The 138,115-nt window shown below is 52.0% G+C and overlaps 5 protein-coding genes and 2 long non-coding RNA genes across 27 annotated transcripts; 4 read left to right on the forward strand and 3 right to left on the reverse strand.

The window, feature by feature from the left end:
- Positions 1–819: 819 nt before the first annotated feature.
- RAB3IL1 (RAB3A interacting protein like 1) lies at positions 820–26,484 on the reverse strand. 11 transcript variants are annotated; one of them, XM_016127901.2, is made up of 11 exons: positions 19,344–19,577; positions 8,769–9,051; positions 8,280–8,375; positions 8,118–8,195; positions 7,243–7,461; positions 6,211–6,357; positions 5,621–5,749; positions 5,413–5,525; positions 4,303–4,402; positions 2,836–2,902; positions 820–1,855 (listed from the first exon to the last, which is right to left on the reverse strand). In XM_016127901.2, exons 1-11 carry the CDS (start codon positions 19,493–19,495, stop codon positions 1,773–1,775), a joined length of 1,467 nt encoding a protein of 488 aa, XP_015983387.2. In that variant the 5' UTR covers positions 19,496–19,577; the 3' UTR covers positions 820–1,772. The 11 variants fall into 11 exon arrangements, with proteins under 11 accessions (XP_015983387.2, XP_036077182.1, XP_036077180.1 ...); XM_036221289.1 differs by lacking the exons at positions 6,211–6,357; positions 19,344–19,577 and adding exons at positions 9,134–9,232; positions 13,100–16,495; XM_036221287.1 differs by lacking the exons at positions 6,211–6,357; positions 19,344–19,577 and adding an exon at positions 26,441–26,484.
- A 3,312-nt stretch (positions 26,485–29,796) lies between these two features.
- BEST1 (bestrophin 1) lies at positions 29,797–41,293 on the forward strand. Of its 3 annotated transcripts, XM_016127924.2 has the most exons (11): positions 29,797–30,865; positions 31,851–32,037; positions 33,226–33,320; positions 33,781–34,014; positions 34,607–34,761; positions 35,155–35,232; positions 35,537–35,689; positions 37,045–37,125; positions 37,440–37,591; positions 39,283–39,876; positions 40,866–41,293. In XM_016127924.2, the coding sequence occupies exons 2-11, from the start codon at positions 31,886–31,888 to the stop codon at positions 40,882–40,884; spliced, it is 1,713 nt and encodes a 570-aa protein (XP_015983410.2). In that variant the 5' UTR covers positions 29,797–30,865; positions 31,851–31,885; the 3' UTR covers positions 40,885–41,293. The 3 variants fall into 3 exon arrangements, with proteins under 3 accessions (XP_015983410.2, XP_015983411.2, XP_036077172.1); XM_016127925.2 differs by lacking the exon at positions 37,045–37,125; XM_036221279.1 differs by lacking the exon at positions 40,866–41,293 and having other exon boundaries at positions 39,283–40,786.
- An 82-nt stretch (positions 41,294–41,375) lies between these two features.
- On the reverse strand, positions 41,376–44,002 carry FTH1 (ferritin heavy chain 1). Its single transcript, XM_016127928.2, has 4 exons — positions 43,691–44,002; positions 42,226–42,372; positions 41,785–41,910; positions 41,376–41,699 (listed from the first exon to the last, which is right to left on the reverse strand). Exons 1-4 carry the CDS (start codon positions 43,802–43,804, stop codon positions 41,538–41,540), a joined length of 549 nt encoding a protein of 182 aa, XP_015983414.1. The 5' UTR covers positions 43,805–44,002; the 3' UTR covers positions 41,376–41,537.
- Positions 44,003–47,767: 3,765 nt separating this feature from the next.
- On the forward strand, positions 47,768–61,399 carry LOC118602877. The gene is made up of 2 exons (XR_004950940.1): positions 47,768–57,861; positions 60,365–61,399. It is a non-coding gene; the product is annotated as an uncharacterized LOC118602877 (long non-coding RNA).
- Positions 61,400–74,098: 12,699 nt separating this feature from the next.
- On the reverse strand, positions 74,099–81,689 carry LOC107501609. Of its 3 annotated transcripts, XR_001594812.2 has the most exons (4): positions 81,293–81,689; positions 79,128–79,366; positions 74,834–78,146; positions 74,099–74,395 (listed from the first exon to the last, which is right to left on the reverse strand). It is a non-coding gene; the product is annotated as an uncharacterized LOC107501609 (long non-coding RNA). The 3 variants fall into 3 exon arrangements; XR_001594810.2 differs by having other exon boundaries at positions 74,834–79,366; XR_001594811.2 differs by lacking the exon at positions 81,293–81,689 and adding an exon at positions 79,985–80,069 and having other exon boundaries at positions 74,834–79,366.
- Positions 79,898–90,887, forward strand: LOC107501608. Of its 4 annotated transcripts, XR_001594808.2 has the most exons (4): positions 80,255–81,270; positions 82,068–82,151; positions 82,329–87,544; positions 89,079–90,887. XR_001594808.2 is itself a non-coding variant. In XM_016127929.2 (3 exons), the coding sequence occupies exons 1-3, from the start codon at positions 81,200–81,202 to the stop codon at positions 89,106–89,108; spliced, it is 570 nt and encodes a 189-aa protein (XP_015983415.2). In that variant the 5' UTR covers positions 79,898–81,199; the 3' UTR covers positions 89,109–90,887. The 4 variants fall into 4 exon arrangements, 3 of the variants coding, with proteins under 3 accessions (XP_015983415.2, XP_036077082.1, XP_036077083.1); XM_016127929.2 differs by lacking the exon at positions 82,329–87,544 and having other exon boundaries at positions 79,898–81,270; positions 81,683–82,151; XM_036221189.1 differs by lacking the exon at positions 89,079–90,887 and having other exon boundaries at positions 79,898–81,270; positions 81,683–82,151; positions 84,787–85,437.
- Positions 90,888–102,623: 11,736 nt separating this feature from the next.
- LOC107501600 (inner centromere protein) lies at positions 102,624–125,243 on the forward strand. 4 transcript variants are annotated; one of them, XM_036221092.1, is made up of 20 exons: positions 102,631–102,780; positions 105,547–105,635; positions 105,738–105,888; positions 106,297–106,410; positions 107,311–108,095; positions 110,529–110,580; positions 111,385–111,442; positions 111,546–111,663; positions 112,272–112,323; positions 112,751–112,874; positions 112,945–113,079; positions 113,522–113,533; positions 117,468–117,577; positions 117,648–117,768; positions 117,923–118,045; positions 118,869–119,038; positions 120,743–120,821; positions 121,007–121,114; positions 122,306–122,456; positions 123,858–124,072. In XM_036221092.1, exons 3-20 carry the CDS (start codon positions 105,749–105,751, stop codon positions 124,070–124,072), a joined length of 2,667 nt encoding a protein of 888 aa, XP_036076985.1. In that variant the 5' UTR covers positions 102,631–102,780; positions 105,547–105,635; positions 105,738–105,748. The 4 variants fall into 4 exon arrangements, with proteins under 4 accessions (XP_015983396.2, XP_015983399.2, XP_036076985.1 ...); XM_016127910.2 differs by lacking the exon at positions 105,547–105,635 and having other exon boundaries at positions 102,624–102,780; XM_016127913.2 differs by lacking the exons at positions 105,547–105,635; positions 113,522–113,533 and having other exon boundaries at positions 102,624–102,780.
- Positions 125,244–138,115: the final 12,872 nt, after the last annotated feature.

The following is a 138,115-nucleotide window of genomic DNA, read 5'->3' on the forward strand; positions in this document are numbered from 1 at the left end:
TCCTTCCTGTCCTGGGCCCATTTCCTCCGCGTGACTTCTTGGTGCCTCGGTTGATTCATCCATGAAATGGGGAAAACAGTATCACATTGGGTTGCCGTGAGGATTTAATGAACTTGGGACCAAGCCCAGGATATGTCAGCTACGGTGGGGAGATACTGGGGCCACAGTGCGTGTACCCCCCGCTCCCTCGCTCCCCGACCTGGGGTGTCTCTGCTATTGTTTGCTCACGATGGCCCTGCCTTGGCTTGACAACGGAAGTGCTGTCTATTGCAGGGTCTGGGGTGTGGGACCCTCTGCCAGGCCTCTGAAATACTGCCTGGTGTCCCGTTGGCCCTGGTGTGGCTGGGCCTGGGGCACGGGAGCTGGGGGCAGGAATGGGCAGTTCCAAGGCCCAGACCGTCGCCCCCCTTTGTCTCCTCCATGGCTACCACAGCCCCTGTTTATGCTGTTGGCAGACATCACCCACCAATCCCGCCACGGCCCTGCACACCCCAGGCAGCCTCGAAGCTTGGACTCTGAGCCCCAGGCTTCCATTAGACGAGGCAGGGAGCCTGGAGGCGGGTGTCCGCCCAAAACCCCCATGAGGCAGCAGCGGAACTCGCTTCTCCTGTTCTCCCCGACAGCAGCCACATCCCACAGCCCCACGGAACGCTGGGGAGGACTCAGACGGTGCTCCCTCTAGCAGTCCCTTCAGGATTTGGGTTTAATCCTAAGCACGAGGGTGGGTGGGCAAGGAAAGGATTTGGTTTCATTCCTTTAGATGCCCAAGACTTGGCCCGAGCCCCAGGGCGCAGGAGTGAAGGCGTGTGGCCACCGGCCTCTACCAACAAAGGCTTCCTTTATTAAATAGAGATCGCATTACATTCCTTTCGGAGGAGGAAATCGGACGTGGTGAGGGATGTGTCCAGGTTGTACCCGGGTCCCGAGGGGGCTGTCAGCGGTGAGGAGGGGCCTTGGTCCTGCCACCGCCCCAACCCACCCCGGTCCTGCGCACAGGTCCCGGCGACCTCAGGCCCTGTTGTCTGAATGGCCACCCACCGCTGAAAACAGGCGTGATGTCCTGAGACCCTGTCCGTGTTTTGCTTTGGGAGAAAAGAGCCCCCGTCCTTCCAGCGGTGGTGGGGGCAGGGCCTCCCGGGGCCTGGGTCAGGGGAGGTCAAGGGTGAGGGTGGCTTAAGAATGCTGGGGGGGCAGTTCTCAAGCAGGTACCTGTTGGTGTGGATGTCCCTGCCAGCCCCTCCCATGGCAGACCCACTGGGGCAGTCCAACAGAATGGCCACCTGAGAATGGGGTGTGGGATGGCTGCAAAGGGGTGCTGGTGGCCCCGGGCTTGGGAACTGGGGCGGGGGATACTCTGGAGATCAGGCCACACAGCACGGTCCCTTTCTGGGGACATGGCAGCAACAAGGCACCTGCAGACAGCACCTCCCAGGACTGGGAGTGGGGGATACTGGCTGCCCTAGGGGTCCCCTAGTAAGTGCTGAGCCCCTGAAAATGGCTCCAGGCTCCTTGGTCTTTGGTACTTTCTGGAGAGTCTCCTGGTGGCTGTAGTACCACTGGGGAAGAGAGAAGGGTCACCTCGTGAGGTCCTGTCTGTCCTGGGATGGACATTCGGTACCGGCTCAGTGCGGCCTCCGTAGCCTAGCCATTTGTCTGTCTGTTCAACTGCTGGCTCAGGGGTGGTTGCAGAATTCTGTCTTCCTGTCTGTCTGTCCATCCTGGGGCAGGTGTTGGCTCCAGCTCTGAGCCCCACTCCAGGCCCAGACCAGGCCCTAGGCCTCCTGGGGGAAGAAGCCCAGCTTGGCCAGTGACATCTCCTTCCGCAGCCTCGTGACCTCCCAGAACATCGGCTCTGCTGCAGGCAGAGAAAGGGTGGACAGCTCAATGACAGCTCAAGGTCACCCCAGGCAGCTGGCCTGGCCCCCTCCCTGGCTTTGGGCAGGGCAGCTGGCAGACACTCTAGGGCCCCACAGTCTCTCAGGACAGATGACCTCAGTGAGTGGCTGGACGTCTTTGAGGCTCCGCTCTGAGGCCTCACAAACTATTGAGTACTGAACACACTTAAAGGGTCTGTTCTGCACTGGAGGAGGAGGTGAAAGTCACTCCCACAGCCTAACACAGATATACATGTGCACGCTGCCACATACTCAACATGCTACAAGTGTTTTCCAATCCCACCTCGCTGGGGTAGCACAACGACCCTGAGCAGTAAGCAGGGCCACAGTGTCAGCCCAGGTACCTAGGAGGAGGTGGCCCCTCAGGGCTCATCCCCTGGCCTGGCTTGAACTTGACCTTCAAGCTAGGGAGGAGAGGCTCAGACTCCAAACCGGTTTGGGAGAAGACACATCAGGGAAGAAAGTCTGGAGGAGCGAGAAGCTAGGCTTTGCGGAATGGGAGGCAGGGGACAATGGATGGAACAAGGGCACAGTGGGGGCCTGTGTTCAGGGGGCCACGAGCAGGCTGCACCTTGAGGGGAGGGGGGGTCACAGGAGAGGCCCCATTGAAAGGCCTCAAGTGCCCAGCCAGTAACAGGGAGCTGTTTCTGCGGGTCCCCGGGGGTGGGGAGAGGGTCTGGGCAGGAGAAAGCCACCAGACCCAGGTACGGAGGTGGCATTGGGCTGGCTTTCCTGGTAAGACGGGGCCCATGAGGCTCCTTCTGCCGCTCATCTCAGCACCAAGAGGCTCACCGGCCCTTTACTAACACACAACCTCCCCACTCACAGAGTCCAGGCCTCAGAAGGGACAGCAAAACCCTGGAGCTGATCCTGATGCTGCTGGCCCACTAACATGCCCTCCCAGGCGCCATCCCCCCTCTGGCCACCAGAGGGCGCTCACCGTCCTGCCGCACCAGGCCTTGCTGGATATAGCGAATGTAGGTGAAGAAGTTGCACACGGCTGTGATCTGTGGGCAGAAGAGGGGAGGGTGTGACCAGGCCGCAGGGTTGTCCCGCGGGCAGTGGGCCCCCATGGGAGGCCACGATCAGGGGATGGCAGGAAGCAGGGAGGTTCCTTCTCCAGGGTCGTGCTTTGGGGACAGAATTCTTCTTCCTTTGGACTCCACACTCCTGGGTCTCTTCAGGGTGGGGACCACATCTTAAAACTTCACCCGCTTCTTATCTCCCATACCAGGTCCGCCCAGCACAGCGCACAGGCAGGCCTGTAGGAAGCCAAGTGCTAGATGTAATTTTTCCAGACATGGGCATGTCCAGCATGGATCCTTCTGTTAAACGCTGGTTGGTATCGGAAACGCTGGTTGGTACCGAATGCCGCATAGAGAGACTAGATTCCGAAGGGGGAAACCCCAGGTCGGCTGAAAGGCCGCGGGAATACCCTTTCCCTTTCTAAGGCTCTGACTCTCTTTGGGTAAATGGGAGCCTGGCTCACTGCTGGGGGGTGGGGGGCAGGGCGTTGCCAGGACAACATGCTTCAATAACCTATGGAAGCTGTCAGGACCGAAAGAGCTATCCTCACTATACAAATGCCCAACGATGGGGCCATTTGTCCACTTTAGTCCCCACGAGGAGCCTCTAGCAGGTCAAAGGGAGACCTTCACGGCAAGCTTCGGAGTTTTCCTAGCATGTCCTATCTAAGTCCTTACGATCCTCTTTAGTCTACGAGGAACGGGAACCATCCCGCCCTTACCCTGCATCTCAGTGAGGCCGCCTGATCCAGCCTGGGTCACATGGCCCGAGAGGGTGGAAGCTGGCCGACTGGGAGGACCCTCGGCACCCACCCACGGCTTGACTATCAGCTTGTGAAACAGACAGGCCTCACAGCCCTTCCCGAAGCCTGGAGCCAGAAGCCTGGAACGACGAGCTGGTGTCACTCCTTTGATTAGGTCCCATTAGACAACAGAGGTGATGGACCTCACACCCATGATTTTGCAAAGCAAGGAAAACAGGGAATCTCAGTCCTTGAGCCACAAAGGAACTGAATTCTGCCAACAGCCCCGTGAGCTCGGAAGAGGGCCCCGATCTCCAAGAAGGATGCAGCCGGCTGACATGTCGATTGAGGCAGTCCAGGAGCCCCTGAGCAGAGGACCCAGCTGAGCTGTGCCCAGACTCCCGACCCAGGGAGATGAGGATAAATGGGTAGTTTTCAAGCCACTAACCTTATGGTAATTTGTTACGCAGCAATGCCAGCTAACACAATTGGCTGGGCTGTGTGCCCCGAGTCCGTCTCTGCACCTCTCTGAGCCTGCTCTGTGGATTGAGGTCGTGCTGCCAAGCCCAGGGATCAGAGTCCCCCCCTCCCCAGGAGGGCCCTAAAGAGCCAAGTAAACACTCCAAATAGGTGACTCACCCTGGCCCGGGAGGATGGCGAGATGTAGTAGTGGCTCTCAGAGTCCCCAAGCCGTATTCGGTGACGACAGGCACGGGCCAGCCCACTCAGGGCACATGTGCTAGGGGAAAGCAGAGGGGGTCATGGGGGCCAGCTGGGGCTTGTCCGCCCAGCTCATGCGGGGAGGATGCAGCAGCCAGGAGGAGGCACAGAGGGAGGCGCAGCAAACAGACGTGCGCGTGGGACCTGACACCCTCTTTCCTCGCCCAGCTTCCCCGGGAGCCCAGGGCCAGGCCAAAGAGGGGTGGGGGCAGCCCCGGAAGCCCCTGGGATGGACTGTTAACCAAGCTGGACCCCAAACACCCTCTACAGCCTCAGCCCCCTCGTCCTGCCCGCCCCACTGCTCCACCCGCAGACTAAGCGCTGTTCCGTTAACACGCAGCTTCGCACACTTGCTCTCATTCTGTTCCCTCGGCCTGAAGGGCCCTCCCTACTTGGCAAACTGCTATTCACCCTTCCAACCCGCTTCAAATGACCCCCTCCATGAGGAGGCTCCCCCAGGGGGCCTCCCTCGAAGGCCGAGGGGAAGTGCTCCCCGATTTCCACCCCTTGCTCCACCCTGGCTAAGCCGTTGTGCTCCAGCCCTGCTCAAAGTCGGCTGCGTAGCAGGAAGGACGGGATGCCAGGGCTGTTTGGTTTTTCACTAGCAGAACACAGAGCTGGCAACTGACGGGCCACAGGCTCGATCGGTGGCCCGGAACCCACCGTGGGAGAGAGCGGGAGAGGGAGAGGGATGCGCGTCAGGCCAGCCGAGAAGAGGGAGACCCCAGCTCCCAGACTCCCTGGAGAGCCTGGGGGTCCGTGACCAGGGGAAGGATGGGCCAGTGGGCAGAGCCAAAGATGCTTCTTTGCCCTAAGTGGGGGAAGCCACTGTCCCTCTCCTGGCAGGTGCCCCTGTACTCCTCCTTGGCCTGGCCTGCATGCCACAGCCCCTGCCCACCCCCGGGTACCAAGCCAGGACCCCCGCAGGCAGGCCCGAGGTTCAGTCTTCCCTGGCCACCTCCTCGGCAGAGTCAAGCCAGGTGGAGCTTTCCCCAGTGGGCGGGAAGGGGTGACGGGAGCTAAGCTTACCTGGTGCTGCCATACTCGACCGCGGCCACCTTCACTGCGGGCAGTGTTTGCGAAGCCACGGGCTCGATGGTGAGCGTGTTGTCCTCCACGGCAGCCCGTACCAGTGCCGAGAGCTGCAGCAGACCAGGGCGGCAGGCGGGGCGGTGAGGGGCAGGCCTCCGGCTGCGGGGCTCGGCCCTCCGGCTGGCCGCCCTCTGCCCTGCCTCACCTCCTGTGTGGTGAAGTCCAGGCAGGGGCCCACGTCCTCCCGGTACACCCTGTCCAGGAAGGGGCTGGTCTTGTCCAGGGTGGGCGATTCCCTCCAGGCCTGGAACTCTGCGAACAGGGTTGTGTCCACCTGCGGGAGAAGGCAAGCAGGGTGGGCGGTCAGGGCGCTGGAGGCCAGCATGGCAGAGACAGGCAGAGGCGAAGGAGGTGGCAGCCAGGGAGGGTGCGGAGCAGGCCGTAGCATGCCAGCAGGCCTGTCCCCAGCGGCCGTGCTGACCTGAGTCCCGAGAAAGAACCCGCTTTCTTCCTTTTGCATCAAAGAATTTAGAACCTGAGTCTCACTTCCGGGTGTGTTTTCAGTTTCCTGGCACTATAGGATTATAGACCTGGGTCCAGGGCCTCCGTGAGGAGGGCAGGTTGAAGAGGGACCCCGCAGGTACACGCAGGTAGCCCCAGGCACACACAGGCTCATGCACACAGGAGGAAACACACACGGGCTCTGAGGGGCGACATCCTGGCCGCTCCGGGGAGCATGCAGGATGAGCGAGGCTGGGAGGCAGAGGGCCGGCCCCCCTCCAGAGGTGTTATTACCTGTCGGGAAAAGGACAGAGAGGTAGCGAAGGTGGGGGCTGTGGGCGGCTCCCCGGGAGGGAGCTGCCAGGCTGGCTCGTAGGTGAGGTGAACCGCCTTGCTGGGGACCACGCAGAGGAGCAGGGAGAGGAGGGGGGCCAGCCCGGGCTGGGCGGGTGGGGCCGACAGACAGACAGACAGACAAGTGAACAGAGACAGACAGGAGGAGGCAGATATTAGCATCCAGTTGGAAGCTCGGAATTCAAGAGATGGAGAAGAGGCCTCCCCAGAAGCTCCAGAGACACAGGACGGGATGGAGCTGGGGGGCCGTCATGGTGTCCGAGACTCCCAGGAAGCTGAACCCCACTAGAGCTCCCGTGGGTGCTCGCTGGGTGCGGCCCCGAGCTGAGCCCCTGACACCTACACCTCGTCAATTCCTCTAGGGCCCCAAGAGTCCCCCATTTACCATGTGAGGGAACTAACAAGTGGCCCCACTTGCTCAAGGACCCACGACCAAGGATATTGTAACCCATTGTCCAGCTTGGACCACGGACCCCATGTACCCAGCTGCGGAGGGGTAGAAATCCCTCCAAAGGCCATGCTTGTCTGGGCACCACAGCCAGAGGATGCTGAGGACCCTCAAGCCCAGAGTTGTCACCAGGTATAGCCTTGGGCTTCCGTGCTGTGGCCATGAGGCAGGCCCAGCAGCGGTCTCTTCAGGTGGAGGGAGTGTCTGTCCCCGCAGACCCCTCGGGGGCGGGCCCTCAGGCCCAAGGCCAGGCTCAGGTGCAGAGCACGCCACCTATGCTTGGAGGGGCGGGGAGGGAGTTATCGAGCTCCCCAAATTGTGCACCTGGAGGCTGAGGGCCAGAGGCCTCACATCTCAAGGAGCCTGCCCAGCCCTCATGGCCACCTCTGGCCCCGAGGGGACAGGACAGGCTCCGGGTCACGCAAGCCAGGAGGAGCGTGCCTGCTACCCGCTGGGCCCCACTGCAGAGCTGACAAGGGACCATCCCGCCTTCCCGTGTCCGCTCTCCGGCCTCCGCCCCTCACCTCTCTTCCCTCCTTGTCCGAGACGAGAATGTGGCCTGCGGCAGGGCACACGGCTGGGCAGAGGGTGCTGCTGGTGCTCTTGTGACGGAAGTGGCCCTTGCGGGGCCCGGCCTTGGTGGGGCTCAGCAGCTGTGGGTGCAGCTCGCGGTTGGGAGATGCTGGTGTGGATGTGATGACCAGGGTCTTCAAGGCTGTCACCTCCGCCTGCAGCATGTCGATCTGGCCAGAACGAGCTGGCTGCCAACCTTCGCCCAGGGTTCGTGCCACCCTGGCTGCCACCGCCTGACACCCCGGCTTAGGCCCACCCACTCTAGCAGCGACTAGCACCTAATCCCGCCAGTCACCCCTGGCCTGGAACAACCTTTGAGGTGGGAACTGAGACGCCCGTCTTATAGACGGGGAAACTGAGGCTCAGGGAGGCGACGTGGCCCACCCGAGGTCGCACTGTAAGCCAGGACACTCCGTCAGATGCCCGCGTCTGGGAGCTGGCCGGGCCTCCCACTGAAGGGGCCCCAGCAGCCAGGAACAGCTCAGTCCTCGTAGTTTATGGATGGGTGAGCGGGCTCCAAGACAAGAAGATGCTTGCCCAGCCTCCCACAGCCAGACTGAGGTTTCTGCTTTATAAAAGGAGTGCAGGAGGAGGGAAAATGAAGGACAAGACCATGGGACCCTCCCGGCCCCTAAAGGCCCCTTCTCCAGCAAGATCTCTGTGGTACAGTGGAACTTCGGCACCCACCCTTCTGGACCTCGGTTGGCCCATCCCTGGGGGCCCCGCCAGGCCATTCGAGGGTCTGACTGGGTAGGAGGAAGGCAGGGCTTGCGGGCTGGGAGGCAGGCGGGAGTCCCGGGCGGGCCTGGGCAGGTGGGGGCCTCACCTTGCCCCGTGCCTCCTTCAGCTGCTTTTCCGATGCCGCCTGCTTCATGTTGGCTTCTCGAACCATCTTGTGGGCTTCCTGGGAAGAAGGAGTGGTGAGGAGCCAAGGGACGCCCAACAGACCCAGCGCCCAGCCTGCCCCCTGGCTGGCCGGACACCGTACCTCGAACAGGCTGGCTGTCAGCTCCTCCAGCTCCTGTTCCAGCTGCTCCCGGACCTTGGACAGTCGCTCACACTCCTCGTCCTTCAGCTTTAGCTCCTGGGGGGCACGAGGCGGGCGGCTGTCAGCCCTCAGGAGCCCCTGGGCCTGACGCCGAGGGAACCAGGCGCCCTGACCGGGCTCCATGCCCGGGGTCATCTTGCCAGGGCCCCTGGGCCTTAGTTTATGGCGCATGTTCCATTTAGCTCCTGGCGTGAGGCTGAAACCCCAACTGTCAGTCCATTAGAGCCTGGAACAGGTTTCCAGAGAAGTCAAGGCTTCTAAAAGTCATTTAAAAGTCACCAGAAGAAGTGGTCTGTCCTTCGTTTGGACTTACCTCATGCCCAGCACAGGCCTGGCAAGCAGTTGGCCTTGATGGGTGCACGGGCTCTCTGGGCATTGGGTGAGAGCCCGCAGCTCTCCCGGGCGGCCCCCTCCCCCTCAGGCCCCCACCTTCTGGGCTTTGTGCAGCTCCTCCTTCAGAAACTCCGAGCCCTTCTCGCGGATCTCCATGGACGAGCTGCGCAGGCGTGACACGTCCATGGACGAGCTGCGCAGGCGCGACACGTCCAGCTGGGCGACTGCAGGACCCTCCGGACCTTGGGCCTCTTCTGCCGCAGAGGTCTCTGTCGGGCTTCCAGGGGGCTCCCTGTGGCTTTTGCAAGAGCCCACACTCTTCCAAGGGACAGGGACAGCTTCAAGAGGTGGTGGGTGGCCCTCGTCCGGGTGGGGCTGGCTGCAAGGCAAACAGCAGACATAGGATGTGGGATCCTGAGGCCCGGAGAGCTGAGCCCAGGGACCGACCCTGGGCAACACACCTGCCACTCTGGGCTTCAGTCTCCATCTGTAAAATAGGGATGCTACCAGTGAGGTCTTCGCCAGGGTGTCACGAGGGCAGCATGACCAAACGAGGTCTCCTGGGGGCAAGGACAGGACTCAGTCATCTTTGTCCACTACCTCCTCCAGCCCGGGGCCCAGGGTTGTATGTGGCACACATTAGGCAGTCAGCACACATCAGGTGCTCATTTGCATTTGTCCGACAGGTGACTGTCAATGCTTCAGTGCTGAGAATCTGAGTTTCCACTTCTATAAAGTAGGGGACAATCCCAAAGGCCCTACCTCAAAAGTCACTGAACGCACAGACTGTGCGTAAGACCTTGGCACACAGGAGGCACTTAAGTGAGAACTGCCTTTTCTGTTACTGTTAGTACAAATTTTATGCAAACCGAGGGTGAATCAATGAGGAAGGACCCAGCCTGGGCAGGCAGGGCTGAGGCAGGAAGTTCCACAGCTGCGGCAAACAGCCCAGCAAGGCAGGCCCACTTTCTGTCCCCTGGTCCTCATGGAGAGCGGTCTCAGTGCTCCGTCTGTGACCCCAGGCAAACAGCGACCCTCTCTGGGCCTCAAGGCCCTCTTCCCCCTGAAGTTGAAGACCCCGGCGGCAGTGTGGGGCGGGGGCCACCAGCCTCTGCCCTCGCCTTCCTCCCGCCCGTCCACACCACCCCCCCTTCGTCACAGCTGACCCCGAGGAGGCAGGAAGGGAGCAGGCGCTGCTAGTGGTGGTTTGTGCCAAGACAGCACCTCCGGACTCGCTCACTCAGCAAAAGCTGGCGGCTCCTGAGCCAGCAGCTTCTGAGCCACAGCGGCTGGGCCGAGGGTGGGGGCTGGGCCACGCCGCTGATAACAGTGGGGAAGTGGTGGGGAGGGGGCTCAGAGGGCCCCACACGGGAGGGAGGGAAGACAAGGCCAAGGCGTCATGGGATCCAGGAGAGCTGAGGGGAAAGTAAGAAAGGCAAGGCTGGGGGCTGGTCCCTGTTCCTTGTCCTCGGGGCCCTGAGATGATCACCAAGCAGCCCCTGAGCCTCAATTTTCCTCTAGGGTAACGCAAAAACAAACAAATTAATTAATTAATTAATTAATTAATTTTAAAAACCTGGGCACCCAGGGACTCCAACAATGAGTCCATTCCCAACTCCTCACAGGGCCCTGCCCGGCCTGCCCTCGGCTCTAAAACTGGCCCAGAGTTGGCCTCCGGGTTCCTTGGACTGCATCCTGTCTGGCAGGGACGTGGGGCTTTGATAAATAGAGTGGGAACACACATCCGTCGCACCGTCAACGGCATTGATGCCAGACAGGGGTCTTTTCTAATACCCTTATTTGGGGAAGGGTCTCGTTGGAAGGGAGTCCCCGAGGCTTGAGGCGCCATGGCGCTGTTACGGGTGGCCCTGAGCTGGAGTCTGCATCCAGGGGACTCACACCGTGCTAGATGCCACCTGGGTTGCTCTGCCCACGTCGTCATGTTTAAAACTCTCGACAGCAGACGTGGTATCACCCCCATTCTACAGATGAGTGAGGGAGTCTCAGAGAGGTGACGAACTTGGCTACGGTCACATAGCTGGTCGGTGGCAGTGCTGTGACGGGTGGCTGGATCCTCCGCCCAGGCCCAAAGCTCCCAGTGGGTAGGGCGGTGAGTGGTGGAATCAATGCTTCTGTCCCGGGATCCAGGCCCACGGGGCCCGTGGGGACTCAGGAGGCTCCTCCTTGGCCGTAGCAGGGAAATCTGACCCAAATCCTGCCCAAACTGGCTTCTCGGCCTCTGCTTAGGCCCTGAAACTGCCTCCCAGGGGGGAGGCTAGGGCTTGGGGAAGGTGTGGCTGAGAGCAGAGGCCAGAGTCAGGCAAGCCCAGGGCCATGCCAGGTTCTGACCTGGGGTACACGTGAGCCCCTGAGACTGTTACCGAAATCCTCTGCACCTGCCTCCTACCTGTGCATGGGGGTTAAAACCTGTAGGAGGCACACCGAGCATCAAAGAGAAGTCCCTGGTTCAGAACCGGGTAAAGGTGAGCCGTCCTCGGCCATGCTGGTGGACACCCCCACCGTGCCTGTCCGGGTTCTGGGTCCACAGCTGATACTGCCCACCCCAGATGGCTGCCCCTGCTGGCAGCCTGGGGGGCAGGGGCTCAGTCCCATTTCCTCAGGGGAGAGAGCAGCGGGGGGCGGGGTAGGGAGCAGAGCCCACCTTGGTGCCGCCCGCTTCAACAGAGAGAGCAAGAACCGTAGGCCGAGGGTGGAGGTGACCCCCAGGGACAGCACAGGGCAGAGCCAGGATCCCAGGTCTCAGACACCCAGTTACAGTGCCTTTCCCACTGCAAGGACTATGCCATCATGGCCCTCAGCCCCTGCCTAGGACAAGAAGGCCACCAGCCCCTCCCACAGGGGCCGATCTTTGGTCTGGGCCTTTGGCCACAGTGAAAGACTTTAACTTTCCTGCTGGTCCCAAGCACACGGCCAGTCCCCCATCATCTTCCCAACAGTTGCTCACTTCAGCCCCCTGCCTGGGGTGGAGGGGTGGGGGGGGGTGGACGGGGGACCCTGAGAGGCCTGAGACAGTCTCTGTGATACCCTCTTGCTCCCCCAGTGGAAAAGCCAAATGCACAAATCTCAGTGGCAGAAAATGTAGGAGCAGCAGGACCACCCCGTAGATACCAAGTGTCCAATGCTTGGGCCAGGGTGCAGGAGCAGGAGGGAAAGAAGGGCCCACCCTGCACTAGGAGGGGACCGCCGATCTGCAGACCCTCCCCCGCCCACTTCCCGGCTGGGAGGCCAGCTTGATGACTCAGACATTTCAGAGGAAGGAGGGATCCCCGGTTCCTGTCCCCTGGGGTCCAGCCCAAGCCAGAATCCCCTATCCTCTACACACTTCAGCCTCCCAGAGCAGAGGCAGGAACGCCTGGGTGCGAACCTGCAGTGGGCGACCCAGGCCCCGACAGGCACAGAGACTGTCACTTCGGTTCTTCTGCACTGTGCCTCTTCCCCTCAAGGCCAGGTCCATGCCCTGTCCTCAAACCGTCCCAGTCCCCTGTTCCCTGCCGAAGCAGAGGCTGGCATCCAGGATATGACACTGCAGGGGTCGCCGGGAAGGGGTCTGCTCAGGGGCGGAGACGGTGGGAGTCAAGGTCACGGGCAAGTGGGGGCCGTTTCCTAGAGCCCACAGCAGTTCATACAGGAAAGGCCCGGCTGGGTCGCTTCCCCTGGAAACATACAAGGGTGGGGGGTGTGGCAACCACCACCCTCAGTCCTCACCCCCTACCCAGGCCTGGCTTAGGAGGCCGATCAGGATTTTGTCCCTATGCACAAAAACAAACAAACAAAAAACAGCACAATGAGAATGAGGACCCTGGATTCTATGGTCCCTAGTCATCCAGCAACTCCCACTGGCCCAGGAGGGCCTATCCAGTGGCCGCTCCTGAGAGCAGAATGGCCCAACCAGGGTTCTGAGTGCCCCTTCCCAGCCCGGGCCCGACCAGCCTGTCTCCCTCCCCACCTACCAGTGCCCAGGTCACCTCTTTGAGCCAAAGACCCCTGTGCATGATGGGCTCATTAAATAAGCAGGGGTGTGGCCAGCAAGGGAAGCTCTGAAACGGGGGGAAGAAGAGGGCCCGGAGGGCACGCTGGGACCGCCTGCCCTCCGCCTGGGGCCGCCGGGTCCGCGGTGCGGGGTGGCTACGGCTGCTCTGCTCGGCAGGGCTCAGCTCTGGGGCAGTGCCAGGCACAGGAGCCGGGTTCAGACTCGCACGGCCCAGGAAGCTCTGAAGGCACCGAGGCCGACAGCCAAGGGACTCTCATCCAGGGGCCAACGAGGTCTCAGGAAAGGTTACATGTGTCGGCTCCCTGACCATCAGCCTCCAAACCCAGCCCGACTCGGCTTACAGAGAGGGGCCGAGTCTTCAGCTCCAAACCCAGCAGCGCCCGTCCACGCCGCCCCCGCCCCCCACTCCACGTACCCAGAGTTATCGTTGTGGGAGAACCTCATTATGCAGCTGCCGGGAGATGCTCTCCCCAGCCTGGTCTGAAGGATGAGGTTCAGAGAGGGATGACAACCGAGCTGGAAAACACAGCAAGGAAGTGGCAGGGTGGGAACCGAACCCAGGGTCCTGGCACTCGTGAGTCACGGGACCCGTCACGCAGAGAAGCCGGGGCAGGAGGAGAGGGGATGAATGGCCGTTTCAGAGAAGTGAGGCAGGATGCGGACATTTTTTGAGGAAGTTTGGGGGTTCCATCCAAGGCTGCTGTATAAGCCGGGCAGGCTCTGGGCGAGGAGGAGGCACGCAGAGGGGTCACAGACACAAAAGACTTAGAGGAGTTTCGTGGGAGAACCAGGGGCTGGACAGGGGAACAGAAACATAAATAAGTAAACACATTGCAGTAATCAATATAATTACAAACCAGGGAAAAGGCAAATGAGGAGAATAGTGGTACCCACGATGGGAATGAGGAACTGGGCGGGGATCTTTCGGGGGAAGGAAGGGGGTGGCTGAGGGGAGGCACCGGGCCAGAGGGGCCAACCGCAGCCTGAGCCTGGATGAGGGACATGTGACCGAGGAGTTGAGGCTGGAGAGCCAGCCTGGGGATCTGAAGAGGAGCCATCGCAGGGGTTCGACGGAGGCTTCCAGAAGAATGGGACGACGGTGTCATACATGGGAACAGAAGAGCAGGACCCCAGGGGTGGAGAGGGCGGGCCTTGGCCACCCCAGGAAGGCGGAAGTGGCAATGCCTTGTAGGAGAACATGGAGCAGGAGCAGGAGCAGGGAGAGGTCAGGAACAGCCTTGGGATGGAGGAGGTCAGGGGGACCAGGCCACGCCTCTCCCCTCTATAGCCCCAGGCCTGCGAACGCAGCGGGCCCTGCCTAGGAAATCCAGCCCTGCGCCTCCACCCGGAGCCAGCACAAGGCCTGAGAGGGTGGGGGCGCCCTCCTCCGCTGGTGCAGAGCGGGGCACACAGCACCTTCTCTTATCTACCTGTTCAGTCCTAGGAGAATCAAATATCCCAAGACCTCTGACGCCCAACGCCTCCTGCACAGGGAGCACCTGTGGTGTGCCGGGCTCTCCAACAGCCCCGAACCACAGCAGGTGCACAAGGGCACAGATGCCAGCAGCGATGTCAGCCAGCCCCCTTCTCACCACATTCTGAGTTATTTTGCTCCTTCTTCTCCACCCCATTGGGCACAAATCCTACGCAGACACAGGAGAGGTTAGGACGAGCAGGACTCTGATGAGGGTCTGAGTCCCGCACTTACATGTGCTGATTAAAAAAGAGCAGAAAAGCTGTCTGTTGAAGGAAGGGGGGGGCAGGAATTCATGGAGGGCTTTTAGGAGGAGGTGACGGTAAGGGTTGTACAATCCCCTTCCCCCTGCTCCTGACCCTGGAGCCCCCAGGCCCTACTTCAGAACTATCTCAGAGCTATAGTGACTTAGGCTTTATAAGCAGGAGTTCACAGATCCAAGCTCTTTAGGGTAGCCATGGCCCAGACCAGTTATGGGACTTCCTCAAGATCACACAGCCCTTTGCAGCCCAGAGCACCCTAGCATCCTGTCTGCTGCAAAGACAGAGTCCCCCGTGCCTGCGACTTAGCCAGGGTCACTAACTCCTAATCCCAGATTCCTTCCCGTCTAGGACGAAAGATCCCAACTACACACCTGCCCAGAGTTGTCGTGAGCTACCAGGAGCCACAAGCACAAGCAGCTCAGAGTCACAGGGGCAAGTGTGACCCCATGCAGGGTCCCTCCCGGCAGCTGCGGGGGTCTGCGTGAGCTCCCGGGACACCAGGCCCCCAGTACGTGCTGGCAGCTTGGCCCCTGATCTCTCAGTCTCTGCCTTCAATATTCGGGTGAGGGGTCCATAAAAAGGCAGTGGTCAAAGTAACCCCAAAACCCTGCCTTTCACTCGCCAGGTGCCCAGCGCCTCATGCTGCCCCCTCATGCTTTGCATCTGCATTTACGAAGCACCTACTTTGCGCTCTGTGCCGGGCTAGGCCCCGGGGAATCCAAATGTTCATACAAGAAGTGAGATCAGAGGGTCATGTGGCGGTTGGGGGGCGAGGGGTCAGCTTGACAGCCTGGGTCATCCAGAAGGGTCTTGGGAATACGGCAGGGAGGCTGAACTGCGGGCCTTCTCCAGACCCTTGTGTGATTCCCTTGACTCTGTCCTTAAAGAGTGTCCATCTCTTGGCGGCTCCCAGCCTCGTCTGTCTGGCTCTGGCCTGGATGCCTCCAGGGAAGGGACATTCTCTGGGCCTGGATCATTCTCCACCCCACAACCTGTTTGTTGTGCTCAGAGGCCTTTCTCAGTGATTCAGGGGCCATGTTTTGCCTTGGGCACACCCGACGCAAGAGGTCACAAGTTTCTTCCACACCGGGCTGTTCCTCAAACACAGTTAATCCCAGACAGGACTGCCCTCACCTCTCCAGGTACCTCCAACCCTCCTCGACCACTTTCTCCCTGAACGCAATCTCCTTCCTCCAGGGCACAATTCCAAAGAACACACACAGTCTGCTTCAATTCCTTCCCTTTCAGAGTCTCCCCACCTCTCCACACCTCAGTCCAACCAGAAGCCCATTCTTCAGCACCCCCTGCTGGAGATGAAGCCCCCCATTCCTCCCCGGCAGTTCAGGCTTTGCTGGGTGTCACAGAGTCCAGTGGATCCAGCCTGCCAGCCTCCCCAGGGGGCTCGCCTCACTCCCCCGCTGTGGCTGGGAGCCCTGTCCTTGGACCACCCATCTGGCCCAGTTCTTCACAGAAATACAAGCCACCCCCACTCTGGCGGCACCCATCCAGGACCTCGTCTTTCCAGGCTAAGGGAAAGAGGAAGTGTTTGCTGAACTCCACGGGGAGACCACAGTCTGTCCTGCACAGACGGGGCAGGGGTCAAGAGCCAATGAACGGACATGGGGACTGGGGTCACCCACCCAAGACCAGGCTCCGGGCTGCAGGGAGATCCCATCCCACACCTCTGAGCCGCGCCAGCTCCAGAAGCCCCCGATGGAGGCTCATCAACTTGCGAGCGACCTTGGCAAAGACCCAGCCCCCCTTCCCCAACTGCACTGCTTTCCAAGTGTTTGTCCAGCCTGGGGGCTCCTCTAGGTGCGAACCCCAGACTCACTCTGGTTTGCACCCCACCCCACGTTTCACTCGCTCGCTGGATGAGCTGGGAAGAGCAGGCGCTGTCAGGGCGGGCGGGTCTGCCGCCCACCCCCAGGGACCCTCCCCGCGGGTGTCCTTCCATCTCCTTTTGAGTCAGCTCTCCTGCCCTCGTGCTACGTACAATCGGCTCCTCCGCGGCGGGCAGGGCTGGGGCGCAGAGCACCTCCCAGTGGGGGCCGGGGGGTGCAGCTCGGGCAGGGATCCCCCACTCTCCCGGCCTGAAGACAGCGAGGGCGGACCCCGCGCGGAGCCGCGAGCCCGCGGGGACCTACCCGCTCCACATCCCAGCGCCTCGGGGCGCCCGGGCGTCCGGGCGTCCGTCTCCGCCGCCTCCGCCGCCGCCGCCGCGATCTCGCCGCGCCGCGTCCCCGCCGCGTCCCCGCCGCGCCGCGGCCGACTCCGCCCCGGGCCCGCCGGCCTGGCCCGCCGCCTGTCAGCCCTGCCCGCAGCCTGTCTGTCGGCGCAGCCCCGGCTTGAGCCCGGGCCCCCAGTCCAGCCCCGACCCTGCCCTCGGGGGTCACGTGGCCCGAGGACACGCGCCCGGCCCCGCCCCTCCGCCCGCCGGGAGCAGAGCTGGGCGGCCCGCCTCGGGACGGAGCCGCCGCCGCGTCGTCCCGCGGCCCGCGCTGCGCGCCGAGCTCGCGGCTGCTCCTTCTCTCCAGTCGCCCGCCCCAGCGCGGCGGCGCAGCGCCCACCCTGCAGCAGCCGCTCAGGAGCCCACAACGGCTCCCGGGCTTTCAGCGCCTTGATTCTCACCGGATTGTCACTGGAGCCCAGCAGATGACACCCTCCCACCCCCTCACCCGACCCTCTGGCCATCACTCCTCCCCTAAGCTCCCTTCCTGGTGGAAAGGGGGGCAGACCCCAAAATACCTGCTCTCCATCTTACTCTCTGAGGGCTTATTCCAGGCAGAGCCCACCTTTGGCTCAAGTCTCCAACCCCAGCCTCTCCTGCCTCTGACCACTGCCCCGCCAACCTTGACTTTGCCCATGGTCTCCCTGGAGGAATGCAACCCCACCCTCCCCCCAACACACACACTTGTCTGGTCCCGCCTCCTCTGTGAAACTTCTCCCTGAATCCCGGACCATTGATTGGCCTTCATGTCTCTGTGTCCCTGTTACCTAACCTGAGCCCTGTGCCCTGACCATCAGCCTCAACTTCAGCGTGGGGTTGGATCCAGTGAGGGCATAAGCCCTTCCTCTCCTGCCAGGACCATGGCTCCCACATTTCCTGTCTAGAGAACTGGGAGGCTTGGGAGGAGGGACTTCTCTTCCAGATGCTACCAGAACCCTGGGCACTGTTCTTCCAGGCCCACAAAGCCAGGGCCCCAGGCTTGAGTTTGTCAGGTCTTCAGCTGGGGACATTTCTTCCTTCCTTCCTTCCTTCCTTCCTTCCTTCCTTCCTTCCTTCCTTCCTTCCTTCCTTCCCTTCCCTCCTCTCCCCTCTCCTTCCCTTCCTCTCCCTTCCCTTCCTTCATTTCCTTTCTTTCATTCGACAGCCCCTTCTGAGTACAATTATGGGTCATACAAGGGGTAGGAGCCCAAAGGGAAACTGTCAGATACAGGCTCTGTCCTCCTGGGGCTCCAGAATGGTAGGAGACGAGGGGAGGGGGACATACTCTCAAAGACCTCCACTTCCAGGGCCACCACTCGCCCAGGGCACACACACCTTGCTAAGTGAATGGTATCTTTGTTCGAAATAGAAAACAGCACTCCTTTCCTAGGTGGGCACAGCCCACGCCAAGGCGCGGGACTTGGTGAGCGGAAGGCAGGCTGGATGTCATGCTCGCCCGTTCCCTCCGTCGGCACCTTACACAGCGAACCGCCTGGCCTTCCCTCCACGGCATCCCTCCCGACTTTCCAGAATCACTCTGCCCAGGCCTCCCATGCCCTTGACTCTGCAGGGCAATCGTTCCCACAACTGTGGTTTCCCAAGGGCCGGCACCAGCTCCTTCTTGGCTCTGTGTTTCTCCAACCACCCCAGCTCGGCCCAGGGTCTGGCCGAAAGTTGACATCATTGTTTGCTGACTCGAGTCCTTCACCAGATAAGTCTCGAGCAACTATTGTCTTCCTGACCCTCGAGTCTGTTCACTATTTAGGGGAAGGGGGAGAAGATGATGCAAAAGGTGCTCAGGACAGGGCCCTCAACCCCCAGATCTTCACGAGCTGGCAAGAGATAAGATATGGTCCAACTCTGGCATCTAAGGCTGGTGGGAGGTAAGGCGAGTGTGGAGGGTGCTCCAGCTATGGCTCCAGAGGACGAGTCCTCGGCGCGGGAGGCCCTTGAGCGAAGCCTCAAAGGATAAGCATGGGGTCACCACTCCGAGAGCATCGGTACCCCAATGACTGGCCAAAAATATATCCTGTCATCTATGCATCCAGGTACCTTGGACTCCTAGGCCTCACTAGCTCCTCCTACAGCGCAGTAAGTTCTGCTCCTCAACTGAAAAGGATGGGCTCAGAGAAGTAAAGCAACCTGCCTGATGTCACACAGCCGGGGTGGTAGGGCTGAGACCCCTAGTACGTTTTCTGAAAAGACAGCCCAGGAAACAGAAGCTTACTGGAAGCTGAAGCTGCACGCAGTCAGGCAACAAGGGGCCTACTAGGTGCCTGGCAGGCAGGTGGAGAGAGAGAAATAAAAGGTGTGTCCTCCGCCCCTCAGCCACTGCCCTCCCCAATCCCCCCCACCCCCCACTCCCACGACCATTTCCATCCCCAGCTTTGGCCACAGATGCTTGATTGGAGGCAGATGAGGAGCAGAACTGCCAGCTTGGATGATTCAGTCCCTGATTCTGTCCTCAGTTCACTGTGTGACCCAGGATGAATGTCTTGCCCTCTCCGAGCCTCGGACTCTATGTCTATAATAACCACCAAGTTGGACAAGATGATCAGGCCACCCCTGGCATTGACTTTTAGTAGGCTCATGAAATTCCTTACAGTTCCAGGCCAGTCCCCAGTCCGGAACCTGGCTCCTGATCCCTCCCTCTAACTTCCTTGTAGAGTGTCAAGATGCCCCCTCCCCTCCATGTCCCAGGTCACTAGCTCACCTGTCTATGTCCCAGGGATCCTCTTCCAAGTTGCCCTCAAGTACAGGGCCCAGACCTGATGGGGCATAGCGAACGATCCCTGAGCTCATCGCCAGGTACACGGGGCACTTCCCACGGGCAGGGCACCTGGTGCACTCCTCAGGGTGGTCCATGCCTGAAGGGCCAAGCTGAGGGTCCCTCTGGAGACGGCCAGGCAGGCAGGTGTCAGGAGCCTTCTCCCCACCCCCAGGCTCACACTAACCTTTGCTATCTCTGAGAAGCAGCTGCCCATGAGGGAGGAGCCTCCCAGACAGGCCTCTATCTTCTTAAACCCCATAATTATTAACTCCCGTGGCTCAGCGGGCAGCAGAAGACTCTGGGGCCCTCCTTCCTGAGCTCTGGGCCAGGGAAGGTGAGACCTCGAAGGGAGGTAGGAGCCTTTCTCTACATACCTAAGGCCTCAGGCTTCAGCTAGGCCCCCCGAGGGGCTGTCTGACCCCTCCTTGCCCAGGTTGGCGAGTTGGAAAGAATTTGTCCAGCCTGGGTTCTATCACTAGCTAGCCAGCTGTATGGCCTTGGGCAAGGTCCCCTGCCTCCCCCACCCTGGTCCCTGGCTTCAATATCCTCTACAAACCTTTAACCCCCAAGAAAAAGGGACAACTCAGTAAAGAGGTTAAGAACTCAGGCCTGGAGTCCGATAGGCTGGATTCAACCCCACTTCCAGACTGTGAACCCCTAAGCACGTTAGTCTCTCTGTGCCTCAGCTTCCCCGACTATAAAATGGAATCTCACCCTCTAAGGCCCCCTCTGGGCAGCTGCGATTGCCCAGATATGCCCTACTGCTCCCCTTGCCTCACGTTAACCCCTCTTTCTGCAGCCTCTGCCCGTGCCACCCTCACTGATAAATTTCTGTTTTGCTCATACCCCTGCCTCCAGGAAGACTTGCTCTGTGAATTGCTTTCTTCCTCTGCAGGCCTAGGGTTCTAGCCCTCAGATACGTGGTCTGCCTCATGTCATGGAAAGTGCCCCACGGTTCTGTTGGACACCCCCACAAGAACTGAGTGACCCATGGGCAGAGGCTGGCTCACACTTGTCACCAAATCCTCAGTGCCCCCTTGCTTGGCACATGGATGGCCTCAATCCACCCGGGAGGGTTTGAATGTCTCACCCTGTCCTCTCTGGCCTGAATTCTAATCCTAGTTCTGTCATTCCCTGGCTGTGTGACCTTGGGCAAGTCACTAAACCTCTCTGGGACTCAATTCCCTCATGTCTAAAATGGGAACAGTTCTCCCCAAGACGTTGTGAGCATCTCAGAGGGTAACATTCGAGAAGCAAGCGTCTGCCGTCTGCCGGAGGGGAGGAGGGAAGAGCGAGCGTTTCCTCTTCCCTTCTCCTTCCTTTGCCTCTTCTTTCCTGTCAGGCCCTGAGCTCCCGCTGCGGAGAAGCCCCACCCCGCCTGCGGATAACAGTATCTCCCACTCAGGCTCTGGGCTTCGAAGCTCTCCCAGCCTAATGCAAACCAGATGCTGGCCTCCCTTTCCTGGCAGCGAATTTTCCATGGCCTGCCCCCACCCCCTTCCTGTTTTCGCTCCTCACTGATCCCCCTGCTAAATTCTTCCGTGCCCCCTCCTTCCTCTGCAGAGCAACCTCTGGACCCACCTGGAAATAATTAATGGAAAACAGGATGTGTGAAAAGTGGGGAGGGGCGTCTCCCCCTCACCCCAACATAGCAGGAGGGGAAGGGGCTCAGCCTGGCTGGCGACAAAGTATGTGACAGATGACGGATAGTCTTTCCCCGCCAAGCCCCAGCTAGCCCCTCAGGGGGGAAACTGAGTCAGAGTTGCTCTGGGAACTTATAGAAAATTTTGCTACTTTCTGGACTTTAAGGCTCAGCTGGGCCTGCATGGGAAGCTGTGAGGGTCTTGTCCTTGGCCGTGGCGCCTTAGAAATCTCAGAGCCAGAGAGGCTTGACCACCTCCTATGGCAGGGGAAGAAACTGAGGCTTGGAGGCTTGTCTCTCTCTCCCTGGTCACTGGTGAGTCGGAGGCTAAAGGCAGCCTGGACTGGGACTGCCTGCCAGTAAAAGCTGCTGCCCGAAGTCACCTCCAGGGATGCTATCTCGGCGTCATTCCGTCCTGCCCTTCCCCCCACCTCTGAGCCCAGTCACGAGGGGGAGACTCACAAGGCCGCCTGCAGCCTGCTGTTCAGCCACCTCCCCGGCAGGCAGGCAGGCACACCTGGCCCGGCAGACCTGGACCTTCTTCACCAGGGGCTGAGCCCTCGGGAGTGCGAGTGTTGGGGGCTCTTCCTTTATCCTCCGGGCTCTGTGCACCCCCCTATGGCAGCCAGGGCTCCCCCACCCCCACAGTGAGGACTCTGCCATTTCCAAGAAAACAACAGCCCAAGAGCTCCCAGAAGTCTCCGTCTGGCCGCCCCTCCCTCCACCAGCTGTGCAGGGTGTTTGCACAACTGGATGGACTGTTTTGCAGCCAGAGTCCTCCTCGGATCCCCGAGCTCAGATTTCAAGAGGAAGAGAGGCAAGGATGCTGGATCCAGGAAGGGGGGAAGAGGCTCAAGAAGTCAAGCACTGGCCTGGAGGCACCCCTCGGAGGACTGACCCAGACACTGCCCACCCAGTCCCAGGGTGGTGGCGAGCTGGAGTCAGGCCCAGGCATCTGGAGGAAAGACAGGACAAGGGTAGAGACTGCCAAATGGTGTCAGATATTTGGTAGGGCCGACCTGGTGAAGTCAGGCCCCGGGGACAGTCTGGGCTCCAGGAGAGGCCAGCTCCAGCACAGTATGTTGAGAATGTTAAACTCTCATGACAGAGATTATCCCATCTACTCCCATCCCCATTTTACAGATAGGACAATTAAGGTCCAGATGGGGCAAGGCCTTCACCCCAGGGGGGTGTACAGCTGGGCCGGAATCCAGGATTCCTGATCCTGAGCTTGTTCTTCTCACCGCCTAGGCTGTCCGCACCCTCACCCTCAGCCCCAGAGACACACACACCCCAGCTAGTGAATCGTCATCACCCTCGATCGTCCCCAAACGATGACACATGTTGCATAACCTAATCGAGTGTGGTACTGCAGGTCCACAAAGAGAATACCCAGAGACCGAGACCCCCACCAGCCTTAATAAGGGGAGGAGACCCTGAGGACCAAGATTCTAGTGCCATCTCCTACTCTGGAGCCAGGGCTCCCCTAGATTCCCCACCACAGCTGCCCAGGCTTCCCAGAGCCCCTTGAATGAGACTGAGAAGTTCAAGTCCTAGACTTAACTGTATGGAGGACAGTTTGCCCCTCAGCTTATCCACCTTAAAACTGGGAGGATTATCTTTGCTCTACTCAACGCATCACATTGTGAGTGCTGATGGTGAGGGCCGGGGTACCCCTTTGGAGACTTAAACATCTCCCAGTGGCAAAAACACTGGCGCTCACATGAGGCAAGGAGAGAGGAGATTCCTTTGGATCCTAATGGGTGTGGGAGCCCTACCAAGGTGCCTGAGGGCCTGGGCTGGATTCCTCGAGGTGGAACCTGTTTGCCCACTTCCAGCCCCCAAGAAAAAAGCTCAGCCACCTAATGGAATTCCAGAATCAGCTAAACCTTCAGGGGCAGATGTGACCAGAGGGAGAGGGTAAGACACTCCCCGCCAACCCCAAACACACACAGACATGCACACCTGGCGACTCCCTTCAGAAATGGCGGAATATGGAGTGGGGGACATGCCAGGGCATTTGTGTCGGACATCAGACTTGGTTTACCCTCGCAACCACCGACGTGGTCCCTTCATTGCCTTCTGTTTTCTCCAAAAGCTCATGTTCTCATCCCTCCATCATTTGCCCTTGCAGGAGAAGGGTACAATGAGGCCTTTTTGACAGAGGAGGGCTTGAAGGAATAGCAACATTTAAGTAGATAGAAATGGAGGATGGGTGCTCTGTGCAGAGGGACCACGAGGAACAAAGGCTTAGGGGTGGGGCGGAGCAGGGCAACGCTTCGCTTTGGCTGGAACTCGAGCTGATTTGGGGGACGATAAAGAAAAGACGAGATGGGCAGGCTCAAGACGAATCATGAAAAGCCCAGGAGGCCAAGTTAAAGAGTTTGGACTTTACTCTAAAGGCTCCAAGGGGACTGCGAAACGGGAGCACGATATGATCGGAGAGCCCTGCTTTGGGAAGACGAAACCGACATCAGTGTGTGGAGAAAATAGAAGGGGACATTTCTCAAATATCCAGAGAGAGAAAGACTTTCTAAACTTAGAAGCATTTGAAGAGACCTCAAAAGGAAAATCAATAGATCTGTTTACATTCAAATTTAAAACTTCTCTAGGTTCCTCCCTCCACCAAAAATTCACCAACATTAAAAGGCAAATAAATAGCGTGGGGAAAATATTCCCAGCAAATGGCAAAGTGTTAACATCTTTAATATATGAAGAATTCACAAAAGCCAATAAGAAAAACACTGAGAACCCAGTAAATGTGTTCATTCGTTCATTCATTCATTCAACAAATATATTAAGAACACCCGAGTCAGGCAGGCGCTGATGAGATATTTGTGGACAAGACAAAGGTTCTTCACTCATGAAGAACACAGTTTGGGGGAGGGATGTGTAGGAGGCATTTAGACATCTACTTACGACACTGCGTGACAGGTGAAAGAATGGGAAATACACTGAGCAACTTCTAACCTAGGCTTGGGGTCCAGGAAATGTTCCCGGGGAAAGAATTTGGGAGTGAGAAGAGGGACTATGGAAAGAGATGAGTCTAGCAAGGGAGGGCATCAGGGGTGAGAGCATGTAGGGCCTTGTGTGCTAGGTAAGAGGTTCAAGCTTTACACGTGAGGACAGGTGGGGTTCAAGCAGGAGTGTAATGTGATCAGATCTACACGTCAAAAAATGACATATAAGCGGCTCATATGGATGTGTGTGGAATGGATTGGAGAATTTCTGCTTCTGGTGATGTGGTAGACTTGGAGTAGTGAAGAACTTTCCTGCTACAGAAAAAGAATATTCCAGAAAGAGAGGCCATGATTTCTCATGGCCGTGATTTCAACAGGCAAGGTCCTGTTGCCTGCCAAGAACTCCCAAAACCACTTCCTAATTCACAAAGCAAAGTGAGAATGAAGCTGAGAGATTGCCCAGGAGGAGGGAGAGCTGAATCCCAGGCAACTACACGGAGGGAGAAATGTTCCATGTTGGTGGGACCCCTTGGCTCCTGGCAGAAGCAGATGCGAGTATCCTCTGGAGGAAAGCGTCCAACTTTAGGTATGAAAGATTCCCATTGCTTAAGATGGAGCATTGAGCTCACAATCAGAGATCACCAGCACAGAAGGAGGTTAGCCATGAGTAAGAATCAGCAGAAACATGTCAGATTTACATGCTACAGGACTCCAGTTACTGTGCTTCTTTATAGAATATAGAAAAGTTATATATGAACTTAAGATGAATAAACAGGAGATTATCAAGGAGAATCAAGCAGATTTTTAAATGACCAAATGAAATATATATGGCTCTGAAAGAATGTGTTAAATAGACCAGACGTGGCTAAAGAGAGAATTAGAGTCCTGGAAGATATATCTAAGGAATTCATCAGAAAGCAGCATAGAGAGGCACACACAGAAATGGAAAATATGAAAAAGAAGTTTAAAAAAAAGTTGTGGAGCATAGACTTATAAGCTCTATAAAATCAAAGACTAGAAAATAAAGTATGGAGGAGAGGCAATATTTGTTTAGCGGATACAGGGTTTCAGTTTGGAAAGATGAAAAAGTTCTAGAGATAGATGATGATTATGGTTGAACAATAAATGTACTTAATGCCACTAAAACTATACACTTAAAAATGGTTCAAAAGGGTTTTAAGAAAAACATGCACCAGATACACCTCAGCATAAGGATATGGAAAAGTTCTAGAAGTCGGCAGCAGGAGGGGGTGGACGGATGGAGCAATTTGCCAAAGTTGAGGTGTCAATACAGAAAAGACTGTTGTTTATGGACCACCTCCCAGCCCCCCGCCCCGAAATCCAGGAGCCTATTTAGCGTAGGCCATACTTACACTAAAAAATTATTGTTTATCTGAAATTCATATTTAACTTACTGTCCTCTATTTTTATTTGCTAACTCTGGAGTCCTGGCCAGGGGTGGGGAAAGGGGCGGAGCTGTGATTCCCCAGGCAAGCTGTGCCTGAGGTACCTCAGGACAGCAAAAGACAGCCGGCTTGGTGGTCTTGTTGACTTAACAGATGCCCCCAACATGGTTTGCTCCTTCGCATGCCTGCATTCCACCCCTACTGACCTTGGGTCAGTTCCAACCACCCGGTCACCTCCTGAGGAAGGCTCCCTGGGAACTGATACACAGACTCTGAGAGGAGGCTGCTTGGTCCAACCCCCCACCCAGCACGAGAGTCTCCTCCAGAGCATCCCTGCCAGGCATCCTCCCCCTTACCCTATGGTCAGCAACTAAGGGCCAGGAGGAGGCAGTTCGCACAGTCGTTATTGTAAGGGCTTTGGACCAGGTAGACTTGGGTTCAAGTAGAGGTTTAGGCAAGTTACCTACCTTCTTCTCTGAGCCTTGACATCCCCCTGTAACAGGTGGATGACACTTCCCATACCCCAGGGGTTAGTTCTGATGATGAGATGATTTCTAAAAAGCACTCAGCGCACTGCCTGGCATCCAGCGAATGCTCAAGACAATGGAGAAACCATTGTTTCTTCTCTCGTTTCCCTCCCACGAGGCCCACCACAGTGCTAAACACAGCGGAACTGAAAGCACCGGAACACCCTGGAACGGTGAAGACACCCCTGCCAACCTAGACGGTGACCTCCTTACAGCTCCCAGCTCCGCCTCTACCTCAGTGACTTAAGGCAAGACAACTTCTCCCTCTCTCTATGCCTCAGTTTCTTTGTTGGCAAAATGAGCTGCTGGATACGAACCCATTTTCATTCTCTCACGGCGTGTCTGGCTGTTAACGTGCTACTTCAACGGATGAGGAAACCTGAGGCCACTGACTTGAGAAGTTCTCCAGGAGAAGCCTACTCCTCCGCCCCCTCACCCGTCCGTTAGCCCCTGTTCTGAGCCGGTAGGTGGGTGTGGAGCGGCGAGGATGGGGTCTCTGCCTCACCTGGCCGGCCTCAGTGGGGCAGCATCCATGGGGACAGGGCGGCTCAGAGATCAGTGTTCTCCCCAAGGCTGTGGTGAATCCTCTCTCCGTGTGTCTCCAGTAGGGCCAGCTCTGGCCTATTCCATGCTATTCTGTTGTCATTGGCAGGACTGGGCTTGGGGAAGCTGGACTCAGGCGTGTCCCAGCCTCTCCCTGCCTCTCCTGGATCCTATGTCTTTCTGCAGGAGCCAGAGCTTATGTGCTCATCTCTTGGAATGTTGGGTCTATGCAGCCCCTCAGGGATCAAGGCTGCCTGGCCCCTGGGTAGAGGTGTCGTTGGTCTTGCTTCCAGGCTCCAGGCTGGCAGTGTTCCTCTCTTCCCCGGTCCAGCTGTTGCAAGCCCCTCCTTTTCTTCCTTGGCTTCTGCCCTGTTTGTTCTGTGTCTGTCCCCAAGAGAGGGGTGTGGGCTGGCAGGTGCCCTACGTAGAGCCTGGAGGCAGCATCCAGGCCTGGCTGGCCCACTCTGGGGCCCCTGCCGACTGCCCTCAGCCAAGCTAGTTCCCCTTCTTCCTGCCCGGCTGAGGCAGGGCCTGGAAGGGCACAGTGGCAGGCCCTCTGTGATGTTCCTGTTGCCATGGTGATCCTGGATGAGAAGGCCATAAGAACCTCTGGAACCTCCACCCACCTGCCCAGTTCTGCTCTGTCTGCTCCCAAAGATGGCTCTCTGCTAGGGAGCTCAAGAGCACAAGCCGTGCTGCAGTCGAAGTCTCTTCCGTGCATCCCCCATCCCTGGGACCTCCCTTCAACCTCGACAGAGACCACTATCCTAACAGGTAAGGCTCCACCTCTTGGAAATTGACCTCCACTGGCAAGGTGATGCTGGGAAGTAGAAAGGGCACAGGATTCAAAATGAAAGACTCATATTCCAGTCCCAACTGAATCGTGAGAACTCGGACAGGGCAGGCCTTGAGCTTCAGCATCCTCCTCTGTAAAATGTGGATAATGATGACATATCGAATCATTCCTCAGTAATGCCTTGTGACTTTTCATGGGCTGTTCCCCTAATATGTAATGCTCTTCCATCCTTCTCAGTTGAGATGAATTCCTCCTCATGCTTCAAGACCCAGTTCAAATGCTCCCTTCTCTGTAAAAGTTTCCTTGAACTCTATATACTTGGCATAGATATTCAGCCTTGCTGTTCTGTTAGAGTTATCTGTCTCCTTGGTTTTTACTTGCATATAAATTATTTTTTAAATTTATGTTTCACTTACAATTGGCATATAATATTATATTAGTTTCAGGTATATAACATGGTGATTAGACGTTTATATAACTTACAAAGCAATCGTCCTGATAAGTCTAGTACCCATTCGACACCATACATAGTTATTACGATATTATTGACTTTATTCTCTATGCCGTACTTTGCATCCCTTCGACTATTTTAACAACTAGATATGTGTACTCCTTAACCCTGTTCGCTTTTTCCACCCATTTCCCCAACTCCTCCCATTTAGTGACTATCAATTTGTTCTCCGTATCTATTAGTTTGTTTATTTGTTTCGGTATTTTACATTCCACATGTAAGTGAAATCATATGGTGTTTGTCTTTCTCTGTCTGACTTATTTATTTAGTGTAATAACCTCTAGGTCCATCTCTGTTGTTGCAAATGGTAAGATTTCATTCTTTTTTATGGCTGAGTAATACACTATATATATACCACACCTTCTTTATCCATTTGTCTATCAATGGACATTTAGGTTGCTTCCATATCTTGGCTACTGTAAACCACACTGCAATAACACCAAACATAGGGCACATATATCTTTTTGAATTAGTGTTCTAGATTTCTTCAGATAAATGGGTTATAAATTCTTAGAGGCAGGAATCAGGATAGTCTCAGTTCTGGTCTGAGAAACGGTTTGTTAAATGACCGCTTTGCAGAATGTAAAGCAGAAGAGGCCAACTCTGCCTGGGCGGGGCCCCATCCTAGCAGGGGTCAATCTTGGAGCCCTTTGTCCAAGCAGTGCTTGTTGTGACCTGTGCATCCGAGCTGTGCCTGGCTTGCTGGGGACATTTTCATGGCAGAGACCCAATGGGAGAGACCACAACTTACGCCTGGGGGTGTGCCTGACCTAGTGCTGGGGTGGTGTCGGGAGCAGCTAGCTGCTCACGGGGTGTCTTTGGGGATATCCTGGGGCATCTGGGAAGGGAAGGGGGCCTGGGACGGCACTGTCAGTCTGTCCTGGTGGGACTTTGGGGATATCGTGGAAGAACTCGCAGTTCAGGGGAAAGGGAGGGAGGAGGACTCCAGTGTCTCCCAACTCCCTCTCATGGCTCTATAGCCAGGGTCAGGGTCAAGGAGATGAAGGAGCCACCAGCGCCCCGCCATGGGTCCACACAGACTCTGACCAGACCAGTCTTCCAGGGCCAGACAGAGCCGGCTAGGCAAGAACGCCCTCCAGTGGCCACTACAGGGGCGGCACGAACCTGACCCTGCAAAAGATGGTGTTTTCATTTATTCCTTCGGCTAACACAGAGTGAGCATCCGCGTGCCAGGCGTGGTGCCAGGCACATGTTTCAATTTTAATTAAAATATATATTTATTAATCATCTGTTAAATGGAAAGCTCTCGAGAGAGAGCGTTGATTTGTGTTGCTGAAGGAATAGGAAATACAAGGTAGGGACACATTCCCTTACAGCAGTGATTCTCAACTCAGACTATTAGACTCGCTTGAGGAACTGGAAAAAATGCCAGTGCCTGGACCCCATCCAGACCAATTGACTCTGGAGGGGAGGGGCAGAGGCACGAGGGTTTGCAGATGGTCCCCAGGAAAAGTTAACAGGCAGCCAGACGTGAGAACCACTGCTTTGGAGAGTTGACTAAAACACTCCCCATCCAGCATTCTCACCCAGCTGCCGAGGTAGGTGTTATTGTCCCATTTCACAGATGAGGAGACTGAGGCTCAAGAGTGCCGTTTTACGCCGTTCGGTTAAGGACAGCGATGGGAGAGGTGTTTCCCACAGCACGGGAGGCAGGGATGCAACCAATGCTCCTCCAGGGTTGTCCCTGCTCTCTGAAGAGACTCCCTCATAATCGTTTGCTGTGCTTAGAAAAACACCCACGGTCGTGAAATCCTATGCTTTTTCTAGGCATTGAATTATAGAGACAAAAATGGTGTGCATCAAAGTCACCTTCAGTCTCAGCATTGTGAACACAGGAGCCAAAGAGAGAAAGACAGGGAGAGAGAGAGACAGAGAGACGGAGAGAGACAGTGAAACACAGAAAGGGACAGAGGCAGAGACAGGCCAAGAAGGGGGAGGCATGGATTTATTTTAAGGCTCGAGGTCAGATTGTAAATCAGGGCTTCTGACAGCGCTGTCCAAAGGCCACAGGCATCCAAAGCCCGCAGTGCTCATGAGAAGTGCAGCATCTCCTCGGGCGCAGAATCAGACTCTGAAGAGAAACCCCGAGAAGCTGCACAGTTAACAAACATTCCCAGCTGGAAAACAGGGGCCTCCACTGCTTCGAGCTTTCCCTTCACGTAAGAGGAGCATGTCCTAGACACGCATCGCTTAGGAGGGCCCTCGCGTATGGATCGAGGTATTAGAATGTACGGAGCTGGCTGCTGAGATAGTAACCAGCTGTCCTTGGGGACCTGGGTACATACTCCATTTTGCATGCGTTGGCATGAACTCCAGAGCTGCTGTATCACCCGGCAGCAGGCCCGGCCCACACACAGCAGCCCCCTTCTCCTTCCGCAGCTCAGAACCAACCTACTAACTGGGTCCGCCAGCCAGTCACAGCCCGAATAACCTATGATGTCACCAGCGGCCAATCAGAGCTCCTCAGCAGTATATGCAGAATTCTGTCACTCTTACAGATACAGACACTGGGGCTTAGAGAAGAGCAGAGAGGCCCACCCAGAGTCACCACACACAGTTGGCAGAGCCATGACTGCTGACCGTGGCTCACAGTGCCTGGACAGAGGGCCCCCACTCTGTGGAGAGCTCCTAGGAGACGAGGCCCCCTATATAGTGTCCCTCCCTGTAAGACCTCAGAGCTTAGAAACAGATCCCTCAATCTCCGGACGTTAGGGCCCAGAGAACATGAGAGGATTGGCAGGGCCTGTGGTGGGGGCGAGTTCCCCGAAATCTCAGCCCCGCTCTCATTCCCGTGTCTTCCCCTCACCCCCGGAAGGAATTAGGGGATCCAGGCAGCCTGTGGCAGCTGCAGCTTACGGGCAGATTATGAGGAGGGGCCAGCACAAGCACTCCTTTGTGGAGGTGCTGGCTTAAGGAGTCAAGTGACCGCTTAGCGCACACGTGGGCAGTGCCAGCCCCTAGGTGTGGGCAGGGGCATTGGCCACAGGACCCCAGGGAGTCCCACCAGTCCAGCGGCCAGACCTTTTGTGGGATCGCCGGACCAGCCTGGAGCCCCACCTGTGAGTAGGGCTTGCTCAGGAGAGCCGGGCTGGGCCTTTGAGGGCCTTTGGGGTAGATGACTGTCCCTGCATACATGTGTGTGATGCACACGCACGGGCGCCGCATGTGCAGGTGTGCGGGCACCTGTATGTCTGTGCAAAGGCCCTGAGGGGAGAATGAGCTTGTTGTGCATCCAGGACAGAGAGACAGCCGGTGTGGCTGCATCAGAGCAAGCGGGAAAGGGCGGCTGCTAATCGAGCACCTCCTTCAAGAACAGAGCAGGAGCCTCCATTCTCAGGAAGGAATAGGCAGTGAACAAGCAGACAGCCAGCGAAAATATAATTTCAACATGATTAGTACTGTGTAGAAAAATGGAGCAAGGTGAGGGGACAGCAAGCGTAGGTGGCTGAGGGATGCTATTTCCAGGTAGGGTGGCTGAGGACATTCTTTTGAGGAGGTGACCTGAAGTGGGAGTGAGCCATACAGTTAGAGCGGGAAGAGCATCCCCAGCAGGTGGAAAGGTCCTGGGGCCATCATTCAACAAACATTATCTGAACATCTCCACCAGCCAGGCTCTGTTCTGGGCACCGAGGACAGGGCGGTGGACAAGACTGACCCGGTTCCTTAACAATTCTTGCTCTGGGTGGTTGAGGGAGCTTGGAGAGCTTATAAACAAGATGGGTTCAGAACAAAGGGCTGAGCTCGGCGTATGAACTCTTGTCATTGTCCTTGTCATACGATTTAAGGATGCAGACCTGTCTTCCCTGCCAAGGCTGTGGGCAGCCTCTGGGCTCACCTCCTCCCTCCCACAGGCAGTCAGAGCCGGGAGAGTCTTAGAGGCTGCCTCGTCCCCATCCCCGTATCCCGGTGCCCTGACGGAGGAGCTGAGGCCCGGAGCAGGGAAGCGTTCCGGCTGAGGTCACACACGAGCCTCAGACAGGCTCTGACCAAGGCGCCTGCTCTCTCCCAGGCCCCCATTAGTTCCCCTGTCTGTTCGTCCACCAGGACCCAGCCCACTTGCCACGGCCCAGTTCCTGGCCATGACTGTCACCTACTCAAGCCAAGTGGCCAACGCCCGCTTAGGCTCCTTCTCCCGCCTGCTCCTGTGCTGGCGAGGCAGCATCTACAAGCTGCTCTACGGCGAGTTCCTCATCTTCCTGCTCAGCTACTACACCATCCGCTTCATTTACAGGTACAGGTGGAGGGGCGGGACCTGGGAGGGGTGCAGTGGGGGCTGCGAGCTTCCAGGGGGCCTCTCACCCATCCAGGAGGCCCACGCACCGGAGACTTATAAGGCTCCGCTGAGCTTGTGGCCCAGCCTTGGGGACTAGGGGCTAGAGAGAGAAAAGGAGGCAGATGGGGGGGCAGTGTCTGACACCCCTTCCTCTAATCCAGGCTGGAGCCTGGAACCCAGGCCTTACCTGGTCCCATTCAGCCAGCCTGTTTGCCTGAATCCCACAGAGGCTCACAGGCCCAGACCATACCTTCCCCCCCCCCCCAATAAAAATGATTATTCGGACAAAAAAAGTACATAGGACAGATATAATCACAGAATAGATGAGGGCATTTTAAGTGGAAAAAGCATTCATGACTGAATGGATTAAAAACACTAATTGCAAGGCACATTGGTTTACTTTGGTTGTTCCTAGGGCACCGACATACTTTAAAAAGTTTGACTTTATTGTTTAGAGTTGCTTTGGGTTCACAGTAGAGTTCAGTGGAAAGTACAGAGTTCCCGTCTACTCCTCCACACACACACACACACACTCCTCACTACCCACATCTTGCAGCACAGCGCCACGCTTGTCATAACAGACGAACTCACATGGACACACTGTTATCACCCAGAGTCCGTCCTACAGTCTACATTAGGGTTCACCCTTGGCCTTGTACATTCTATGGGTGTGGACAAAGGTACGATTTGGACCACCGTTACACCGTTGTCCGGAATAGTCTTACTGCCCTGTCTTAAAAACCCTCTGCACTCGGCCTATTCACTCCTCCCAACCATACCTTTTTTAAAGACCAAACACCCTTTGGTTCAATCTGCTTAAAAAAAAAAAATTTTTTTTCTGGATTCTCTGAAAGGGGCAGCAGTGCCTAACACTGACTCCTTCAGCAAGACCTTCCTTCCTACATCTCACGATAAACCTCCCCGCCACCACCCCAGCCACGGAGCCCCGATGGGGTTCGGGGCTACCCGAGGACTGGACCCTGGCTCAGGCCAGAGGGGCCCTAGTGGGCCAGCGAAAAGGTCAAGAGGCTGTGGGGCTGCACACAGGCAGCCACACTCCTACCCGGGGCCTGGCCGGACCGGGGACCAGTCTCGGCCATGCCCTCCCAGTGTTTACACATCTCCGGCCCCACCCCGCTTCCCCAGGATGGCCCTCACGGAGGAACAGCAGGTGATGTTTGAGAAGCTGACTCTCTATTGCGATAGCTACATCCAACTCATCCCCATCTCCTTCGTGCTGGGTGAGCTCCCTCTGCCGGGTGTCGAGGTCCCGGTGGCTGCTGCAGGCCTGATTCAGACAGGGGACCGCGAGGAGCCGGAGGGGCAAGGGCAGTGTCATGTCAGCGCCTCTTGGTTGTTCGGGGAAATGCGGGACCGCAGCCAGACATTAGGAAGGAGTTCTGCTGTGAGCACTCAACACCAGACTTTCCGAGGGCAGCGCCGGCAGCCCTGGAGCCTGCGCAGGAGGGAGGGAGTCTGGCGGATTTCCGGGATGGGCAGGGGGAGGCCCAGGAGAGAGATAACCCGAGGCTCGCTGCGTCCACGCGGGGCTCTGAGGGTCTTCCCCTCCCGAGCGTCTTCCAGGAGGGTTAGGGCTGGGCCCGCTCCCATTAGAAAGACGGAGAAACGGAGGCGTCGCTCTCACTGGGCTCTGGCCGCAGCCTGGGCCCTCGTCCCTCGCCCTCCACTCCTCCTGCCCAGGCTTCTACGTGACGCTGGTGGTGACCCGGTGGTGGAGCCAGTACGAGAACGTGCCGTGGCCCGACCGCCTCATGAACCTGGTGTCGAGCTTCGTCGAGGGCAAGGACGAGCAAGGCCGGATGCTGCGGCGCACGCTCATCCGCTACGCCAACCTGGGCAGCGTGCTCATCCTGCGCAGCGTCAGCGCCGCGGTCTACAAGCGCTTTCCCAGCTCCCAGCACCTAGTGAAAGCAGGTGGGCGGGGCCGGAGCCGGAAGTGGGTGGAGCCAGGGGGCCCCTGGGCTGAGGATTGGATGGGACTGGGAGCAGGGTGGGCTGGAGACCTGGAGCCGAATGGGCGGGGTGGAGTTAGGTGCCTGAAAGTGGGGCCGGGTCAGGAAGCTACCCTAGGAGATGATGGGGGTTTGAGGTAGGGCTGAGGACCTAAGGACCTTTGAGGGATAAGGGATGCGCAGGAAGGGGACGGGGGACCGGAGAGGAGAGATGCATTGCGCAGTGGTACGGAGCGAGGATCTACCTCCCTCTGCCATCCCCCTTCCTGTTCTCCAGCTTCCAGTCTGAACATCTGTGACCTCGGACTCTGTCCTTTCCTGACCGGGTCCTGGTTAATAAGATGGACCCTTTTCACGTGCTCAGCCCAGAACAGCACATAGCAGGCACTCAGTAATTATTTGTTGAAAGAAAGAGGATGACAAAGGAGCTCCAAGGTCCCTACAAGCTCCGCAGGGACTTGGGCCTGAACCCGGGTGCCCTCTGGGCCTGGCCACCTGCCAGCCACCCCTTCTACAGGTTCCCCCACCCACTGCTGCTTCACTCCCACCCGCAGGCTTCATGACCCCCGCGGAGCACAAGCACTTAGAAAAATTGAGCTTGCCACACAACACATTCTGGATGCCCTGGGTGTGGTTTGCCAACCTGTCAATGAAGGCCTGGATTGGAGGTCGCATCCGAGACCCTGTTCTGCTCCAGAGCCTGCTGAACGTGAGCCCGCGGCCCAGATGGGGCTGCTGCAGAGCCGGGAGACCCGAACCCCCTGGGGTGGGGGGGGGGACTAGGTTTCCTACAAAGAGAAGCCTTGAGCCCCCTGAGGGTCTTCCCAGAGCCTGTCTTGGGATTTTGGATCTCTTCCAAAAGGATTCCACAGCCCAGTGTGGCGCCTCCCAAAATCCTGTCCCACCCTTTCTCTAAAGTGAGCCTCTGGGATCCTGGTTCCTTTTTTTATAGCTGAGGAGGCTAAGGCAACAGAGAGGTTAAGTGAGCTGCCCATGACCACACAGCCAGGGCTGGGCCATGAGCACCAGACCACGGTGTCTGGGGAAGAGCCTAGCAGAGCAGGTGGCAGTCAAAATCTCAACCTTCCCTCCTGCCCCTCAGGAAATGAACACCTTGCGTACGCAGTGTGGACAACTGTATGCCTACGACTGGATCAGTGTCCCGCTGGTGTACACGCAGGTGAGGACTAGGCCCGCGAGGCTGCCCCTTTGGAAAACCGAGGCTAGGAAGACGCAGGAAGCAGCCTGTGAGGGGAAGAGGCTCACCCCAGGAGTCGGGCCTGGACTTGGAAGGCTCTCTCCAGGGCCAAGCGCAAAGAGTCCAGGCTCCTGCCTGGTCCATCCTGGTGGAAGCGGTGTGACGGTCCCCATTTTAAAGATCACAGAGACCCAAAGTCACGTGAATGTGCGAGTCAGAACAAGGCCTTGTCCTCCTAGCCCCAAGTCGCCACCCAGCTCGTCTCTTCCGCCTCCTTTCCGCCCAGGTGGTGACCGTGGCAGTATACAGCTTCTTCCTGGCTTGCCTCGTTGGGCGGCAGTTTCTGAACCCAGCCAAGGCCTACCCTGGCCACGAGATGGACCTCGTTGTCCCTGTCTTCACATTCCTGCAGTTCTTCTTCTATGCCGGCTGGCTAAAGGTGAGCCTCCAGGGTCGAGGCTGGGCTGTCGGCATGGCTGGAGGGGGTCACGGATAACCAGGAGAGGAGTCTCAAATGTGGGAAGTAGGGTGCTGGAACCTGGCCATGACCCCTGTTCTCTCCACGTCTTCACAAAGAAATTGAAACCCAAAGGGGCGTGCGACCCGAGCAAGGCCTCTCTTATCTCGATGCTTCTTCACCCAAGGCCTGGAACGTAGCAGGCATGGGAGGCACAGGGGAAGCTCAGTTGTCACATCATCTGATGCCTCCTCAAGAGAATATTCTCCAAACGTTTGTCCAGAATAAGGAGAATGTGTGGCATTAGAGTGGCAGTCAGTGGCCGGCTGTGCGGCGAGGCTTCTCATCGTCCCCAGCAATCGGGCTCCGGTCCCACATTTCTTCCTTCTGTTCAGTAAAGCAAAAGCCCTGAGGTTAACTACCCTCAGCCCCCACCCTTTAGAAGGCAGACGAGCGCCACCTCTCGAAGATGGCCGTTGGTGGGGGAGGGTCCTTGTCCCGGTCCCGAGTGGCTCATCCAAGTATCCCTTCCCATCACCTCCAATGTTCTTCCTAGCGGGAGTTCTGAATATCTTTCTATTCATTTCTACTTATTTCCCGCCCACTCTCCCTCTCTTCCTTTATCTTGTGGTAGCGGTGATGGCGGTGTCTCCCTCTCTTCCCCTCCCGCCCACGTTTTACACGCATGCACGCATGCACACACGCACACGCACACACACGGAGCTATTCTCTCTGCCTGCTCCCCCGGTTACCTACAGAACAAACTGGATCACGCCATTTTGCTGCTTGAAATTCTGTGGCGCCCCAGTGGCTTGCAGGGTGTCCCCTGAATCCTCAGCACAGCTCGCCACCACTGCAGGGCTTTGTCGCGTTTCCGAGATTAGTGCCCAGGAGTCTGCCCACCTGGGCCGCCCTTTAATTCAGCACAGCCTCAGCATGTATCCCTGTTGCTTTGGAAAATAATGAATAAAGGGATGTTTGAAACCACGAATGAGGAACTGAACGAATGAATAGAATTATGCAACTGCAGGTAAGGTGCAGCGAGGGGAGACAAAGGTGGTGACTCGGTTGAGTGACATGCTCAAGGACAGGTCTAGAGATATTCGAGGAGAGAGTGAGTGGCTTGGCAGAGTCAGAAAGGCTCCCCAGAGGGATGGTGATGCGTGTGGGCGCCCACATGTGTGGGTGGCTGTAGCCCTTTCATGGCGGCTTTGGAGACAAGGCCCAGGCAGGAAGGGCCTCCTGGGAGCGGGTGGGTGTGGAAACGGCTTGTGGGTGGGAAGCAAGGCTGCAAACAGTTCTGCCTGAGCATTTCCAGAGTCTCGCCTCCCCTCAAGGTGGCAGAACAGCTCATCAACCCGTTTGGGGAGGATGACGATGACTTTGAGACCAACTGGATTGTTGACAGGAGCTTGCAGGTATGGAGTAGCAGCGGGGAAGGAGCCTGTCCCTTAGACCCCCCCTCCAAATTGGACCCAGGAGGGGGACCTCTCAGGCTGTAGGGAAGCCTGACAGTGAATTGCCTCACCTCCCTTCCCCTACCAACCATCCACTCACAGGATCCTCACCGCAACTTTTGAGGCTGCAGGTAGATGTCAGTCTCTCCATTTCACAAGTAGAGACACTGAGGCCCAGAGAGATGGACGTGACCTCTCCAAGTAATCTGGCAACTTCGTGGTCCTACTTGGGCTGACCTTTCTGCTGGGCTTCTCCTTCTGTTCCTGGCGACCAGGTGTCCCTGTTAGCTGTGGATGAGATGCACCAGGACCTGCCCCCGATGGAGCGGGACATGTATTGGAATGATCCAGAACCACAACCCCCCTACACAGCCGCTTCCGCCCAGTCTCGTCGCCCCTCTTTTTTTGGCTCCACCTTCAATATCAGGTGGGCAGTGCCAGGGAACCACTTCGGTGGGTAGAAAACCCAAGTGTGAAAATCTGCCTAGGAACTTAGAATAGCCTAGTTAATGAATATTGAGCTCTTATTAAGTGTTGGGCGCTGTCCTAAGCTCTTTATATATATATTAACAATTTTTTTCTTCCCAATAACCTTGGTTTGTGATCTCCGGTTTTCAGATTAAGTTTAAGTTCAGAGAGGTTAAGGACGTTGCCCAGCCCACGGTCACATAACTAGCAAGCAGCACACGTGGGTCAGTATGTCTGGGTCACTGCCACTCCTTTCACTCTTACTGTGTACTGTTTTGGGGCTCTCAGGTACTTCCAGTCTAAGCTCCCCCATGTCCAGAGTTGGAGACTGAGCCCCAGAGAGAGAAGGGACTCGCTCAAGGGCAGTCAGTGATCAGTGAAGCGGTCGGGATGGCAGAGCCTGACTCTGGTCCAGAACTCCAGAACTGTGTTTTCTGATAAGCTGGGATGTTTGGATGGGGAGTAGAGTGTGGGAGGTCGGGAGGGGTGTCCCTGGGATGGGAGAGGAGCAGTAGGCATATCCCAGCAGGAGGCTGTGTCATCAAGGGTAGCTTCTGGGTGGACTCTGTACTACAGAGTAAAGGCTTGGATCACCCACAGCAGCCCAAGTTTTCCTGATTTGGTCAGAATCCCTTTTGAGCTGCTGCTGGACTACAGCGGAGTGAAGGCCCCCGCCCCACCCCCCGTCCACCATGAGAGCTCTCTCCCCCTGGGATGAGAGCGGAGAGGATTTTGTTTGGTGCATGTGAGGGTCCAAACCATCAGGGTTTTCTTACACAGTATTAAGCTCTGTTCTCTTGCTCTTTTAAGAACCGAATATCTTATTAAGCTGTCATTGGAATTTGCTAGAGTTCCTAAGAGGTGTGGGCAAGGTGTGGAAAAGTGACAGATGAAGGTTTGCGTAGGTCGCAAACATTTCTGGAGGTTGCCTTTGAGTTCTTCAGTCTGTACTCCAGCAGCTAAAGGTTGGGGAGGAGGAGGGAGAGTGATGGGGAATAACAATGCATAGATCTTGCCTCCGAAGAACACGTAATCTAGTGAGGGAGCTCGGAGTCTGGTGCTGGATGCCTGGGAAAGGGACAGAACATCGAAGAGAGGTCACCTTTGGCCATCTGGGAGGTAGCCGCCAGCTGGGCTTGGAGCTGGGCCTGCACGCATGGGGAGAATTTGGACATGGGCAAAGGCAGGCCGTACTCCAGGGTAGGTGGGCTTTCTCTTGCAAAGACCTTGGGCTCCCAGGAAGCCAGACTTCTTTCCTTGAGGATGTTGCTCCCCCAGGTGGCCAAATCGCTGGCTTGCTGAGATGAAGCTGGCCTTCATCTAATCATCCCTACTTGAGTACCAGTAATTCGGATTTCCTGGAGTGAGAGGTGGGAAGGGGGATATGTGGATAATGAAGAGGAAGCCCTTAAATGCCAGGCTAAAGTTTGGATGTTAATGTGGCCAAGAGGGAGCCACAGAACAGCACGGTGAGTTGGGCCAGGAGGGATAAATCGGGAAGTACAGAATGGATGGGAGAGAGGCGAATCTGGGCATTGTGAGAAAGACTGTGTGTCCTTGGCCTTGGGCTCGAGGGGCAGGGGTTGGGAGAAATGTCAGGGTCGGTCCTCTGTTCCCCCCACTCAAGCTCAGTCTCCTGCTTCTTTCCAGTCTGCATAAGGAAGAGATGGAGTTCCAGCCCAACCAGGAGGAGGGGGAGGAGGAGGGGGCTCATCCCGGCATCATCAGCTACTTCCTGGGGCTGCAGTCCCATGACCACCACCCCCACAGGATGGGCTCAAAGACCAAACTACTATTGCCCAAGAAAGAAGCCCTCCGTGAGGGCCAGCCAGAGAACCTTGCAGGAGCCAGAAAGAGCTCCAGGGACCAGGAAGACAGCAAGGCCTGGAGGATGAGTGGGGAGGATGTCTTGAAGCCTGCTGCGCTGTGGTCAGGCTACCACAGCGCCCCACAGACGCCCCTCAGCCCCACCCCGATGGTCTTCCCACTCAGGTCTTTGGTCAAAGACCAAAGCCTACAGCCTGGGACTCCTGGGACCAAGACGAGTTTTGAATTGCTCCCAGAGTGTGCTGGGGCCTCAACAGAGAACCCAGAATTGTGTCACATGAAGAAGAAAACTGTCGAGTTTAACCTGACAGATATGTCAGAGGCCCCTGAAAGTCATCTCGGAGAACCACATACACAATCAACAAGGAAGACACACATACTCAAAGAGCAAGATCCCTATTGGGCCTTGGAAAACAGGTCTGTCCTCTACCCCAAACCAGGGTCACTGCTCTCTCCATAGGTGGCCCCCACCAGCTTCCCTTGCTGCGCCCGCCCATCTTCCACAATTTTTTTCGGGTTCCATCACTGCCTGAGCAGGCTGGCCCTATGTCCAGCACTGGCTTGGGGCATACACCTGGCCACCTCAGCAGGGGCCCTAGGGAAGCGTTAAGGACTTTTGTCCATTTCGCCTGAGCCTGAAATCACAAGGAAGTCCCTGGGACCCAGGCGAAGTTAAGGTTGCTGGAGGAGGGGCTACCGGGACAGGCTGACAAGCAGATGTTATCACTGGCTCCAGCTCACTGAACAGGGGTGGCAGACACAGGTCATGGGGCAGAAAGGGGGCTCTAAGTTGTAGTGCAAGAACTCAACTCACTGCCCAGGCTTAGCTGCAAGGCTGTATGAGAGCACTGCCCCGTAACCCAAAGAGGGGGCCACACCTCTGGGAACCAGCAGGTGGCTAAGGTGCGTTTAAGTCCTTTGGAGCATCACCGCTCCTGGGACCTTACCAAGACTCTTGAATTTAAAATGTGCTCTTCCTGGTTCCATGAGGTCAATCTAAAGCTGTCACGCCACCACCAAATGTTTCCTTGTTTTCTGTATTTCCTGGACACCTACCCAATTATAGTATAGATCCACCCTGCCTCACCTCTCATCATGATATGGGGAGTTTAACTTCATATTTCCAAGTGCTCAAGCAGGTAATGCTGTGGTCAAACACAGCTTTGTGAATGAAAACTTGAAATGGTTACAATGTCTTGCTTCTTGAGCTGGACAAGCTTTTACAGACCACTGTGGCTTGTTTAGCAAAAGATATTCATGACTGCATGACAGCAGTCTCCTAACAGTAATCACTGGTTTTTAAAATAAAGATGTCTCAACCTTTGTTCTCCCACTGCAGCTAACATAGTATGGAAAAGAAGATGTCTCCCTCACTCACATTGTATGTTTTCTTAAATTCTCAATAGGGATGAAGCACATTCCTAGCCCGTTTCCCAAAGGGGATGCTTCACCAGCCTGGTCCTACCTGCGTGTACACCAACGGGACACTGATCCAGTCATAGCCATGTGGTTGTCTACATGGAAGGATGTTCCTATGACAGCCTGAATTAAACGGTTAGCTCAATGGATAACAAAAATCAGTAGTTTCAGGACTACTTAAGCCTTTACATGCCTTTTGTGCATAAAAATTACAAAAGCTAGAATGAACCAGCAGAAACATGTAATTCAAAACACCCAATTCGAAGACAGGAGTCCTTAAGTCCTGTCTGCATTTCATGCATCCAAGCTGTAGTATCTTTCCTAAACTTAGAGAAGTTTCATATAACTAAGGATTAATAAACTAAGGATTTTCACATATACAAATCCTCCTAGGCATTTCATTTTGGTTAGTGTGATTGAGCTTGTGGCACTTCCAGATTTAGCAAAGATGGCCTAGATGAATTTCTACCTCATCCCAAGAACTCAAAGACAACAGCTGGGTACCAAATTACTTTATTTGAAAGAATGGTACAAATGAAAGAACTTAAGTAGATGACTTGGTACAACTTATAGAAAATGTAAAGGTAACCCCAACATGCATGTACTGCTTTGGTGACTAGGGATGTCACCCCTGTGGCTACAGGAAGCCAGCCAAAGACTTAGCTCTTATCACTGTCTCCCAGGGTGTGCTTGTCAAAGAGATACTCTGCCATGCCAGATTCGGGAGCCCCCATCTTGCGCAGGTTGGTTACATGGTCACCCAATTCTTTGATGGCTTTCACTTGCTCATCCAGGTAATGAGTCTCGATGAAGTCACACAACTAGAAAACAGAATGGGGAAAAAAGTTATTAGTACGTTTTCCCAGCCCGCAAGACTCCGTTTACTCCCAGGCTGCAAATACTCACGTGAGGGTCATTTTTGTCAGTGGCCAGTTTGTGCAATTCCAGTAGTGACTGATTCACATTTTTTTCCAGGTGTAATGCACACTCCATTGCATTCAGCCCATTCTCCCAGTCGTCACGGTCTGGTTTCTGAATGATAGAAAGTTAGGTCAATGCATCTACAGTCTCTATCAATTAAACCACGACAATTCAGTAGGTACCTAACATATAACCAAAATGCTTTGGCAAAGGGACATACATCTAAGTTTCCCTTGACAAGTTTCCAGTTTAACATCCTCACTCATTACTGTTTGCTTATTGTAGCTTAGATGGTACGTCTAAAAAAAGCACAAGACAAAAAAACTAATATGCCTGCATTTTAAACGAGCAACCGCTAGCCTGTGAGTGATTTCTGTCACCGAGGACTGCTGGAAGGATTGTGTAAGCACACTATCTTTTGTTCACCTTGATATCCTGAAGGAAAATTCGGCCACCTCGCTGGTTCTGCAGTTTCATCAGCTTCTCAGCATGTTCCCTCTCCTCATGAGACTGGTGAAGAAAGTATTTGGCAAAGTTCTTCAAAGCCACATCATCGCGGTCAAAGTAGTAAGACTGAAAAGTGGAAATGTGAACACGTCATGTTAGGGGCAGGCTGTGTACCTGAATTAAACATGAGAATTAGTTTCTGCTCTAAAATTCAAATTGAAATCTGGTCCTTGAAATTGAAAGTTTACTACAAGGGACATTTAGAATATCACAGAAATGGAATGTCTCTAAGGACCTATATTACTGCAGAGTTTTTACAGCCAGTGTCACATTTCACTAGAGAAGTTGCTGGAGTATTTACCCTGCATTATTACTGATGAACCCATGTTAAAACATGAGCTTGCCAGCTTAGGGCAGACTGAGTAATTTCTAAAATTAACCCACTAGGCAAGGTGACAATTATGAGCAGCGCTCATGCTGATAAATATATGATCACTAGAAAGCAAAAATTTGATTTAGACACTGCGGTATTCAGCTGTTCCTGAAATGGAGTGGCAGTCATAGAAATCCGGGCCTGTTTTCAAATCCATCTGGAACATGCCTATTCTTAAACAATTTGCACAATCATAAGACAATTGTAACAAACTCCCACCACACTAACGAAACCCAGGATTTTAGAAAACTGATGCCACCGATTACTGCAAAGAAATATTCCTTGCCCAGTACTACCCGTGGGTTTTGTCCAAAAACTGGGGATTCGATTATTAGAGGGCTACAACTCTTAAGACACAAAAAAAGATAAAGAATTAAATACGCAGGCACTAGGAAGATGACTTAGACAACTTTCTTGTTCATACAAGGGGAGATTTCTAGAGATATGCTTCAATTCAAGTGGGAATTGAGATAAGCAGAGCAGAGGGGTGGAGACAGCTGCTCGGGAGTGGTGGGCCCACGAAGATAAGCCACTTAGCACCAGCCCCCAAGGTTTGCTATTCGACACCATTACCCAGCAGGCTCTGCCATACCCAGGATGGGAGCTAGACCTCTTCACTCGTTACCCAAGAAAATGGAGCGCCTAACGGACACGTGATCGGATGCACAGAAAAGGATGGAAATGCAAAAAAAAATCCACTTTCCCCACTGCAGGCCTGCAACCCCGGGATTTCAGAAAAACGGGTACTCCTTAAACATAAAGGGACACGCAGAGGCGGCCCTTGCCTGTGAGGGATTCCTCCCAGGGGACAGGCGGACAGGGCGAACGGCCCAGAATCTCTGCGCAAGCCAGGTCCTGGGAGACCTCGAGCGGGCTCCATTTTCCCGAAGGGCGCACGGGGGCGGGAGAGGGCGGGGAGAGCCGCGCGGTAGCCACACCCCGCCCCGCCCCTGGGCGGCCGACCCCACTGGTCCCCGGCCCCCGCCCCACCGCCGCCGCGGCCGTCCTCACCATGGACAGGTAAACGTAGGAGGCGTAGAGCTCCAGGTTGATCTGGCGGTTGATGGCGGCCTCCGAGTCCTGGTGGTAGTTCTGGCGCACCTGCGACGACGACGCTGCAGTCATGGCGAGCGGTAAGGAGAGGCGGCGGCGGCTGCGCGGCGCTGGAGCGGCGGCGAGGGCCTTGGGGCGAGCCGGGGGTGCTGTGAGGAGGTGGCGGAGGGCTGGAGCTCAGCGGCCGGCCGGGTCGGGGGGAACGAGCGCCGGGTTCCGTCCAAGCACTGTTGAAGCAGGAAGCCGCGGCAACTCTCGGCGAGGACTGGCGCAGGCAGCGGCCGCCGGCCTTTTATAGAGGAAGCGGGCGTCAGACCCGCCCTGGCCAATCACGCGCCCTGCCCGGCGCGCCGAGCCCCGCCCTTTCCGGTAGGCGGCGGCGCCCGCCCCCCGCCGCGGTGGGGGAGGGGAGGGGCGGGGAGAGGAGGGGCGGCGAAGGGCGGGGCGGCCCGGCGGGTGCGGACGAGGGCGCCTGCGGGCTGGGGCGCGCTTGGTGGGGCTGGAGGCCTGACTCCGGGAGGTGCGGGAACCCAGCGCGGACCCCGGGCCCCAGAGGCGTCCCTGGGTCTTGGAACAGACGGGAAACCTCCCCTGGCCCTCGGGGCGCGGGGGGGGGGGCGGGCGTCCGTTTGATTCTGCAAGTCCCTAACGGTACTTCGTTCGCTCAAGGGCACGTTAATCAGAGCGCAGGGCAGCGGTCACCACACCCCGAGGTGATGACCTCATAATGCAGCTAGGACAACTAGATATGGAAATGTTGGAGCGAGACCGGCTGGGCTGGGAATTGGGCGCACTTTCCAGGCCTCGAAGCTGAGGAAGCCGCGGCAGGGCGGCGGCGTGGGGCCCGCGGCCATGTCGCGTCACCCCCCCGCCCTCCGGACTCCCTCGACCCCGACCGCCTGTTGCCGAAAGCAAATATGGCTCCTGGTGCAGTTTATACAACAAAAGCGGGGCGGGCCGTTTCTCCGCAGACACGAACCCGCCTTCCCGTGGGAGCCGTGGGGACGAGCCATCTGGGCCCCGGAAAATCACCGGTGGCGCTTTAAAACTCAGATCGGAGGTTCGAAAAGAAGGGAGAAGGAACCTGGGTCTGGAGACGATGCTGAGTGGCCATTTTGAAATGGTTTCTCTTAGGCACAACTGGCACCAGGGACCCCTGGAGGGGCAGGTTCAGTTCGTGTGGCTCGTAGCTATGACCCCAGTACGGAGTGGGTGTGAATTCTTGGGTGGTAAACTGGAGCCAGGCCCGAGCTCCTGTCCCCCAGTCTACAGGCTTTGAGGTTCACTATTCTTAGCCACGTCCTTTGACTCATGGGGGAGACCCATCCAAGACCCCTTTCAGAAAGGATGCTGACAGACGCGAAACTGGAAGCCGGACTTCCAAACCTAAAAACAAAAGAGAAAGGAACCCTACTAAAATATTAAAAATTGCTGATGGAATTATGGCACTTTCTTGGGTCTTTATTTCAAAATGAACATATGTTACCTTCAGGAAAAAATAATTTAGCGGGGATAAGAGCTAAGAAGTAAGCGAAAGGATGCTGGGAGAGGAGACGAAGGGTGTCTTCTACCCAGTCTGGGATAGGAGGTCAGGGAGGGCTTCCCTGAGGATGTGACCAGGGTTAAGTTTGAAGAAAAAGTTAAATGGCAGATGAAGTGCAGGAGGGAGATGGGGGAAGGAATTCCGGACAGACAGAAGGGCATATACAGAGGTGTAAAGATGTGCAATGCATAGCCTGGCTAAAGTGCCTTAAGAAAGTGTGTTGGCTGGGAAAGTAGAGTCATGTTGGAGAATGCTGGAAGGGTAGTATAGGGGCCAGACCAAGTTGTGTGCTGTAAAAAGGGGTTCAGTTTTATCCTAAATGGCATGGAGGCACTAAGGGATTTCCAGCCAGGGAGATACCACATTAGTTTTGCTTTTAGAAACCTTACACTGAATCAAAAGAAAAACTGTTAGGATAAGAGTACACTGAAGTCGCCAGTTGCATAGCTTTCCTATATAACAGTAACCACCAGTTAGAAAACGTAATAAAACAAAATTTTTTTTCATTTACATTGGTAGCAAAAGCTTAAAGTACCTAGGAATAACATTAAGAAGAAATGTGATGAAAATTATAAATGTTTACTGCTGGACAGAAAACTTGCATCGGTAAAGAGACAACGTGTTTCTTGTAAAGGTGTCAGTTCTCCCAAAATAAACCTATACATTCAATGCAATTTCCTTAAAACTCGTAGCTTTTTGGAACTTCACAAAATGATTCTAAAATTCACTTGGAAGCATTAAGTGTGTTGAATAGTTGATAAGCATTTGGGGGGAAAAGATTTTGAGGATAGTTTGCCCTCCCTGGTATATATTTTTAACAAGTACTAAAGAGTACTGTGAGCAGTTGAGACTGCCACAGGGAGAGATGAGTACATCAGTGCAACAAAACAGCCCTACCCTCCTTCGTATGGGAACTTGGTAGATGCTAAAGTCACATTTCAAATTAGGGGAGAAAGGATGGGTTCAGAAAAGTATGTCGAAACGATAGTCATGTGGAAGAAAATGACTCACTGTATTTCAAAACATGTTCCAGATGGATTAAAGAGTCAAGTCTTTTTTTTAAAAAAAATAGAAAGAAAACCTATGAAGTAACTGGAAGAATATGTAGAAGATTATCTTTTAGGGTGTGGGGGTAGGGAGCGTACTTGTGAGGCTGTCAAAAGGCATAAAAAAGACAGTTGACAGATTTGACTACTAAAAATGATAAGCTCTAAGATAAAAGATGCCATAAACAAAGTTAGAATTTAAATGACAAATGGAGTTGATATTTGTAGCTCTTATAAGTGGTGAAGGTGAATCACCATGCTCTATAATATATGTTCATATATATAATTATATACATATAAATCGCACTTTATAACGCCTTTTCGATGGTCTTCCCTGCTAGTGCACACTGTAAGCTCCTGGAGGGCAAGCATTATTTCTGTCTTCATCCTGGGCTTCCAGCATTTTGCAAGGTGCTTGTTACTTGGTGCCCAGTATCTGTTGAATGAACAGATGGACACATAATTGAATGTGTAGGTTGGATTAAAGTCAGGCCAGAGGGCCGGGTACCAGTTGGGAGGCAGCAGCCCTAGTTCTCAGTGAGCAGAGGAGACAGAAAGCAGATCTGAGAGAGATGAAGTAGACAGGACAGACAGGATGAGGTGGCTGATTGGATATCGTGAGGGTGCGAGGGCAAGGGGTGGGAGATGGGCGAGAGAGCCTCCCAGCTTTCTTGCCTGGGCCGCTAAGCTGTAGCTGCCAGTCACTGAGACAGGGAGCACAGGACATGCAGTGGGGGAGGCCAGCTAGGCTTTGGACTGGAGGTGCTGAGAGTTTCAGGGCCTCTGGGACATCCAGGCGGACAGAGCCAGCATGAAGTTGGACCCACCGGCATGAAGTTTGTCTGGCGCAGTAAGAGGTTTCATGAATCAGTATTGGCTCTGTGCTTTGTTAAACACTTATGTAGCTGTAGAGAATGTCACGGCAAAACTGAGGGACTGCTTGGGCTGTAGAAGTTCTCTGGGGGAGGCTGGCTGGCAAGAATGAAAGGAAAATCTTGTGCCGTTTTATGGTTGTGTGTGTCCACGCGTGTGTGTGCACGTGCACGTGCACGTGCCAGTCCCCACTTTCTGGGAACCCACGGTGTCAGAACTGCCATCTCCAAGCTTCTAGATTCTTCCGAAGTAGGGGCTTGGTCTTTGGACGATTGATTCAGCCTCCCTCCCTCTCAGCCCCAGCTCCTCGTGACTTTGAGAAGGCGGGGAGTTTGGCTGCCATCCAGGGACAGCAGCCTCAAACTGCCTGGCGCCTGGCAGAGTCCTTCCTGGAGCTGCAGGGGACAGAAGTGGGGCTTGTGGTAGAACCTGCTGTCCCACCATGAATCAGCACTCTGTGGTCTGGAGGGGCTGGGCTTAGGCTCCAAAAGTGCTTTGTCATGGAGAGGAAGGGACCAAGGCAAGGGTGAGAGAGGGGGAGGACCCCCCACCCCACCCCCGCCGCCCCCGCCGCCATTTCCTCACATGGCTGGCGTCCCAGGCTGGACCAGGACCAAAGGGGTCTCGATCGCCCAGCCAGGCCTCACACCATGTTTTTGCTGAAAAAGGGTGGGCGGGTACAAGTGTCACTTTTTCTACCTATCTCTTTCTCAGTGCCTTCCTGCCTTCCTGCCTCAGCAGATGTTAGGTCTCTCCCTTCTGGGGATTGTTGCTATAAAGTTACAATTTAGGATTCTACAGCTGGAAAATCATAGACACTCAGAAAGTTAAGGCTTAGAAAGGACTTTAGAGTTTCCCAGTCACCGTGTTTTACAGATAAAGAGGCGAGAGTCCCACAGAAGGCCAGAGCTTTGTCCAAGGCCATGGTCAACGGCAGAAACACAAGCTAAAATGTAGGAGAGGTTGTTAAAAGCGATAAATTTGTTGCCGGCATGTGTATGTGAAATGATGTTAGGTGAAAAAACAGAGCCCAAAACAGTTCATGCAAAGCTTATTGCAATGAAGAAGAAGCACAGGGCTAGAAACATAGGTGAAAATTGGGAGGGAACAGGTCGAGTGACATATCAGCTGAATACCTGATGTTTTAAATGTCTGGGATCCTCCCCGAAGTTAAGCAGAAGGAAGTGTGCAGGAAATCAGAGTCTCGGAATTTCGAAATTGAAAAATAAAAGAGATACTAAATGAGATTCGGGTACATTTCTGGATGATGCAACCGTGATTCAGAGCGCTTGTCCTTAAGCCATTTCTTGAAAACCCACGGGGCAATGTAGATTCGAAGTCTGGGCACTCAGGATCCCCCTTTTCTGGGAGGTCGAGGTCAAGAGCCAGGACATGGGTTGTTAGACAATGACTGAGAAGGGAAGGCCTGCTTCTTTCGGGCAGCTCAGGCCTTGCCGCCTCTGTGGGAGTGCTGAGGGGAGAGTCCGGCGCGCCACACCTCTGCCGGGCCTGATGCCCTGCGTCTCGGTGGCTGTTGTTTGCTTGTCTGCCTTCCCACTAGACTTCGAGCTCCACTTTATGCTGCGTCCCCGGACCCCAGCACAGCTGAGCACAACAGTTTGCAGCCCTAGAGCCGTCCTCTGGGAGAGTATCCAGTGTCCTCGTAGAGTATCCGGTGTCCACCTCTGGACAGCAGGCCCCTAGAGATCAAGTCTTCCTTTTAATGGTCTCCTGCTGTGTCCTCCTAAATGACCCCCTGGGTATCTTCCCACATTCTGGTCAATTGGAAGAGGTCACCTGGCCTTTTTGAACTTTGATTCCTGTACTTATTTACAGTATGTGGAGCCAGCCCTCTCCCATGTTACTGGGTGCCCCTCTACTTTGGGTGAGCTCATCACCACAATTCATGTTGCACCTCACGACCTAGTACCCAGTCTTGACCATGTCGCCGCATCACCCAATCCAGGCTCAGGGACGCCCTCCCTAGCCAGATCAGGGGAGGCCCCGCTTGGCTAAGGTGGCAGCAATGGCCGGCAGAGTTGGAAAGAGAAGGGCGGTGTGCTTGCTTTGGCCGCGGCGGGCAGCAGACTTCCTGCAGAAATGCCGACCTGTGTGGGCCTCAGCCTGTCATGGTGTGGACACTCACTACACCGGGGGGAGGCTGGGCAAGCAAGCACAGTCCCTTGACTGCTGGTGACAGTTGAGGAGCCGAGGGAGAAGCTTGAGCTTCAAGCTGTGTCGTGTATACGGGTTGGGGTCCCAGGCTCCCTCACAGGGGTGGCAAAGTGGGGGACGAGACAGAGAAGTTCATCGGAAATCTAAGGGGTGTGCAGCCTGGACAGAGGGGAGAAGGAGCAAAGGGCAGCTTAGGGATCACCAAGCTTGGAGACTGCGAGAGAGGCAGCTGGAGTGAGCAGTCAAGTGACTTTCCCTCATGGGCAGTCTGGGCAAGCTAGTTTTTCATCTGGGGCCAGCAGATGGGGCCCAGTTGTCAACAGAGAGGGGAGTCCTAAATGTCCCATGAGAGGGTTGGGACACAAAGACCCCTCCATTAGCATGGGAGAGGCCTCTGGTCAACCTGTGGCTGCTACCAGCCAAGCTCCGAAGTTCCCGCCTGCTCCACCACCTGCCACCCGCTCCCGTCTCACTTTTCTCCTGCTGCCCTTCCCAGCGTGATGAAATGCAAAAGTAAGCATTTCACTGAACGCTCCCCAAAGCTCCCCACTGCCCTTGGGATAAAAGTGGAACCTTTCTGTGTGGCCCAAGGCCCTGCCCATTCGCCTGCCACATTCCTCCGGGGCTTCTTCTCCAGGCATCCCCTCCGGCCCGACAGCTGTCCCCTCATACCTTGGCACTTGGCACAGCTGGTTCGTCTGCCCAACTGCCCTCCCCTGACTTTTCTGCCTGAAAAACGACCCAGCCTTCAACAGCCAGCTCACACATCCTCCGTGAGGCTTCCCTCGCTCCCCCTGCAGAGCTGAGAAGTTCCATTCTTTGTGCACCATACGGCAGTGACCTGTTATATACCTGCCTCCCTCACCAGAAGGAGGGTACCTGCCCTCTTCATCTTGGCAATGCCTCTCCGTTCCCCAGGTCCACACCCAGCAAAGCGCCAGGCTCACAGACTACTGAGAACTGTGTGTCAGACCCTGCTTTTACTCACCTTTCCTGTTATTGACGGGCGGGCCTCCCCCGACCCCTTGCCTCACGGGTTTGCTTTTTCTATCTTAAGTGAGACTAGTTTTTTCTACCTCCCACATGGAGGATGCAGAGAACAAGTGAATCTTTCTGGAGTCTGTGGGTTATTTCCCTGCAGAGACCTGAGAACGATGCGAGGCCATGGGGCCTGGGACCAGCTGGGCCATGAGGATAGTGACGCCACGGTCACGGGCTCCCTGCTCTGAGGACCAGTTCCCTTTGCCTGCTTCTGCGACAAAGGGCATTCACGGGAGGTCACGAGGGCCAGGGGAGGACATGTAGAAGGATTCTCTCTACCAGAAATGTGCTCTGAGCTTCCTGGAGAGGAGACTAGAGCATTCTTGGAGCCATCATCATCCCGTAAACAACATTCCAGAGAGTTTACTTGAAGCAAGTCTTATTGTGGCTGAAACCCTGAAACCGACAACACCTTTGAGGAGGAGGTGGGGCGGGCGGCCGCGTTATAAGCAGCCTCTTCAGAGGAGGACTCTGAAGGTCAGAGAGGTCCTGTGACTGCCTCTCCTGCGGTTACACAGCTGGTGAGAGACAGTGTTGCAATTGGAACCCCAAGTCTAATTGTGGGATAGTTTTCCTAATCTGGGGCCTGGATGTCCCCACTGCAGTTCTGCAAAACAGCACAGCTGAGAGCACATGACGCTTGGCCACAGGACACAGAGGAGGAAGGTCCATGCGATTCCACTTGCCTGGAGACGGAGACGTCCTAGCCAGTGGAGAGCAGTTGGAGAGCAGATCCAGGCGACAGCGAGTCTGACTTACCAGTATCTGATTTCACCAAAAACTACAATTCTCCTGGTGGCAGGACATTGGAGCTGGGGCACCCAGGTCCGTGCCCCTCAGAGTGCAGTATACTGTCTATCCGATGTCCTAAGAGGGGCCCCACACTCAGATTTTGGAGGCTCCACTGCGTATCACAGCAAACACATTGAAACGTGCCTACATCCCAGGTTGACCAGAATCCAAAAATAATGTTAAAAAATAGCTGAGCTCAGTTGCAGTTGAGTAAGTGACAGTGCAACAGTTTGTTGACATGTCCCTGTATTGATTTTGCTGTGTTCTTTTAGGAGCCAAGCCATTTGCTTGGGCCCCTGCAAAGCTCATGGGCTCTGGGCCTGGGCCCATTGTGTGTAACGGAGAACCGGTTTCGCTGGGGCCGGTGATGGTGATTCGTGTGCTTACGCCTGAAAGTCCACCAGGCCCGGAGCCAGACCTGCGACAGCTGGTCCCAGCTCTGCCACTAACTAGCCGAATGACCTTGGCCCAGCACAGTGGCTCCCTTCTTTCTTGGATTTGCCCATGGCTGTTTTCACTGTCATTCGGCCGCTGAGGGCTCCAGGCCTGGCCTGGGGCAGCACCGGATGGGATCCCATTTGGAGCTCCTTTGCCTGGCCCCTTCTCCTCTAGCTGGTTAGTGTGGGGTAGGGTTGAGATGATCAGCCTGAGGCTGAGGATCAGCCTCTCCAGCAAAGGAATCACTTTTCTTTATTTTTAAATTGTGGTGAAAAACACATAGCATGAATTTATCCGTTTTTGAAGTGTACATTAAAGTATTGTTAACTATGCACATTATTGTACAACAGAGCTCAAGAACTTTTCATTTGATGCGACTGGAACTATGCTCATCAAACAACTCTCCTTTTTCCCCTCCCCCCAGATTTTGGAAGCCTCCATTCTACTTTGTTTCTGTGAGTCTGACTACAGATACCTCATGTAAGTGGAATCGTGTAGTATTTGTCTTTTTGTGATTGGCTTATTTCACTTACCATGATGTCCTCCAGCTTCATCAACGTCGTAGCACATGAGAGGATTTCCTCCTTTTTTAAGGCTGAATAATATTCCGTTGTACATGTATGTTTTACATTTTCTTTATCCATCCACCTGCTGATGGACAGTTAGGCTGCTTCCACGTTTTGTCTGTTGTGAATAATGCTGTAATGAACATGGTGTGCAGATATCTCTTTGAGATCCTATTTTCAGTTCTTTCGGATGTATACCCAGAAATGAAATTGCTGGGTTGTATTTTTAATTTTTCGAGGAAATTCCATACAGTTTTCCGTAATGGTTGCACTATTTTACAGTTCCACCAACAGTACACAAGGGTTCCAACTTCTCCATGTCTTTGCAACACTTGTTATTTTCTGTTTGTTTGTTTGTTTGTTAGTCATAAAGTGATATTGTGACTTTGCGTTGCATTTCTCTGGTAATTAGTAAGGCTGAGCATCTTTTCGTGGGCTTCTTGGCCATTTGCAGATCTTCTTTAGAGAAATGTCATTTCAGCCCCTCGCCCATTTTTTAACTGGATTGTTTGGGTTTTTGTTCTTTATGCGTTCTGGATATTCACTCCTTATTGGATGCAGTTTGCAGATGGGTTCTGCCGCCCCACGGAGCGCCTTTCCGTCCTCCGCTGTGCCGAGCTTCCGTGTTTGCCGGGGCCGCACTTGTCTGTGTTTGCTTTTGCCAGCCATGCTCTTGGGGTCATAGCCAAGACATCATTGCCCATTTCGGTGTCTTCATGCTTCCCCCCTATGTTTCCTTCTACAAGTTTCATAGTTTCAGGTCTTACATTTAGACCTTTAATCCATTTAGAGTTAATTTTTATAAAATAAGAGTCCATCTTCATTCTTTTGCATGCGACATCCGGTTGTTCCAACGTCTTTTGCTGAAGAGGATATCCTTCCCCCGTTGGGTAGTCTTGGCATCCTTGTCGAAGATAATTTGGCCAGATACTACACAAGGGTTTAGGTCTGGGCTCTTTATTCTGTTCCATTGGTGGATATGTCTGCTTTATGCCAGTACTATTCTGTTTTGATAACTGTAGCTTTGTGATATATTTTGAAATTAGGACTGTGATACTTCCAGCTTTGTTCCTCTTTCTAAAGATTGTTTTGGCTATTAGGGGGTCCTTTGAGATTACATATGAAATTTTGGATTTTTTTTTCCATTTTTGCAAAAATGAAAAAAAAATGCCATTGACAGTTTGATAGAGATCGCATTGAATCTTTAGGTAATTTTGAGTAGTACGGATATTTTAAACAATATTAAATCTTCTGGACCATGAAAGCAGATGTCTTTTCATTTATTTGTGTCATCTTTAATGTCTTTCAGCAATGTTTTGTAGTTTTCGTTGTGCAAATCTTTTTGCCTCCTGGGTTAAGAAATCACTAAATTTTTAAATCTCTTTTTATTATTGAGAATTTTCAATACTCATCAAAATATAGGAAATAGTTTAGTGAAATGTCTGGTGCCCGTACCCCAGCCTCAACAATTACCAGCCCATGGCTACCCTTGTTTTATCTATATCGAAGCAAATCTCAGACATTATATCATTTTATCTCTTAATATTTCGTTACGCATCTCTAAAATGGAATGATTCCCTTTCCGAAACACAGCCACAGAAGACAATTATTCCTTAGTAACATCAACTCTTTAGTCAATAGTCACATTTCCCTATTGTCCCACAAATGCCTTAAAAAAAAAAAAAAAAAAAAAGCCTAACTTGTTTGTGTGAATCAGGACCCAAACGAGATATGCAGCTAGTTACTGTGTCTCTTTAGACTCTTTTAATAGATTTCCCCAGTGTTCTCTCCCTCCTCTCCACAGTCTGGATCTGTCTGACTATGTCTTTGTGGTATTATTTAACACGTTTCTCTGCCTCTTATATTTCCTGTAAATTGGAAGTTAAATCTAGGTGCTTGATCGTATTTGGGAGGGCATATCTTTTGGCAGAATCACTTTGCCAGTGGGATTATGTTCTTCAGTCAGGAGGCACATAACGTCTATTTGTCTTTCTGCTTCTTCACGGCTGTTGATCTATTCATTAGGGTTTACAAAATGGCAATATTTAAATCCATCTTTTCTTCTTTGGTTATGCGGACTATTTCTGTAGAGAGAAACTTCCCTCTATCAGCTACTTGGTTACCCAAAGGTACAGTTTTTAAGGAAAAGATGGAATAAATGCCTGATACCATCCCCTTTATTTATTGGTTTTCCTAATAAGTTAGTTCTCTAGTATCCACCAAAGATGATCGATGAGGTTAATAAACTGCTGTTATTATCTATATCGACTTTCACATTATCTTCTTTTGGGTCCTGTGACAGCCTGTCCCCCTTATCCTTGAGTCCTTTGAACGCAGCCTCTGAATTAGAAAACCGATACGTTCTCTGCTTTCTGGTATGAGGAGCTGTTCCAAGCTCAAGTTCACTTTGTGCTTTTGCTCCCCTTGTTTTGCAGTCATGTGTTCCCCAAGGATCCCTGGTTCCTTTTATTTGAAAATAGCATTTGGAGGCCACCAGCTGCATCCTAGAGGCACTCCTTATTTCCGCATTGTTCAATAATGCCAGGTCTTTTCAGAGGACTGAAAGAGATTTTTTTATTATTATTCTTTTAAGAAGAAATGAGTTCATACTGATCCTTTCCATTCAAATTCAGAATTCTGGGGATTTTGCCTCGTCTCATAGTTTTTGTCTCCAAATCGCCTTTCTCTGTGCCTCAAATATCAGTTTTCAAGGACACCTACCTGATTATTTACGTTTTTCTCCACCACGTACACAACAGTCTTAGAATGTCTGTTTTCTCATAGTTTGGACAAGAGAGTATTTTATTAAACTTTTGGATTTGGGCCATTTTGATCAGCAAGAAATAGTTCCACGGGGATAGTTTACATTTCTTTACCTGTAAGTGAGGTTGAGCACTTTTTCATATGGTTTTGAAACTTTCGCTTTTCTTTTTCTTTTAACTGTTCATATTTTTAAAGCAGTTTTCTCACAGGTTGTTAGTCTTTCCATTTACATTAGAAGCTCTTTGTAGTCTAAGATGTCTGTGATGTAGGTTGTAAATCGAATTTTTTTTTTACCAGTTTGTCATTTGTTTTCCTTTAATTTTTTTTTTTTTTTTTTTTGCCATACGAAAGTTAAATTCTTTGAAACGTATTAATCTTTCCCCTTATTCCTTCGGGGTATTATGTCAGAATTAGGAAAGCTTTCCCCACTTCCAACGTATAGAAAACTTGACCCCTGTTTCCCTTTAGTTCTCGGATGGTTTCGTTTCCACACTCGCTCTCCACTCCCCCTGCCATGTAGCCAGTACGCAAGATGGGCTCCCCCAAAAGCTTCCGATTCCACGGGGCTCTCTGGTTATCCTGTCGCTAACCGTTAGATCACCCGCTCTGCCCCCCACTCTCTGGGACGCGGCCGTTATCGAATACGAGTTTTCCACTGGCCACGGGGCTGTTTCTGGACGTTGTGCTCTGCTTTCCAGAGAAGTCCGTCCGTTTCACTCTCCCTGCCCAGGACCCTCCCCTGGGAAGGCTCAGAGGTCAAGATTTGGAGACAAACGCCCTTGAGAGCGAGAGATCCCGTGGGAGCCAAGTTCATGCGAATCCGCACCCTGTGGACAAGGAGGTGTTTCTGGAGAACGACCTTCACAGAGGAGGGGGCTCTCTGGCTGTGAGCGCCCCGGTCCTGTGCCTGGGGAAGGGATGCGGGACGGGTGGGACCAAACATGCCATGCTCAAAACTGGTGCTGGGGCCCGGGGAGAATCAAGTGTCTGGCTAATGGTGTCCCTTAAAGGATCATTTCTTTATACGAAAGACGGAACGACCACTTCTCACCCACCCACCCACTCGTCTCATCAATATTTCTGCTCCACGGCAAACATCATCCTCTCTGCTGTGGGAAGAAAGTCGATACACTGTTCTTGTCTCTTTTGAGGTAATAAGAGCAGAAGCTCTGAGAGCTAAAAGTGTCACAAAAAGAGACGTGGGCCTTATTTTCTGAGCAACGGTCAACACATCTGCTTAAGTAAATCAATGTCCTTATCGAAACTCTACTGACAGAAATACGAGTTCCAGCAGAAGAGGACCAGAGGGTAGAACGAGTGGGACGAAGCTTTAATGACACGTCACGCTATCGTTCTTTAAAAGAACGAGTGAAACAACAAAAAATACTTTCCGAAAGACAGGCTCAAAGTTTAGAGGGGGAGAGATCACGCCCGGCTTGGGGGCTCTAGGAAGAATTCGTTGAATTGATTTCCTTCTAATTGGTTCTTAGTGGGTGGGTTTTCAATGAATTGGTCTGCCTCCAGCGCTGGATCTGGGGACGGAGGGGGTCTTTGGGGAGGGTCGCAGCTTCCACTGCCCTCCGGCCCCTCAAAGGTAGGCCCTGAAAGTCCAGAGCAACGTCGAGCCCCAGGAAGTGGGGGCCCATCTTACTCCCCACCTCGGGCACCTGTATGACGTCATACCTGTGTACACACTGTATATTTAGTGTCTCGTTATTAGTGTCTAATAATTATAGGCAAACGCACCACCATTGTATTATTGTTCATACGGCAATTCCTGGCTTGGCAGCCCTGACCCCCGACCCTCCCTTAGGACTCCCAGGTGACAGGGAAGCCCCAGTGTCATAGAATCAGATGCTGTTTAAGAGTTAAAGTGACCTTAGAAATCATGGCGTCCAGCGGTTCTCAGTGCTGGAAGGGTTTCGGTTTAGCCAAAGCACAGTGGCAGGTACGGGTCCGCTGCCTGCACCCCAACTCTGCTGAGACTTACTTTCACAGGAAGCCAGGGATCCTAAGGGAGATTGTTCCACCCTCAAGGTGTGTACAGAGGGAGGAGTTGCCCTGGTTATCAGGTTCTAGTCCAGCCTCGTCGAGATTCAGGACCGGGCTGGCAACACTTGCCTGCGATCCTGGACTGTCCCCTCAGGTCAGGGGAACAGAGGCCCAGCGTGGGTGGGGTAGCCCCGTCCTTCGTGGGGCTGCAGCACAACTGGGCTGTTCCTTCTTACAATGAAGTGACCTCTGCCCATTTCTGGAACCCTGGGAGGTCACCCCCATGTCATCCGAGTGCCCTCTGCTACGACGCCCCCCCCCCCCCACTCTGCCCATCTGAGCACCTGCTCCTTTTGCTTTTCTCCCACGTGGCATGCCTTCTACCTCCCTCTCTGTCCTGGTCCCTTCGCCAGCCTCGCTCTCCTGCCTGCCAGAGTGATGCCTGGTGCAGAGAGCTGAGGAACAGGCATCTCCCCGACGTGGGCTCTGAGCCTCCCTTCCTGTTGCCCCCGGCGGCTGGCAGAGAATGGCTCTTGAAGAACTCTAAAGAGAAATGATTCAAAACCTCCACGAGATGATGAAACCCAGCAGACATCGCCCTGTGACTTGGATGGGTTTGCGTGGTTCTCCCTCCCCCTCCGTGTAATTGTTATGATTATTTTCATGGAGAAAACCAAGCCTATGGGATCGCAGCTCCCAGTTCTGGCGTCTGCAGGTAACTCAGGTGCATCGGCTGAAGGAAGGAGAGGCTGACACTGGGGCTCAAAGTTCCAAAGATCATCTGTCCCGCCGCTGAGACCCTGGCCTTTTCCTGACCAATAAAGTTAAATAAACTGCCATGAACCCAGCCAGCGACCAGCGGAGGAAGAAAGCCAGCTTTGGGCCGAGCTGAGCCATTAGGTAAGGGTTCCCCTGGGGGGAGGGGGAGCAGCCTTGGCAGGGAGCTACTGGCAGGTTAATCAGTACCTCGTCTGGCTCCACATTTCCTGGGAGAAGAGATCAAGGCCCCCGTCCCTTGGCTCTAGGAGGTGTTTTGGGCCTACTCTGCCAAAAGGACTGTTAGGGTGTGTAAGTTTTCAAAGCATTTTCATGTCCAAAGAGAAGCAAATCGAAGCCTTTGCACCTGGACAGGAAGCCATCGTCCCCGTCCTGGGCACGTGGAAGTCAGCCATCTGCACAGTGGCCAGCACATCCGGCTGAGGCACTAAAAAGAGAACACGAGCCTGTCTCTGCCCTTCTGAAAGTGGTGGGTTCCTGTCGAAAAGCTGGCTCACCATCTAGAAGAGGAAGCGGCCCCCCAGCGCGCAGCTCTGCCTCGTCACAATGACACTCGATGTGAACGTGTATGAACTTCATGCAGTTTCGGGGCCTTTCTTTCCTGACCCCTCCCCAAGGTGGCTTGTTTCCCAAAGACTCAGTCTCTCTCTAAGCCACTTCGTAGTAGTTAATACAATTTCTGTTCAGCACACTTCCTGTTCCCAGTCTCCGCCGGCTAGAATGTGAACTGAACGCTGCCTGCCTGGCACCTGCTGCCTATTCAGCCAGTATCTGTTGAACGGGCGGGTGGTACTGGAGGACACGGCTCAGAGAGAGAAGCGAGTATGGAAGGGGGAAAGTGGCCTTTCCTTTCAAACAGCTTTCCTCTTCATGCGCCCCTTGAGGGCTGGTCACGTGAGGAAAGAGGCATTCCCCCCCCCCCACACACACAGACACACAGTCTCTGTCCCTTTAAGCACCCTTACCAACAAGGAGGCTGGCACCCGCACCCCCTGAGGCTGGAGTCAGGCAGATGGACCATCCCCCATGAAGGTGTATCTGGGGCAGCACGATCCACACCTGCCAGTGCTCTTACCTAAACCCAAGCACTTCCAGCCCCGTGAGCAGGTCACTGGAAATTCTTCTAGGTCTGTGGGGCAGGACTCTGGGAGCCCCAAGCTAGAAAAAGTGCAGCGAGGCCCTTCAACTCGCCAAACTTAGAGAGTAAGTGACACAGGCGGGATCAGGTGGAAAGACCCAGATTTCCTTCCATTTGGTCTGCTCTCAAGTTCCAAGTTCTTCTGCTGTTCAAAGTCCCCTTGGCTCTGCCTTGTGCTGGCCCTGGCTGGGTTGAGTTCCTTTGAGACAGAACCTGAGACGGGGGCTTTTATGCAAATGATATATCGAGGGAGGATTCCCAGGACGAAAAGTGGTAAGGAAGGAGGAAGAAGCTGGGTGAGGCAGGGAAGAGCCAAGCAAAGCTGTTTTCAGCTCAGGTCTGGCCTCGGCCTGACCCCACGGGAGCGCGGGGTGTGTGGATGGCTCCACAGAGCTAGCCTACCTTGACGAAAGGGATGGGCCTTTGTAACCCTGTGTCACACAGTCATTGGCTGCAGGTGACCCCCTGTGAGTGTAATGACGAGGTGGCTCCTGTCAGCCAAAGGCAATTCTCGGGAGCAGGGTAGAGGCATGGGGGAGTGGGTGTACCTCCTGGTGATGGGGCTCAGGGTGGGCCGTCTACAGTGTCTCCTACGGCCTGCAGCCTTGCCTCCTGTTGCCCCAGAATGAACCATGCCCTCCCCTGAGGCGCCTTTGCCTCTGCCATCTCCCCTGCCTCCAAGGCCCCTTCGCCCTGCTCTGAAAGTCCGCCCGGAACCCCTGCATCGCACCCTTCGGTTCCCATGGCGCCCCCTGACCCCGATCGTGTCCTCCTCATCTCCTTTTTCCGCTCTCCTTCTTGATCTCTTGTGCCTCATCTCCACGTGCCCTTGGCAAGCAAGGACCACCCCAATCTTTCCCTCTGTGTCTCAAATGGGGCCTCGCACGGTCCAGGGGCTGCCCAAGGTCTCTGGGCTGTCGACAGAACTAGGATTAGGACTCGGGACACCACTCCAATCTCCCTACTGCCAAGTCCAGATGAGAGTCCGTGTTTTCTAACTCTCTCCACCTGCTGTCGGTGTTTCGTGTTTCTGGGTGTTAGTCTTTTCAGGATTGTAACCTTTGCTCTCCTGCTTGATTTATTGCTCAAAAAACCCGTGAACCAAAACCCTCAGGAGCATTGGGACACACACATATTACAGAAGCCTCAGAGGTCAAGAGCATGAGATTTCCAGAGGAAGTGAAAGCTTGATATCAGCACCATCTGGGACACCCAAGCCATTCGGCCACAGCCCACCCCCAACAGCTCGCTGTGCCCTGCAACCTGGAATAAGCGTATTTCCCCTGAGCCGAAGTTCCCAGGTCCCCCAGCGGACAACAGAACTGGGGCTTCTGTCAGGGCCACTGCTGCGGTGTGTCCCCTGAGAGTCTGGGAAGCATTAGAAAGACTCTGAGGCCTGGCCATGGACTTTGGACTTAGAAAGCAAAACATAGCTCGCTCGCGCGCGCTCTCTCTCTCTCTCTCTCTCTCTCTCTCTCTCTCTCGCAGTTGACCTAGGATCCAGCCCCAGGAATGGACAAGACATAAAAACAAGAAAGACATTCCTAGGACGATCTGGAGACCAGTGTTGTGTCTTTTCTCTAACAGTGCTAAAAAAAAAGAGGCGCCCATCGAGAGCAACTTTGAACAAAGGTCAAGGCGGAGGCTGGGCTGTGCCTCTAAACCCGTATGGGGAAAGAAAACAGTACAAAGAAAGACGGCGTTCAAGGCCACGGATGCCCTCTCTCTCCTGCTCGGCCGCCCCTTCGCTCTTGGAAACCCTTCTCCCCGCCCACGGGCACCGGGCTTTTCTGTCCCATGGTCGGCGTGTGAGACGAATGAGAGGACTGGCTGCCCGGCTCTCCCTGGCCAGCTTGCTGCAAATCGTAGGTCATAGAGCACAAGGAGACCCAAGCCCAGAATGTGTGCCCAGGACATCATTGGTCAGCCCTGGGGTGTCTTCGGTTTGCTACCACCCAGGGGACCAAAGATTTTTCTCTTTCAAACCATACAATTGGACTCAATGCCTTTTCTTTCAGAAAGGCTTATGGGAAGTTAATAGGGAGAGTACCTGACGAAATATAGGGGCTACCAGCTTCCCAAGGAGAGTGACTTTTAGGCCAAGACCTTGTAGAGTCTCCCTGTGTTTCTCTGACTTGAACAGTTGGTTGGGATGAAAGAAATAAAAAGCAGTTTTCACCATGTGCATACTCCTGGGTAATGAAAAGGAGGTATCTACCAACACACACGGCTCGGATGAATCGCAAAGGCATCATGCTGAGTCAAAGAAGCCAGTCTCAGAGCTTCCGTTTATATGGCATCCTCGACGGAGAGGGAGGTGGGATGAGTGGTTGGCAGGGTCATGAGTGGGGAAAGACCACGAGATAGCGGGGGGGAGTCGGGGGAGACGATGGAACCGTTGTGTTCCGATTATGGCGGCAGTTACGTGAATCCATACATGTGCTAAGGTCACAGAATTATACACCAAGAAAAGGTCAACTTTACTGTAGTGATAATTTTTCAAATAAAAACTTAAAAAGTGAACGACGACGATAATGGCTGATTTCTGCTTCTTATTTACCTGGTTCTGTGCTAAGTGCGACACATCCATTATCTTATTTCTTCTTCTCAAAAAGCCCCCTTGGCTCTCAGGCTAGGCATCTTGCTCAGTCACATAGTAAGTGGCAGAGCTGAAATTTGAACCCACGTCTGTCTGACTCGAGAGCCCGCGATCTAACCGCTGTGCAGTGATGCCTCATGGGAAATGATATTTAAGACCCTGGCTAGGAAAGAAACTGTCAGGGGGGTGGGGAAGGGCTAGCCCTGGTTCCAGAGGCTCACTGGTGGAATTTGCAATCATCCGCTCCCGATGGCTCTTAGAGACCCAGCCCCATTTGTCTGGTTCTCCCCCAGGGTCGAGGGTGGGTTGCTAAGTGGGAACCCCTGGAAGCCACGTTCACTCTGAAGGAAAATCAATTTCTGTACCATTGGACCAGTCAGAGCTGTCTACCCGAGGCCAAGAGTGAAAAAATGGGGATTTTTAGATAAGGGGGCATTTTTCGTTTTTTTTTTCCTTTTTAAGTCCCATAAATCGAATTATTTTCCTATTTCATTTGTTGAACCACGCAGGTGGGTGAGGCACTACTGAGAGGCTGCCTGCAAATTACTGAAGTTGTCCCCCAGAAGTCAATGGGACACTTTGTATTCACAAGGAACTGGCCGTCCCCAGCCCCGGGTCACTGAGCCTCTTTTCAGAAACACATTCCTGATTCGTGAGGGGCCCAGCAGTCAGCAAGTACTATTCTGGGAGTTTCCAACTTAACAGGTTCTGGGAAATGGAATCCTGAGACCCTGGAAGGGCTGAGAGCAGCTCCAAGTCACGTGGCTTCCTGAGCAGCCGTGTGTGGTGGGGTAGGCAGGTGTGGGGAGACAAAGATGAATCAGAGGTAGACCCCGCCTTTAGCAATGCTAAGTAAAGAAAGGATCCAAGTTCCTAATCTAGAAGATCTGCAGCCAGCTCCCTCCAGGCTGCTTCCTGCCCCTGGGGCAGTGAGGTGGGGTCAGGCTGGGCGGGAGTGCTTAGGGGCAGTACTTGGGGGATGGTCCCAGAAGCCTGGGAGTCCTGGCCTCTGGAAAAGCATCGTTCAGGTTTTCTTTCTGGCTCCCCAGGAGGCTGAGCCACTGAGAAGTTCCCAACACCCTCCAGCTTTCCTGGAACATTCTGTAGAGCCAGCCAGGAAAATGTCTGCCCACATGCCCCTGAAGCTGCAGATCCTGTCTCCCTGCGCCGGCCACGTCACCTCCCCAGGGGCGAATGCCTTCAGTGACAATAATAACAGGAGCATAGCCTGTGGCCGAGGGACTGCTTTTAGTGTTCTAGGCAATTTGTACACACCTTATCTCATTTAGTTCTCTTACAGATAAGGAAGGAGGCACAGAGAAGCTGAGGAACCTCCAAGGGGTCACACCCGCCGAGAAGCAACAGGGCCACCGTCCCTCTCAGTGTTATTGACCTCTTCCTTCCCTCCATCAAGCTGACCGCCCCATCACTTGGAGGGCAAAGTCCACGCTCAGCACAGCACACAGGGTTCTTGGGGTCTGGTCCCCACTAATTCTCATCTCCTTCTAATGCTTCAGCCACATTGCATCCCCCAGACCACCCTGTGCATGTGCCGTTCCCTCTGCATGGAAAGTCCTTGTGCGCCCTGCCCGCCCCATTCTTCTTGGCTAATTCCTATCAGGGCCTCAAGGCTTGGTTCTTTCCTATGGACTTGCATCTTAGATGAGGGTTAAGCTCCAAAGTTGGCGGGTATGGTGAAATCTCACGCGGGAGGCTGTGAGCGAGTCCCAGGTCTGACAGTGATCCAGCCTCCCGGCGAGGAATAGGACCCAGGATTTAGAATGTTACCTTAGTGTAATAGGACGCCCGCGCCGAAAATATGTAAACATACTTCAGCTGATTGTATCACGCATGTGGGGCGGAAGGCCACTATTGTACTCTGATCTGTGTGGAGCCATGCGGTGCCCTGGGGAGCAGAAGGGGAGCACAAGAAGGGGAGCAGGAGAAGTACGCGCGCCCCCCGCCCCGATAGAACCGCGCTCCCCCCAACAGAAGTGCGCTCCGCACAGTAAAGTTGGTGCGTTTCATTCTCTCGCCTGCCTCTCGTGCATCCTTCCAACTGGGCGTCTCACCGTCGAACCTTCCCTTCTCGGTCAGCTCAGCCCTGACAGAAGCCATCGTACTCATCTAAACTTCCCCGTACGCGTGAGATATTTCATAATTAAAACTCCATCGCCATGCGTGTCCTTCTGGGAGGCATCGTGGCCACGTCAACAGTGGCCCCCGAAGGGCCTGTGGATATGTTACTTTCCCTGGCAAAAGGGACCTTGTAGATACGATTCGGTTAAGGATTTTGAGATAGAGGGATTTTCTGGGTGGGCCCGATGCGATTACAAAGGGAGCGGCAGGAACCTGGGGTCAGGGGACAGGAAGATGGAAATAGAAGTGGGAGCGACGTGGTCCCGAGTGGGGGAACCGGAAGTCAAGGGATCGACCCTCTCCCAGAGTCTCTAAAGCCATGTGGCCCCGTGGACCCTTCTCTAGCCCCTGTAGGGCTCGTTTCAGACTTCCGACCTCCCGAACTGTACGATAATAAACTCGTGTTCGCGGCACTTTGTCGCAGCAGCAGCCGTAGGGAAGGAATGCGGGCGTGGTCAGCAACGTGGCTGTCGCTGTGATACCGTTTCTCAAAGTGGGAACGAGAGACCCAGGAGTGCGCGGCTGGTGCTCCCGAGGCCTGAATCCTCGGCCACGCGCTGTCACTAGAGTTCGGTCAGCTCCGTAACTTCAGCAAGAAAGCAAGGAAGCCAAAGGTTCGTGGAACCGAGAGCCCTGACCTCCGCAGTCAGCATCGATACCTGTCGTGGCCTCAAATACCCAGTTCCTCCCAGGTTCCCGGTGCCGACATGCAAGATTCTCCTGGGCCAGGGTGTACCGCGTAGGCTTTCTCTTCTGGGACTTGCAAATGAAAAGACTGATTTTCCAGCAGGCGGACACGCAAGTGCTTCTAATCCCTTACCCGGTCTCCTCAGCATCCTTGTTCTCCTGCTGCCCTGGAGGCTGTCGGCCAGAGGGCTGTGGCTTCTGACCTCCAAGCCAATTCGACAGCTGTTTGCGAGCACCCGGGGTACACATGCTGGGTTTTCAGGAAGATGGGATGGGGTCCTCATGGAGATGCCCTGCCCCACTCACCTTAGGAGCTTACAGTCCAGGAGGAAAACTGTGACATATACCGGGGCAGCCATGGGACGAGACGGCACGTGACTGTAGCTGGGGGGAGAGATCCGAGATTCCACACTTACTGATTCCGTTACTTGTTAAAGCTCCCAAATCATTTCCCATCTGCCCACTCAGACTCTAAACACTGAAAACGCGGTCCTTTGCCTCGAAGGGGCAAAGGCTCTTAGGAGAGAAACAAAAACATGGACAAGTAAAAACGTCACCAGCAGACCTGGTAGCGCTGGCGCGAGTACACCGGCATCGCCGAGACAGCTTCGGGGGCTCTGACAAGGGAGCAGGGACGTGGGGCTCTCGCCGGGTCCTGGTTCGCCCAGAGCTTACTGTGGCAGAAGCGTGGTGGCGTCCTCAGCCATGGGGGATGCAGTCAGAGATTCGAGGGGGAAAAGGACAGAACGAGCGAAGGTGTGAAGATATCGACAGAAAAAGTCACGAGTGGGTCAGGAGAGGCTGGCGTTATCTGTGAGGGAGGCCAGGTTTCACGCTGGGAAATAACATCCGTCCATTACATCGAACCCATGTCAAACCCACGTGTCCCTTTAATGGCATATCAGTGTCCTTGTAGTACCTGTTCGACCTTCACCGGTGAGCCTGTCAGGGCAACGGGGGAGCAGAACTCAGGTATCCCAGGGCCTTTGTCAGGGGCAGGTGCCCTGAAAGAATGAGAGGAGGAGGAAACTTCTGACAAGGTGAGGTGGGACCATCTTATAAATAAACGTGCTCAAAAATATGTGTGTGGAGAGAGCTGATCAGAGGTCAAAGGGAGGGATGAGCCGAAGTGATAAGGATTAACTGGAAGAGCTGAAAAAAAAAAAAAAAGGAGATCGTTCCCAGGAGATGAAAGAGACACCAGCAAGAATTCAGGTCGGTCACCTTCCTGGGAAAGGCGACATCGATCAGAACTTCGGGAGGAAGCAGCCAGAACTATTTTGTTGCTGACATTCTAATCTGACCAAAGGACAACTTAGGGTTACTGTCGCATAGCCAGAGGGGGCTGCCCCCTCCCTTTGCTCCTGAACGGCTAGTAGGAAGAAGGTAAAGCAGGGGGCCTGCCCTCAGAGTGGCTGAGGCTCCGTGGGGGACCTGCGGGCGCAGGAGCCAGTGTGGGGGAGGATGGGAGGAGACCTGACGCTGCGTGGAACCAGCCCCAGCGGCGGTTTAGGACGAAAGGTCAGAGGAAAAGGAGGGCGAAGAAAGAACAGGTCGACAAGACGTCATCGGACATGAGAAAGAAAAAGGTAGAGAGGACGGAGAAGAGCTGGCGGCAAGAGGGAAGGGGGTCGGGGAACATAAAGACAGTGAACTAAGATGGAGTGAAAACAAGATGATCATGCAGAAAGCAGCAAATCTGAGAACAATGGGTCATGGGAGAGGAGGACAAAGGCCTTAGAAGCAGCCCAGGCTCCGGGAGGCAGCAGTCCCCGGGGTTCGGTCACACAAAGGGGACTCAGAGCGTCTGCCAAACTCAGTGGCAAGCGCCCTGCTGTCTGGCCGGGCCAGGAAACGGGCTCTGCAGTCAACCAAGTGTTCGCGGAATAAAACGTCGGCACAGCAAGTCTCAATGAATCAGGTGGACTTTCTCTGGGGTCTTTCATGCCAGCCAGGATGTGCGGTGACCAGGCCGCCGAGAAGTCCGCAGGTCTTTGTCAACAAGATTCCCGATGCTGGGAAGTTCAACAGCCGCGTTGTTACAGCAACGCTCAGAATAAAAGGCAAAGCCTCGTTCAGCTATCTGTATTTTATAGTTTCTGACAGTCGTACCTGGTCTGGACAGGAGGATAATGAACCTCACAAGGGACAGTGTGACTCAGTGGTTGAGGTGCAGCCTCCGTGATCTCATGGCCTGCGTTCACATCCCTCCCTGCTCTGCTACTTACTGATGGGGAGAACCTCGGCCTCGATTTTATGATTTGCAAAATGGGTACAATGATCACACTGACCTCATAGGGTGGTTGAGACTATTAAATGAGTTCATACACATTAAGCACTTAGAACAGCGTCTGGCACATAGAAAGTGCTCACTCCATGCTGGTAACTACGATTTGTTAGAGTTCATAAGCACAGGACGTCAGGACAGGAAGGAGAAGGGGGCCCTGAGTTGAGGGAGGAGATGTTCCTTCTGAGTAGGCTGTGTGTGTGTGTGTGGTCCACGCAGTACATGGGTCAGAGAGATGGGAAAGGGATGCCTACTGGAGCTGGGGGTTTGGATGTGGCCCTTCCGGGGGTTTGCTGGCATTTCTGACTGAACTAAGTCCAAGAGACTGAACTAAAAGCCTCATCTGTTCACCAAGTAACTAATAATGCCAGCTCTGGGTGAATTCTGTGCTGAGCCCCTGGCTGTATGGTAAACATGATGACTGCCCTCTGGACCGTTCGTTTCACAGCTGGAGAATGGAGGTAGATGCACAAAGTAACACAGGTAGATCCTCCTAACACAGTGCTGGGAGAAAAAGGGTGGCATCCATCCTAATTTACATAAACATATCTGTTGTAAATACAAATTAGAATACATGCATAGAAAACAACAACCTAAATTTCCCAAAACACAAACAGGGACATACATGAAATGCATCAGGATGGTTGTCTACAGCGGACAGGGAAACAGGAATTGTGATAAAAAGAAATAGCTATCTATATAAGGAGTGCGGGGGTTTAGCACAGAAACTGGCGTGCTGTAAGTGCTTCCCAACCGTTAGCTATTATGAGTTAGTTACAAAAGACAGCGAATGCTGCTCCCCGAGCACACATAAGCTCCATGAGGAGGCGGGGTCCAAATAAAATTAAAAACTTCTGCCCCGCATAAGACAACATCTAAAGAGTTAAAAGACAAGCCACAGACTGGGAGAAAATATTTGCAAAAGACACGTCTGATAAAGGGCTATTGTCCAAAATATACAAATAATTTAAAAACTAGACAATAAGAGAACAGAAAAATCGGGGCAAAGACTTTGACAAACGTCACTGAAGAAGCTATACGGATAGCGAGTAAGCATGAGGAAAGATGCTCCACATCCTATGTCATCAGAAACATGCACATTAACACGACGGCGAGATACCACTCATTAGAATGGCCGAAATCCAGCACACCGACACCATCGAATGCTGGCGAGGACGCGGAGCAACGGGAACTCTCACCCGCTGCTGGCGGGAAGGCAAAACGGTGCCGCCGCTTTGGAAAACAGTTTGGTGGGTTTCTTCCAAAACTAAACACACTCTTACCATACAATCCAGTATTTGTGCTCCTTGGTATTTTCTCAAAGGAGTTGAAAACTATGTCTACAAAAAACCTGCGCGCAGATGTTTATAGCAGCTTCATTCACAATCGCCGAAACTTGGGAGCAACCAAGATGTCCTTGGGTAGGTGAATGGACAAACTGTGGCGCATCTCCATGACTGACCACTATTCGGCACTAAAAAGAAAGGAGCTACCAAGCCACGAAAAGACGTGGAGGAAACTTGGATGCGTATCACTAAGTGAAAGAAGCCAATCTGGAAAAGCTGCATCTGGTATGATTCCAACTGTATGACATTCTGGAAAAGGCACAACTACGGAGACAGTAAAAAGATTAAAAAGATCCGGGGTTGGCGGGGCGGGGGGAGGGAGAGGTGATTCGGCAGAGCGCAGAGGGTGTTGAGGCAGCGAAACTACTCTGCGTGACCCTGTGACGATGGGCGCACGTCGTAATACACGTGTCCGAACCCACAGACTGTACAGCACCCAGAGTGAACTAGGTGTCAGTGCAGGTTCATCCGTGGAAGATGCACCACTCTGGCGAGTGGCGTTGATAACGGGGAGGCTGTGCGTGTGTGGGGGCAGGCGGCGTGTGGGACATCTCTGCATCTCCCTCCCAATTTCGTTGTAAACTGGAACCTGCTCTAAACAAATAAAGTCTTAAAAAATAGAGGCAGGGCTCGTACCTGTCTTTCTTTGATCATTTTTCAGGAGCATAGAACAGTGTCTGTCAATGACTGTGTCTTGAATGACTGAACAAAAGCTAGTCAGTATCAGAGTCGCCCAGCTGAACACGCAAGTCTTCTACACACCTGGGAGAGACATTCTGGTCATCTCCTCAAAGATCTGAATTAGGGTTAACAATTTGTATTTATGCGTCTCCTTCCCTACAAAGATCTCGAAGCCCCAAATGTCACCCAGCTGACCATACAACCTCCCCCAAAAAGCAGGAGAGCTGAAATGACAATCCAGGGCCCCTACTGTTAAATCTGGTACTTTCCACCCCTTTCCGTGAACTCGAGAAGTGCCCGCGGTATTTGTTGATCCAGGAAGCAGTAGCACTCCAAAGGCCCAGGGAAGTGAGTCAATGCCTTGTCACACATGGATTTCAACAGAGAAGGGACAGCAGACTTCACAGAGTGAAGAGACTGAGCTGACGGCTTTCTTACTTCAGGAGAGTCGGAGTCAGCAGGAGCCTTCCGCAGTCCGCAGTCCGCAGCCACCCACAGGATGCGACGGGGCTTGTTCTGACCACACTTGTCTCAGCAGTTATTGCCCGGCCAGAGGGGAAAGCCCAGACACCATGACTGGCAGAAAAGTGACCATGTGGAGGGAAGTATCGTGTGTTTTACAAAAGCTGTGTTTTCAGTGAGTAAGGCAGGGAGGGGTTTCACGGCATTGCGTGTGCACAGGCCAAACCAGCTTGAGGTCAATGGCCTCTGCCCATGAGAAACAGCTGACTGTCCCCTGGCCGTGACCCGCCCCGTGAAGCCACCCCTGTTGCCTCCTCGGCTCTTCCTGCTGCTGCAGCTCCCCGTTCACGTACAGACGCCACAGTCTCCCTTTGGTTCCTGACAGCTAATTCATCTCGCACGTTTCCACGAGACATCTCCTGGGACGTGAGTTTGATGAAGCCTCTCTCCTCAAAGAGAGAGGCCTATGGGCAGTGGCTCGCCATTGCCCGCAGAGCATAAGTACGAATACCCCGGGCACCGGGCGTCCCCCATGACGGAGCCTCACGCTTCCTTCCCGGTCACCCACCGTCTTCTCCCTCCACTCAAAGACGCGTCACGTGCCGCCCTGCCCCAGCTCTGCGTCTTTGCTCCTCCGCTCTGCAGCTCGGCACACTTCATCGATGCTCCCGCCCCCGGTCAAGGTGAGCCGCTCCTTCCTCAGCGCCATCATGGCACCCGGCGGCTGAGCTGGCTCAGCGCTCCTGGCGCCTCGCCCCGGATCCCCGTGAGCTGCATGCCATCGCTTCCCCTATGGACAGCACGTTCCTCAAGGGCACTGACCACGAATCCACCCTTGCGTCGGGCAGAAACCCAAAATTCTCCTATCTACAGGCAACACGATATCCTGCCTGGGTAGAGCATCCTCTCCTGGTGGCTGACCTCTCTGTCCTTTTTCTTTTCTCTCTCTCTCTCTCTTTTTTTTTTTTATAACAATGTTTCTTAAAACAGGATGAGAGGGAGGTGACAGCAATTGAAAGTCACCCCGTGGTGAACCCTGCCGCCGATGATAGTGTGAGGGAGAACAGAGCAGGGGGCAAGGCGGAGGACGCCGCTCGGCAGCCACGCTGCTCGCAGGAACAGCCCCGTTTTGTCTCCCGTTGTCCCGGCCCATTGCGGATGGGCCCTACGGAGCCACCAAAGTGCCTTCCTCTAAGGCCGCCCCCAAGAGCAACGCCCAGCACACTGTTCGCACTGTACGCTGTCGGCGGCACACGCCTTGTTGTTTCAAACTCCCTTGCCCTCCCCTCCTCCCCTCTGCTGGTCCCTGTCTAAATCCCCTATACGCCACCATACTTCAGAGCCCAGCTCACATTAGCGATGCCCTTGCTTCATCCGGGCACACTGTCCCTGGAGAATTCGGTCACTTGGAGGCCATTGCTTGCTACCTAAAGGCAGAAGAGCCAAGCCGTGGTCCGTATTCGAGACCTTTCTGAGCTCCGGATCGGACTTTCTGATTCCTAATTGAACGCTACCGCTGGGGAGGAAGCAACTTTCCTCTACCCTTGAGGTTCTTTTGGCTGTTCTAATAATCACATAGACAGGAGACAGATTAGCAAGAGAAAATAACCAAATTCAATACACATGTACGTATGGGAACCACACATACACGAAAGAGTTAGAGACGCCTACACTCGTGAGCGGTGCGGGAGCGGAAGGGAGGGCTGAGGCTCATGAGGCACCTCGAGCGAGGGACGAGGTTCAGGGGGTCACTGCAGAACCGTTAAAATGGACTCTTAGTAAACAGAAGTTTGTCCTGCCTGCAGCTGGGCCAAAAGAGGCCGTCTCTGGTCACCTCTTATCATGGGCGAGGCCCCTATTTCAGGTTCTTCAGGTAGCTGGTTTGTTCACTTCCACCATTATGACTAAGGGAGGGGCAGACGCTTCCCTTGAGCTCACAGCTAAAAATGCCTTTAGCTCAAAACAATCCGCATACCACAGACGCACATCTTGAGGTGGCTTGTTTTGAACCCCACACCCCAAGGTAACCTCAGTTTCCCTCCTAACTCATGCTTTCATTGGGAGAATACGTTTGCAGTACTGGCTCCACTGTCCTCACCTCTCCGCCTCACTGTGGGCCGAGGCTTCTCCCCCCCTCCTTGATTTGGGGCTTGGCCAGGTGACTTGCTTCGGCCAACAGGGTGGGAGCGACAGTGTGCCCTAGTTGAGCCTCCAGCACCGCCGTGGGAGGAGCTGCCCCTGAGTAGCTGCAGGCTCCTGGGTCTGGGCCCAGAATGGACACCCACGGAGCCAAGCCTCCGCGGCCAAAGCAAGAACTACTGAGACATGGCACAGCCCCTGGCCCGGCCCTGCCGCCCCTCCTACCACCCCGAGCTACGGACATAAACAACATAAACCTTTGTGGTTTTAAGCTACTGAATGTCAGGGTTGTTTTTGACACAGTATCACTGTAGCGATCGCTAACCCATAACAGCGATCTTCATAGCGATGAATGATGGCTGTATAAACATAGATAAACAGGTTAAGATTAGTTATGCTGGGAAAACCCACATAACCACCACCAGAATCAGGAAATAAACATTGCTCAACGCCTCAGAGACCTCCACGTGCCTCTTCCTGACATCACCTCCTCCTGTGGCCCTAGAGGTAATCAGTTTTGACTTTTAAAAACAATTTATTTCCCACTTTTCTTCATAGCTTACCATCCATTTTGATCTCGATGTGAATGAAATCTTCCTGTTTGTGTTTTTTGTGTGTCCTGTTTTATTGGCTCGGTATGGTTTGTAAGAATCATCGACATGAACGATAGCTATTGTTTGCTCACTTCCACCATTATGTAATATTTTTTATATGAGCAAACTATGACCTATTGATTGGTTCTACTGCTGATAGATACTTCAGACGTTTCTGGCTTTTTGTTAGGATGAACGATCTGGTGTGAGCATCCTACATATACAGGGTCGGCAAACTTTTTTTTATAAATGAGCTAATAGTTAACATTTTAAGCTTTGTTGGCCAAATATGGTCTCCGTTGCATAGTCTTTTTTTTTATATTTAAATAAATTTTAAAATGTTTAAAAAATGGAAAAGTCATTAAAAATGTTCCTTGCTCCTGGGCTGTACAAAGAGAGATTGGGGGCAGGATTGGGCTCACAAGCTCCCTGGTCCCCGCGTACAAAGCTTCCTGTAGGAGCGTAATGGCCGGTCACAGGGTTTGCTCATCTCGAGCCTCACTAGATGATGCCCGATCTTAAATTCATCACGTAGAAAATGGAAATTTCATCTTCTCAAGCAAACGAGTCTGTGGGCACTTGTGTCACAGAGAGCGCGAACTCCCTGAGCCCCCTGCCACCTCAGCCACTTCCCCCTCCCATTCCAGAGGGTCATGGATGGTGCTGCTGTCAGGCATCAAAGTGACCTGGGGAGGGTGGCGCCAGACAGGCCAGAACAGAGAGTCACAGGCGCCGCCCGTCGAGTCAGCCGGGGAGGATGGGTTTTATTCTACCTGTCACAGAAAACCGGCGGAGGCGGGGGAGCAGGGTGGTGATGAGTCTGAGTTATGTTTTAAAAGGATTGCTTCGGCTGCTGAGAGCGGATTTTTAGGGAACAAGAGAGGAGGAAGGCAGGCCAGAAGGTAGAGAAAAGAAGCTCATGAGAGTGGCCGGGGCTGGGGCCAAGCCGCCCGTGCCAGGGCTCGGCCTCTTCCTCCGGCAACACCACTGTTTCTCCCCCGTGGGCACCCGCTGCGGGCGCCCACTGCAGGCACCCTGAACCTCAGCAAGCCTCTGAGCCTTCCCACTCTTACCTTCTCATCCCGGACCCCATTTCTGCCTCTCTGCTAACCTGATGAGCACAATTCCAACATCCTGCCCACTGCGAGTTCTTCCCTGGGTGACCCCCGAGCCCCAGTCACCCCAGCAGACAACTAAGCGGCCTCACTTCACACAATTTTATAAGAAATGGGATTCTCACCCTAAGTCTGTTTCTTCAATGAACTTCAGGCAACTCTTATCTCTGGGTTTTATCTTTTAGTAATTCTGCTACTGAATGGCACTGAAGAAAAGAATGAGGAACTGAAGGCATTATCTGCTGCCCATCTTAGGAAATCAGCAGAGCAGATCCGATCCTCACTCCAGCAATTAGGAGACTGAGGGCCACACAGATGAGCCTGCAGCCTAGGTCACTGGCAAGACACAGTTAGTTATAAAGCAACCAAGCCGCCAGCCAGAACTGGACCCCACAGGGTATGTGGGCTACTGGAAAGAGTAAAGGAAGGTGGAGGTGAGACGGAGTGGCTTCCGGTGTATTGGCCACCCCCACTGTGCCAGAGGGAGCAAAGCTAGAGGCTCCCAGGGCCGGAACCTCCCTAGAAAGAAAGCCCAGAACACACCTTACTGCTGCTTAATAAACAGTCTTATCTCTTCTCCTGCAAGTTACAGGAGGTGGTTAGGGCCACCTCTGCCCCGAGATAGGACCCGAGGCAGCGCTCCCGCCAGAGAAGTTGCAACACACGGAGATAAATTAACATATTAAAAAAAGGTCAAACCATTCGGTTAGTCGACTGTTGCGATTCTGGAGAAAGAAAAAGGGAGGATAGAGAAGAGGAGGAAGGAAGCGAAGGTGGGCGGGGAGAGGGGGAGACAGCTGAGAAAGGATATTCTTCTTCTATTAAAAATGAATTATTATATTGCTTAAAATAGTAAAGAATGCATTGTATTAAAACACAGCAAATTATCTCGCTACACAAACCGTATTCCAGAGACAGAAACGGATCTGTGGGCCGTGTGCTACCTGTCCAAGAACAAACACATACAGAAGCTAAGAGAAAATTTTTAGGAAGTTTCATTAACAACCTGAGAGAACAATGTTCTGACTGCTGAGTCTAATAATGAAAACGGGACTTGTGTTTTTTGTAAGTCCTCTTGAAAATTTCATTTTCCTCGTATAGGGGAGGCAAATTCTACCTCTGTCCTCTTAGGGTTTTTGGCTGGGCCTGAGAATTACACAGATGTAAGGCAGAATAACGGAAGAAAAAACATGCACATTTATTCAATATAAGTTTCAGGTAACACGGAAGTCCTCATAAGGAAATGAAAACTTCAAGATGTGATGAAAAGACTAAATGTTTTCATAGTAGGTCGAACAAAGAAAGGCAATTATAGAAAAGTAACTAAAACAGAGGCTAAAGGAGGACAGAATTATTTTAACAAAAGGTCCGTCTGTGCGGAATTCTCTCCGCTTCCACTTCCTGTCCTTGGCAAGAACGCGACTCTCCTCCTGGTGTACGGAGGACATCATCCATCTGGAGGTTTCGTCTGCTTTTAGGAAGAAAATGAGGAGAGTCAGAGCGTCCTTCTCACACCTGCTATTTTTTTTAAGTGTCTTTAGCTCAGACTAATCCTTATGCCAAAGGGGCATATTTTGGAGTGGCGTATTCTGCCACCTTTCGGTAGTAATTTCCAATATACTTTACAGAAGGATCGATCTGTGACACATTGCCACAAAAGAAAAACAACCTCGTCCTTCAGCCCAGTGACTCTGAGAAGCGATGAGCCCAGCCAGGGAGGTCTTGGGGATAGAGGCTGGGTCTCAGCTAGCTGTCGCATAGGGCAGCGGTCCCCGACCTTTTTGGCACCAGGGACTGGTTGTCCCATAAGAATCTAATGCCTCGTGATCCGAGGCGTTGCTGAGGTGGTGATGCTAGTGCTGGGGAGCGGCTGCGAACACAGATGAAGCTTCGCTCATCCAGCGCTCACCTCCTGCTGTATGGCCCAGTTCCTCACAGGCCATGGACCAGCACCGGTCTGCGGCCCGGGGTTGGGGACCCCTGCCGTAGGGGGCTGTGCAGAGGCAGGCCCCTCGGGGTCCTCTGAAGAACTGAGAGCCTGGAGAGGCAGCCTGTGGGTGTCAGTCCTATAAAGAGAACAACGGCCGGCGTCGGACAGAGGAGCAGCCCAGTCTGGGCAGAGGGGCCGTTACAAAGAACACAACAGGACAGCCGTGGGCAGTCGCAGAGAAACGCGGAGCTCCTGCTGACCCCGAAAGAAGGCGCGCACGAGCACGAGTGTGAAAAAGCAGAAGCCCCGCCCTGCACAGCCCCGCCTGCCCCCTGCAGACCCAGCCACTGCTTCCCAGGCGGGGCTGGGAGGAGCCTGGAACCAGATGAGATCGAAGTTCTTAAATATTACAAGTCTTAGTAACCAACATGGGACTGCCATAATGGGTTCACTCTGCGGCCGGATGTCCCCAAGGCTGCATGCATGTGCCCTCTGGGCCACTCTCAAGGTCTCGGCAGTGTCAATGCTATCGAAGTTGATTGAAAACATCCTGGGCTATTCTGGAGAATCCTACTACCGTAGGCTTCTATTTCAATATTTTGGGCAGGAGGCTGCCTGGACCAAAAATCTGATGAAGCGCCTGTGAATGAATCAGATTTGGTGACTTCTACACACTTGCCCCCGTCGGGGAGGAAAAGAAGCGAGTCCTCGAGGCGTCCCACATCCAGCTCGGGAGATGACACAGCGTCGAAAGTGCCCAATGACAAGGCGACGAGGGACACTCGTTCCTCAAAGCAGCGCCTCCTCCGAGTTCAGATTAAGGAGAGCGATTACGGTGTGAAGGAGGCGCCTTCGAAGGCCGAGCCGAGTGAGGAGGCTGGTAGAAGTTTAATAGAGTGATTTGTTCGGTTGGTTTTTTGGCTAGAAGGCAGAGGAAAGGCCACAGCAGCAGGACTGGCCAGAATGACAAAGGGCTTCCCGGGCAATGAATGCACATTAAGTAACTCAGGTCTGTATCTCAGTTATTTACACCCCAAGGGGTTATAAAACCAGACTCAAAGAGCACCCTCAGCCTCGCCCATAATTGCGTAACTGGTGATAAGGAAGAGTCACCTTAGAATTATGACCATCAGCCAACTGGGGTGATAACTTCACTGTTTACAACCAGTGGAGGGTGAGTAGGAACCTCCGCAAATCCGAGGAGACCGGTTAGCGTCATCCCGGCATAGAGCGAGACAGGCGGCTCCCCGTCCCCCATGCGAGGAAGGGCCTGCTCCCGATTCTCACGTGTAGGCCAGCGTCACCCACCTTGGGGGAGCGCTTTTCTGCTACACCTCTCACTCCAAGTACGTTCCCAGCGGAGCGAAAATGTGGGCGCCTGGAAGGCAGAGTTAGATTCTGTGCCCAGCCTGGATGGAGCCGTGCTACATAACCCGGCCTCTTTCTAGAACATCCTCTTGCATCCTTCTGCTCATATGCTAAAACTTTTTTTGGGGGGAGGGAAAGACTAGGTGGTTATTTTTCATTTTCGGAAACACTCAAGGGGCAAAACCAACATATAAAGACCAGAGGGGGAGCAAACCAGGTCCCCCGCCAGCTTCCTCTGACTCAGCCCACGGGCTGGGCCCGTCCTGGTCCCGCGGGAGACTCGGAGAGCCCTTGGTGAACCCCACTACCTGTGTCTTCTGCTTATTCGTTAGTAGATATCAGCGTGCGCCACAGCCCGCCACGCTCCAGAGAGCCTCCGCTCGCCCGGCTCGTCTTTGTCCTCCAGACTGGCTCAGCTTCCCACCTTCCCTGCCCGGCCCAGCCCAAGGCCCAGGGCCATTCTGGATTCTTCTTTCTCTTTTGCTCTCCTCCCTTCATCACCGTGCCCTCTCCTCCGCCATCTCGTCAATCACCGAGTTCTCTCAGTCTCACCTTTGACAACCTCTTAAAGGCAGCGTGTTGATAACTGATGACTACGGGTGCTGGGTAGGTATGTGGACGGTCATTACACCATTCTCTCTACCTGTATGTGAGTCCCGAACAGAAAGTGAAATTTAATAAAAATTAAATAAAATGTCTCAAACTGGCCCCTCTCTGCTCTGCTGCTTCCAAATCCAGAGTTTTCGCCCTCGCTCCCCAGGAGGACCTCTTTGCAGCCGCTTTGCCTGCCGCTCGGCCCAGCCACCCTTAGCTTACACGTCCTTCCCTCAGCACGGACTGCGGATGGCGTGGGGTTTCCCCCCACTAGACAACCGCTTTTGATTGACAGAGTTGCGAGACAGGAGACATAGCTCAGCACTCTGTCAGGCGTGCTTTACCCCAGACCGGGGGTCAGGACCCGGGTTCTAGTCCCAGCACAGCTACCAGCCAGGTAGGAAGGACAGGTCCGTGAGGACGAAATACACAGAAACAACATTGGCACCCTTGGCCGGTGCTTTCACTTTCAAAGGGAGTTTAAGAATGTTATCATCTTGTTTTAACCTCAAAATAGATCCACGGGGAAGCCAGGGCCTGTTTTAAGGTTATTTCAGCCAGTTCTTGGCAAGGTATGAAATGAGCATGCACACACACCCTCCCCAGAGGAAGGCCGACACACGTCTGGTGCAAGCAAATTACCGACCTCATCTCAACTGACTCACTGTCTGAAACACATTCAAATGCCAAAACAAACAGAGAAGAGAAGCTTCGTAGGAAGGAAAGCAGACACATATTTCAACTTATAAAGGTGTGTTTTTAAAGGCAAGCATTTTCGCCTACATGACAAAATAGGACTGATTCTTTGGATGACCAACCTGAATCTCACAGAGGTGAAATGATCTGCCCAAAGCGATTCTTAGTAATAATAGTAACAGTAAACAACAGAAAATATTTATTCTACATCAGCAGCAGCAAAAAGAGCTTTTCTCATTGGACCGTTGTAGTGACCCTGTGATATGAATAACACGTCCTTTATATAGGTGAGGAAACAGACCCAGAGAGTCACAAGTCCTGGAACAAGGAACTGATCGCTGCTCTGACAGACTCTGCGGCCCCACGTCCCTGTAACCACTGACCCACTAACTGACCACTCGCCCTGGCTGAGCCAGATCGTTTCCCAGTTCGTGCTGGAGCCGAGACGACACCCAGGTCCCCTGCCCAGGGGTCTTTCCATTGTACCTGACGTCCTCTAAATGGTAGACGAGGCCTCTCCCAGCACGGGAAAGCGCGACTGGCAAAACCCAGACAGTGGGAAACTCTTCAGGTCAGCCACAGAGAAACCGTGGGGAAGGGGAGGATCCGAGGGGAAATCCCGAAATTAAAGAGGCTGAAAAGACAAATCCCATTAAAAAATGAGCAAGATTAAGTAAACTGTAGTATCTAGTATGCACACTTGGGTGATAAAAAGCTCAAGTTCGTGATTCCTATAAAACTTGGGTGTGGAGGCTACTGTTGGGGGAGGGAGGGGCTGGAGTTGGAGGCGACATGCAGGGGTGCTTTGGGGAAAGGTTCTACTTTTAGACCTGGGTAGTAGTTACAAAGGGGTTCTTCTTATAGTAATTTATTAAAGCCATGCATTTGTTTTACGTGGTGTTCTGTGCCTGCGCTTTATTTTTAAGTTTATTTTATTGTCATGTGTATACTTATGTTTTATTTGACAACAAAATGATTTTTAAAAAATTTACCCCCGGGCTAGTCCAGCACCACCACACAAAAGGCCACCCCTCTCCGATCCTGCTCGGCCCTGAGCACATCCACCCAGGACCTTCCTAAGATAAGCCAAGGCCCAGACAGAGTCATTCTAAGCCAAAGCGTGTGTGTGTGTGTGTGTGTGTGTGTGTGTGTGTGTGTGTGTGTGACCCCAATCGTATGTGTCCCCCTCACATCTCAGATTACGACTCCTGGGGCAAGTGGAAGCCCCTTCCTTCCTTTCCTTTCAAGTCCATTTTCTTCAGCGGCCACTTTCAATCTTCAGAGCCTGAGGCTGAGAAAATCTACTCCCAAAGGAGCACAACCTGGACTTAACTCTACAGAAGGAACGCAAACCCCTCACTGGCTTCCCGCATGGGTCTTCCTTACGTGGTGTGGGGAGAACTTCCCTACAAATTGGCGCATTGACTTTGTCACCTGATCTTCAGGTGAGTCTCACATTTTTACCACGGGAACATCCTATCCCCCTCTGCGCTTTTCCTTTATCTTCACGTCTTGCTTTACATGAACTTTCGCTCTTTCCTGCATTTGGAAAGAAAGTGGGGGACGGGGGAACCCATGAAATGCAGCAGAGCACAATGGCGGTGGAGGGACCTACGGTCTCTGTCCTGGATGCTGTCCACTTGGCCACATGCGTCCTCCACTGACCCAGTGCAGGAAGGTCAGTTGTTTCTGCCCTCATCGCACGAACAGGCGCAGGTGGGAGCAGGGGGCGGTGTCCCGTTGCCTCCTGCAGGGCGGGCCTCCTGACTACCTCTTGGAGCATTTATAGTCTCTTCTCTCCAATGGGGTGAGAAGAACCTTGTTGCAAAGAAACGCAAAGCTCCCCAGAGAAACCTGAGCAGGAAAGACAAAGTGCAAAAACCCACAGTCAAGAAACGGAAGAAAGACAGAGGCGTGGCCTTAGGAAAAAAAACAAAACAAAACAAAACAAAACAGTGCGCGTTTGCAATTCCCTAACACAGCTGCAGTTCCTACTTGTGGCCTCAGGGATCCCCTCCTCCTTGGGCGCCTGAAAAGCCAGAGCACGGCCTTCCTGGTGTAGAACCGGTTTTTACTGACTAACCAACTCTGAGGCCCCTGCTTTTCCCTTGGGCCTGCTGTTTCTCCTGCTTTCTTGTGGACTGTCCCCCACCCCCTGACTCCCATCCCTTCCTCCTCTGCCTGAGGAGGCCCTGTGAACACCACCCGACTTGGGCGCGCATCAACAGATGGGGCAGATGAGGAACCGAGAGCAAAGCCCATTGACTCTCGCCATCTGGGCACTTCCCCTCCCAGCACGCAGTCATTTTGACAGCCCTGGAAGTACCCGTCAGAGAACAAGGCTTCAAAACCCTTTCCAAGCTAGGGGCGTGGGGTATGTGTGTGTGTGGGGGGGGGGGGCGCTGTGGTAGCAGGAGCTCAAGGCTGGATTTGCGGGGCTCCAGATTACCGTGCACAAGACCAAAATCGTACCGAAGCCTACGTCCACTCAGGGCTGTCACAGGCAGCGAAGTCCCCCGGGGCCATCATGACGCCCACGTCGTTGCTTATAACCCCTGTCTGAGCGGTGAGTACTCTGCCGTTCCCCATGGCGTGATCAGGGCCGACCTGCCGAGTGCCTGGCCCCGGCCCTCTGCAGACTGCCGTGTGCCACACGAAGAGGCAGAGCGGTCACCTCCTTCCCTTAGCTGTCAGGGCGTGGAATATGACAAACACGCGGGAGAGAGCCGCGTCCTGGTTCCTGCGGTTCGCGCGGCATCAAAGTGAACGCGCGGTTCGCGCGGCGTTCGGAATAACCCGGGGAGTGCGCTAGTGTCCTCGGACTGCCCGGCCGCGACCACGAACGAGGCGGCTTCAAACAACAGAAATGTATCCTCGCTGTAAACGGAGGTGTCCTGTCGGCGGGGCCCTGCTCCCCGCCGAGACTCTCCCCGGGAGGCTCCTGCCTTCCCCCTTCCAGGCTCTGGCGGCCCCGGGCGGTTCCTGGTTTGTGGCAGCATCCCCCCAACCCCCGCCTCTGTCTTATGAGGACACTTGTCATTGGATTTAGGGCCCACCTGGGTAATCCAGGATGATCTCATCTCCAGATCCTTAACTAATTATATCTGTAAAGACTGTTTTTACAAATAAGGTCACGATCCCAGTTTCTGGGACGTGAACATGTCTTTTTGGGCACCACCGTTCAACCCGCCATCAGGGAGATCCCTGAGGTTTGGGAAAGGCACGTTAATCCTTCACTCATTCGCTCGGCCGTATTTGTGCACCTACTATGTGCCGGGCACCATCCTAGGTACTGAGGACACAGCAGTGCCGTTCCTGCTTTTTGTGGCCTTTCCACTCTCGAGGGGAGAGGCAGACAATGCATCGTCAGACCAGTAAACGAGGACGTATTAGGGAATGAGAGGGGACTATCAGGAAAAGTGCCATAGAGACATGTGACGGAGCGACCGGGTGGCTACTTTAGACTTAGATGCGAAAGGCTTTTCTGCGGAGGTGACAGGTGACGTGAAGCTGGGCCCAGGAAGGAGCCAGTGTGCAGGGACCCGGTGGAGGAGGCGGCGAGAGCAAAGGCCCTGAGGTGGGAGCGAGGTAAGCGAGTTCAAGAAGCAGAAAGGACGGCCCGAGTGGCTGGACCGCGGAGAGCAAGAAGGACAGCGGCAGGAGACGGGGCTGAAGAAGCAGACGGAGATGCGTCGAGGGGCCAAGCAGGAAGCTCAGCCGTCATCCCAAGAGCCAGAGGAATCCATCAGGCTTCCAAGGTAACACTATGCACTAACTTACGATCTGTCTGCTGAGGGGGACCAGGCTGCAGAAGAGGAAGGGTCCATCGAGGAGATGAGGTAGGAGTTAGGAGCTCACTGCTGTGCTAATTAAAGGGGCACTGGCCGGGGGCACGGCTGCGGAGGTGGGGAGGACGGTGCCCGAAGTCTTCCAGAGGTAGCGATGACAAGACTTGGTCACATGGGGCGAGTAAAGGAGAGAATCAAGAATGCATCTTAGACTTTAGAAGCAAGCAACTGAGCTCCTTTCTTTCTTCTTTTTTAACTGTAGTGAAACACCCATAACAAAATTTACCTTTTAAACCATTTTTAAGTGTGCGATTCCAGGGTATGAAGTACGTCCATAATGCTGTGCAGCCATCACCACAATCCACTTCCGGAACTGTTTCAGGTTTATGTTTCGGGCACCGGGCCATCTGAGGATTCATCGGACCGGTGGAAAGCAGAGAGTTCAGAGGTCGTCCTGGCCGTCAGAGCTCCTGCACGTGAAGCCCATCCCTTACGGGGGCCCCTTCCCTCCGACTGTCTCCAGTGACCTGGACACCGGGAACGTGACATTGCGCTTTCTTTTTCTTTTGATCTTGCCTCAGCACAGCCTAGGAAAAGGCATGGTGGCCAACGAGGAGCTCCCTCCTGGCCTTAATCAGGCCCGAGGGCCTACTACTCACTCTCTCCCTCCTGACGCCTCTGGGTGCAGGTACAGGAGGGTTCTGTGTGGAGCAGGGGGCACGATTCTTTTGACATTAACCCGAAGCTTTGCTCCCACTGGTCCACAGGGAGAAATCAGTTACAGAAAGGTCGGCGGAAGGGCTGAAGGACAGACAGAGCGTGCGATGTCTCCCGCTGAAACTCTAGAGGAGGTGAGGGCAGACTGCAGAGCCCGCCAGAGAGGGAGGGAGCGGCGGGGAGCTGAGGGTGGGGGAGCTGAGGGTGGGTGCGGCCTGGCTTGCGAAGAGACCTTGGCCTTTAGCAGCTGCCTGAAATCATTAGAAGTCTTTAATGATTTATATATATATATATATATATACATCACAAAGGCCACCTATGGAGAACTCGCAGCTTTATAGAAAAAGAAGGCTGCCCCGACGCCCCACTCCCGAGCCCTGTGAATCAATCGGTAAGTCTCTTGTCCAGGATTAACACAGGGCAGATCTCTAGTTTCTAAATGGTTGCATTTTTATAACCCTCTCAGAAGTAATTAGACAGACAAGTTAGCAACCTAGGTAAGAGACCGGCTCGGAAGAAAGTCAGCGAAGTGCCTTTACCGTCTAACTGGGCTAAGGCGCTTAAACGGTTTCGATGCCTGTGTTCGCTTTCTATGGCTGCCGAATCTGGGTGTCACCAGGGAGGCCCTCCTTTCCGGAAGACCCAGGGCCGAACCCGCTCCCTTGCTGCCCCCAGCGTTTGGAGGCCGCCCGTATTCCTTGGCTTGTGGCTCCTGCTGCATCTCCAGGGCCCCCACTGCTGGGCCGTCCTATTACTCTAACCTCCTCTTCCGTCGCCCTCTTCCAGATTTAAGGGCCCCCCACGGTCACACCGGGCCCAGTGTGATCTAGAACCACCCTCCTATTTTGAAGTCAGTCGACCAGCGGCCTCGGTATCATTTGCTTTGCCACGGCAGGTAACATAGTCACAGGTTTCAGAGATTCAGACATGGCCGTTTGGGGGGCGGGGTCGGCAGGGAACCTATACAGCCACGACTCCTCTCAAAAAAGCGGAAATCAGGAGGGTATTTTTATCCGCACCAAACTGGGAACTCCTAAGAGTTTTACCACAAGACCAGCCCTGAGCATGTCTGCAAAATTACTTCCTGGCATTCAGGTATTGTCTGTTGTACTGCCCTTTGTCACCTAAGTGGAAGAAGAAAGAGTAAAATAAAAAGAACTCCTGTCACATATAATTCCAGGGTGAACTGTTGGAAGTTTTACTAAAATCTCCCCCCCAAACCAGAAAAACCTAACGTGACGAATGCTTACTGGATTGTAGGTTTTCTATCCTCCCCCGCCCCGTTCGTCATGTCACTATGGAAACGGGTAGGCATCACCATCTCTCTTCTACAGACAAGGAAACTCATTCAGCTCTTCGAGTAGAAGCAGAATTTATACCATGTTCATAATAATGGTCACTAATGACAGAAATTCAGATTTAGTCCATGTTGCAAGTCCATCGCCATAGCAAGTGCGGCTTTGCCAAAGCTTACAGCTCATCCTCCACTGCACGCGAGAACATGCCTGAGGGTCATCATTCATTTATTCAGCAAGTGTTTCTTGAACACCCTCTGTGTGCATATTCCTAGCAAAGTATTATACAAAAAAGTAGAAAATAGCTCTTGCTTCAAAAAGCTAACAAAGGTAGCAGGTCGACCGGGCATATTGTGTATATATCTCCTTTCCCACAGAAATTTAAAAAGGTAAAACGACGATGACCACAGCAGAGGAAGGGGAGGACATCAGAGGACAACCAGCAGTCGACTAGTAGCGTCCGGATGGGGACTGTGACTAGAGGAAGGGACCTGAGCAGGAGGGCGCAGAGCTGCAGCCTATAGCTCTCCTGGAGGGGCCCTGCCGCTCTGCAAAGCCCAGGGGAGGCAGGGCTGAGGTGCGCAAACATAAAGGAAGGACTAAAGAAAAGTCCAGATGGAAACCGCGTGAAGCCTGTGGAGCCCGGAACCCAGACGGTCAGGTTCCTCCCCATCCCTACACACCCGGGCAAAAATATGGAGCCTCCTTCTGTAAGGAAATGGAAAGGCCCACAAAAGAGGTCATCAGAACTGCAGGCTGCCCAAGCCCTTGCCTTAAAGTGAAACCCACTGGTCCACGGTCAACAGCCCTTGCCAGCGAACAGAAGTCATAATCTCTTTATCAGGGCCTCATTTAAAAAAAAAAAAGAGAGAGAGAGAGAGAGAGAGAATCAACTTTACGGAAGTATTATTTACATATAATAAAATGTTCCCACTCTTAAGTGGACACTTCGATGAGTTGTGACAAACATTTATGTGTTTCCACAACAGATTCAAGATATGGACCGCCCCAGAAAGTTTCCTCATGCACCCCACTCCCACCCTGGGCCAGGAAACCACTGATCTACCTTTTGTCGCTATGAAATCGTTTTTCCTTTTCTAGAATTTCACATAAGTGGGATCAGAGGTATTCTTTTGTGCCTGGCTCCCTTTGCTCAGTGTAACATTTAGAGGCTCATCCATGTTGTTACATGTATTGGTACTTTGCTGCTTTTTATTGATGCACAATATTTCATCCTATGGATTTACCACAATTCCTTCATCAGCTCTCCTGCTGATGGACATTTGGATTCTTGCTAGCTTGGGGCCATTATGAAAAAAGCTGCTAAGAACCCGTGTGGAGACATATTTTTATTTCTTTTGGGTAAACACGCCTAGGCATGGAATTTCTGGGTTATGCAGTAAGTATGTTGACCTTTATAAAAAACGGCCAGATTGTTTTCTCAAGTGCTTGTGTCATTTTGCATTTCCACCAGTACTGTCTGAACGTTCCAGTGTTCCCACACGCCTGCCAACACTTGGTGAAAGTCGCTCTTTTGCTTGCAGCCTGATAAAGACTAACTGGAACTCTGACCCAACATGATCAGTCCGGGAGATTCCACGGGAGGAGCCAGGGCTTATGGAAGTTCTCGTGCTCTACTAGACCGTAATCATGAGAATCCAACTGGAGAACCCAACAGGAGGAACTCTGTGTTTATAACAAAACTCTGTGGTTCTCACTCCCACTTCCCCTTTCTCCTTTTGTCCTTCTATAAATATCCCTCCATCTTGACACGCAGGCCAGAGTATGCAAGTGGCTTCCCATGTGTGCCTGCACCGGGGGCCAACACTTCCTTTTTCCCGATAAATCCTTTCCGGTGGTGAAACACCTAGTCAGTATTATTTTTCACCCGACCAGCCATGTTTGTGGATGTAAAATGGTATCTCATTGTGGTTTTAATTCGCACTTATTTGAATACACAGTGAGCCTACTCCCCCGGCCCCCAACAAAGTATCTCTTAGAAAAGAGGAGGTTTCCCTTATATTTGTGTTCTTATTAAGTATCCCATGTCATGGGAGAGTTCTCTCAAATATTTTATACAGTAACCCTTTGAGGAAGACACATTGGTTAATAACAAAAAAAAAAACAGGGGGAGTGGCTAAAAGTCTGTTTAAGATACAATTACATCTGTGGATCCCTGCTTTATTCTAAGCAGAGGGGCAATGGCCCCTTCTCCAACCCAGCTAAAGCCTGGAAATCTATTCTCTGCAGGTAGTAAAAGCAGAGATTGTGAACTGGCCCACGCCAGAAAGGCTTGAGGGCAAGAGTCCTGCTCTCTAAAATAGGCAAACTAAGCAAAGGATTTGGACCTGACTGCTGGGGCCCCCAGCCCTCCGCCCCGCTCAGCGCCCCGCCTGCTGGAGCTGGGCTCATGCCTCTAGAAGGAGAGAAGAGGCTCGGATCACCCCACATCCTGTCCAGGCTGGACCAGCCCCATCCCTGAACCCCCAGCTTGCACTCAGCTCTTTGGTGTTTTACTGCTAGACAGGAACTAACCAAGGATTCTAAGACATTAGAGGATGACCTCTTAGATGAAGACAAAGGCAAGACAAACAAGAAACAGGAAAAGAGCAACTTGGGGGAAACGGCGACTAGACAAGAAGTGCAGAAAGAAGAGATAGGAGAGAGGGGGTCCTGCATCCACGCAAAAAAAGGGGACAGAGCAAAACGAAGCTCCTGGAGATGCATTACACTAAATGTATTACGTTACATAATGTTAAACGTATCACAACGAAACGCAATGGCAGAACTAGAAACTCAGAGGAAGGGTTGGAAGATCGTAGAGAAAAAGACAAACCTAGAAAATTTGTCAGAAACAATAAGAAAACTAATCCATAAGCCAGGAAGCCCAAAATCAGGGTAACCAGGGAGAGCCCAGCAAATGGAGAGCAGAAATCACTGGACGAGTAACTCAAGAAAATGAACATGTGTATACACGTGTTTACATGCATTTACGTTAATGTATAACTGATTCTTTTACTGCTGAAAACTTCCTTGTATAACTGTGCCCATTTAATTTGGTATTCTCCTTATAATAAAGTAATGGTAATTAGATAGTTCATCTTCTTATTAACACATTTGAATGAATTTTTTTTCTATTCCTAATACTATTCCTTTGGTTATAGGGTTCATACAATGCTTTCTTCGGTCTGTGGCTTATCTTTTTTGCTTTGTTTATGATGTCTTATGAAATATAGGATTTTTACATTTCAAAGCTAGATATATCAATCTTTTCTTCTACAGTGTATGCATTTTGAATCTTATGAAATCCTTCTGCATGCTTAGATCATAAGTATTCTTCTATATTTAAAAAAATATATTGTAAAGATTTGTGTTTTACATTTAGATGCTTAACTCCCGTTGGTTTTATTCATATGTTTGGTACAAGATAGATGTCTATTTGTCAGTACGGGTGAGCTCCTCTCTGGCAGGGTGAACACGAGAAGAGCCTTTGGCGCTTTTAAAAATACTAATTCCTGGGCCTCATCCCAGAGCTGATAAAATCTTTTCATCTCTGAGGGTGGAGCTGAGTCATCAGGATTAAAACACAAAAAAACGACACTGACAACAACAAAATAAAACAGCTCCTCCCAGAGCTTCTTAAATGTGGCCAAGGTTGAGAAACTCTGCTAAGGTCAGACCAAGAGTAGCATTGCTGGGGTGTGTGTTACATTGTTATCTGTAATGGATAGCGCTAGTGCTCTGTAAATGACTGTAATTATTTATGTTCCTTCCAGTAATAGAGTTCGTTGCTTCACATCTTTGAAAACACACAGGCATTATTGCCGCAATTAAGTGATAGAGAGTGCAGGTATTAGGGAACCTGCCTAAAAGTCAGGCGGGAGAGTGCTGCCGTGCTCCTCACCATCTCTGACCTCCGGTCTCTCTGCTCACACAAGTGACTTCTGTCTAAGGGGCTTCACTCATGAGCATCACTGGACCAGGACACTGGCAACATTTGTGGTTCTCTATACCCTGCCCATCTGGCTCCTATTTGAACTCCAAATTCAACTTCAGCTTGAAGACAGAGATTCGTCATACAACTGACTTCTCCTAAATTTCCAGTCAGCCACTCCCATAAACTAGGGTTTTCAAAACACACGGAAACATCAAATTCAGAGGGGCTGAATTCTGACCAGCGAGTCAATCCTCAAATGCCAATCGACAACTGGAAATCTGTCAGGTTTACAAATGTATGTATTCCTAACTCTGTGCTGGGGCGGGGCGGGGTGGGGAGGCAGGTAAGATGTTTTAAGAGTTTTAAAAGTACAAAGCTGGGTTTCAGCTCTTTGGAGATATTGAGACTCTAATGGAAATGAGACCAGGCTTATGCGACTCAGTTTTAAATTATCAGTAGAGATTTTTAAGTGGCATTATTTTAAAGAAGTGATTCATTTGAGTTAGATGTTTGGACTACTTGACCTTGGACTTTCTCTCCTGCTTTATAGCTCTAGAGATTTATGAGATAAGGAAAGCTTTTGGCTGAAAACCAAAAGAAAACCTTCTCCCTGGTCGTGGTAGGCAGCCTCAGAGATGACCCCAATGATCCTTGGCCCCCCGTAGTCACATCGTTGTGCCCCTCTGCACTGAATAGGGCCGCCCTGGGGATCCAGTTGGACCCTGTGGACACGATGGTGTGTGACTTCTTAGCTACGTCGTAAATAGCATCAAGTTTCTGCCTTGCTTTCTTGAGCTGCTTGCTCTGCGGGAGCCCAGCGGCCATGTGTGAGGACACTCGAGGAGCAGCTCTCCGCGGAGGTCCTTGGGAAGGGCAGTGAGACTTCCTGCCAACGGCACCCACTTGCCAACTGTGTGAGCCAATCAGCATGGGAGCAGATCCTCCAGCCCTCTCCAAAACTTAGATAAACTGTGCCCAAGGCTGACATCTTGACCACAGCCTCACGAGAGGCTTGAGGCCAGACCTACCCAGCCTAGTTGCTCTCAAATTCCTGATCCACAGAAACTACGGAGATTATAAACATTTGCTGTTCTTTTCTTTCTTTTTTTTTTTTTTTTAAGTCACTAAGCTTTGGTCTAATGCGTTCCACAGCAACAGAGAACTGATACAATGGTGTTCTTACAGATGCATCACCGACCTAATAACAAGAAAATAATTCTAATTACTGAAAAGCCTTTAAATATTGTTATTACTCCTACAAACCCTGAAAGAAGTGGGTAATAAATGGAGTTCTTAGAGGAGATGAATTATTTCTTTCAGAATTATGGGGATCAGACTGCAGAGATAAAAAAGTTATCTCCTATTTCAGCTGCATTTTTGCCCCATATTTGTGCTATCAGGTTATTACTATTTCAAAAACAGTCTGGAAATTCACTTATGGCCTTCCGGTGTTGGGTTGTTAGGTACATGGCATGTGTGCAATTTAGAAAAGAGTTTTGCAACTTTTTAAAGCACTGCAATACACTAGCTAGGCCCGCATGTGTTCCTACTGCTACCAATCTGTTATTCTCACTTTAATAAGGGGCCAAGACGTATTCCTAGAGAAAGGATCAACTGTAGACATTCATGTTTGACGGACCTTCTCAGCTCCAGACACAGAAAAGGAGGGGAGCGGTTAAAGTAATAACAGAGAAAACAAAACAAAACAACGACAACTTCTAGAAACTACCTGCCTTCCTTGGCTCATGGCCCCTCCTTCACCTTCGAAGCCAGCAGCGTAGCATTTTCAAATCTCTCTGACGTCAACTGTTTCCCTCTTTCTCTTATAGGAATCCTGTGATCACATTCCCCCCACCTAGAGAATCCAAGATAAGCTCCCCATCTCAAGAATCTGAAGCCAGCCCCATCTGCAAACTCCCCTTCACCATGCAAGGTGACATATTCTCAGGTTCCTGGAGTTAGGCCACAGGCATCTTTGGGGGCCTCACGGGTGAGAAGCAGAATGGAAATGTACTGTGGTACATGAGCTACAGAGCTCCAGGCCCAGAGGTTCATTCCCGGGTGGTCCTGGGAACTAAGGGTCTCGAATTAGATGAGAGATGAAGCGTGGTGTCTGCTTAAAGTTGTGGGCTGGGCTAGGGGCTGCACTAAACAGCTGCTGGATGCAGTGGGGCTCAGGTGTGCAACGCGCTGCAAGTCCAGACACGTGGGGGGACCAGGACTCATCGTGCAGCCTGGGGGGTGAGCTAGGTCACCTGCTGGTTTAGTGCTGGGATCTGTGTCATCCTTCATCTCTCGATGGGGCAGCGGTGCTCACGTTCACAAGAGCTGGTTCTGGACCGGAGCCCTTAAGACGGGGCAAACGCAAAACCGTAAGACCGGTAGGGGCGAGCGCAGAAGAGCGGTGAGGGGAAGCAGCAAACAGACAGGCAAACTCTGAGTTTAGTCATTCGTAACCCAGTATTATAAGACCCTAAAAAAAAAGCAATACTAAGGCCGTCGATCAAATCAGTAATTAGAATATAACCTTCTTTCGGATGAAATTAATAAAATAAGCTGACAGAGACTTTAAAGTAAGGATGTTTCGTTTGCCCAAAGTGGTGACCGAAATGGCTCCAGGAGGTACCAGAATGGTGAGGTCCTGCTCACACCTGGGAGGAGGGTGTAAACGCTGAAGCTTGAACTTGGTTTAAGAAAACGGGAGCGTCCCTACCTTGGAGACCATTCATGGCGCAGAGCTCACAGCTGGACTTTAAGACCCAAGCGACTGAAAAGGCGATTCCTTTTCCAAGTGTATAAAAACGTCCCGAGAGGCCACAGCACCCACAGAGACAACCCGCATGTGTCAGGTCCAAGTTGGATAACGATTCTGAGTCTGGAACATGGACACCATTTCATCTGGAGAAGATTTTGTCTTTCAAAGTTGGAGGGATGTTAAGCGTTCTACCCTTTGCTACAGTCTCACTATATGGTTTATCCACAGCTTACTCATTTTTCTGTAATAAAGGGTTTCTCAGATCAAAATCTCTATTCTAACCTCATTTGGACCATTCCAAAGATATTTAAAATGCTCGAATCCACCACAGCCCCAAGTAAGGTTCCTATGAATTCTCAATTAAGTGAGCTTATAGTTTGTAGAGAGGCAGAGAAACTGCCTTGTTTGGAGACATGAAATTTTCAAACACGCAATCCCCATTTTAGTCAGCAAGGATTTTTCATTAGCATCTACTATGTACAAATGTTAGGCCATATTGCACAAGATGTAGGAGTCGGGTGCTTTTTTTCAAGGCCTTGGGATTAAATTACAAATTTGAGGTGACATGTCGTAGTGACCCTTAGATTCAAAAGGACCTGAGTTCAAATCCCTGCTACTGAAGAGGAATTTTCCACTCAACTAGCTAATCTTGTAATCAGCTCTTTGTTTTGCTTCTGTAGACATGCTTGCTGCATAGGCTGAAGGGCAAGGTGACCACGAGATCAGCTGAAGACTCACCCTCCCCCTTGCTTGTTCTGTCTAGATAACAGATGTATTGCCTTTGCTTGATAACAGCCCTATAAAAGTAAGGTTACTCCTGAGCTCGGAGCCCAGATCTTTGGAGCATTAGCTCTTCTGGGGCTACCAGCATAATAAATCTGAGTTCTCCAACTCACCTGAGTGGTGCTTGGTTTCTCGCCGGTCTGACTGTTCTGCAACATTTCTCCCCAGAGACCTGCTGTGGGACCAGAGCAATTTGGCTTGTTTCTTTGAGATTCACTAATAAGTACCACATAGAGTGTGGCAAGGATTAAATGAGTAATGCCCCCAAAAGACCTGAGTTCCATGCCTGGCACAGGCTGTGCTCAAGAGATGTCAGTTAGTAATATGAAACAAAGATAACGATCTGAAAAAGAATTTAGAGGGCTGGCACACCGAAAAGGCGCACAGAAATGGGCCGATGGCAAAATGGTGAGCTCGAAAACCCAATGGTGAAAACAGTCAGACAGCCTTCCGAGTGGTGGTGGGACATTTCAACTGGAGTAAAAAGGACCTAAGATCGTGCTTCGGAATGTTTGAATGTGTGACTCTTTCGTTTCAAGGGACCCTCACTTAATAACCTCATACGCAACTGCTTTCTTGACTTCACTGACCATAGTGGGGAATCAGAAAGAAAAAAAAAAAAACCAGTTTGGTCCACACGGGACATGCCGAATGTCAAATGCAAGTGCTGAAGCAAATGGAAACCACCCTAGGGAGGAAACGGGGGAAGAGCAGTCTCCCGTTTTAAGATACCACTTCATCTGTTTGTGATTATACTTGAGATAGCACGTTCGAGAATGACAGTGAAGGCTTTTCGCCCTCCCACCCCCGTTGCCCATGCAATGCTCCCCCTTTACATACTGACTGCTAATCTCTAAGGATCATCCATGGTAAACCTCATTCTAGTTGGTTCTGCTTAAAACACAGACTCCCGATGAAAATAGAAGGACCAAACAAAAGAATAGGGGAAAATGTTCAGCTTTACTGGGAATCGAAGGAATGGATATTCAACAGGAACCACGCTCTGTATCTATTCCATGAATAAAGACCCTGAGGCCCAACAATGACTCACCTAGGCATCATCACGGCAGATAGGCACTTCCCGAGATTTCCAGTGGGTAATGACGACCCAAACCGAAAACTTATTGTTCTCAAACGTGACAAGGGAATATTTAACTCAAATGTGCCACCCGCAAGAAGGAAATTCATAGCTAGGGAAAGCGGGACTCACGAAGTGGCAAGGTGCTGAAAGGCACACACACAAGTGACCAAAGAATACGGCTTGTTAGGGCACCGTGATTACAGCTGTTTCTAAAAAACACATACACAAGTCTAGGGCCAGGCCACCCAGAACAAGCCCAATCCTGTCTGACCTTGAAAGCTAAGCAGGGTCAAGCCTGGTTAGTATTTGGATGGGAGACCACTAAGGGAGACCAGGTGCTGTAGGCGTAAAAAATTTTTAAAAAATTAAGAAAAATAAGGGATTGTAAGCTGACAAGGTCCTTGCAATCCGTGAGGTCAACCAAGGGTTGCCTCACCTAAAAAATAAAAATAAATAAATAAATAAACATACACAGAAAGATTACCGCAAGGGAACATAGCTGTGCTATAACCAGGCGGAGATTACGGTGATCACTCTCTATTTCTAATTTTCCAAAAACGTCTATAATGAGGATATATTATTTTAATGTTTCATTTTACTTTCTATTTTATTTTGAAAATTATTTTAATTATGTAAAAATCCAGTGGTCAAACATCGCAGCTCTTAAGGTGACGAGAATGGCCATAGCATTCTCCCGAAGGATTCCAGAACATCTCAAAGAGCCTCGCCGCTTACCCCAGTAAAAAAGGCTATCCTTATTTTTGGGGTAAATTGTACCAACCCACCAGAGCTTAATTTAATAGCAGAGACTTTATAATCCTAAACAATTTTTCTTCTTATTTCAACTTCTCCCCCTTTTCCAGACCACCTAGAATTTTTTTTTTTTCAGCTTTTCTGAGGAAATGAGGTCTTTGGGCATAACTTCAAGTTCTGGAGAGATGTTGTGGCGAGGACTTCTTTACATTCCACAGGGCTGCGGTTTCCTGTTTTCCTGTGGGGAGAAATCCCCATGGTCCTTGTTCTCAGGGGCTCCCACTGCCTGGGGAGTGCTGAATACCCCCATCATCTAGAAAGAGTCCTAGACTGATTTTTTTTCCCCTGACTATGAGAAGAGAGGCAGAGTACTGTAAGGGATAGCAAAATGCAGCATTATGGATCAAACAGAACACAAGCACAGTCTTACGACCAACCGGAATCACAGGAATTAGATCCTGGCTTGTATCTGTCTCCTAGCCGAGCCCTCAAAGGGATAAAGTTGTTTTTTTTTTTTTAATACATCTTTTCTGAGACAATTTAATGTAAGACACAGACCAAGTGAAGTACACAAATTGCTGTGAGGAACATGTGGTTTGTCAAAAACAGAACATTGTTTATAAAGAAGTTCCAGCCTTACCTGAGTGGATAGTATTAATAATTATACTGCTGTGTCCTGGGAGTGGGAAGTTTGTCAAAAAGCTACTGAGTAAATAAAAGTAGGAATTCAATTTCTCCTGGGGGTTATTCTCCTCTCTCTTCTCCCCCTTCTCTGCGTTTGCCAAATGTGCATGCTGTGAGGGCCCCGCACAGCCATAGTCTCCACCATCCGTCTAGGACTTAACCTACATCTCGTTGGCCCGGCATCTTTGCATTCACAGAAGGAAACTCTTCCTTTTCTCCCCCCTGGTCTACTTTGAGTGCACATTAGGCCTCAAGAGTGTTTTGTCACCTAGAAACAGAAGTTCCAGGTGTTCTCCCAGGAAGTTCAGCTCCAGGAGACACACTTTCCAGGCCTCACTGTTTTCTTAGCCAGCCAGGCAATGTCTCCAGCCTCCATCATCTCCTGAAGGGAGGCATCCGGAGGCAGGAGAGCTCTTTCTGAGGAGAAATTTGTAACACTGGCTAGTTCCTTAAAGCAGGGGTTCCCGAGGCCGATCTGTAGGCTGTGTTTGGTGGGTGACAAGAATTTTACTGATTGGTGCAAAATGAGAAAATTAAGAACAACGAGAGACTTTTCCATAAAGGAATTTATTTCTCTCGCTGCGATATTTTCTGATATTGTGTACTTTTCTTACTTTTTGAGTTAAAAGGTCTTTTCTTTTATAATAGTAGGATTGTGATAAGTGATAGTCTTACAATAAAAACATGCATATTTACTCAGTAAAATTAACCCAATGCAGATGCCCAAATAGTTTTGTTAATTTTACTGCCCTGTGAAATACAATGGTCCAGGGAACCACCATTTCAAAAGATGTAATCAGAGATTTAATATGAGATGATAGATTTAATGATGTAGGGTTTTGGAATGAGTCACCCCAAGATGTGCCACTTTGGCATGTGAATTACTTTCAGCTAAAGACAACCTTGAGAAACTTTCACTTTTTCCTTAAGAAATTCAAATTAGGGGCCTTGCCCACAACGAGAGTTATCACTAGAAATAACTTCTTATGACCTATCCGTAGAGCGGGGGAAACTACTGATTACTGAACATCTACTCTTCTTCTTGTCCCTCAACAACCATCCTCCCCTCCGAAGCCACGGGCACCGTACCTCATCCTTAGCTCAAATGTCACATATACCTCACTTCCTTTTTTCCTTTGAATCTCTCATGTGTGGGGTCTCTGACACACTCATGTATGTGGAGTTCCCGTACATGCGTATGCAATTAAATTTGTTTGTACATATGTCATTTTCTCTTGCTAATCTGTCTCTTGTCTATTCGATTATTAGAACAGTCGAAAGAAGCTTGAGGATAGAGGAAAGTTGCTTCCCCCTCCACAACGAGATTTAATTTCATGCCATTCCCATGAGGAAGGTTTTGAATAATCCATCTCTGCGTATTCAAAAAATCACCCTACTTGGAAGCAACCAAGATGGCCTTCAGTAGGTGAATGGACAAGTAAACTGTGGTCCATCTAAACTGTGACATATAATTCACACTAAAAAAGAATGAGTTATCAAGCTATGAAAAGACATGAAGGGAACTTCACTGCACATTACTAAGCGAAAGAAGCCAATCTGAAAAGGCTACATCCGGTATGATTCCAACTACATGACGTTCTGGAAAGGGGCATGCTTTGGAGACAGCGAAAAGATCAGGTGTTGCCAGAAGTCGGGGGGAGGGAGGAACGAACAGGATTCTTCAAGCAGTGAGACGACTACTCCGTGTGATACTATCATGGCAAGTACGTATTATTGTAAATTCATCTTGATCCACAGAATGTACAACACCAAGAGTGAACCCTGATGTAAGCCTTAGACTCTGAGTGATAATGAGGTTTGAGTGTAGGCTCATCAATGGTAACAGACACACCCCTCTGGTGGGGGACGTCGATAATGGGGAAGGCTATGCCCATGCAAGGGCAGGGAACATACGAGAAGTCACTGTACCTGCCACTTAATTTTGTTGTGTGCCTAAAAATGCTCTACCAAGCAAAATTTAGTGCTTACTTAGAAACACCGTGGGGGAGCAGAGATCTGGCCAGATAACTGAGACCAGAAGGTCAGACTGTTAGGCCTAATGGAACTTCAGAGATCACCTCTCATGATGGAGCTGAGAAACTGACCTTGATGGTTTCTGGTCCTGGCTCTGCCGCGCACTTGCCATGTGACCTTGAGTTAGCCACTCACCACCACCCTGGTCTTTCCCCAGCTGAGAAGAGAGCTTCTAGGTCTGAAATTCTATGACTTAACAAGTCGACGATCTCCAAGTTCAACTCAGTAGGAAAAAGTGACGGTTCCTCACGGATAAGGGGGAGTCAAGTCTGGGGAAATTCAAATTGATGCAGATAGCAAAAACAAACAAACAAATAAACAAACACTAATTTTTTCTTGTTGCTCTAAATGGCCATGACTTATTCTAAAGTAGCTTGGTATTTGAAGGAAAATTGAGAAGGGATTCCTTATCCCCACCCCTGCCTTTTTTTCCATTAACTGACACCCATCTAATAAAGGGAAGCATCCCTGCAAAGGGCAGCAATCCAAAAGCATACTGTTACTGCCCCCTAGTGGACACACCTTAGCCCCATATTCAAAAATTATAACGAGTTCCCAGGTGCTGCAAGAATTCATCTTTAGAACTGGAAGGACCTTAAGAAGCCATCGGTTTAACTTCCTTCATTTTGCAGATGGGTGCCGGTGCCCACCGGCAGAGATCGAACAGCACCTCAAAGAGGGGGGTGAAGCCTCAGAAAAAAGAAGAAGACAGGAAAGCGCTTCGGGAGGCATACAGTCACTGCTGCAGCCCCGAGTGTACTTAGCACAGCCTTTATATAAGTTTTTGGATACAATAGCAGAGTTTATTTAGCACAACCTTTATATAAGTTTTTGGATACAATAGCAGAGTACGATAGCAAAGCACAGAGTACAATACCATAGGAATGCTGGCATTTACATAAGTTCCTAAATATCCTTCCCTCAGGGTACGAACATCCTTTTCTGGGCTGTGAAACATTCCACTATCTTAAGAGGATTTCTTTAGGAGGCGAACCTCCTCTCCAGGGTTAGTAATGTTTAACTCCACACCCTGCTTCCTAGAACCTTTGTTTAAGCAGTCCCAGCAGCAGCAGCTGCTTCATGGCTATCAGCTACGTGACTTCTTCAGTGTCTCTTAAGGGCTCCCGACAGATGGGGATGTTGATGTTCGAAGCCACACACTGGGGTTCAGGGCTATTTGTCCCAAGTCCAGGCCCATCTTGCTACCTTGCACTGCAGCTGCATCAGGCCGCATGGACTCCACCTATTTCTGTAGCCTTCCTGAGTGCTGGGGACTACCGTTACCTACGGCAGGGAAAGAAGGATACCACCCTGTGCCAGTTTGCCTCTCACTGGAAATTTGGCCGCAGGAGGACGCCTCGTGAGCCAACAAGGCAAGCACACTGGGAGAACCCCATGGGCCATGGAAGGAAGAGGTTTAGTGTGCCAAGGTTGCCACAAACCACCAGAAGCTAGGAGAGCGCGCGTAGAGGCCCTCTCGCAGGCCTCAGAAGGGACCAACTCTGCTGACGCCTTGACCTCAGACTTCTGGACCCCAGAACCCTGAGATAATATATTTCTGTCATTTAAGCCACTCAGTTTGGGTACTTTTTGACAACAAACTCCAGCAAACTAATACAGATTTTGCAGAGCTTTCTCTGTCAAACACCTTGCAGTTGTCAAACACATTTTGATTTTGCAGAACCAAATTAAGTTGCCTCTTCTCCAAGGCAGCCGATGACCGTCACATTTCAAAATGTGAAAAGACCACGTGAACTTAGAATCTCAGGATTGTGAGATGGAAGGAATGCAGTCCAACGACTCGTTTTGCATAGGAATTGTTTATTGATGTCTCCTTCAGTCAGGGGCAAAAAAGAGTGTTATACCCGTAGGGTGCAAGGAAGGTTGGCTAACACAGAGTCACACAAGATATTCTGTCCTGGAGAGGTAGATTTAGAATGCAGAAAAGGGTTCACATGCTTGCCTACCTTCAATACTTAGAGCTACAGAAAGGTGCTCCCTACAAACCTTGAAATGAGGAAAATGAGGCCGCCATCTGTGAGCTCAACTCCAAGATCGCTTATAAGGGATCAGAGCAGAGATGCGCAGTCACCACGCAAAGCAAAAGGAAAAGACAGAAGGGCTGTACAGAAAATGAGTCTGAGTCACCACACTCCAAGTATTTCCTGTTCCAACAGAAGGATCCTTTCTCAGGTGGAGACAGATGAAGAAAGCATGGCAGACTTCATGTATTTCTGATCCCGCTGGCAAGACTCTTCCTATTATAACCTGGATGCATCGGGCTATCACAGCTTGATGCCATCCATCCATTCATTCATTCATTCACCTAACTCCCCACGCTGATTCCATTAGCAGGACAATCTTTAGATTAAACGGGGCTGCTGTGATGCTTCAGAAATGGAACACACTTGTTTACTGGCTAATTCTGGCTGCTCGAGGCAGTGATCCCTCATGCTAAAAACTCAATAAAAGAACTTATGATTATGATTCCACTTGGTGCCTTATTTATGAAGGAAACGGCACAGATCATACTCACACTCGATGGGTTTTATTCTTCACTGCAAGTTGATAAACAGACACTTTTAATAGCCTTCCTTCTCTGCACTTTTCAGTTGATATAAATGGCTCAGCCATCATTATCAGAGGGCAAGAACAAACAAGTCTTTGAGACTTTAACACATAGGCCCCTCGAATAAAACACACAGCACGAAGGACTTCTGCTACCAGCTGTGTAGCAGGAACCAGTATAAAATTAGTCCTCCTATTGTAAACAACAGTAAAACTGGACCAAAAAAAGAATGAGGGGCCTCTTTTTAGACATTGGACCACAGGAAGAGCCAGACTATCATCCCCGAGAGAAGGGACACACCTGGGGCTGAGCCCCATGATGGCTTAGTCCCCATCTTCCTGTGGTGCAGTGAGCTGTAGGCAGAGATCGGCCCTCGGGGCAGGCCAAGTGACTGGAATCTTCAGAGCAGGAGCAGAAATCTGGGCAGGGGAGGAGTCCTCTATGAAGTGGGGGAGATGTGGAGCATGGAGGACTTGCATTCACTGCTTGTGGAAGTGTGAAATGGTGTCACCACTTTGGAAAAGTGTCCAAAGGTATCTTAGAAAGTTAAACATCCATGGCTATATCCCTCAGTGATTCCACTCCTGAGACAGTCACCCAAGAGAAATGAAAACATATATTCACACAAAAATTTGTCTATGAATGTTCATAGCAGCTTTATTCATAATAGCCCCAAACTGAAAACAATCCAAATGGTGAATAAATAAATTGTCGTATATTTATACAACTTCATACTATTCACCAATAAAAAGGGAACAGACTACAGAGATCCAAAATATGATGAATCGCAAAGAATCCTAAGTAGGATCGATCAAAAATGACTACATCAAGGTACATTATAATCACTGTCAAAAGTCAAGGACATACACCATATACAAGAACAGATTCAAAGTGGATTAAAGACTTAAATGTAAGACCTGAAACAATAAAACCTCTAGAAGAAAACATAGGCAGTAAACTCTCTGATATTACTAACAGGAAATTCTTTTCAGATATATCTCCTCAGGTAAGGGAAACAAAAGAAAAAATAAACAAATGAGACTACATCAAACTAAAAAGTTTTTGTATAGCAAAGGAACCATCAACAAAACAAAAAGACAACCGCCTGTTTGGGTGAAGATATTTGCAAATGATACATCTGATAAGGGGTTAATATGTAAATATATAAAGAACTCATACAACTCAATAACAAAAAAAACAAACGATCCAATTTAAAAAATGGGCAGAAGACCTGAATAGATACTTCTCCAAAGAGGAAATACAGATGGCTAATAGACATATGAAAAGATGCTCAAGGTCGCTAATCATCAGAGAAATGCAAATTAAAACCACAATGAGATATCACCTTGCACCTGTCAGAATGGCTATAATCAATAAATCAAAAAACAAGTGTTGGTGAGGATGTAGAGAAAAGGGAACCCTCACACATTGTTGGTGGGACTGCAAATTGGTACAGCCGCTATGGAAAACGGTATAGAGGTTTCTCAAAAAATTAAAAATGGATATACCTTTTGACCCAGCAATTGCACTTCTGAGTATTTATTCAAAGAAAATCAAAACGATAATTCATAAAGATCAATGCACTCCAATATTCATGGCAGCACAATTTACAACAGCCAAGATATAGAAGTAACCTAAATGGTCATCTACAGATGATTGGATAAAGAAATTATGGTTCGTATATTCAATGGAATATTACTCAGCCATTAAAAAAAATGAAATCTTACCATTTGCAATGACATGGATGGACCTCGAGGGTATTATGCTGAGTGAAATAAGTCAGACAGAGAAAGATAAATACCGTATAATTTAACTTATATGTGGAATCTAAGGAACAAAAAGAACAAACTAATCAAGAACAGACTCACAAATACAGTGGACAATTTGGTGACGGGCAGAGGGGAGGAGGCACTGGGGGCTGTGAGAATGGGGTGAAGGGTTAAAGAAGTACAAATTAGTAGTCGATGGTTGGTCACGGGGATGGGGAGCATGGCAGAGGGAATGCAGTCAGCAGAAATATGATGGCTGGGTGGGGGTCCAGGGGAGGGAGAGAGCAAATGGGGGGATGGTTTTATGAATTATATAGATGTCTGAGCAATGTACTGTGTACTTGAAACTAATTTAAATAAATAATTTTTTTAAAAAAATTAAGGACAAAATGAGAATTTTGAAAGCAGCGACAGAAAAGCGACATCACGTACAAGGGGACACCCACAAAACTCTCGGCGGATTTCTCAGCAGAAACCTTGCAGGCCAGGGGGAAATGGTACGATATAGTCAAGGTACTGAAAGGAAAAATAAAGGCCATATGAGAAAATCCACAGCTAATCTCATAACCAATGGGGAGAAACGGAAAGCCTTTCTTCCGAGAATCAGTACAAGGCAAGAATGCCTCCTTGTCCCGCCGCTTTTCGAGGTGGTACTGGAAGTCCTACCCAGAGCAATTAGACGAATAAAAACAAACACAAACACGTGTAAAAATAAATAAACAAAAGGCATCCAAATCAGAAAGGAAGAATGAATTTTATCTCCATAGATGACATGACAATATATATACGAAATCCAAGAGAAAAAAAGTTACAACTAGTAAATTCAGTAAAGTTGAAGGATTCAAAATCAATACACAAAATCATTCATATTTCTATACACAAACGATGAACTATCTGAAAGGAAATTAAGAAAACAATGCCATTCACAATAGTAACAGAAAGAATAAAATACTTAGGAATAAACTTAACCAACTAGATGAAAGGCTTGTACGCTAAATATTATAAAACATTGATGATGAAAATTAAAGATGATACAAATAAATAGAAAGACATCCTGTGCTCATGGGTTGGAAAACTTAATACTGTTAGAACACCTATACTACACAAAGCAATCTACAGAGCCAATGCAATCTCTACCAAAAGCCCAATGGCATTCTCTACAGAAATAGAAAAAAATCCTAAAATTCATCTAAAACTTCAAAAGACCTCAAACAACCAAAGCAATCTTGAACAAGAACAACCAAGTTGGAGGCATCACACTTCCTGATATCAAAACAGATTTCAAAAATCTATTTTAAAAAATAGTATCAGGGACGTGATTCTATAATGTAGCAGTTAGCACGTCCGCTTTACACGCAGAAGGTCCTGGGTTCATGTCCCAGTGGAGCCACGGTCTATGGTCTATTGCCATGCCACCCTGAAAAGCTCAATGTCTGATCTTGGAAGCAAAGCAGGGTTGAACCTGATTAGTACTTGGATAGGAGACCACCTAGGAAGACCAGGTGCTGTAGGCATAAATAATAATAATGATAATAATAATGGCATTTACATAAAAACAGACGCACAGACCAATGGAACAGAGTAGAGAGCCTAGAAATAAACCCATGCATATACAGTCAACTAATCTTTGATCAGGGCACCACAAATACACAGTGGGAAAAGGACAGTCTCTTCAACAAGCAGTGTTGGGAAACTGGATATCCACATGTAAAAGAATGAAATTGGACCCCTAATACCACTCAAAAAAATTAACTCAAAATGAATTAAAAGACTTCCATATAAGACCTGAAACTAAAACTCTTAAAAAAAAAAATCATAGAGGAAAAGTTCCATGACATAGGTCTCAGCAATGATGTCTTAGATGTGATGCCAAGAGCACAGGTTAACAAAATTAAAAATAGACAAATGGAATACTTCCAACTCTAAAATTTCTGCACAGCAAGAATCAGTAGAGTGAAAAAACAGCCTACAGAATGGGAGAAAATCTTTACACTATATATCTGATAAGGGGTTAATATCCAAAATATATTCTAAAAATCTTTTGCAACTTAGTAACAACAATAATAATAATAATCTGAGTAAAAATAGGCAGAGGACTTTTTCTTTATCCATCTATTAACATTTAGGTTGCTTCCATCTCTTGGCTATTACAAATAATGCTGCAATGAGCATGGGTGTGCAAAACAACAGCTATATTGCCATTCTGGACCAATAATTCTTTGCAGTGAAGGCTGTCCCTGTGCACTGCAGGGAGTTGGGGCAGCATGGCTAGCCTTTACCCACCAGATGCCAGTAGCACCACACCCCCTTCCCAACAAAATGTATTCATATATTATTGCCAAGTATTGGGTGGGGCGCAAAATCGCCCCAGCTGAGAATTACTGTTTCAAAGAAACACTTAGCTCCAGCATAGGTGGGATCCTGGATGCTGCCTTCAAGACTTGAGGGAGCGAGGGCTCTACATAAATATAAACTCTGTGGCAACTTACAAAACATTATTGTTTTCTCAAAGGTATCAGAGGTCGGAAGGATGTCATCCTGCATGGAGGGCAAAACACGTTGAAGAAGCGGCAAAACACTACACTCCCTGGACTAGCAAGCAAGACCACTGCGACTATGAGCCCGCCCCAAGGTGATCATCCGCGCGCCTCCCACGTTCCCACGGGGCGCAGTGCACGCTGGGGCTTGTAGTTCGGGAGTGCGAGAACCTGCGCACGCACCGCCCCCTCCCCGCTTCCGCGCGGGCGACTTCCTCTACGAGCCACTGACCGCCGCTCCCGGAAGCTGAGCAGGTTAAAGTTTCAACGCTTCCTTTCCCCGCCTCTCAGTCGCCAATCCAAGTAACCAATAGGTGGCCTGACTGGCGTTTTCTTTCATCTGATTGGCTTAGAGTTTTGTAGCCGTCCAGACAAACTGGCCGGGGATTGGCGAAGCCTTCAGTTTTGAAAATCGTAGTTTTCGCCCGCGCTGCGCTGCCCCATTGCGGCCCAGGAGCCGTGAGCCTCGGAGTTTGGGAGTTTAGGGTCTGAGCCGGCGGGGGGTTCTGCTTGGGAGGCCGCTGGACTTAGATCGGAGCAACACTTAGGAGACGCGGTGCAGTCGAGTGAGTGCGCACGGGCGGCCGGCGGGGGTGGGGGATGGTTGGTCTTTGTTACCCCTCCAACAACCCCGGACCGTGGGCGTGACCCCCCTCCCCTCTTTCGGCCTGGGAATGGCAAGGTGACCTGCCGTGCTCCTGGGGCCTGAGATCACCCCGCACCTTCCACCTAGGTCACCAGGTTCCGAGAGAATAACCCCATCCCCTCCCTTTGCCTAGCACCTTGCTATGTGCCTGGGAGGCCCTTTGCTGACTCGGGCTCGCTGAAGTGCACACCGATCGGGTTGCGCGATGGAATTGTGCCACATGGCATTTCTGTACAGTTAACCCTCGCTCAACACCTCCCCCTCCAGCTGAGCAACGTTTTAAACTTACCGTTTGCGGAGGCCAATGCCGCCCCTTGTCGTGTCACTTCCCAAGCACGTTTGCTGTCAGCGATTCGGTTCTATCCAGCCACCGTAGCCTTCTTTGCGGGGACCAGAGCCAAAACTTGGCACCTGCTTTTCAGAGCCTGAAATCGAATAGGCAGCATAGCTTGTGGTCAAGAGCACAGTCCAGATCCAGGCCCCAGGCTGCCTTGGAGTTAACTTCTTTCTGCCTCAGTTTCCTTAACTGCACACGGGTATCCCAGAGGTCGTGGTGAGAATTAAATGAGATGATGCCCTACCTGGGCATGGAGTAGGACTCTGTAAATGGGAGCAGCTATTATGACCCTTCTTCACTGAGGTGTGTGGTAAAGGGTTAGTTAGGTGCTCAACTTCCTGCACCCTCAAATAACGGGCATTGCAAGGGGAGCAGTGGGGCCTCTACCCTGGTGCACGATGTGAGGCTACTATCCAGAGAAAGGTGAGCCCCCTTCTTTCAAGGTGGGATGTTGGGTGCTCTGGTTTTGTGCACAAGTTCTTACAGGAGCTGTAGAGAATTTTTCTGCTCTTCCCAGAATCCTCAGTCTTAGGACACTGATTGCTCCTTTCCCAGAGTCACTCACCTTTGTTCTAACGTATGGTGTGACCCTTTTAAAGCTGAGGTCTACTAAAAACTAACTTTCTCAAGGAAAAAGCCCAAATGCTTCTGTGCCCTTTGTGAAAGAAGCTCTCGCCCACTTTACCATTTCGAACAAATAGTTAAAAAATATAACAAAAGATAGCAAGTTTTTGCTTTCTGTAGCTCCTCCGTGGAACTTTATTTTGTTTTTGGCTTCCTTAACTAATTTTCTCTTTCCTGGCCTTGAACTGGGGTCCTGCACTTTGCCAGGGCTGCGCTCTGGGGCAGAGGGGCTGGAGGAAGCCAGAGGGATGACAGCGGAGAGGCTATGCCTGTGACTAGCTGGCTGCAGAGCTGTCTCTGTCCAAAGCCTCTGCGATCCTGCCCAATTGGCCCTGCCCTGATTAGTGCTGCCCTTGGCATCTAGGATCAGGACAAGCATGGCATGCCCTAACCTGTGTACAATGAGCTTATTTGGTGTCCTTGGGGGAGGGGGGGAGTGTACCTGTAGGATGTTTATTTCTAATGTAGAGTTGATACGTGGATTAAATCATTCCACAAGCATTTCTTTCATGCCAAACACTGTGCTGGGCTCTGGGCTTTCAGTGACAGGCGAGACAGATAGGGGCTTGTCTCAGGGAGCAAATCTTTACTGGGCAGTAAGCAAACAGATAAACAGTCACCCAAGTGCCATACAGAGAATTGAAATCAATGGATTGGATCATGGTTGATGGTCAGGTCCTCCTTCAGTCGTTGAGATCCAAGTAATGAGGAGCAAGCTGTACAAAATAGGAGACAGAAGGTTCGAGACAGAGGCCAGAACTTGTTCAAGGAACAAAGGCTGTGTGCCCCGGAAATCAGACCTCAGGAAATCTTATGAGGTTGCAGCACGACCTGGTGTTAAGCTCTATCAGGTGTCAAGGGGTGACTTAGCCTCTCCTTCCAGGAGCTTCCATCTTATGTGGGTGGCTGAGCTTTGCGTAGTTCTTGGTTTTGAAGGTATAGCTCACGGCCACAGGATGAGACATGCTGTTATTATGGCTTATTAACTTGACTTACTCACTGTTCTTTTCCTCACTCACCCATTCGGAACATTTACCAAGCCCATGCTATGACTATGATGGAACACTTCTTCCTTACCTGAGGCTTCGGTAATGATGTTATAACCAAGTCTTAAGGGAGGATACCTGAGCTGCTGGCTTTTTAAGAAATTAAGAGAAAACTAGTTTTGTCTTTTCCCACGCCTGATATTTCCAGATGAGTTTTCTTAAAAATAAGACATTGCTTATCTGCTCCTCTCACGCTCCCTCATCCATTTCTAGGGCATTTCAGGTCAAGGGAGAGGGTTATAGGGATCCTTCGGAGGATATGTCTAGTTTCTTACCGACTCCTTTGAAATGCAGGACCCCTTCTGTTCACTGACCTTTCAAAGAGGCAGCTGGACTTGACGTCTTTGGCCTGAGGCCTGAGGCCAGTTCATGTGGCTGTGTGCAAGCCCTCACTCACCTACAGGGAGAAAGGGAGAGAGAGCCCACAGGAGAGGAAGAGCAGGGCTGTGTTTGTGCAGGTAGCGGGGGGTCCTGTGGTGGCCGCAGTTCTTCCCTGGTCCAGGAGAGTAGTTGTCCAGGCCTTGTCATTTTAAGCCCCAGAAAAGGCTATTCGTAAGGTCTTTTGGAGCCAGAATGGACTGGGAAGTGTGGACTTATGGGGAACAGCGTGCCGTGAGTGGGTGGGTGGGTAGAGGGAAGTGTGAGTAGAATGACGCCCCCTTCCTTTTGCAAAAACGAGGCTAAATAGATTGGCATTTGGAACTCTGCATCTCTGGAGAAGGGCTGTGAGCAGAGAGGGACCCTGATTCAGGAACCAGGTGTTTTGTGGTGAGTGGCACATGGATGCTATGGCCTGGCAGGCTCCTCTCCTGGAGAGGACTCCAGTCCCCATCCCTGAGCCCCCCTGCCTCTTGTCTCCGCTTTCACCAGGCAGAGCGACCATGGGGACCACAGCCCCGGGGCCCATTCATCTGCTGGAGCTATGTGATCAGAAACTCTTGGAGTTTGTCTGCAATGTGGACAATAAGGACTTGGTGTGGCTCGAGGAGATCGAGGAGGAAGCTGAGCGCATGTTTACCAGGTGAGGGCAGGGGCATAGTGGCAGGAGGCACGGGGACTGCCCGACTGCTATGGCCTTGGGGACACAGCAGCCCACCTCCCCACCTGATAGGCAAGACAGACGGCCTGCCGGGGGTCTCTCCTGAATGCTCAACTTAGTATAACAGGAAGAGGAAAGAGAGGAGGCGGGCTGGGCCTCGGGATGGGGCTGCACATGCTTTGCCTGGCAACCTCGTTCCTCTGCCGTGTCTCTGGGAGGAAGCCCCGAGTGCCTGGCAAGGGACTTGCACATGGCCTTGAAGAGCTCTCTTGGTGCTGGTTGCATCAGCTTGACCTGTCACTGCCAGGAAACGGGCAGGGGCTGGGCTGGGTGGGGAAGGGGCCAGTGGTCCCCAGGCCACCACAGCAGTGCCCTGCTTGTGCCAAGCAGAGAATTCAGCAAAGAGCCTGAGCTGATGCCTAAGACACCTTCTCAGAAGAACCGACGGAAGAAGAAACGGATTTCTTATGTTCAAGATGAAAACAGAGACCCCATCCGGAAAAGGTAGGAGGGACGGGGGGCTGCAACTACCCAGAGAACAGTCGTCTGGTCAGGCGGGGTCTGGAGGCTTGGTGCCCATCTGCAGGGTTTGATCCTCAGGTGCTAACTGGGAGCAGAGGCCTCCAGGAGTGGTGGTGGGTACCACGTGGGCAGTGCAGGGGAGAAACATCACGGGGAAATGAAGCATAACCCAAGACCGTGGAGTCGAGAGAGAGAGAGAGTGTGTGTGTGTGTGTGTGTAAGGGGGGTGCAGGGTGAGGGTGACTGGTCTGGGCCTTAGAGGATGAGAAGGGTGTTAGAGGTGGGAGAAGAGAGAGAACCCAGCCTTCTGCTTGGGTGACAGTGACCACAGCTGTGGACCAGGGGGTCTTGCTCAGCACCTTGTGCTCTGCTTGTCATGGCGCCCATGGAAATGACCGTGGGCTGCAGACTGCCGGGGAAGGAGGCAGGTTCTTGGGGTCGGGAGGCCCGGGGCGCATGCCCCAGCTCCGCCCCTTCGTAGCCATATGTCCTTTTGTTGATATTTTACCTCCGAGGTTCGGTCTCCTCAAATCTAAGGTGAGGATGGTCCATCCTATGGATTAAGTGACAGCATGAGTAGAGACTGCAGCAGGGTGCTTGGCACAGTGTGGCCTCAGTCAGTGAGAGGTTCCTGTGACTTTACCCCTCGCAGCAGTTCCGTGAGGACAGGAGTTATCCCCGGGCAGGGAGACTGAGGCTCAGAGAGGAGCAGCCCGGGGGTGGCGGAGCCTGGGCTGGAACTTCGGTCTCCCCTCTAAGCCCTCCATTTTGTGTTCCACCCCGGCCGGCGGCTCCCGGGGAGACTGGGGCCCCTGCTCGGATTCCGGGGTGCCTCCCTGCCCTGCTGGGTCATCTCAGCTTCTGCTCTGCCGCCTCTGGCAGGTTGTCCCGCAGAAGGACTCGGAGCAGCCAGCTGAGCTCCCGGCACCTGCGCAGCAAGGACAAGGTGGAGCAGCTGGCCACGGCGGTGGGGGAGAGCGGCTCTGTCCTGCGGCGGGTGACCCGGGCTGCCGCCGCTGCCGCCGCAGCCACCACGGCTGCTGCTTTGCCCACCCCGGAGTCTCCCACAGCACTGACCAAGAAGCCCCAGAACAGCGTCGCCCAGGGCCCGCTGGTGCCCATGGTGGAGATAGGCGCCAGCGAGCGCTGCAGTGCCGAGCTGCACCTCAGCCAGCTCAAGGCTGCCCGCGCCCCGTCCCCGACCCCGGCTCCTGCCACGGCGCCGGCCCCGCACATCGCCTCGGGCTCGGACGAGGAATGTCTGACTTCAACACCTAAGAAATCGGAATCCGTCGCCGTGAGCTCCCTGATGACCACGCCCCAGGACCCCAAGGGCCGCGGGGTCGGAGCAGGCCGGTCTGCCTCCAAGCTCCGGATTGCGCGGACCTCCCCGGGCCTGCAGGGCTCACCGGGCTCTCCAGCCTCCCCGTGGCGGGAGCGGGTGCTTGCTCCCATCCTGCCGGATAACTGCTCCACGCCCACGGGCTCCCGTGCAGCCCCGCAGTCGACGCGGCACAGCCCGATCGCCCCGTCCTCCCCAGGTCCCCAGGCTTCTCTGTCCCAGAAGGCCTCCCTGGTGGCCAAAACGGAGGACACCGTTCGTAGGTCAAGCAGAAGGATTGCTAAGAAGGCCACCAAAGAGCAGGCCCCCTCCGCCCGCATCATCTGTGAGTGGGGGCTCGGCAGTGGGTGGGGCGCCGTGGGGGCGGGGGCGGTGCCCAGCTCGGCAGGCAGGGCTCTGCGGGACCAGCTCCTCTAGCAAGGAGCTATTCGTAGAACTTTGCGTGGTGATGTAAGTACATCTGCTGTCTGTACTAGCTAGCTATATGTGGCTACTGAACCCTCAAAATGTGGCCGGCGTGACTGAGGAACTCAATTTTAGGTTTAAATAGCTACGTTTAGCTAGTAGCTATTATACTTATCAATGCAAATCTCGGCCAACCCTCTCGTTTTAAAAATGAGGAAACTGAGGTCCAGGGAGGTTGCCCACAGTGTCCATGTGGGTAATGCCATTCTGAGCCTCGAGCCTGGGCCACTTTAGAGGATTGACATGTTCTTTCCTCCTCCTGAGGCCCTCTGAGAGTCACATGACTGTGGGCTGCTCCTGTTAGCGAGACTGGTTGGCCCGCAGACACAGGTGAGGCGATGTGAATAGTCATCACAGCCCCGGCTCATTCCGGCAGGGGTGGAAAACCGGGTTTGAGTGGCAGCTCAAGCCGTTGACCCACCCTGCAACCTCGGGCAGGTTACGGGAACTCCTCCATGGGCCTCCGTTCGCCAGCTGGGGTAATAACGGCATCATGTCAAAGTGTTGTCGCAAGTTCTTCTTTGGCTAACCCACGCAGGGTGCTTAGAACAGTGTCTGCTGTGTGGGAGGGGCTCTGTAACGTTAGCCGTTTTCATCGTCATCGGATCCCAGCTCAGGGGACTGTCATCCCAGTGGGAGCAGGTGTTACAAGCCGCAGAGGAAGACAGGCAGCTCTGAGACTCAGGGCTGGCTGCAGGAAGGAAGTGAGGTTTTCCCAGGTGGAAGAAATGTGGGGAAAGGGATCCCCGGCAGAGGGAACAGCTTGGAGGAAGACCCCGAGTCACGAAATGGCAAGTGATGAGGTATCTGGGCCTCATGTGCCACCTAAGGGGCTTGGGCTCGATCCTGCTAATGTGGGGGATGTGGCCCTTTGATGGTCGTTGGGAGATTCCTGGCACTGAAAAATGGCCAGGAAGGGAGAAGGCAGGGAGACCAGGCAGGAGGCTGCTACTGCCTTTCCAGCCGGAGAACGGAGAGTCAGTGGTGTCGATGGGGAGAGCGCAAGCCAGGTTTTTACATGGACGTGTATCGAAACTATAGTCGACATCTGCCTGGCACTTGAAGATTTATAAAAGTCAGGGTTATCTCATTCGGTCCCTGCAGCAGCACTGCCAGCCTGTTAGGGTTTCTTCACTTCGCAGAGAAGGACACTCAAGGAGCTCACTGAGTCTATAAACTGGGGAGCCGGGGCCTGAGCCCCACGTGTTTTGTCCTTTCTGGGCCAGCAGCCACTTGCCAAGGGCGCCTGGCAGAAAGCCTTGAGGTGGGGTTCAGTCAGGCAGGTGCAGACACCTCGCCCTACCAGATTTGTCCCCTGCCTGGGGAAGGGCTTGTTCTGGGCCATGGGGCTCAGGGACACGAAAGCTGGGGCTTGAGCAGGCATGCCGTCTGGCACACTGTCCATGTTTGGAGTCTCAGCAGGACCGAGATGGTTCTGACCTGCCTCGGGCCTGAATCTGATCCCGGGAAGAGGCCCCACGGTATGGGCAAGCTTGGGGCTGCAGAGTGGGGCCGGGAGAGGCTCTAGAGGCCCATTCGTACTTTTGGATTCGCAGTGCTTAAGCCATTCGGATTGCTCTCCCCCTAGGCCTTGATTTGCTTTGCGTTTGACCCAGGCCTGTCTAACTCCAGGCCCAGGGCTGTCCACCTTGAGGTGGAAAGAGGAAGGTGAGGAGGGAGACAGTTCTGGTCTCCTCAGAAAAATCTTTAGGCATTAGGAAGCTGTGAAGCTCACGATGGTAAATTCCGGTTTTCCAAAATTCTATTTTTGATTTTTTTTTTTTTTTTTTGCTCAATTTTTTATCATTGGCAAGAAGTACTCTTAGCTGTTTTAAGTGACAGGCTCACTTTGTTCATTTTTTAAGAAAATGTCTGCCAAATGCTTAAGCTTGAATAACCACAGCTTGTCGGTTGTTCTTTCAGTTAAAATCCATTCAGTGAGAAGAGAGGCTAGTTTAGCTGGGAACTCACACAGTGCTCTTCACGGGGACTTGGGCATGCTTCCTATTTTATCACACAGAATCTCAGAAAGACATATACTTCAGTTTAGATTTAATGAAGTGACTAGTTTCTATTCCTTCATCAAAGACTTTCTTAAGTAAAACTGGATATTTCCGTCCTGTGAGTATGGAGAGGGTCTCTCTGGTTAAGGGAGCAGGTCTCTGAGGTGGAGAGGGTCTGGCTACAGACTAGGCGTGGCCAAGTCTCCACCAGAGGTAGGCTTCCTGGACCTTTAGGAGTGGCACCTGGCCAGTTTCTCAGGTTATCTTTTGTTCCTTGGTTTTCCCCTCAGGTCACAGTTATCTAGAGAGGCTCCTGAATATTGAGGTGCCCCAGAAAGTCAGGTGAGTTCAGTTCCAGGGCTTAGAGACCTTCCCAGGGGTGGGCAGAGCACACGGAGGCCAGGTTGTCCAGGTGTGCCCCAGGGACAGAAGCATTTCCTACGCCCGAGCCTTCCCTCCTGCTGGGGACTGCGCATGGGCTGCCCACTCCTGCAGCCCTTGCCTGGCCTTGCCTCTTCCAAGCCTTTCCCTGGGCCATGGGTTCCACAAGTTATCAGATCCAAAGGCCTATGGGTGAGCTAGTGCAGTTACGAGGAGACACACTCAAGTTGGAGTGGGTTGAGTGGGGACAGGGGATGCTCCCTGCTCCAGGATCACGCCCCAGCCCCGTTTTGGACCAGCACTCCTTGTCCTAGAGGCCATGTCCTGCTATCACTAAAACTAGGTCCACACCCTTGCTTTAGAGCAAAGGGTCAGTGCTTGGCATGGGGAGACGGGCTGACTGGGCAGAGCTGCTGGCTTTGCGGCCCCTCGGTGAAGGGAGAGGCAGGCCTCAAAAAAGATGCGGCTCATCCCGGCCTAAGGGGTTGAGGCGGAGCTGGGAAAGAGCTCGCATCCCGAATCAGGGTCCTCATGGGGGTGAGGTAAGAAGCTGACGTGCCTCATCTGCCCAGGCAGCAGAGCTCCAGGAAGCCACAGGCTCCAGCTGCTGTCCTCCCGTCCTGCCTGGGGCTATTGGTTTGTGGCCCCAGCCAAGGCATCTGACACGGACCCCTCCTGGTCTCTACCCCAGGGGTTGAGGGAAGGGCTCCTGTGGGGACAGTTTGGGCTGGGTGGGTCCCACAGTGTCTCTCGCTCTGCTTTCAGCCCCAAGCAGAAAGAGCCCACTGAGGAGGCCGAGTCTGTGGAGGTGGCTGAGCGTGAGGTAAGGTGGGCAGAGCCGGGAGGGAAGGTCCCAAGGGTCTTGGGGCTTGCGCCCTGCGCTGAGTCTCAGATGCAGACCCCTAAAGCCTTGGTTCTTCCTCCAGGTCCCCAAGAATGACGGGAATACCTTGTGGTCCCACAGTGCTACCAAGATCGCCATTAGCACGCCGGGCTCGCGGCCTGGGGCTGGTGGCCAGGAAATACCCTCTGAAGGGCAGCAAGGTGAGTCTTCCTGACCTGCTACATGCGGATGTGTAGGGCCAGGTGGGCCTTAGTGGCCTCGGCCTGACTTTCCCTCAGGGTCCTGTTTTTCTGGGCTGATAAGCTGAAGGTAAATGAACACGAGACCCAGGGGTGCATAGTTCTCCTTTGGTTCTGTAGGTTTCATGTGGGCCCTGCGTGGGAGCCCTCCCCTCCTCTCGTCACCCTGGCTCCAGCCAAAAGGGCCGGGAGGAGCGGGACTTCGAAGCCTGTGGAGGGGTCTGTTAGAGCTCGCAACGTCCGTCGGCTTCCGCTCCTGAGAGGCGTTCCCCAGCTCTCTGTTAGACGTGGGCGGGACATGGTTGGGGCCACTGCGGGATTGTCCTGCCATTCTTGTCTCAGAGGTCAGCCATGGGGGCGAGGGGTCTGTGGGCAGCGGGGACCGTGCCGGGCCCTGGACGTCCACAGATTCGTAGAGCCAGTCAGTGCTCAGACTGATGCTTCTGCCACTGGCCACTCCGGGGTCTGCCAGGAAGAGAGCCTTGCTTTTGGCACGGCTGGCGGACACCGTCCCCTGATCCCCCCTCCATGTTGTCCTTGCGGCCTCACCGAAATTGTTCTCTTCACAGAGGCCAAGAACGACCAAGCAGGTGACCCCAAGGAGCCACCCCAGAGTGTCAGGTTTGCATTTGAGGAAGGCTGTGCAGGCCACTGCCCCAAGGGGCCCAGCAGAGCCTCGCTGGGGAGGGTGGGCATGTGGTCAGGGGCTTCCGTTTCCTCTCAGCAGGGGTGGGACCTGGTGCCCTGTCTTAATGAAGGAGGCAGGTTGATGCTGTGGGAGGAGCCTGGCCTGGGAGTGAGCAACCAGATCCTAGGCCCCATCCTTCTGTGTTCCTGTCATGGGACCTTGGCCTGGTCATTTCTCTTCCTCTAGTCGGGCAGTAGAGGATCGGTCAGGGAGACCCCCACACACACATCTAGCTGAGAGCCCGATGGGCTGGGCCCAGTTTTGTTCATAGGGGGGACCTTTAGTGGGGCGTGGCTAGGACTCCGGGGGGGGGGGCCTGGGGTCAGCCCTGTGACGCTGCTGCCACCTGCACCCCTGTAGGAGGAAGCGTAGCTACAAGCAGGCTGTGAGTGAGCTGGACGAGGAGCAGCAGCTGGAGGAAGAGGGGGAGGAGCTGCAGCCCCCCCGGAGCAAGACCCCTTCCCCGCCCTGTCCAGCCAGCAAGGTGAGTGGGCGTCTGCCGCCCCTCGGTGCCCCCGGCCTGCCCGAGTCCTGACCCTGGTCCCCATCTGCAGGTGGTGCGGCCCCTCAGGACCTTCCTGCACACCGTGCAGAGGAACCAGATGCTCATGACCCCGACCTCGGCCTCCCGCAGCAGCGTCATGAAATCCTTCATCAAGCGCAACACTCCCCTGCGCGTAGACCCGAAGGTGAGGGAGCCCGCGCCCCAGGCCACGCTTCGCGGGAGGCTCCGGGGTGCCGCCTCGGCTGCGGGGAGCAACGTGGGTCTGGGCCAGCTCCGGCCTCTCTGGCCATGGGCTCCCTCAACATCTGGGGACTGCCCTGACCTCTTGGGCTCTGTGCTGTGTCCTAGAGGCTTGGCCAGCTCAGTGTGGCCCCTGGGTCTTGGGCCGTGGGCTGGGAAGCTGCAGAATTTCCCACCCTGCGCATCCGACCCACACCCCCAGGTGGGGGACGCTTGGGCGCTTTCACATGTCGGGGACGGGGACGGGGACGGGGTGGATGAGAGGAGGTGGTGGAGCGGCTGGCGAGGGTGTGGCCCCGAGCAGATGCTGGCGTAGCCAGGAGGTGGCCGGCCTGCTAGGGTGTCCCCTGACTCTTGGCTTCTTCCTTGTCTCCTCTCCTCCACAGTGCAGCTTCGTCGTAAGTAACGGTTTTCCCGTCCTTGTAACCTGCCTAGCTCTGCCTAGCACTTAGCCGCTGTAGCCCTGTCCTTGCAAAACTGACAGCGCCGGTAGAAGCACTAACATCCTCAGCAGGAGCGTTAAGGGAGGTGGGAGGGGAGCCAGAGGCGTCGGGCGGCTGGCGCGAGGCGGTTCCGGAGCCAGGCCTCCCTGCCACCGCTGCCTTTGGCTCTGCTACCAGGAGCAGGAGTCCCTGAGCCTCCTTGAGGCAGGAGGAGGCAAATGGTGCGGGACCTCCAGCTGCTCCCCGGGGCCACAGCCACCTCCCTCTCTCCTCGTCAGCACTGGGCTTCCCTTCAGGGTCTGAGGCTGTGAAGAGAACAGACAAGTCACAGGGCCACTGAGATTTGCTGGGTCACATACTCGAGTTACTTCCTTGGTGGGGGGGCAGAGCAGTGGTGGCTGAAGGCCGTTTGCAGGTGACGGTGGAACCGTCAGCAGTGGCCTCTGGAAAGAAGGCCACAGTAGCTGTTCTCTTCTCAGACACCTCAGAGCTGAGCTGGGCCACTGGCCGTGAGCAAAGAGCCACAGAGAGCTGGGACTTGCTGGGCCCGCAGTCCTGCCTCTCTGGGGTCTCCTGAGTTGCATCTCTTTAGTCCCCATTGGTACTTCGAAGGGTCTCCTATCAGGAGAGCGTCTGTCCCCACCTGAGACCTCGGGGCCTCAGCAGCACTGCTGTGGGGCTTGGCAGATCCAGGGCTCCCCTGCAGCCTGGCAGGTGGGCCCTGAACCTGCCTCTCCTGCAAGAAGGCTGGTCCCCCTGCGTGGCCAAGGCGACAGCTTGCTTTCCAGTATGCTAGCAATCGGGCTCTGTGGCCTTATGCACCTATTTTTCTGCGAGGCCCCTGCCAGGCACCTGGGCCCACAGCAGTGAACCAGACTCGAACTTGTTCCCTCTACAGGGAGCCCCTGGGACCCCCTCAGGCTGATCAGAGCCTTGCAGGGCTCATGGGGATGACCGAGAAGCTGCCTTTTCCTGCTCTGAGGAGCCCAGGCCCCTGTCCAGGGCACCTGGTGAGGGTAGGACAGTCCTAGTTAGGAGACCAGGGGTCTAGGTACGTTGCAGGGGCCTTAAGGCCTTGAACTAGCTTCCTAACATTTGGGCCTAAGTTTCTCTGGTTACAAGATGAGGAAACCAAAGGTCCCTTCAGAAATGGGATGGACCAGAGAGTAATGTGTGTCAAACACCCAGCACAGAGCTAGGCATGAAGGGACGCTGCTCGGTTGAAACCCCTGGAGGCAGAAGGGACCACACAAACATTTGGATTCTTCCCACCTTCTGCTTTGGCCTTGATATTGGCTGCTGGGGAGCAGGACAAGCCACCTTCAAGGGGTTGGGGCCGAGAGGAAATATAGATTCTGTGACATGAACAATTCTTGTTTTCTGTAAAATTCACAGTGTAACGGGATAAGTTCTCTGACCTGTGGTGGGAAATTTTAGCACTTAGGTTTGGGGACAAAAACCTGTTTTGCTGAGCCCTGTTGAAAGCAGGAGTCGGGTCAGCTCTCGGGGCAGGAAGGGAGGGTGGCGGGCACTCTGTGGGCCATGGGCCTTTGCCCCCAAGACACTTTCCTCACGGAACACCAGTCGGGTGTGGTGTGCCGGTGGGGGGGTGGGGGGCGCGGGGACGGGGGTGAGCCAGCCAAAAGCCACTCCCTCCCTTCCCCTCGGGGGCCTCCCGAAGGCCAGCAGCCCCCTCCAGGTCCTCTTGCACCCCCTCAGCTTCCGTGGCTCATGGTCAGCTCTCTTTTCTTCCATTTCTCCATCTTTTAAAAAAGTTACACAGTTTATGTTAAATACTATCATACAGTAAAATCTGTACTTCGTTCACTTGAACTTAGTGTTCCATTTTAATTGTGGTTCTGCAGTGTGTTTTACTGGTCGCTCTAGGCATCACATCCTAAACTTTTAGGTTAGTCACTTTGGAATCGATTAGCTTATCATTTCAATTGGAATTAGAAGCCTTACTACCCTCCCCATTGGGTGCTATTTTCGTCTTAATCGCCCCGCTTTGACTACCCTGGCAGACAGTGTTAGAATTTGTGCCTCCGGCTGTCAGACGTTATAGAGAACTCGAGAGGAATAAAAGAGCCTGTTGATGCTCACCCAGGTCTTGGCCATTCCTCTTGCTCTTCCTTCATTCTCCATGTCTCACGTGTCCTTCGGGCGTCCTTTCTCTTTTGTCCGGAGAACGCCCTTTACCTAGCGAGTCTTTGAAGACAAGTTCGCTGGCAACAACTTCTCTACTTTCCCTACATTTGAGGAAGTCTATTTTACTCTATTCACCGATAATAGAGTTCTAGGTTCACAGTTCTTCCCTTTCGGTACTTTACTTCCTTCCGGCCTCCATAGTTTGACGAGAAGCCTCCAGTCAGTCATTCAGATCATTGTCCCAGATGAGTAATATGTCTCTGTGTGTGTGTGTGTGTGTGTGTGTGTGTCTGCTTCTGAGAATTTTTCCCTTCGTATTAAGTTTTCAGCAGTGTGATTATGAAGTGGCTAGACAGGAGTTTCCTTGGGTTTATCCTGTTTGGGTTTCAATGACCTTGAATCTGTAGATTTATATCTTACCACATTTGGAGCTTTTCCAAGCCATTATGTCTTCACATTTTCTTTTGTGCGTTTCATTCCTTCCTCTCCATTGTAGGAGGACAGTGGCTCAAACGATAGACCTTTCGTTGTCATCTCACCGTCGCCTCAGGCTATATTAATCTTTCTTCAGTGTCTTCTCTCTCTGTTTAGTTTGGATGCGTTTTTATTAATTTATCTGCGTGTTCACTGACGTCTGCCTTCTCCATCTGCTCTTGGACCCATCTCTTGACCCATTGTTTCGGTTATTGTATTATTAGTTCTAAAATTTCCATTTCGTGTTACTTTAGATCTTCTGCTTGCTGAGATTTTCTGTTTGTCCAGTTGTCTCAGGAATGTTTGTGGTTACGTGTTAAAGCATTTTTGTAATAGCCGCTTACAAGGTCTTTTCAAAAATGTTAATGTCTGTCATCTTGGCATTGGTGGCTGTTGTCTTATCCCGTGGAAGTTGAGCTTTTCCTGGTTCTTTGAATGCGGAGTAATTTGGGGTTTTATCATGGACCTTTTGACTATTACGTTAGGAGACTGGGTCTTATTTAAATTTTACGGAGAATGTTGATATTTCGCTCTCTCAGTAACCCACCTGATTTGGTTCAGGCTGCAGGTTCCCACCTGCCTTCTGTGGAGAGCTGTTCAAATCTTAGTTCAGATTTCAGAGCTTTTGCAGAGCCATTTTTTTTTCTTTAAAAACACCTTTTTTTTAAATTAAGGTATAATTGACATACATTATGTTATTTCCAGGTGTACAACATAGTGATTTTATATTTGTATATATTGCAAAATGATCACCACAGTAAGTCTAGTTATCACCACACAGTTACATAATTTTTTTTTCTTGTGATGAAAACTTTTAAGATTTACCCTCTAAGCAACTTTCAAATATGTAATACAGTATTATTAACTATAGTCCCCATGCTGTATTACATGACTTATTTAGTTTATAAACCTCATTCTTCATTCTCCTTCCAAATGCACTTTTACATAGTTCCCATCAGAGCATACATCCAATTTTGGACCTGATCTTTGTGCTGCCCCTGATTTGGCCGGGCCCAGTCAAGGGCACACGTGACTCAAGCCCTTGGGAGGCCGAGGGTCTCCTCAGAGGAAAGACGGGCGCCCCGGGCCTCAGTCTGGCTGAGGACGGAGATGTGTTCGGGAGTGACTTTGCCCTCAGAAGCAGTCTGGCGCGGCTGCCCATCTGGCTGGGGGCTGTTGGCCTGGGGGCGGGGGGGCGGGGTCCAGGGCCAGCCGCAGTCCCAGCCCAGTGCTGGGCAGTCCCAGCTCACCCCGCCTTGTACCCCAGGAGAAGGAGCGGCAGCGCCTGGAGAACCTGCGGCGGAAGGAGGAGGCGGAGCAGCTCCGCCGGCAGAAAGTGGAGGAAGACAAGCGGCGGCGGCTGGAGGAGGTGAAGCTGTAAGTGGCCCCCGGCCCCCGGGACCCCCAGCCCGCCGTGGCCAGCCCCCTGACCGCCCCGTGCCCGCAGGAAGCGCGAGGAGCGCCTCCGGAAGGTGCTGCAGGCCCGGGAGCGGGTGGAGCAGATGAAGGAGGAGAAGAAGAAGCAGATCGAGCAGAAGTTTGCTCAGCTGGACGAGAAGACCGAGAAGGTGCGAGCTGTGGGCTCTGGGTGGGCTGCGGTCCAAGCGGGTCGACTTGGCGGGTTTGCAGGGCCGTGGGGTGCCCGTCGCAGAGCTCCGGGGCCCACTCTGTGGACGAGTGGGGAGGCCTGCTCTAACGGGCACGTGCGGGTGGGCTCTGCAGGCCAAGGAGGAGCGACTGGCTGAGGAGAAGGCCAAGAAAAAGGCAGCGGCCAAGAAGATGGAGGAGGCGGAGGTGCGCAGGAAGCAGGAGGAGGAGGCTCGGAGGCTCAGGTGGCTCCAGCAGGTGCGAAGGCAGGGAGACAGGGGGACTTGGCCACCAAGGGAGAGGTGGGGCAGGACAGGCACTGCCTCAGCCCCCGGGGGCCACAGGGCACACCCTGCTTCGTGGAATCCATCCCGGTGGGTCTTGTGGTGTCAAGCCCTGGGGAGGCTCAGCAGATGCTTTGGAGACGGGGGTGGGGACAATAACCTGCCTCCCGTTTTCTGTAGTTCGAGGGTGATGCACGTGGGCTCTCGAGCCAGACTCCCAGTCTCCACTCCGCCCTTTATTAGCTGTGTGACCCTGGACAGGTCACCTGACCTCTCTGTGCTTCAGTTCCTTCAGGCAGCACGGGGTGTCTACCCTGTAGGGCTGTCGTAGGATGACGCATTGTTCTGCCGGCCAGAGCAGGGGCCCACCTCTCCCTGGAGACACGAATGTGCCGTTGGGGGCTTACAATACTAATGGCTCACATCTGTTGAGTATTTACCACGTGCCAGGCACCGTTCTAAGTGTGTTACGTATGCGAACTCAGCATCTTCACGAGGCATAGATATCACTGTTGTTTCCATTTGATCAATGAGGAAATCGAGGCCAGAGGGCTTACGGGACAGCCCGGTGTCACACAGCCATGGGGTGGCTCCAGGCCATACCCTGCACTCAGCCTGCTGCAGCATCTTGTCACGAGATGCGTTTTCAGGCTGCTGCTGGTGACTGGCGCCTTGCTTGGGGTGACCCTGGGCTCGGCCCCTGACGATCTCTGACCCCCTGCTTCCCAGACCTCTGTCGCCCTGCCGTGTCCAGCCCCGGCCTGGCCTGAGGCCCTGACCTTGCTCTCCGTTCTCAGGAGGAGGAAGAGCGGCGACACCAGGAGCTGCTGCAGAAGAAGAAGGAGGAGGAGCAGGAGCGGCTGCGGAAGGCGGCCGAGGCCCGGAGGCTGGCGGAGCAGCGCGAGCAGGAGCGGCAGCTGGCAGAGCAGGAGCGCCGGAGGGAGCAGGAGCGGCTGCAGGCCGAGAGGTGAGGGCCCCCGGCCAGGCCGGCAGGCACGCGGAGGGAGCTGGAGCGGCCACAGACCAGGAGGTGAGGGCCCCCGGCCAGGCCGGCAGGCACACGGAGGGAGCTAGAGCGGCTGCAGGCCGAGAGGCGAGGGCCCATGGGCCAGGCCGGCAGGCACGCCCTGCGCCTGTGTGCAGTGTGGACGGGACGTGGAACCGCCCCCTGCAGGCAGCTCCCACCTTCACGTGCGGGTTCGCAGACGAGGGTCAGGCTCCTCTTGGGTCCAGTCCCCGAGGCCCTCAGCAGGAGACCATCTCTGGGAGATTGAAGGGGTCATGGCAGGGTCACTTGGGATTTTCTCTTGGTTCCGCCTCCAGCCGAATTTGCTGACCCTTGGTCTTGGGTTCGTTTTGTCCTCCGCTGACGCAGGTTGCGGGGACAGGCATAGGATGAGCCAGTGTTCCTCAGCAGGAGCCCCTGTTGGCATGTGGGCATTTGGGCAGCAGTGCGTCGTGGGGCCAGCAGGACCTTCAGTGTCCTTGGCCCCTGCCCATTAAATGTGCCTCCCCGTGATGACGAGAACTCGGGTCCGGCCCCCCCCCCCTCAAACATTTCCATGGCAGGCGAGCCCTGAGGCCTTCCAGCTCTCAGAGGCCGAGGTCCCTGTGCAGTGGGCAAGGCTCCGTGCTTAGTTCTGCAAGCCTGCATCCGGGGCCTTCCGTGCGCTTGCTTGTGTGGCATCCTGGGGATGCCAGGGAGGGCAAGCCACAGTGACTGTCAGCCAGGGTAGATGGGATCCACGCCTGTGAGTGGACAAACTTGCTTGTATAGATGTACGGACGTAGAGAATGGTGCCTGTGTGTGTGTACAGGCAGGTGGGTGTACCCAGACTCAGGCCGGCCTAGCGGCTGCCTCTCTCCTACCTCCACCTCCTGGGAAATACCGAGCTGTCTGCGGTGGCTGCGGGCCCAGTGAAGAAGTGGGGAGTCACGGCCAGAGGGCCGGACTGCATCGGGACCACCTCCCCATGCTTACTGATGGACACAAAGGTGTCCCTGGTCCTGCGGCAGAGTCAGAGACGAGTCTGGGAGTGGGACAGAGAATGGGTGGCAGCCGATGTGGTTTTAGAAGTGCACGTGTGCCGGGCAGGACCGGGGCTTTCCGGGGGTGACGGTCTGATGGTCATAATGGTTGGCAGCTTTGGTGGGCGCCAAACTACATGCGTTCCACACGTTTCGTTGTTTCATCCTAACTCGAAGGCCCACGTGGCAGAGGAACCAGCAGCTATACTTCCCAGAGGTGCAGAGCAGTTAAATGACTTGTTTACGTCACGAGCTGTTAAGTGGAGGTGGCTCCAGAGCCCGTGAACAGCTTGCCCCTGCTTCACGCCCAGTGTCCACCCTGTGGGTCGGGACGATGGGAGGTAACTCGGATGATCTCATCTGATTCTTGCGACTCTGGAGGAAAGGTGTTGTCCACTGTCCCGCAGATGAGGCCGAGGCTGAGCCCTAAGGCGCGTGGAAGCCTGGGGGCCAGATGTGGGCTCCACGGCAGAGCTCTCCCTGCACCCTCTGTGTGCAGGGAGCCGTGGGCTCTGAGCGGGTATGCCCATCCTGCTGTTTCTTCTCCCATGGCGAGTGCCGATGGGCCTAGCTTCCCGGGCAGGGACGGGAAAAGGGCCAGGGCTCAGCTTCCTTCCCCGACAGGCTCTCGCTCTGTCCTCAGGGAGCTGCAGGAGAGGGAGAAGGCCCTTCGGCTCCAGAGGGAGAAGCTGCAGAGAGAACTGGAGGAGAAGAAGAAAAAGGTACAGGGGAGCTGGGCGTGTGGGGCCCACGTGGGATCAGAGCTGAGCTTTGGGCCGGGGTGGGGGCCTGATCTAGTGGCCCCTGGGGCAGGAGCTTTCTTGCCTGCCTGGCCTCATGGGGCTGGCGTGGGGGAAGGGGAGCACATACACATGGTGTCTAACGTCCTGCTGGCCACTGGTCCCAGGAAGAGCAGCAGCGCCTGGCTGAGCAGCAGCGGCTGCAGGAGGAGCAGAAGAAAGCCACGGAGGCCGCAGCGGCCAGCAAAAGCTTGAACGTGACCGTGGATGTGCAGGTGAGGCTCGGGCACCACAGCGGAGGGGGCCCCCCGGCTCTTCCCAGGAGCTGGAGGCGCAGGTCACATATTAGGACCAGAAGAAAGAGGAAGGATGCAGTCGGCCCCATAGTTTTTCTAACTTTTGATAACATATATTCTTATTCTAAAAATAGAATTTGTTGTTAAAAAAGAAACAAAACTTTATAAACAAGTACAATGTAAAAGAAAAGTGCCTGCGGAAGAAAACTCTAAATCTGGTGTACATTTTAAAATATTTTTACACACATAAACATTTTATTCATTTACACACAGACATACCCAGAGTTTTAAATGGGCACAGGCTGTACATACCATCCTAGTCTGTTCAGGTGCTTTAACTGCTCTAGACTGGTGGCGTAAACAACAATTTATTTGAGACCGGGAAGTCCAAGGTCAAGGCGCCAGCAGATTGTCTGTTTGAGAGCCCTCTTCCTGGTTCACGGACACCTGTCTTCTCATTGCGTCCTTACGAGGCGGAGGGTGGGAGTAAGCTCTCTGGGGTCTCTTTTCTGAGGGTGCTGATCCCATTCATGACAGACAGCTCCACCCTCACGACCTCCGCACCTCCAAACATCAGGGTTTGGGGGAAACACAAACATTCACTCCATAACACAGACCGTTGGGCAGCTTGATTTTTTCCCTCCCTTTTTTCCTTTCATTTCTCGTATTGTAGACATCTGTCTATTTCAGTCCTTGTAAATCTCTTACTTTGGACAGCTGTGTACCACTTAGTTGCCAGAATTTCTTTAACCAGCGCCTATTGATGAGCATTTAGGCTGCTTCCGGCTCAATGCTCTTAGGAACGAGTCGTACTGTGAGGGAGGGCTTGCAGCGCAGCGTGGGTCAGGATGTTGGAAGGCTGGGAGTTGCTGGACGTTCACCTGGCATGTATGTTTACATTACAAATCCAGGGGTTCCCAGGGGAGTCACGGGAGCTGGTCACGGCAGACCCACTGACCTGAAAATTCTTTTGCAACTCACTTTAACATGAAAAGGGAAGATTCAGAGTTGTGTATGTGGTGTGACTTTTTAAAATTAAACAGTGACCCTGAGCCTTCTGGTTTTCCCTGTGAAGCGAGGCGGCGGGCAGAGCCCCAGCCTTCCTCGACAGTGGGAGACGCAGGGGTTGGGGCGAGGAGGAAGCTAACGGCCGTGTTTATTTTTTTTCAGTCCCCAGCTTGTACCTCGTATCAAATGACTCCACAAGGGCACAGAGCCCCTCCCAAGATCAACCCAGATAACTACGGGATGGATCTGAATAGCGATGACTCCACCGACGATGAGGCCCACCCCCGGAAACCCATCCCCTCCTGGGCCAGAGGTGAGCAGGGCCTGGAGCTCCCCGGAGACCTGGGTCCTCACCCATGACTTCTGGGGCCCCGGAGGGAACGGCTCGGCTGCTGTGGTGGCGGGAGCCTGTTGTGCTCGTGGGCTGGTAGCTTGATGCATGGGCCTGAGGAGCCTACGTCAGGCCTCGGGATGCGCCCAGGGAAGAGTGGGCCCCCTGTGGCCGGTGGGCCCATCTTTGGACCAGATGATGATGTTGGACGTCCTGTCCTCAACAGACGTATTACATTGCGGCTGGCTCTGGGCACGATGGTGCTGGGCGTTCCGGCTTGGGTGCTAGTCCCCTCCTTGGAGTTCTGCCCAGCAGGCCAGATGAGACTTGGACCCAAATAAGTAGCACGGGGCGGGCGCAGAGCTGAGAGTAGTGATGGGGCGGTAAGACCCGTATATGGGGGTTCCAGCCAGCTGGGGAAGGCAGGAAAGCCCTGAGGTCGGGGCGGGCGCTCAAGCAGGGCATTTGACCTTGGAGTTTACGGGGCCCGACTCCAGCCTCCAGCATTTCCACAGGAGTGTGGGTGAGCATCACTGTGCAGCCAGTGGATACAGTGGGTGCTCTACAGTTTGCAAAGCTGGGGGTCAGGGTGGGGTGCAGTCTCACTCCCCAGGGGTCAGCACTCTACAGAAGACAACTTGCCCTTGATCGTTGAACCCCACAGTAACCAGGGTCGGACTTAGTCTCCTCAACTGTCAGCATCGAGTCATTCGGAAGGTGGCAGCGTGCAGGGATCAGTGTGGCCAGCGAGCCAGATGACCAGGAAAGCCACCGAACCGTGCTTAAACTCTCTGAAGCTCGTTCTCTCTCTGTTTTCTCATCTGTGAAATGGGCGTTGTAATAGGACCCAGCCGAGAAGGGCTGTTAGCATGCAGGGGAGCTTCTGTAGGGCCGTGTGCCGCCCACAGCCTCAGCGCAGAGGCCCCCTCAGTCTGCACCCTCCACTTCAGGGCCTGTGGGGTGACGAGATAAATAGTCTCCCAAGGCAGTTGAGGACGGCATCACATGCTTAAGTTCCGGAGCTAGACTCGTGTCCCAACTCTGGCCCTGCCAGTTACTAGCCATGCGCCTTTGGGCAGATCGCGTCATTATAAAATGGGAGAATAAAAGACCTGGGGGTAACGAGGTGGTGCCGTGAGTGCCTCGCCCGTGAGCTCCTGAGCACCTGTGTCCAGGCTGCGCTTCCAAAAGATGGCAGTGGGGACATCCAGTGAGAACGTTATCGGCGTTTGATGGGGGAGGGGCGGGAGAGGGGACCTCACAGGAGCTGACATGGCAGGAGGCGCCGGCCCGCTGGCGTGGAGAGGGTGACGAGGGCTCTGTCGGACGGTTGGGGGCGCGAGGAGGTCCCCCAAGGCAGCAACCAGCCCTGTTTCCCTGCAGGCACGCAGCTCAGCCAGGCCATCATCCACCAGTACTACCACCCCCCGAACCTCCTCGAGCTCTTCGGAACCATCCTCCAGCTGGACTTGGAAGACATCTTCAAGAAGAGCAAGCCGCGCTACCACAAGCGCACGAGCTCTGCCGTCTGGAACTCGCCACCCCTGCAGGGCCCCAGGGTCCCCGGCAGCCTGGCCTACAGCCTGAAGAAGCACTGAGGCAGCCGCTGTCTGTGTCTGTCTGTCTGTCCGTCTCTCTGTCGGTCTGGTGCCTTCCTGCCTGGTATTCTGTCACTGGGGGTTTGGTCATGTGTGTGTCAGCGTTCTCTGTGTGCTGCAGATAGAGGGCGGCCCAGGCTTGTTCGGAGGCTGCGCCTGGCGGGTGTCCGGGGGAAGCGCCCGGCCTGCCCTGCCCGGCCCGCAGGCAACACTTTGTAAATAGATTGTTATAATTCAGCTGAATTTTACCCTCTACTGTTTGAGAGCTAGATAAATAAAGTCTATTCCTTCAAGCCTACTGTGGGTGTCGTGAAGACCAACGGCCTCGGCAGAATGCTCTGGACCCGGGCCCTGCAGCTGTCTGTCTCGGGCCACCAGATGGGCTGGAGGAGCAAGGCTCTGTTCCCTCTCCTGGGGCGTGCTCCAAGGTCCCCTGGGTCCCACCCCCAGAGATGCCAGTGCAGTGGGTGATTCCGGTGCCATCCCTGGGCAACCCTGAGGAACACCTCTTCAGCGACTCAGGATAGCACGGGCGAAGATACTTCCTGTTTTTCTAGCGTGCTCCCTATTGGCAAAAGGGGGGCTTGTTCAATGGGAGAGACCTGGAGCGAGGTCAGGAGAGCTGGGCTTTTGACGCAGTTCTGCCACACAAAGACAGTCCCTCAGTACCTGCAGGCCCCAGGCTCCACCTCTGCTGTATGGATGGTGACAGTGGACGAGTGGCAAAGTAGAGCGGGGCTGGTGAGACAGATGTCTCTTGCAACCACCTTCGGACCAGTGCCTGCAAGCAGTGGACATGTTTCTCCAACGAAACCAGGCAGCTGCTAATGAAGTGCTCAGTGCCAGTGTTGGCCGGCTGTTTTGTCCTCGGCCTGCCCACTAGCTGCCAGCCGTGGTCTAAATGTGCGATGGCCGCTTCCTTACTCCTCTGCTGCTCCAGCCCCTGGGCGTGTCAGTGGGCCAGATCAAGCCACAGCCAGTTTCTGTAAAGTTTTGTTGGAACCCGCCCAGTAGAAACGCGTGCCTGTTGCCCCCCGGCTGCTCTGCCGAGGACAGTTTAGAAGCTGTAACAGAGGCCGTACACCCCACAAAGCTGAAAATATTAACTGCGACCCTTTACGGGAAGCGTTTGTTGACTTCTGCTTTAGAACAAAATAAAGGCTAACTTCAAGAGGTTTTTTTTTTTTTTTTTTTTTTTTTAATGAGGAACTAGTGAACATACACAGGAGGCTGAAACTAGAATCCACCCCTGCAAAGAAAACCTCAACGGTCCATTCAAACACAGGGCGCAGTTGCAGTTCGTTCCGTGTGCGCTCTCACTAGAAAGTCGCGTTGAGTCAACTGGCGCTTGTGTCTTTGCCTAAAGTTACAAAGGCAACAGAGTAATTCCGGTAAGCATATTTAGGTCTTATGTTTGAGGGAAAAAAGTGGTGCCTCGGCGAAAAAGGTAGCTGCAGTTGCTCCGCGTCTTCATGAGCACTTGGTGTTGTCAGTGTTTCTTAGCCGCCCCAACAGACATAGTGAATCTCATCCTGGCGTTAAGTTAACGTTTCCCCGATGGCTCATGTCGGTGAACATCTTTTCATGTGCTTAGCTGCCATCTTTGAGGAAGTATCTGTCCGGATCTTTTCATGTCTAAATCGCATAGTTTTCTTACCGTTGCATTTAGAATCTTTACGTGTTACGGGGACAAATCCATCGCCAGGTGTGTGCTGTGCAGCATTTTCTCCTAGTCCGTGGCGTGGCCCTGTGTTCCCTTAACAGTCTTTTTTTCATAGAGCAGGTACGTTCATCCTGGTGAAATCCACCTTATCAATTTTATTTTTCTTTTCTGGGTTGTGCTTTTTGCTGTCATGTCTAAAATCTTTTTCTAGCCTCAGTTCTTAAAGATTTTCTCCTATATTTTTTCCCCTAAATGTTTTATAGTTTAACCTATTACATTTAGATTTATGATCTATTTCAAGTTGTTTTTTTTTTCAAGTGTGAGGTCTATGTTTTTTGTTTGTTGGGGGTGGGGGCAGGCATATGGATGGATGTCCCCGATTGTTGCAGGACCATTTTTTGAAAAGACTGTTCTTTTTCCACTGAATTTCTTTTGTATATTTGTCAAGAATCAGTTAGCCATGTTAGTAAGGGTTTATTTCTGGACTTTGTATTCTCTTCCATTGATCTATGAATCTCTTTTACCACGACCATGAGGGCAAGATTACCGAAGCCTTTTGCATAAGTCTTAAAAATCGAGTAGTGTGATTTCTACAACTTTATTCTTTTCAAAATTATTTTGGCTTTTCTATCAATTTTGCTTGTCCATATAAACTTTAGAATCAGATCATCTGTACAAAAGCCCTGCTGGGATTTGGTTGAAATTACATTAAATCTGTAGGTAAATTTGCGGAGAATTCACTTACTTACGATGGAGAGTCTTCTCAACCATGAACCTGACATGTCTCTTCAGTTATTTACTTCTTTGGTTTCATCAGCATTGTATAGTTTCAGCATGCAGATCCTGTACAAGTTTTGTTAGATTTAGAGCTAAGTATTTATTTTCTTGGAGCTATTATAAATGGTATTGTTTTTCTAATTTTGGTTTCTACTTGTTCATTGCTGGTATACAAAAATACAGTTGATTTTTGTGTGTTAGCCTTGTATCCTGTGATGCAACAAAAGCAGTACTTAGAGGAAAAGTTATAGCCCTAAATGCCTATTAGAAAAAACATCTCAAATCAGTGACCCCAACTTCCACTTTAAGAAACTAGAAGAGCCCATAAAAGTATAAGCAGAAGGGAAATAACAAAGGTAGAGCAGAAATCAGTGACAATAGAAAGAGAAAAATAATAGAGAAAATTAAATTAAACTAAAACTGGTTCTTTGAGAAGCTCGAAAACAATTTGTACATCTCTGTCTAGACTGATTGGGAGAAAAATAAATGACTAGTGTCGAGAATGAGAGGTTAACACCACAATAGATTCTACAGCTGTTAATATAATAAAATAAAATTATGCACAGCTTATGGCACTTAATTCGACAACTTAGATGAAATGAGCACAAATCTCTTGGGAGATACAAAATAGTTTACACAAGAAAAAAATGAAAACGTTAAATAGTCCTATTTGTGAAAGAAACTGAATTTATAGTTTAAAATCTCACAAAGAAAACTCTAGGTTTAGATCACTTTAGTGGTAAATGTTACCACATATTCAAGGAGTAAATAATCCCAGTTCTACATAACATCTCCCAGGAAATTGAAGAGGAAAAAATACTTTTTTACTCCATCTAGAAGGCCAACATTCTGATCCTCAAACCAAAGATATACTAAGAAAGGAGAATTAGACAATTATTCATCAAGAACAACATAAAAATTCTTAACAAAGTTTTAGCAAATCAAATCCAACAAGTGATCCTATATAAAAAGGATAATATATGTTAGCCAAATAGAATTTATCCCAATAATGTAGTTTTAATATTTAAAAGTCAACTAATGTAACTCACCATATTAATACAGGAGGAAAGCCATGTGATTAAATTAATAAATGCTGAAAGTATGTTTGGCAATTTGACTCTAATTCATGATAAAAGCTCTAAGAGTTTAAAGGGAATTTCCTTGGTTGAGAAAGCACATCTATGAAAAAATCTCCAGCAAACATGGTAGGTGTCTGGATGCATTTCTCTTATTAACAGGTGCAATGCAAGGATGTCCACCATCATTGCTTTTGAACTTTTTACAGGAAGTTTTTGCCAGTGCAGTAGGGGGTGGAAAAAAGGCACCAAAAAGGAAGAATTAAAACTATATTCAGAATTGACTTATAGAAAATTAGATAGTGTCTGCCAAAGGAGTAGAATGTGAGTTTAGCATGGTTGCAGGATATAAGATTAATATACAAAACTCAATTGTATGTCTGTATACTTACATTGCAGGATCAGAAATTGAAATTGAAAAACAGTGCAATCTGTAATGTCCAAAATTATCAAAATCTTAGGAACAAATTTGATAAATGTGAAAGACCTGTAGAAAAAAAATCTATAAAACATTGCTGAGATAAATTACCAAAGACCTAATAGGGACATAGGTAGTATTTATGGATTGGAAATAATATTTTTATGATGTCAGTTTCTTCCAGATTGATAATATAGCTTTAATGCAATACAATCTTAACTAAAGTCCAAATAGGCTCTCTTTTTTTTTTTTTTGGTAAATTTATGAAAAATCTGGTTTCAAAATTTATATTTAACTTCAAAGGACCTATAATAGCCAAAACGATTATGAAAAATAACAAATTTGGAGGGGCAACACTATATAACTTCAAAACTTAATGCAAAGCTACCGTGGTTAGGATGGTACAATATTGATGTAAACAGACAAATGGGTTCATGGAACTATATAGAATCTGGAAATAGAACTAGGTATATATGGTCGCTTGGCTTTTCAAAAAGGTACAAAGACAGTTTAGTGTGGGAAGGATAATTTTTCAACAAATTGTCTCAAAACAACTGGCTATATTAAGGAATCTCAAACACCACCATGTATCAGATTTAATTCATGATGGATCGTACATAGTCCCAAATGTAAAAGCTAAAGATATAGAACTCTTAGGGGGAAAAAAAAAGGATCAAAATCTTAACTTTTTGCTCTTTGAAACTCACTGTTATTCAGCACTTAAATGATTCATCTCTTTCACACATACTACTGATTTTCCCTAGAGAGTCAACAAAAGGTGGGGTTCTGGTCCCTGCTCCTCCTTTCCAGGGAAGGGACACAAAAGACGAATGGCATAAGGCACCCCTAACTACAATTCGAGGTCACTTCTAAAGAGGATTCCCGCACATGGGTTCGAGGAACCCAGGCATCGGGGTGGAAGGAAGGACCTGGCCACAAGCACCGGCCCCCTGATGCCATTACTCAGAATCGTCCACGCCCCCCCCCCATGTGCCTCCACAGAGCACTGTGCTGCTGCCGGTGGAGGACAGGCAGGGGATGACCCCAGTGGGCACGTCCCACATCACTGCTGGGACCCTGGCGGCTCAGAAGGCGTGGTCCTCCCGATGGACCTGTGAAATCGAAGATCTGCTATTTATCAATTTAGCACTCGACTTGATTTGAAATCTCTCTTGGTATCTTTTGACGCATGAGATTAGGATAGGAAGTTAGTGGCGGGGGAGGTAAGTTTTCCTCTGGGTGCCGAAAACCACTGATTTCTTTCACAGCTGTCACCATGCTACGAACCTTTCTCTCTCCACAGCCCCCTGGACACCAGCACAGGCATCATTTTACGCTGAAGATGCTCCCTAACCAAATTTCGTGGTTTGTTCTTTCGTATTTACTAATATGTTCCAGAAATATTTGCCGATCCTTTCTCTGTGCCAAGTGAAGAGGAACCGAACCAGACACGGCCCCTACAATTAAGGAGTTAGATTCCAGGGGGGCTCCCATCCATGAACAGATTAGACATTTGTAAAATGACGACCTCGGTTTTCGCTGCAGAGATGATGTGCATGGCACCAGCAATGCCTTGCTTTGAACAGGTCACTGGGGTCTGTGATGCGGATAGATGGCATGAGCCCTCGGTGAGGAAGGGGGGGCAGGAAACCCGGCCTTGTGACCTGCCACGTCCTATGCGGGCAGGACCAATGAGGAACACTAGGTACCAATAAACCCTGGCTGGGCTCCAGGCTCCGGAGTCCAGTTCCTAATTGCTCACATGGGAGTGGTTAAACCGCTGTCAGAATTGTGAGCTCCAGCAAGCTGACTTCTAGGCCAAAATGAATTTTCTCTACAGCTGACAATTATACCCCAGGATAACCTCCCAGAGAAGGAAGGCACAGAAAGATGAAAAGATTTAACCCGCAGGCAGGCTGGCTCCTGAGAGAGCCGAGACGGGGCACAGCTTCAAGTCCCGGTTAGTCCGGGACGGCCATCCACCTGCTGAGAAGGCGCGGCCCCCTCCTCTCCCAACAGGGGAAGAGTGGGTGATAAGCCGCCCCCGCTCTAAACAATGAAGGTACCATAATAGCCATCGCAATTACGTTTACAATTGCCAACAGTTGTAAACGGGCGGGATAACCATGATAGCTATATATATGCACTGACAAAGAACGGAGTCCAGGATGCGTTACGCAGAAGAGGAGCTCCAGAACTCTACGCCGGGCGTGATCTGACTTGCATCAGAGTGACCGCCAGGGGCCGGCATTACAGTCGCAAGTCCTCCGCCAGCCCATCCTTAAGGGAACAGCGTCTCCTTGTGGCCAGAGCGCTGTAACTGCGTCCCGTACCTCGACTGGAGGGGACGGCGGAGGCCGTCGCGGAGGACACCTGTCTGCCTGCTCAATTTCTTCTTACTCCCCTGGCAAGGACAGCGAGAGATGATACTGCTCTGAAAGAAGGCTCTTCAAGCCTAGTCTATAAATTCCCAGCCAAAGGACTGTCGCATTTATCCCGTCAGAAAAGAGCTGAGATTCGAACACTACTACCCCGTGCTCATCGGTCACAGCACACACGTTACCGAGAAGCTGCTTGGCAAAAAGCCTGTCGCCACGTGGGTTCCAGAAACAACTTCTGCCCAGGAGAACCCCCGTTCTAGGATGAGAAGAAGGATAGCTAGATAAATAGATAAAAAGACATAGTAATACATTAATAGGACAAACAGGATTTTTATTTGTTTGTTTACATCCCTGTTCTTGCTAAAGAAATTGTTTAACTGATTTAAAATATCGGAATTCAGGAAAAGGCTAACTCAACGAGGTCAGAGAGAGAACAGGGCTGGGAGGTAGGACAATAATGCAAACAAGAGTTACTGACCTTCAACTTTTAAAGGCAATCCATAGTCAAAGCACTTAAGACCCAATTGTAGTTACATAGTAAAGGAGTAAGAGATAAAGATGGGGGTGGGGGGGGAGGCAGGGAAACGAAGGGAGGGGAGCAGCACCAATATCCTGATCTTACAAAGTGGGAAGGCAAGACATCGTTTCCGGTTGATAGAACTAGAAATAAAAAGTCTATTGCTTAAATTTACAACTGTAACTGAGAAACTAAAAAGAGTGAAACAACACAATTAGGAAGAATAAAGCAAAAAAGGCAAAGAGACAGTAAATGAGCTAAATCTGAATTTAGGGAAGCAGGAAGTCAATAAGTAATGACTAAGACTGTTAAATCGTTGTTTAACAGCAATTAAGTTGTAGTCATGCTCGTTTATTAGTGAGAGATATGGAACAAACACCCAGAAGATAACAGCAAAACATTTTTTAATGTTTGCCTCTGACAGCGATGCCAGGTAGGAGTGGAGGGAACCAAAGACTGTTGTCTTTGAAAATACAGCAAGACGCCATGAGCCCAGGAATACAGGTGGCCTCCAGAAGCTGGAAAAGGCAAGGGAATGGATTCTTTTCTAGAGCTTCCAGAAGGAACACAACTCTGCAGCTTGTTTTGGTCTTCTGACCTCCAGCGCTGTTAAGATTTTAGGTCTGTGTTATTTTAAGCCACTAAATTTATAGTCATTTGTTCCAGCAGCAGTAAGGAACGAAGGTAATGGGAAGCGATTGATCCTGAGTGGGGTAGCAGAGGGAAGGCCTCGCAGAGGGATTCACTTAAATTGGGCCTTAAAGTAGAGAGACAAGGTAAGCCAGGAGTGAATGGAATTCCCAGTGCTGACATATGTGCAATTACTTGTCGGTAGGATGAGAAGGCAAGGAATTCTCTATCCACAGGGTCAATCCTAGTTTGCCTGGGTCAATCCCAGTTTATGCCTGGGTACAATTTTTTAGAGTGTTTCCTTTTACCCCTCAGTGTGCTAGTTTGGACAACAAATTATACAGCCACCCACAACACACGCACACACACACCAATGCCTTTATCCCTGCTGAGTCTCTCATCAGAAATGTTTCCTTCTCCTCTCCCAAGTCTAATCCTTGATTCTTTCACACCAACCACATTCAAGACCCATCTACTCCAAGTTGTCTGTGCTGAACACTGTCTCTAGTTCCTTTCCCTTCTCCGAAATCCACTAATACTCAATTTATGCCACGAAAATCTCACCTTTGACTGTGTTGCTTTAATAAAACAAAAACAAAACAAACAAACAAAAAACTAGCTTTCCTCCATGAGATCATGGATATTTGTCATTGGTGGCCACCCAACATCTCTTCGACACTGTCCCTATACTTTGGCACCGTTTCTAAGTGATGAACCCTGCCCTCCTACAGTAGAAACTCCATCTGTGCGTCCACACTTTCTTGCAGCGAAGGTGGAGCATGTGACAAGGGTTCCACCAATCAGATGCCTCCACGTGAGGCCTGGATGCAGACGCGGATAAGGAGAGGAGGTGGCGGAGGAGAGGGATCTTCCAGTGAGCACAGTAGCAAAGGGACCTGATGGTCAGAGGAAGCGGGGCTGGACAATCATCTTTATGTTTAAAGATGTGTTTGCAGGTACCTAGTGGACATGGTGAAGGCATAGTCTCTAGAGGCTCAAGTGAGCCCCATTGCGTGGTGGGATTTCACTCCCGTCTGTGTGGATTTAGAGCAACCCAGAGATCCTTACTATTCTCCGATAAATTCTTTTCCACCTCCATCTAGCCAGATGGGTTTTGTTGAATGCGACCGGAAACTTTCACTACTCTGTTGATCTAGTCACTACAGCTGGTTGATAATTTCCCTACAGTGAATTCGTGTCCTTGAAATCTTTTCTGTTCCTCTGTGCACCTTCCCAGCACAGATCACACGTCTGTGTCCAGTTACGCCGAGTGGAATTAGAAAAACGTATTCAGAAGAGAGCGTGGTGCTATGGAGCCTACGGTGTTCTGGGCTCCATGCCAGGCACAGGGACAAACAGTGAACAAAACAGCCTGATGGGGTTGACCATCGGACCCCGGCTGAATTCCAATAAGGCGCTCAAGCTTTTGGCTGGTTGCCTGTGCACTTTGTCCACTGTTCCCAAAACGGGTGCCAAGTGGGGTGCCTCATTGTCCCTAGAAACACAGCTAAGTAGGCTGTCATCTTGAGAATTTACCCAGCCTGCCTTGCAGAGTTGCCTGATTCCAGTAAGTGTTACGCAGTTTACTTGGTTTTTTAAATGGCCTAACATTTTAGATGCTTATTTACTTGCTATTTCCTTTCTGAATTTGGCAACGTGCATCTATGTGGATATTATGCACAGAGCACATCTTAAAGGAACTGATGTTTGCAATCCTGTCCCGGGCTTTAACACAGATGTAGACTCCATTTAAAACCTGTGGTTCTGAAACTATTTTAGAAACAATTCTCATATTTTTTGTGAATTATTGATAGGTGGAAAGTCATAATTCATTGATTCTTCTGCAGCAGAACTTATTCCCTACCTCCACTTTGCAACATGAATCACAACCTTTGACCTAAAAAATCCACTTCTTAGTAATTAGAGAAGTGGATTTTTCTTAGAGAATTAATAAAAAAAAAAAATGCATTTTTTTTTTTTTTATTGCAGTTGAGCTATTGGGCCTTCAGGATGGGAGGGATGCCTCCTCCCTGCAGCTCCACTCCAGACTTCGGACTCTGCCCCATGGACTCCATCCTCCCCTGGGAGAAGTAGGCTGCCCAAGGTCCCCAGACATGGACGTTTTATGTACAAAGATGTTTGCTGAAGCATTATTTCTAATAGTATGATATGGAAAACATTTAATGGCTTGGACGTGCTCACGAATAATGCTAACTGAGTGAAAAAGTAAGAAACACAGCATCCTAAGAGAAAGGATCTCAAGAAATGTACCAAAAATTTTTAACTCTGAATAGCTCTGAGTGGCAGAATTACAGCTGTTTTTATTTTGTTCTTCATACTTTGCCATGACAAAAATATGTATTCTTGAAAATGAAAATGTATTCTTGTATCCAGTTTAGAATTCCCAGCATTGATTAATCTGGAGAGGGAGCTTTTCTTATACATTCCCTTATATAGATGTAGAGAATCGAGTTACAATTACTATCCATCGGTGTCTGCAGCACCCCCAAACCTCAGCCCAATTCTTGTCTAAGCTGAAGCCCCCTAAGGCGCATTGTTTATTCAACAAACATTTGGAGCAGTTACAGTGCCAGACTCTGTGCCAGGCTCAGGGCATAAAGCAATGAACACAACAGGCCCGATGGTGCCCTCCTGGGGCTGTTACTACTTCTCTAGCCACAGCCCCAAAGAGGCGCTCTGCCAGGAAACAATTTCTGGGCGCCTCTATGTGAAATCCAGTGTTCGTTTTCTGCCATGGCAACAAGTCATGTTCCCGACCAGCTCACAAATACCCTGATTGCTTCGGTTCTGTTTCTCCCAAGAGCTGTTTTCCAGACTGCTGGGGATTCGCCTTTTTGAGTTTCTGAATCACTGACTCTCCATCCAAGAAACACTTATGAAAATGTTCAGAGAGCCAGGCACTGTTCTGGCCTCGTGGTACAAATAACACTGTCCAGGCTCCTGCTCAGAAAATGCTCATGGCTCAGTCTGTAGACAGAAGAGCCCACCGAGGACCACAGTCGGCCCTGGGAACTCGCAGGGAAAACCTGTGGGCGGAAACGCACCTGAGGGCCCCCTTTTGGAACAGCTGCCTCGTCGTGGAGAACGGCCCAACTGCCATCGGTGCTGCCACCGTGTGACTTCAGAGACACGTTGTAGCCATCGCCGGCCGACCTGCCGTAGTCTCCCACCCCTTAGCCACGGTTTTGCTTTCTGCGGTTTCAGTTACCTCTGGTCAACCATGGTCTGAGTGGATAATTCCAGAAATAAACAATTCATTCGTTTTAAATTGCGTGCCAGTCTGAGCAGCGTGATGAAATCCTGTGCCGTTCCTCCCCGTCCTACCCAGGATGAGTCACCTCTTTGTCCAGATATTTCGATATTTTGAGGAAGAGAGAGAGAGAGAGAGACCACGTTCACATAACTTTTAATACAATATATTGTTATAATTGTTCTATTTTATTATTCGTTATTTTGGTTGATCTCCTCTTGTGCCTAATTTACAAATTACCTTTATCCTAGGTATGATAGGAAAAAACATAGTCTATATAGGGTTCAATACCATCCATGGTTTCAGGCATCCACTCGGGCTCTGGGGATGTACACACCCCCCCAGGAAAAGGGGGGACTACCATGCTTCAAGTTCCTCCAAGCCCGTCCACACAGAGGGACCTGATTAAGCATTCTACCACTGGGGCTTAAGAAACAAAAGCGGCTCATTCATTATTCATTTGCACACTTGGCTGAAAAAAAAAAGGAAAACCAAAAACAACATAGATTTCCCAACATCCCAGTCCCTGTTCTGGATCCCTTGAAGACGACCTTCATCAGCCTCGGGTTGGATGAGTTTACAAAGGACAGTGGCTCCTCCGAGACAACTGGCTGTCAAGAGTGACTCTGGCCAAGCCACAGCAGCACCCCAGAGGCCACATTAGAAATGCAAATTCTTGCCCCCCACCCCTAAAAACCCACCGAATCTGAAATGCTGGGGGTGGGGCACAGAAATTTGTATTTTACCTCCGGGTGATTCTGGTGCTGGATAAGATCTGAGACCCGCTGTCTTAGACCACAGCTCAGTGGTAGGGTCTTCCCCATTCGCACCACTGATAAAGACCCGGTCGGGTGAGTGGGAGGGGTGAGGGGCGAGGGGCAAGGGGTGAGGGCCACCATCATCCATTGCGGGTCTAATGTCAACAGTGCAGCCCCAGGACACAACCCAGGACGTCTCTCGTGAATTCCCCCGCTCATCTCTCGGAGCAGAAGCGGTTGCTCATCTGTCCCTCTTTCGAGGCGGGTACAGCAGAAGAGAAGGGGACCCACATGGCTCAGTGCCTCTTCCCTTCCGAGACCCCTTGAGACTATTACGGACTCAGCCGGCTTATCTTCTTGGGAAGGCCGGTTTAACAAATCATTCCATTCTCTTAACTGGGTCTTGCTGACCTGCACAGAGGGATGCTCTGATTTCTGCCACATCTGGAGCCAAACGTACTCACTATCTAAACAGTGGAAATTCTATCTCAGGGGAGGTAAAATGACGGCAATAAGTCCTCACTTAATATCCTCACTGCGACTTTAGGTGAAACCACCATAGGTTAATTGTCATAAACAAAAGTTAAGTTCCCACAGTGTATTTCTGGTCACAAAAACATCACCAACATTCTAAATAAAGACCCAAAACACTTCTAATACTGAACATCGAAATAAATGTGAGCCACACACAAGACGAATAAAAACAAGTACGATCATTATTTTCCAATCAGCTGATTCCAGTTTGAGGTCTCAGGAGGCGGGGTAGGGGGCGGGGAGGGCCTCTCCCAGCAGCTCAGGGCCAAAGGCAGGGCCCCCCTGGACAGGACACCCTTCCGACGTAGGGCTGCTCGCACCCACACCCACACTTGCTCAGGCCAGGACAGTTGAGACACGCCATTTAACCTCACACACGCACGTCTTTGGGACGTGGGGGAAAACCAGAGACCTGGAAAGAACTCCACACAGACAATTAGCTTGGCCAGGAATTGATGATGATGATGATGATGATGATGATGATGACGATGACGATTATTTTGCTCATCAACATTATAATGAAATGAAGTTGAACTAAAGGGCATCAGGGACCCTGGAGGAAGAGTTGGTCTTCAGTACTGAAAACCAGAGCATCAGGTCAAGAATTTACCTGGCTCTGCCTCTACGTCCCGCCCATCCACCTTTCACCATGGAGCAGCCCAGGGGTGTGCTGGTGACAACATCACCCCTTCGAGGAACGTAAAGTCAGAACGTGAGTGTTTGAGAGTGACTCTGCTCGAGGAATGACTTTGAAATCGGCTGCAATTTTGAAGAAGAGCTTTTATTCTTCATCTTTGACAGCGGCAAATTCCTCTTGCTGCAGCTCTAAGCAGGCCTGCTCTGCCTTGTGTGTGCATTTCCTACGGTGGTTCTCACACTTCTCCACCAAGGACTCCAACCCAAGCGAGAGAGGGGCCAGTTACTCCTCTCCCCTGGGGGAATGGAGATGAGGGAATAACAATTATAACAATAGCATAACAATAGCAAGCCTGTATTAAGCATTTACTACGTACCAAATCAATGCTACGGGCGTGACTTCCCACGCTAAACTTGGTTTCATGGACTGCTTGTTACAGAAGTCGTAGTTCACGGTAGGATTTTTGCGTAAGGTCTGGCCAGCGTCCCTTTGTATTTTCAGTCTCTAGGGGCGGAATCAGCCCCTGTGCTGTCTGTGTCTTAAGGTGAGGAGGGAAGGGGGAGTGAAAGGTGCTCTTTGACATCGGCTCATCCAAGCAATAAAAAGTTTAAAATAAATTAATAACGGAAATAAAATTATAACTCAAAAAGTCTGCATCAGATAGTAGAATAATACGTCATTTGGTTCCTGCCGCTAACCGAGTTTCTTACAGTTGTCTCACAGGATAGAATTTTGAACTCCTTCTATTGAAAGGACATTGTCATAACGGGAGTCTGGGGCAGCCCCAGGGGAATGCAGGTGGTTGGTCCAGTCATCCAGGGGTCGGGCCTTAGGGGACTGCTCTGGGGCAGGGAGGAGGAAAAGGGTCAACAAAAATAATGACCTGAACAGACATTTCTCCTAAAAGACAGACAAATGGCCAACACGTATATGAAAAGATGCTCACCTCAATAGTTATAAGGAAAATGCGAATCAAAACCACAATGAGATACCACCTCACACCTCTTAGAATAGCTATTATCAACAGGACAAATAATAATAAGTGTTGAAGAGACTATGGGGAAAAAAGAACCCTCACACACTGCTGACAGGAATGTACATAGGTACAGCCACTATGGAAAACAGTACGGAGGTTTCCTCAAAAATGTAAGAATAGAATCACTCTACAACCCAGCAATCTCTCTTCTGGGTATCTACCCGAAAAATTTGAAAATTTATTCCTAAAGATATCTGTACCTCCATGTGCATTCCAGCACGATTCACAGCGGCCAAGACATGGAGACAACCAAAGCATCCTTCAACAAGTAACTGGATAAAGAAGATGTGGTGCATATAAAGAATTGACGACGTTTTGGACTTTACAAAATGGATTCCATGGGAG

This window comes from Rousettus aegyptiacus, unplaced genomic scaffold, assembly GCF_014176215.1.
Source record: "Rousettus aegyptiacus isolate mRouAeg1 unplaced genomic scaffold, mRouAeg1.p scaffold_m13_p_5, whole genome shotgun sequence".
NCBI lineage: Eukaryota > Metazoa > Chordata > Mammalia > Chiroptera > Pteropodidae > Rousettus > Rousettus aegyptiacus.

Excerpts from the sequence above, each read along its gene's own strand:
- BEST1 (XM_036221279.1), top strand. The coding sequence starts at position 31,886 with ATGACTGTCACCTACTCAAGCCAAGTGGCCAACGCCCGCTTAGGCTCC. Across the intron at positions 33,321-33,780 it reads CCCCATCTCCTTCGTGCTGG|GCTTCTACGTGACGCTGGTG; the intron begins GTGAGCTCCCTC and ends CCTCCTGCCCAG. Across the intron at positions 37,126-37,439 it reads TTGTTGACAGGAGCTTGCAG|GTGTCCCTGTTAGCTGTGGA; the intron begins GTATGGAGTAGC and ends CCTGGCGACCAG.
- LOC107501608 (XM_036221189.1), top strand. The coding sequence starts at position 81,200 with ATGCGTCGAGGGGCCAAGCAGGAAGCTCAGCCGTCATCCCAAGAGCCA. Across the intron at positions 81,271-81,682 it reads GAATCCATCAGGCTTCCAAG|GTTTATGTTTCGGGCACCGG; the intron begins GTAACACTATGC and ends GAACTGTTTCAG. Across the intron at positions 82,152-84,786 it reads CCGCTGAAACTCTAGAGGAG|TACTGTCTGAACGTTCCAGT; the intron begins GTGAGGGCAGAC and ends CATTTCCACCAG.
- RAB3IL1 (XM_016127901.2), bottom strand. The coding sequence starts at position 19,495 with ATGGACCACCCTGAGGAGTGCACCAGGTGCCCTGCCCGTGGGAAGTGC. Across the intron at positions 8,376-8,768 it reads AGCTGCACAAAGCCCAGAAG|GAGCTAAAGCTGAAGGACGA; the intron begins GTGGGGGCCTGA and ends CGTGCCCCCCAG. Across the intron at positions 8,196-8,279 it reads TGACAGCCAGCCTGTTCGAG|GAAGCCCACAAGATGGTTCG; the intron begins GTACGGTGTCCG and ends CCTTCTTCCCAG.
- LOC107501600 (XM_016127910.2), top strand. The coding sequence starts at position 105,749 with ATGGGGACCACAGCCCCGGGGCCCATTCATCTGCTGGAGCTATGTGAT. Across the intron at positions 108,096-110,528 it reads CCCCTCCGCCCGCATCATCT|GTCACAGTTATCTAGAGAGG; the intron begins GTGAGTGGGGGC and ends TTTTCCCCTCAG. Across the intron at positions 110,581-111,384 it reads GAGGTGCCCCAGAAAGTCAG|CCCCAAGCAGAAAGAGCCCA; the intron begins GTGAGTTCAGTT and ends CTCTGCTTTCAG.
- FTH1 (XM_016127928.2), bottom strand. The coding sequence starts at position 43,804 with ATGACTGCAGCGTCGTCGTCGCAGGTGCGCCAGAACTACCACCAGGAC. Across the intron at positions 42,373-43,690 it reads CCTACGTTTACCTGTCCATG|TCTTACTACTTTGACCGCGA; the intron begins GTGAGGACGGCC and ends TCCACTTTTCAG. Across the intron at positions 41,911-42,225 it reads TTTTCCTTCAGGATATCAAG|AAACCAGACCGTGACGACTG; the intron begins GTGAACAAAAGA and ends TCTATCATTCAG.